The 144179-nt window shown below is 41.5% G+C and overlaps 2 protein-coding genes across 4 annotated transcripts in view; both read right to left on the minus strand.

Annotated features, from left to right (window-relative positions):
* Window positions 1–12006: 12006 nt before the first annotated feature.
* MOB3B (MOB kinase activator 3B) lies at window positions 12007–115675 on the minus strand. Its single transcript, XM_086770577.1, has 5 exons — window positions 115567–115675; window positions 112934–113025; window positions 71690–72295; window positions 40405–40607; window positions 12007–13312 (listed from the first exon to the last, which is right to left on the minus strand). The coding sequence occupies exons 3-5, from the start codon at window positions 72105–72107 to the stop codon at window positions 13283–13285; spliced, it is 651 nt and encodes a 216-aa protein (XP_086626703.1). The 5' UTR covers window positions 72108–72295; window positions 112934–113025; window positions 115567–115675; the 3' UTR covers window positions 12007–13282.
* A 21957-nt stretch (window positions 115676–137632) lies between these two features.
* Window positions 137633–144179, minus strand: part of C9orf72 (C9orf72-SMCR8 complex subunit) — a 16748-nt gene continuing 10201 nt past the window's right edge. For all 3 annotated transcript variants that reach the window (XM_086770964.1, XM_086770965.1, XM_086770963.1), the window contains 5 exons: window positions 142260–142376; window positions 141309–141544; window positions 140747–140804; window positions 140145–140254; window positions 137633–140062 (listed from right to left, as the gene is read on the minus strand). In XM_086770964.1, the coding sequence (XP_086627090.1) occupies window positions 139876–140062; window positions 140145–140254; window positions 140747–140804; window positions 141309–141544; window positions 142260–142376 (708 nt within the window). In that variant the 3' untranslated portion in view covers window positions 137633–139875. The remainder of the gene's footprint in view (window positions 140063–140144; window positions 140255–140746; window positions 140805–141308; window positions 141545–142259; window positions 142377–144179) is intronic.

Genomic DNA, 144179 nt, shown 5'->3' on the forward strand with positions numbered 1-144179 from the left:
ACTGTCAACCTAACACCACCATGCCTATTAAACCATGTCCCAGTGTGCCACGTCTACATGTTTTTTGAACACCTCCCGGGATGGTGACTCCACCACTTCCTTGGGTAGCCTGTTCCAGTGCCTGACCACTCTTTCAGTAACAAAGTGTTTCCTAATATCCAGTCTAAAGCTCCTCTGCCACAACTTGAGGTCATTTCCTCTCGTCCTATCACTAGTTACTTGGGAGAAGAGACCAACACCTGCCTCCCTACAGCCTCCTTTCAGGTAGTTGTAGAGAGCAATGAGGTCTCCCCTCAGCCTCCTCTTCTCCAGACTAAACGATCTTAGTTCCCTTGACTGTTCCTCATAAGACTTGTTCTCCAGACCTCTCATCAGCTTTGTTGCCCTTCTCTGGATGCGCTCCAGCAACTCAACGTCCTTCTGGTACTGAAGGGCCCAAAACTGAACACAGCATTCGAGGTGCGGCCTCACCAGTGCTGACTACAGAGGCACAATCACTTCCCTACTTCTGCTGGCCACGTTGTTTCTGACGTAAGCTAGGATGCTGTTGGCCACCTGGGCACACTGCTGGCTCATGTTCAGCAGGGTGTACCCCCAGGTCCCTTTCCATCGGGCAGCTTTCCAGCGACTTTTCTCCAAGCCTGTAGGGTTGCATGGGGTTGTTGTGACCCAAGTGCAGGACATGGCACTTGGCTTTGTTGAACCTCACACAGTTCACTGTGGCCCATCGATCCAGCCTGTCCAGATCCCTCTGCAGCACCTTCCTACCCTCAAGCAGATCAACACCCCCACCCACTTTGGTGTCATCTGCAAGCTTAATGAGGGAGCACTCAATCCCCTCATCCAGATCATCGATGAAAATGTTAAACAGGACTGGCCCTGGGGAACACCACTTGTGACCGGTCACCAAACTCTGTTCACAACAACTCTCTGGGCTCAGCCATCCAGCCAGTTTTTAATCCATCACAGGGTACACCAGTCCAAGCCACGAGCTGCCAGCTTCTCTAGGAGAATGCTGTGGGAGATGGTATCAAAGGCTTTGCTAAAGTCCAGGTAGATAACATTCACAGCCTTCTTGTCACGCACTAGATGGGTCACCTGGTCATAGAAGGAGATCAGGTTGATCAAGCAGGACCTGTCCTTCAAGAGTTCATGCTGGCTTGGCCTCATCCTCTGGTTGTTCTGCACATGCCAGGTGAGTGCACTCAAGATGAACCGCTCCATAATCTTCCCCAGTACCAAGGTCAGGCTGACAGGCCTGTAGTTCCACAGATCCTCCTTCCGGCCCTTCTTGTAGATGGGCATCACATTGGCAAGCCTCTAGTCATCTGGGACCTCCCTTGTTAAACAGGATTGCTGGTAAATGATGGAAAGTGGCTTGGCAAGCTCCTCCGCCAGCTCCCACAGTACCCTCGGGTGGATCCCATCCAGCCCCACAGACTTGTACGTGTCCAGGTGGCGTAGCACTTTGATAACTGCTTCCTCCTGGATTGTGGTTTCAGTCTGCTCTTCATCCCCATCTTCCAGGTCAGGGGGCTGACAATCCTGGGGATAATTGCTCTGGCTATTAAAGACTGAGGAAAAGAAGGCATTAAGCACCTCAGCCTTTTCCTCATCCTTGGTGACAATGTTCCTCCCCACATCCAGTAAAGGGTGGAGATTCTCCTTGGCTCTCTTTTTGCTGTTAATGTATTTGTAAAAGCGTTTCTTATTAACCTTCACAACAGTGGCCAGGTTGAGTTCAAGCTGGGCTTTTGCCTTCCTAATTTTCACTCTACATTAATCTCCATTTTCTCTCACCTTGCATACAGAGAAAATGAAGAGATATGCGTACATCTGTATTACACATAAAATATCAGGATACTAGTTCTTAGCTGTCTTGGAATTGATCTACAACAACCTAATTGTCTTACTACTTGCTTGTCTCCTTTTACCATAAATCATAGATTCTCTTCAAATTTCATTTTTCAATAAATCATTATACTGCCTGCCACCTTAATGAATAAGTGTGGCTACAGCACCAAAGTTAATGAGCTCCATCTTGTTAATTTCCTCTCATGGCCTTTCAAAATGCATTACTTTCCACACATAAATATATTTTCTGCTTAGGATTATCTCTTCTTCTCTTCTGCTTCATTGAGTGCTCCAGAAGGGGACCAGTTGAGTGTTCACAAGAGCTGATAGTACCTCCTACCTGTGGAGGATGTTCTTGGGCCAAATGTTGTAATTTTCTACGATTTCCTTACTTGATTTTTCCCAAAACAAGTACCAGGGGAGATACTAACAAAAAAGAAAAAAAAAAGAAACAAAACTGAAGCCAAAGACATGTAAAAAGAACCCCAACCAAACCTCAAAAAACCGAACAGAATATAATGTGAGGAACTTCACACTAACCTATGAACTAATTTCTGCTCGAAAAACTCTTAAGTGTATTTCATTCTGTCCATCAACCACAGAATTAGATTTTTAGTTAAAATCTGCACACACAGTATATTGTGTTTCACTTTGAAGGAAAATACAGCTTTTTCCATCTTCAAAGTAAAAAGCTATATCGTGACTACACAGCAACCTTAAGCACTGGCAGCTCCAGTGCCATTTCTAGCATGCTGATTCCTTGCCATAGTTTTATTCTGAGCAGGATTTTAAGAATTTACTTGTATGAACCTGGGTTTGGCAGCCAAGAAAAAGGCTTGATGAATTTAGCCTACAGAAAGAACACAATAAAAGAGTTTGGACATTTCCTCATTTTTTTCACATCACCCTAGGCTCAGAGCAGAAGGCCAGAGGCAGTGCAGCACAGACACTTAAAAACCAAAAAACAAAAAACTCTCAAGAAAACCCAACCTGAGGTGCTTGATGTCTGGACAGTCAAAACAGCTACAGAAGAGACATTCTGATTTAATTTAATTCAAATATAAAAGGACATGGGCAACAGTTGAAATTTGTACATTCACACAGGAATTAGAAAAATAGAAAAAATACTATTTCAGAGTTTCCTCTTGAAAAAAAAAGTAACCCATGACAGTTTCCATCTGTTTCACTCAGAAAAGTTAAATACCATACTCAGCTTTCTTTATGGTCTTTAATCTTTTATTGGTTCAAACAAAAAGCTTTCTCCTTTACCCACTCGTGCTGCTGGTTGCTCTGCTCTGTACCTCTCTCATTCCTTTTGAGCAAAGCAGAAGCCTTTTTCATCCTCCTGAAGGTGGCACACAGCAAATCCTAGCTGGATCTAACAATGAGCCTCTGCTTGGGCCACAGACCCTCAGGGAACAGCCAAACTGTCAGGAAAACTACGTGTTTTGAATGAATGCATCAGGTTCACTTTGAATCCTGCAAAGCCACCTACTAAGACCAGGAAATGCCAATAAAGTTTAGTCTCATTTGTTATTGCAGTCTGTTAGTGAGAGAGCTGCTGCGGTAAGGCTTTTAATACCACGTACTTTATAGACGTCAAACTTTCAGACCTTTGTTTGAACTCAGGTGCGGGTTTTGTGTTTTGTTATGTTCTTGTTCCTGTAGTTTGATCACTTTCCAGAGACCACTTTGCATCATGACAACTTGTGGAAATGCAAGAGCCCGCAAATCAGAGGTAACAAACTGAAGACGTTGTGTTTCCCAGCACCTGAAGTGACAGCGTCAAAAACAGCACCACAGGCTGACCTTCCACATCACTCTCCAGGCCTGCAGAGTAAACCTATCAGGTTGTTTTGTTGTTTTTTGGTTGTTTTTTTTTTTCTTTTGCTAAGATACATTTCTTCTCTGCTGTGCTTTGTATTTTGGAATTGTTTTTTCCAATGGGCTGGCATAAAGAATGACTCATGTAGGTCCATCCAACAAAATCAACTTGTGAAATGTTAGCTAATAGCAACAAAATGCTGTGTCCGACTAAGGTAGCAGCTTTGCCACAGTTTCTGCTCATCTGCAGGAGCATTCAGGTTGTTTGAAGTGGGAACCCTGACAGGCATTCAGGTATTCATCTCTCAGCAAAATTCAATTTTCCATGTGTTATTTGGATCAGACATTTGATGGTCAGCCACACATAACAAAGCTCAGGATCATGCACTGGTGACACGTAAGTGCCACTTAACAAGCTGATTCTTTTGAGCCAACTCAGCCCCTTCCTTACCCTAACCTTCCTCCCGTTTTCCTAACCGTAAGTCATGTTCAAGTAACTCAGAGTTAGAAACATGTGCGACTTCACTGTCACGAATGATCAGCCTAGAAGCACATCACCAGCAGGCTGGGTGGGTGATGGGTTCTGGACACCACCACTAAACCAAAACAATGCTGTGTTCGTGTAATTTTCTTTTCTTATATTGATTTCTTTTTCTGCTAGGTAAATCTAGCACAGGAACACAAAATGAAGGATGTCCTGTTAGTGAAACCTGCTTACTAAGGAAACAAACTCTTCTTCTCAGGCTACATGCAGCAGCTCATAAATTTATTGTATACCATTCAGGTTGAGAGGGATAAATGTGATGTATTAGATGATTAGGATTTTGGTTTTTTATCTCTGAAGAGTTTGTCAACTCGTATAGACCATTTCTCTCCTCACACTTGATCATGTCATAGCTACCTAAAAATTAAGCAAGCAAGTAGGCAGGTTAATTGAGCATAGTATTAATATGGTTATTATGATGGCAACTGGAAGCGCAGGTGACTTGATTCTTGGCCTTAACTGTGCAGTTCTTACATGTGTATGTCACTGAAACTACTGGTAAGTGTGAGAGTTACAAGACTGCACTGCTAGTATATTCCTCTGACAGTTTGCTAAGAGAAAGTCTCCTAAGAAAGCAAAAACAGGTGGTGGTTTGTTTTTCTTTTTCCGGTTAACATAGTATAAAGTGCACGTGCATTTAGTTTACTTGTCTATTGCAAGTAGAACAGAACAATTTGTGGAAACATCTGATGATTTTCACAGCTTGAGCCCTGGAGAGCCTGAAAGGCTCAGGAACTTTGAGTGAAATGAACTCCAGTGCAGCATGCCAGCACAAAGGAGGTCTTCCAAACCTAGGCCTAAATTCTGCTGCTATCACCGTATCTGTTGACTCTCTTTTCCCTTACAAAGACGGGTGCCACTGGGTAGAAAACAAATTGTTTGACAATGTGTCTAAAATGACAGCACCACCGAGCCAGAGGCTATCAGCAAGAAAGGATGCAGGTACGTTCAGTGGGTTACCAGCCACTTTGCTGTTTTGTTGCTCGATTCACATGAAGGTGGACGTGTTCATCAAACTGCTGCTCTCACTTGGTGAGAGCGATACCACCTCTTAGAAGCAAGCCTCTTGCTATGAACAGCAATGACACCGACAAGTACTGCCGGCTGAAAGAAGTTGCCCATTTCAATGCAGAAGTAACATGACAGGTGCTTAACACTGGACTAAATATAACACTTTAAATAAACCTGTCCTGCTTTGCAGAGCTGACTAGCCTGGCAAGATTTTGCAGTGTTCTAGGACTCCATGACACAACTCCTGCTGATAAAATATATATCTCAGATTTTAGAACTGCCTGGTTTTGGTTTAGTGGTGGTGGTGGTGTGGTTTTTTTTCTGTTTGACTGACAGAACGTGATATAATTTGCCTTACATCAGGAGAGGGGCTTGATTTACTGTTTATGCAACGAGACGCCACCTCCCCTCCTAACTACTGCTCCCCCTTGTGCCTTATTTATTAGTGAATGGTTAGTTACCTAAAGTATGGCTTTTGTGGGTGCAGGTAATGTGTGGCTTTTACTCTGCTGCTAATGGTGCCAGAATTGCTCCGCTTAACCAAAATGCATGCAGCACGCGGGTGACATCTTCAGATGTCAATTTACTTGAATTGCTCTAATTGCTGTGGCATATTAAATACAATCCAAGGGCTCACGAGGTCTATCTGCTGTACATCAGAACAATTTTTTTTTTTTTTATCAGACAGACCTGTTTATTTCTCACCGTATTGACTGCTGGGTTTGCCTGTTTTTTATTTTATGCTGGCTCTGAGGACTGTGAAGAGCAGTATGGAATAGAAAAGGACTGAATCCTGCTTTGCCATCATATTGTGCAGCCGCAGGCAATCATCATTCACATTTCAGCGGCAACGATACTTGGTGACACTTGGAGACACCTTCTCCAGTGTCTCAGGGTGTGTGGAATGTAGTAGCCAGTCTCACTTCTGCCCTGCTGCTTCACTCCTTGGCTGACCCAGGAGGTGCCTTCTACTTGCTGTTCAGCTTTCATTGCTTTATGGAGCCAGGCTGGGGAAAAAGAGGGAGGCACACAGCAAAGCTGGAGAGGGAAGAGTTTACTGCAGCTCTTTCCCCTGACAGCATAGGTCTCTTCTGGCCTAGACAAGGAAATGGACACTGGCAGACTAAAAAGACTTGTCACTGCTGTAATGGTAGGCTCACCACACCACTGGATCGGAGCCACTGCTGAAGGTCACTAGTCCAATGCCATGATCAGAGCAGAGTCACTTTGAACAGGTTGCTCAGGGTTGTGTCCAGTTGGGTTCCTCACTGTCTCCAAGGATGGAGACCCCATGGCCTTCCTAGGCAACCTGTTCCAGTGTCACCATGTTATCCTCACAGAGGAAAAGGTTTTCTTCACATTTTATAGGAGTTTCCTGTACTTCAGTTTGTGTCCATTACTTCTGTCAGTGGATACCACTGAGAAGAGTCTGCCTGCCTTCTTCACTTACCTCATCAAATATCTGTACGTATAGATAACATCCCCCATGGGCCTTCTCCAGGCTAAACAGTCCAGTCTCTTTCAGCCTCTCCTCGTGTGAAAGGTGCTTCAGTCCATTCATCATCTTCATGGCTCTTTTCTGCACTTGCTCCAGTCTGTAATGTCTTTTGTACTGGTGAGCACAGGGCTGGAACCAGCACTACAGGTGTCCCTCACCAGGACTGCGCACAGGAGAAGGATCAGCCCTTGACATGCTTGTAACACTCCTCCTAGGAGTCTGTCGGCCTTGTTTGCCATGAGGGCAGATTGCTGCATCATGGTCAGCTTGGTGTCCACCAGGACGCCCAGGTCCCTCCCCGCCCAGCTGCTTTCCTGCATATACTGATGCCTGAGGCTGTTCCTCCCCAAGCACAGGACTTTGCATTTCCCTTTATTTGAGGTTCCTCTTGGCCTTTTTCTCCAGCCTATTGAGGGCCCTCTGACTGGTGGCAGAGCCCTCTGGTGTACAGATATGCACATACTACTACCCTGAGAACCTTCCTGCTACCCTTGCCATTGGACTTCTTTCAGCTCTGCCAAATTCCTCAGCTTCCCTCAGCAGTTGTTTTCCAGTTATTCCATTAGTTCCAGCATCTCTAATCTTCAGCTTCTCCCCACCACCAGACAGCCAAAGTCCACTAACTTCTTCTCCTTGGTGCTGTCTCTACACAGGCAGTAGCCATTCTTAATCCCTATGCTCCTGCTCCCCTCAAGCTCTGTAACTGACTCGTATTCAGTATATTAATAGTGTGTATATATTTATATATATATGTATGTTTTAGGAATAAGCTCAAGGGACAAAGAGAACGGTCCCATGAGCTGTAAGTCCACAAGCTGGAGGTAGTTTCTTTTATCCTATTAGACCTCCATTTCCTTCTGTGGCAGACAAATTCTAACCAAGGTTCTTTAGTTCTGTTTTTAGGAGATGAAACTTTGCCTTGAACTGGGTTGGTGCTACTTACACGTCCCTCCTGGCTTGGAGAGTTCCGTCAGGAATCAGCTGAAGAACATGATGAAACCCATCAATTATCCAAGATCGAAGAACTGTCAGGCAAGAACTAGTGGGCCAGCTTAGCTAAAGAAAGGCTACCTGCATAGCTAATCTGATCCCACTGGCGTTAGTGAGAGGCTGGCCAGTTTTCATCAGCATTATATTTGGTTGATTTTTCTTGGTGTTGCATCAATGCCAGGAGAGCTGTGAGGAAGCTGGTACATTGGCAATGATGAATTGCACTCACCTCTAAGTCCTGTGAGCCTGCCAGGAAATTCTACCCCACAGTATGAAAACCACATGCATTTTTCTTGCTGAACAGTTAGATCCAAAGCAACTTCACAACACTTCTGCAAGGTTAGGTTTATTTTATTCAGATTTGGATTTCACTGCTTCATTCACTAAGACTGATTTGAAAAGTAATCTTTCCTTTTCTTTCAATGACTACAGCAGTTAGCGTCAGTCTCTCTTCTCATACAGTTGGACCACCACTTAATAACAAACAGAACTAAAAGAGCCTAAGACACATCAGAACTCATGAAAAAAAAAAAATATATATATACCAAACAGTGCCGATACATGGAGAAGGAAAAGGAATCAACCACTTATTTCTTAGAAAGAAGCATCCCCCTTAAACATTAGCAAAATAAAAAAATACATATTCTGTGCGAAAGAGCAGGGAGTCTAAATATGCACACACTGATACTTCCACATCCATATGCCTACCCAAACAGATATACATATATATATGTGTGTGTGTGTGTGTGTGTGCACGCACACACATGTGCACGTATGTATTAGACTGGACAAGTAATATATTTTTTTTTTCCCTGGGAGAATATTATTATAACTCCTTATTATATTATATCTGTCTTTAAAATGGGAAAACTTATTAAACCTGAAAACAGACAACTATTTTAACAGCTCCAACTTATTTGACTAAATTGAAAAACATTGCCTCTATATCTAGGATAAAATAAATGAAAAATCAAGTTTGATCATTTGAGATTTAGATGTATACCATTACGAGGTTGTTATTACTGATTTGGCTTGTTTTGCCCTTGGAATAATCTCCATAATTATTAAAAATGTCTTTAATTTCTTTCAGTATATAGGAAAAAACGTCTGAACACTGACCACTTCTCTATAATGGGTCGCTCAGTGTTATCCCCTTTCTAGAGTACTTAAAGCAGGTTGTATAATAGCAAGCATATTCCTGTTTTATACATAGTGCATCCGATACTGCAGTGCATGCAGGTACCTCCTGCTCTCTGGTTCTGCTCTTCTGAATGGATAATGGAAAACCAGCCCTTGGTGGTCTCTCTTCAGTGGGTGTAGGTGAGAAGTATCCCTTCTAGAGGCACAGAGAGAAGTGAGATGCTACTTTTTGTGACAACATTGTTCTTGGGGAAGCAAAGAGAAATGTCAGAAGGCCATCTCTGAGACTGGAAAAGGTGAGAAACATGAAAAATGCACAGAAAAGGTAAAAAGCAATAAGAAAGAATGGCTTTTTGTGAGAGGACTCCAGGATGTGTAATTTATACAACCCGAAGTACAAAGGTGCTAAAAGACCCTTTTAGTCTATTGTTAACAGAGACTTGGAAATAGCGGCTCCCTGACTACAAAGGGTAGCACTCTCTTTTCTCCTTTCCAAGGAGCTCCAGGAATTTTCTTGCACATGATCACGGGGACAATGTTTACCCCTTAGGTTTCTGTATGTCTAACCATAGTTACACATTAAATATTTTCCTCCTCTCTCTCTGCCTTGTTCGTCATGAATTCATTGGTTGGGAGAATTAAATACCTTGTCTGGTGTTTTGCTGCTTAGAGCTTGAGTTCTAGGATAAAATTCAAGCTTTTCTAAGTACTGAACTTCTCTGAAATCTGATGGAAAGAATCAGTTTCACTGCTGTGTATCCATAAAAAACCTCCCCTTTCAGAGACTCTGGGGCTCCATCCTTCATTAAACCTAAGGGAGGTTACATTAAGATTTGTTTCGTGTTACATTTGTCACTACAGTGACACTAGTCTATGTTCACATAAAGTGAAGTTCGTCCCTTATTACAGAGACAATCAATGAAATCTATTATGTCTTTAATCACTGAAGGCAATTTTGGTATCACAGGAACCTTTCACACTCTGAAGTAAAGCTGACTGTGGTCTCAATTAGCCAGAGTTATCCCTCTTATAGTGTGTCAAAGCTCAACACCAATGGCATCTCTTAAGTACCAGACTAAAAAAAAAATATGTTTTTAGGTAAGAAAAACAAGCTCTGATTGAAAGATTAGAAAGGCGATTAAAAAAAAAAATCCAATAAACACAAACAACCACTCTTTCCCATCCCCTAAATCCCAGAACCATATGAAATGCTGGAATGATTAGGAACATACATAATTAAGGTCAGGTAGAAAGTTCTTTTCAGTAGGTGAAATGGGTGCCTCTGCATACAATCACGTTTAAATTCAGTTCTCATTACATATCCTGAGGAATCACAAAAATCAGGGCCTGCAATTAACAACCAAAGCATGATTCTGTCCAGATGTGGCTCTGAGCAAATTACGGATGAAGACGGAATCCTTAAGCACGACATCCAACAGGATGCTGCCCCTCTCTCCTCCATGTGAAGAGGTAATACAATATTTCTATGTAGTGATCCCACGTTCCAGACATTATTCTTATTGCGATATCAAATACCAGGTATAGAAAAAGGAGAAATGGCCCATGGCATGAGACGGCCAGGCCGTGGCTGAATACCTCTGCACTGGAAGCCAGAGTACCAGTTAGGAGATCACAGAATCATAGAATGGTTACGGTTGGAAGGGACCTTCAAAGGTCTTCTAGTTCAGCCCCCCTGCAAGAAGCAAGGACATCCCCGACTAGATCAGGTTGCTCAGAGCCCCATCCAGCCTGGCCTTGAATGTTTCCAGGGATGGGGCTTCCACCACCTCTCTGGGCAACCAGTTCCAGTGTTCCACAACTCTCATTGTAAAAGGCCAAACCCTGCCATTTGGAGGAAGTTTATTTCATCACCTAGCAAATTCCATGTTCTCTTCAGCAGAATAAACAACCAAAACAAGTATTTTTTGCACTTCTTTGTGGCTAGTTCAGCTTCTAGGTTGTAATAGGCTTTTCCCATTACAGGAATTTTGGCCTGTTTTAGTCAAACACAAATCCTCTAGGGTTCAGCTCTACATTTCCCTCCTTTGCCTCATACAGTATGCTGTAGTAGAAAAGGAAACACAAGAGTTTCTGAAAAACAGTTTTAGAAAAAGGAAAATCTTCCAACAGGTAAGTTTTGCATTCAAAAAATTAAGCATTCACAAAATGGTTATTAAAATGTAATTCAAAGTAACTGGGAACAAATTCTGCTTCATCTTCAGGCTGAGCTGCAGTGAATAGACTCAAAACAGCATATGGTAAGTAGTGTAATAAAATGAAAATAAATTATTTTATGCATAAAATACCATGTTTTTCAATTTATGTAGTGTCTTGGATCTTTATGTACAAAATTCCACACATTTGCATCTTCATGTTAATCTTTAAAACAGAGCACTACAGTACTGCCCAGCCATAAGAACAGCAGATGGCAACCGACCACAGTGAAATTCAAGAGCTGTATCAGCTACAGCTCTATCTGCAACAGTGCAACAGTCCAGGCACTTCGGAGGAGTACAAGAAAACCTTTCATATGTAATTGAGGTCGTAATTCCAGGCAGTTGTCATCCACACGTACCACCTACCTTCTTCCAAAGATGTAGCATTTCTCATTTTCTTTAAAATGAGGCAACTAAGCTCAGCAGCAGCTGCGACAATGAATTCCACAAGCTAGTCATATCCTGCAAAAGTGCCAGCAGGCCAGAAATGATCTGTGTGCATATTCCAGTCTCCAAAGAATTAACCTGATTGCAAAGACCACCAAAGGAGGTAGGAACACTTCAGTCCATCCCCTTGAAAGCAAAGCATAATGCTGCTTGCATAATTCTAAAGATGCAGAAAAGCCTCCACCATAGCTACACTGAATATTCACAGACAAAAGCCCTTTGTCCCAGCAAGGACGTGATCACTAACATTTACAAGTCCCATTTCAAGCAAGCAGGCAAGCAAATCAGAATGTACCACAATATGAGCTAGAAAAGGTTTGCTGTTATTCTTTAGTGTCTGCTACCCCTCCATTTCAAATGTTCCAGTCACTGGATACTCTAAGAGATTCGCTTCTGATACTGTCTCAGAGGATGTAAACACATCTAATTCACAAGGGGAAGGCAGCAACAGCATTCAGCACTTACTCAGGAAGGAGTAATTTTTCACAATAACACAAGTGTGCAAAATTCATTAGAAGGCACAGAATATATAGGTGTGTTCCACTTGATTCCCATTTATTCACCTGTATGTCTTTTGCAATCTCTCTGTTAAGTATTGCTTTATTTATTTTTTTTCAAAGAAGAAAGCATCTTGTGAGGGCATATTTGGCATAGAAGACTTCATTTACTGTAACAGATCCTTCCAGGCGGTCCATACATGTATTAGTTAAGTTGGACTGAGTACTGGAAAAAAAATTTGTGTTAGTCCAGTATGGAAAGCAAGCCACACTGCTGCTGGACACTGTTTAGATGGAACAGAGACCTTCACTTAGTCCCTCCTTTATACTACTCATGTTTACTGTATCTTGCTCCCAGTTACTAAAATTGAATTTCTTTTTCCTTGAAAAGATGAAACTTTAAGATGAATGAGAGGGATCCTTTTCCAAAGAGGACAGGAGGATATCAAAGTACATGAAATACTGGTGTATTTCAAAGGGTACGTCTGGAAAATGATGACTATAGCTTCTTTTTTATGTAAAGTAGAGATACTGAGCAGATTTGCTGTCAGAATTCAAAGAAAAGACTTCAACACTGCAGAGCTATATCTGGATTCCTAGTCATGTAATTGAGATCAGAAACTGTCCCATTGTCACCCAATTATAAGTCACAATGAAGCACAAACTGCCTGATCAGCTGAAGGACATGGCTATGTTCCTGGAAACACAAGGCTCACTGGCATTTGGGAACGGTGGCCAAGCCTTGGGTGGCCTGGTGAGGGGTGGGAGGCATTAAAGGATAAAAGTCTTCTGTGATTCCAGACCGTCTTAATATTCTTCTGCACTTAGCAAACAAAGGACATACCAAGAAACAAAAGAAAAAGGAAACAACATTGCAGCTAACAATACGGCTTCGTTTCAGAACAACTAATGTGGAGGTCAGCCCATGGATCTGAATTTCAGTAAAGCTTCAGCAGCAGGAGCACAGTCTGTCATTGTTCATGGCTGAAGAGGTTCTTCTTCCTAATGAAGGAGCTAGAACTAATATGAAGTGGATTCTTCTTTTTCTCAATAATTCACGTCGCTCAGAAGAGGTTCTTAGCAGCATATTCAGGGTTAAGAACACCGACAGCAGTGGGAAGCATTTGTGAAAGTAACTGTGGTTCCCAGCTTTCCTGCTTCCATAGATTAATAAGCAGGCTCAGTCCATGAGGGCTATCATGTTCTTGAACTCCGCAGTAAGAATGAAACTGGATTTTGCTTTTCTTCAGCAGGTAACTTTTTAGTGACACATCCTGGTTGTCATCTCTTTCTGCAAGACAAGAAGGGGAGATTAAAAAGCAAATGCCATTTTTTTTTGTAAAGTCTGCACGCATCTCTTCCCAATTAACATATCTGCATCTCTGCAAATTCGTGTGGTTTTATATGCTACCACGGTTCTGCTCCCCTCTGGCACTTTCAAGGACAAGGAACATAACTGGCAACTAGCATGCAGAATTTTGTCATTTTTAACCGCTTTAATACTCTACCAATTCCCTCGCAATGTCAGGTAAATGGTACTGCACCCCACAAAAAAAAAAAAGAAATAAATCACTTGCAAAAGCAGGAAACCTTTTGTCTTAATGTAAGAAAAAGGATTCCAACCGTTGTCATTGAACCTGCAGCCAACAGGAAACATTGAGATACATTCTCTGCCTAGTTATTTCTGCCTACACATGGACACAAAGGGCACTTGGACACAAATCTTCTTAAAGACTTGACCGGAGCTGTGGTATTTGTCTTTAGGATGGGGTCTTGGAACGTTCACAGACTGCATTAGGCACTGGGGTTTGGGATCCACAGAGGATTTTATTTGATCTGATTTACAGGCACTCTGATGTAAACCCTGTGGTAACCTGCTGCCCCATTCTGTAGAACTCCTTATATTTTTCAGAAGATTTTCTGGAATGATGTATCACATAGTTTTTTCAACAGCCATCCACACACACAGCATTAATGTGTGTTGTTTGCTGTCAAGGCTGCCACACTTAAGGGTAACCACAGTTGTACAGGTTGTCCCCTTATGTCCTCTTTCATAGTGTCTCCAGATCATGCTGCATTTCCCTTGGAATATCTATTTAGATTTACCAAGTTATCAGAAGTTTCTGAAAATCTTCCTACCTTGCTTGAATTATTTGTTATAATTTATAGCATGATTAATATCTAATGTAAAGGGTTTCCTGACAGTCTTGCAACGCTATCTTGCTCTATTGCTTAACAAATAATTTCTCCACCTAGAATCCTATGCAGAATGGCAGGACATTTTTCCCCTTCCAAAGTTTTAACTAGTTTTCATTTCTTGCAGATTCATAAACGATCTTGCATCACTTGTTATTTTGCTGTCATGCATGCAATAGAATGGGATATTGTCATTTGCAGCTGTTATAAAGACAATGGCAATTAGTACAGTAATTTATACAGTAATGTGTGATCTCCACAGTGATCCATGCAGTTATCTGAACTAGTAGATGCTTTTCCTTTGATTTGTTAAAGGTGACAAAGGTGAATGTTCATGGAAAAATTTGTCCCTCTTTGTTCTTACATTTTTAATGGGGTTTTTTTGGGTGGTTGTTTTGTTTTTCTTTGAAACAGCTACAATCAGACTTATTCCTTCAGAGCAACAAACATGAAATGCAGAACTTAATATAATTCAGCATACTGTTGGACAGCATCCTCCTGTTTTATATATAAGCAGAAACAAAATGCATCTCCCTCTTCTTTCTTTGAGAAATCAGAAAAAGCAACTATGCTAGGAAATACTGAAGAGCAGCATATAATTTACTACCACATCAACGCCATGATAACTAGCTCTGACCAAAGCAGGTTTCTAGAAGCTGCTAAAATCCAGCAGCACTCTGTTTGATCTGAAGCCCTCAGGAAGATCTTCCTGGGGAGGCCAGGGCAGGGCAGGGCAGGGCAGGGGCCACAAGCCCTGATGTGGCTTGACAGTGTGCAGTTTACTAACGGGGCCTGCTGCCATTTCCAGAGCTGGTTTTCCCAGCTGAGGATGCCAGGTGCTGCCCCAGCCGGTCCCCATCAGTCTGCACTCTGAGCTGCTTCTGCAGGCTGGTTGCAGGCTTGTGGTGCTACTGTCCCAAATCTGGGTCCATCACCCGATGTGCAAAAAGCCAATCCACACACTGAATGGAGACAGCACACGCCAAAGCCCCAAACTGCCTGTTATTTATACACAAAGCACTCACATATTCAACTTTCTAATATATATGCATTGTTATTTTATTAAATGATTCATCAGAGTCTCTTTGCCCAGCATGTACATTAGTGTGCATGCTCAGTCCTGTTACTCCGTCTGCTTCTTTTGAGTCAGTGGTGCAATTTGGGTAGAGGGTCTGTGAGTAAGAGGTCGTGGTAACCCCTGCTAGAATTACCTTCCCCCTAGTTTTTTTTTTGGTAGTTTGGCAAACTTAAGCAGTTCTTCACGGGTTGTTGATGCAGTTAGCATTACACTTCTTGCTTTTACACAGGTCAGACAAAGGTACATTGTTTAGATTATAAATGTTTAACCATTTCTATTTACAGAGGGTATCTATCAGTTAACTTGGTTATTAATTGCACTGCAACAGTGCCAGGCTTTTTGCTATGGACCGAGGAGGCACACACACTGTGGAGACTGTTCAGCACCTTCCTCAGCAGAATCTGCTGCAAGTAGAAAGGAGCTAGAACATGCTCAGGAAGGGAGTACTTGTTTTCCAAAGTCTATGTCTTCTTCCCAGATTTTAAATTATTCTTTTATTTCCCTTATTCGAAGATGACTTAGACGCAAATGCTTCTCAAGGCAGTGTTAATCTTTGCATACCCCTATATTTACAGAGGTGCCTGCACATCAGTACTCTACTACCAATAATCATAGCTAATAGGTCTGCGAGGTAGAACACCATCACTTCTTTCTGCAGCTGCTGCTGAACAGCTGTTTGCAGTCAGACAGTAGCACCTTCCCCTGTTAGAAAAGCAGTAAAGTGGGTATGTGGACAGTATGCGAGTCATTGTAAACTTGGCCACCCTCCTTCAGGAGCAGCAGGAAGCAAAGTCCCTCGTGATAGAAAAATAAAATATCATAAGGAGCACATTCAACATGCAAAATGCATCTCCAATCTGATCTTAAAGAAAAAAATACCATCAGAGGCAAGAGTTTAGACATGGATAAATGTGTTCAGGCAAAGGAAAGAGTAGGAGCCTAGATAATCTATGCTTAAGATGTAAAATAGAGGGCTTTCAACCAGTTTGCCATGTGAGTTTCTGAAATGTTTCAGCTATGTGCAGTTGGGAGTGTTTCACTGCTCAAGAGCTATGAAGTGTGAACTTACCACAGGAATATGCCATTCCTAACTTTTCTGCCAAAGCAGAATTTATTTTTTTATATTCATATACAAATTGTCCCCAAGTCTCTCCCTTCCTTCATTTCTGGATTTTTTTTTTTTTGTTATATGGTTATATTTCATGGTTCCTTACATCCACTGTCTTTCCTCTAAATCCTATTACCCCACCTTGTCAGGAGAATGTTGCTGCAAATGGCTCTGCAGTTTTTTCCCTGCTTCTACTTAACAGGCCTTCTCTTCAAACACCTGCTTGGCTTTGGTTTTGGAAATGCTCACCCAAGTTGTAAAGTCAGAAAAATGTTAAAACTTACAAAACATCATCACCTCTGATGCATAGAAACTTTTTCGGTATTGACCTGTATTGTTACTGGTAAATGAAGGACAAAGAAGTACAGACACGTGGTCACATTGCACTCCTCCATTTTCTATTGATTTCAGCCGATGACAATAAACTACATGTGCTTTTGTTAAAAAAACCTTACAACATGATCCTTGTAAGAGTGAATTGGCATATGCTTTGTGAGTATGACCTACTTCCAGTTGTTTCTTTTTTACCATAGGGAGGAAAAATAAACAGGAAATGGTTTTTCAAAGAGACAGATATAATCATGAAGCTAGCAAAGAAAAAGCTTCACTCAAAATGCTGGTGAGAATAAGAGGAAAGGTCATATCCACAGCATCCCACCTCAGCCGGGCGGCAGCAGGAGGCATGTGTGTACTGCCGAGCCTACTGCTGAGCCTTTCGTAGAGCAAACTGCTCCTCCTACTTGCCAAATTCTCCTTCTGAGATACTTGCCTTTAAAAACTGATCACCCAGTTTTCACAGAGCCAGCTGGAAAATCTCCCACTGATTCTAATGGGCATCAAGGAACCTAGCACACTTAACCCCACTTAACTCAGTAGATAAGTTCTCCTCAAACCTCATCAGAGATCTGGCTCCTTTGATACTCTGGAGGTGCACAGCCATGAGGTGAGCATGGCCTTTAATACAAACTCAAATCTGAGGCTTCTTCAGCGTTTCACGAGTCTTCTTGGTTTTCTGCTTCTCTGAAACTTTACTGTTCATTTTAATTTGAGAAAGGTGTAGAGGTATGTTCTTGACTAATAACTATCACTTAAAAGTATGTAAGATTACTTCCCAAACATGGGAAATGACAACTAGCTGTTGACTGACTCTTCTAAGGCAGGAAGACTAGAAACGCTGACTTTTTGGCCGAAGGTATTACAATACCCAGCCCCAGCTGGATATTAAATGAAATACACAGGCTAGACAGACAAGTTAGAGAATCAGACATGGAGACATAGACAAGCACCCACAAAAATTTTTAGAGATATTTAAAACTTCCAAAGTCATTCTGTGCTGACTAAACACCAAAAATACCATTAACAGAAACTCTCCTTACAGAGCTTCTGATAACAGATGTGCTTCCTCTTGAAAATTAATTGCAAGACATTCCAGAGCATTATTCTGTATCGCTGCATTTGGACTTTTTTCTGCTTTCAATTTTGGACTACATAATTAAATTTAAAAAATGAAGGCAGAAATAAATGCTGTTTTTCAAAGCCAAAATATAAAAGAGAAAATAAAATCTGAACCCTATCTGTGTGTTAAGTACATCTACAGACCAGTCACTGAGGCGAATTTAACAGAACTAACTTCTAAGTAACATAAAGAGAAATATTTGCTATTCTTGTCAAGTCCCTAACATACTTCCTCACTTGCTGGAGTTAATGATAACAAGCCACTCTGTAAGCACCAGAAGTCTCTCTAGTTTGTTAGTATTTGTGATTTCACGGAAGGACGCATTCCTCAATGTTTTTCAAGGAGAACCAACATGATTTCCCATAAGAAAGGAAAAAAGGAACATACAGTCTTAAAAGGGTAATCAATCTTTAGCTCTGATAAAGGGGAGAGGACCCCTCCCTACTGCTCTAAGATGCATGTCAGATACATTCAGCACATAAATCTATACCTAACTATTTTAATTTTCACTCCTCATTTCACCTTTAGATAAAGCAGAAAAAGAATGGAAATAATCCGACATCTTACACCATGCATGAGTAGCTGAAGAAATGTCTTCAACGGGACAAACCTACCTATGGGGAGATGTTGATTAAATCTGAATGGGTTACAAGAAGAATGAGTTCCCCAGTAAAGAATCACGTTCTTCTATGAAAATGGTTTTTCTAAGCTTGCATGAGTCAAATATGGAATTGGCAAAACATAAGGCGTAAAAACCAGACATCACCTTCGTACCAGTTTTAATGGAAGTAAGGGGTCTGCAGTCTGTCTTGTGCAAAAGCTGACGAGAAAGAGGGTGAAGTGACATAAGTAAATAGTATAAATAACAGTATTCTAAAAGAACATTGGAAAAATTAATAAATGCAATAACCACCTTCACTAAAACAAGGGCTGCTTTAAAGAGTCGAATCCTCATTCAGTGCCTGTGTCCCATCCTTACTTCCAGTTTCCCAAACTGCAGCCGAGCAGTGCTTGCCATTTCCCCTCCTCACCTCCTCCTATTGCCAGCTGACAAGCCTAAGGGGCTGTGAACTGGCTCCACGGGTATATCACTGAGCCTCTGCATATATATGGGGTTCCCCTTGGATGTGGCTTGCTCTTCTGTCTGTGACCATAGGGTGGAGAAAGGCATGTCCCAGTGCTGCTTGTGTCTGCTCCAGCAGAGCTTTCTAATCATGAACCACAGATCAGAAGTGTCCAAATCAGAATGAGAACCGCAGAATAAATAGATGAAGAAGAAAAAGGTTTAAAAAAAACATTTTAAACACTGTCCTTCAAAGCACAAATGACTATAACTTGTGTGACTTTTTTTTTTGTTGTTGTTTTCTTCACAAAGATTTCAACAATTGACAAATAATCATCATGTGGACAAAGGTCTTTGTATCCCGGACAGAAAAGAGGCTGTTTATTATGGAATAGCACAGATCATGCGGCCTAAGATCCACTGCTGCACAACTAATCTATATTCAGACAGCTAATTGACCAGGATAGGAAGGCTGAAGCCAGATTTGTAACAGTTAAGTAATTTGCAAAACTCCTTTTTCTGGCATTTTTAGCTAGAGCCATGCTTTGAATCTTCATTTAGAAATTATTTTCTCTGAAGTTACTAACAAAAATTCCTTCTACTTCCTTAGTTGCCCCTGTCTCTGTGCACTGACAGAAAAAAAGGACAGACTGGTAATTGCTATCCAGTGGGCATATTGATCATTTGGGTATTTCCTTTGTTAGGTTTCAGGATCTCTTCCACTTGAATGAGTCTCAATTATCATTATGCACAGGACTAAATTAATCTCTCCTACAATCTGTTTGGCTTCAGGGTAGTTACTCTGAAGCTAAGGACGGCCTTGTAATAATCCTAGTTGATTACTGCTGAATTTGTACGGTGATGTTTGCAGGATAAGATAATACTCCTGTCTGCAAATGTAATCCCTTATCACTGATGACAAAGGCATTTTATCAACTGATTGCAAGCAGGAACAGGATCAGGAAATTACACTGTGAAATGCACCTGTCAGTAGGGTTTGATCCAGGTAGATACACAGAACATGCATTTGATGACTGACTTGCTTAATGGCATTGTATTCCAAGGAGGTACTTTCACCTTCTCATGTTTTTGTCTTCTGCAACAGTAAAATGAAAGTCGTTCCGTGGTTGGTTTTAGTGCATCTTATTCTACCAAATGGACTTTAAATGTGCTGCTTTTCACACTGAAACCAAGCAGAGTGAATAGGCAAACAGTAACACTATTAGTGTAAAATTTTACAGAAAATTTATCAGGAGACATGTTAGTTCTCTACAATGAACTACAATTTTGTTGTATACAATAAGTATTTTATGTAAATAATTTTATACACTAACAGATCTATTTAAATGGGATAATAAATGTACATTTCTATTTTTTTTTTTTTTTACAAAACTGCCACATTCACGTGGCACCAGATTTCTCCTTTGGCAATTAGAAAAATTGGGCTTGCTCTTTCTCACTTTTCTCGTTCATGTCTGTTTAGAGAGAATAACAACAGTCCAATTCAACACCCAATAAGACTAATAGAGTCACTCAGCAAGTACTGTTCAAACTATGAAAATACATCTTTTTAGTTAGTTAGAATAGCTTTCCTGAAGCTTGTTCTTAATAATATTTTCACAATTGCCTTCTGATGCCACAATTGTTTCTGGATTAAGTGTTACAGAAAGGAAATCACAGATATTTTTTAACAATTTCAAGTAATTTTGGATTTCTAGGAAATCTCAACTTTCGCTGCTGTTGGTTTTTTTTTAGGCAGTCTTTTATTTATGAAGATTGACAACACTCAATCAGTGGACTGCCTCCTTGTTTCAGTCTAGTAAGGGCAGCTGATCTAAGTTATTCAGAGAAGCACAGGATATATCTAAACTGGGATGATGATATTTTGTTGAAGAGGATGAACACCAGTAGTTCTCTCCATAGTAATAAGAATAGTTGAGATGTTAATGTGGATAGGACAAAAGCATTTCCAAAAGCATTACAAGAACCATGGTAGAGGTGTTCCCATCACATATTTAGCATGGCCGGTGAAAAAGCTTTTTTTCCAGTCTCTACTGGCTGTTAATGTGCCCTCACACAAAGCACAGGCAATCAGCAAGAAGCCCTTTTGCTAATGGGTATAAGAACTAGTGTCAATGGACCCATATACATTATACACGGAAAAGCCTATTTGATTAAACATTTAGCAATTTTGTCACTTTCTGATTGCACATACAGGCTATTCTCCAGGGTTTTCCCTTGATGGGGCATGAACTGCAACTCTGCTTCATATTGGCTACAAGTTACTAAAACAGGCAGAGTAAGGTATCCCACTGTGGTTACTAAGGAGCAATTCTGGTTCTGATTCAGCTCATAATTCAGACACAGGGGCAAGTCCATGTGCAGGAACCTCCCATGTGAGCAGAGCAGAAGAAACACGTATCCATTATAAAGCAAATAGTTTCACATTTCTTTTTTTTATATCACACTTGACCTAGAATGCCCCTGTCATTCTTTGTGGTTTTGCAACCACAATTGCCTTTTTCTACTTTCTTTTTTCTCCTTGTTGCTGTAACCAAGCCAGCTACTCCCCACACATAGTGAGCTAGCACAGAGCACCAACCTATTGACTAGGCAAGAGTCTCAGTAACTCATCAGAAGCCCAAAATGAAAGGCAAAAAGAAGTGCAAAAGTATCAGATGGATGATATTTTGCAGCTAGTTTCTGCTCTTTTAGTGTTTTGCTAAATTTAAAACATTTTGAGGAAAAAGCTTCTTCAGAAGTTTCCTGTTCTTGCTTTAGTCTGGCCTGTTAACTGTAACTCTTTCAATTTTGTATAAATAATCTTTTTGAAGTACTAATGAGGTGCCATTTATTACAAACTGTGAAATGTGGATTAACTTGGAGAAGTTATTTTTATTCAGCAGGCTGTAATTTACATCCATTAGCTGAACTTTAAAACAGGACTTACTACTCGTTACCAGCACCAGGTACCTGCACTTAAGTACCCACAAAAGAGAGACAATTATCTAAAAGTACAAGATGGCAGAATGGTTAATCCAGAGCACCAAAAAGAACCACTCCAAAACCTCTGACAAGTTGATAATATATACAAAATTGTCAGTAGGAAAGTCCTTCTGCCCTCCTGTTCTCAATGCCTGGGTTCAGTGCAAGTAAAGCAGCTAATATGATAAAAATAGTCACTAAAAACATGCATGCCAGAAATTATTTGCTCTGGCACTGCAGTGCATCTTATGACTCTGCTTTCTTTGTGCATCAAAGTTGAGAATCCTATTTTTCAGCAATCTTAACTGCTAGAGTTCTCATTTGCCCACTTCTTGCAGGAAATGGAGGAGATGGAAAAGATGGCATTTTCTTGCTTTCTTGTTCAGTTAGTGATCAGATTCATTTGTTGAGAAATTCTCATCATTTATACAATGTAAAAGAAATCCTGTTGGATATTATTACCATTATCTTGTTGAAGTGGAAAAACTGGACTGGGGGCAGGGAATGTTTAGTTTCTTGTTTTTCCCTTTTTTTTAAAAAAAAAAAAAAGAAGAAGAAAAAATATTACTGCTAGTTAGCAGCAGTGACCAGCCTTGCCTAACTGGGAGCTCTTTTTTACTAAAGCAAACAACCGTGGGGGGAAGAAAGAAAATTATACCTACTTTAAAATTGTCTCAACGAGTATTTATCTAATTTTGGATAATACCCAAACCAGTACTAAGTCATTCTACCACTTTGTCATCAGTAACACAATTTAAAGCAACTATAAGCAACAACCTTGTAGGAAAACTGAATTACTAGATAAATTCATATTGTGAATTGTACTTGTGAACACACAAGTACCTGAATTTTGAACAGTTTTAGAATAGCTGTATGCCTACACTACATGCTTAAAGGGAGCCACTGAACACACACACACTGTTAAACAACCTCTGACTCAGTTATCTGTATGTACACACATACTGAGTATTAGCTCTGCATCTACTGGCCCATGTAACGGTTGGACACAGTTTTCTAGAAGGCACATGATAAATATTTAGCAAGTGAATTTTGCATTAAGAGAGGCTGATAGTCAATTCCATCTAGTAGAGGTCATGGTGTGCTATTTTGTGGGAGGACACACAAAATCACATCAGAGCAGTGATGGGAAAGCTAGATGCCAGCTTCTCCAGAAGGAGCTATTTGGGTTGGGCTCGTCTGTTCTCACCAGTGTGGCGGGAGGTTGCCAGCTCTCCCTGTGAATGCTCCAACGTCAAGGCATGAGGAAAGCATAAAGAAAAGCTTTTCATACAGAAGTTTCACTGATAGATTTTTGGGTCAGAATCTGTTGACAATAGATGAATTAGTGAATGATCAGCTATCATTCTGGAGCATGAGCAGCATCTATGGCTCTGAACAAGACTAAACCTTTTATGTTCCCTGCCTAAAGCTTAAGACATCCAGACAGCACACCGAACACATTGGGAAGTCTAGAAAGACAAAAAGCCAGAGATATCTTGAAAACAATGTGTTAATATTATTGTTGTCTTGCTTCTTTTAAGTGTTATAATACAAGACACTTCTGAAGGACCTGAAGGGCTGTCCTTTGATGGCAATGAGCAGCAACATAAAAACAGAATTGAAGAGCTATAAAGAATAGTGATAATAAGAACACAATGACTTCAATGAAATTAGTTCTGCTCTACTTTTGAGCTCAAACTGTCCTCTGCTGACTGGCAAATAATTTATATTTCACAGACTATTGATTCATGGGTACTACCACTGCTTTCACAAAGACTGTAAATGGACATGTGGAGAAAACAGACTGGAAAAGTGCAAATTCTGATTTTCAATATAAACAAAAAAAAATTAGCTAAGCAGACAAAACAATAATTTGGAAAAATCAAGTGAATTAAGAAAAGTATGCTTTTATTTTAAAATATATGCTTGAAAAATTCGTCTGCAGAAGCGGTGTCATTTAATCATCCTATTTAACTCAGCTGTGTTTCATCTGAGTGTACCCTCGTCAAAATGCCAATACTTTGCCATGTTTTGTTAAGCCTGCTACTGCTGATTTTTCCATTGTGAGTGCTGGATGGGGCTAGTGCCAGATGGGCTATGTTTTCAGTATTTCTGCTATGTCTATGGCATTTCTAGCAAAGAATAGCCTGATGAGTAAATGTTTTCTGTGGCATAGACAAAGATGCAGCAAAGCTGCTAATTATTTTGTGAAAAGATGTACTGTTTGTAGTAAATTGGATGTGTTACAGCAGCTACCCGGGCCTCATGCACAGTAGTGACAGAGTTGGGGGACTGATATTTATGCCTTGCTTTAGCCCTGGCAAAGCAAAAAGCATAAAAGGGAAACTTTAAATATTCACCTGAGCACCGTCTGCCTACGGTACTTTTAATTAGCTCATCCTGAAACAGACAGGGTGCTTGGAAAAACTCATGTGAAAACAGAGACTTCTTGATTTGATATCCTGACTTCTGTGTGATCCCCTAAACACCTGGCAGGACTAGCACTAGCAATTGCTGCAAGCCCAATCTCCCACGTCAAGGCAGGGACACTCACTCTTCCACCACATAGCGAAGGACTTCACTTTTGGCTGTGTTTGTTGCTGTCAGACATGCAGGCTGCCACAAAAGTGACAGTTGCACCACCACATTTCCCCCAGCTCCATTTTTCCATCCTCTGTCTTGTGCCAATATTAGGCTGTGTGTAACTGCTCAGGAACGTGTCCCGGTAAAAATTCCAGCTGTTCAAGGAGGTAGTCAATAGGACCCCCTGGGAAACTGCCCTCAGGCACAAAGAAGCAGAACAGAGCTGGCAGATCTTTAAGGGTGCTTTCCATGGAGTGCAAGAGCTCTTGATCCCCCGTTATAAGAAGTCAGGAAAGGAAGGCAAGCATTGATGAGTCAAGACCTGCTGGTCAAACCAAAGGGCAAGAAGGAAATGCACAGGCAGTGGAAGCAGGGACAGGCATCCTGGGAAGAGTATAAGGAAGTTGCCCCGTTGTGTAGGGATGGGGTCAGGAAGGCCAAGGTGTGGCTGGAGCTGAACTTGGCAGGGGACACGAAGAATAATAAGAAGAGCTTCTATAGATATGTTAGCCAGAAAAGGAAGGTCAAAGAAATCACATCCCCCTGATAAACATGACTGACAAACTGGTAACAACAGATGAGGAGAAGGCTGAGGTACTCAAAACTTTTCCCGTCAATATTTCTTTCCACACCTCTCTAGTGGATGGACTGCAAAGTAGGGACTGGGGGAGCAAAGTCCCTCCCACTGTAAGAGAAAATTGGATTTGAGACCACCTGAGGAACCTGAGCATAAATAAGTCTATGGGACCTGATGAGATGCATCCCAGAGTCCTGAGGGAACTGGCTGATGTAGTTGCCAACCCCATGATACTTGAAAAGTCATGGTAGTCAGATGATGTCCCCAGTGATTGGAAGAAGGGAAACATTGCACTCATTTTTTAAAAAAAAAGTAGAAAGGAGGACCCTGGGAACTAACTGACCTGTCAGCCTCACCTCTGTGCCCAGGAAGATCATGGAACACAGCCTTCTGGAAGCTATGCCAAAGCACATGGAAAATGTGATTTGAGACAGCCAGCATGGCTTCACCAAGGGCAAGTCTTGCCTGACCAACCTAGTGGCCTTCTATGTCACTGCTATGACAGTGTGATTACATCAATGGACATGGGAAAAGTCACAGATGTCACCTATCTGAACTTCTGTAAGGCCTTTGACATTATTCCTCAAAAAATCCTTCACTCTAAATTGGAGAGATATGGATTTGATTGATTATTTGCTGAATAAAGACAGGATGGATGGTCGCATCCAGAGGGTAGTGTGGTCAACGTCTCAATTTCTGAATGGAGATCAGTGATGAGTAGTGTCCCTCTTAGTGACATAGATAGTGGGATTGAGCATACCCTTAGCAAGTCTGCAGATGACACCAAGCTGAGTGGTGCAGTTGACATGCCTGAGGGATGGGATGCCATCCAGAGGGACCTGGATAAGCTTGAGAAGTGGGCCAATGTGAACCTCACGAGGTTCAACAAGGCCAAGTGCAAGGTCCTGCACCTGTATTGGGGCAGTCCCTGGCATCCACACAGGCTGGATGATGAAAGGATTGAGAGCAGCCCTGAGGAGAAGGACTTGGGAGCGCTTGTGGATGAAAAGCTCAATATGAGCCAGCTGGCAATGTGCGCTCACAGCCTCAAAAGCCAACCGTATGCTGGGCTACATCAGAAGCAGTGTGGTCAGCAGGTCGAGGGAGGTGATTCTCCCATTCTACTCTGCTCTCATAAGATGCCACCTGGAGTACGGCATCCAGCTCTGGAGTCCTCAGTACAGGAAAGACATAGACCTGTTGGGGCTGGTCCAGAGGAGGGCCACAAAAATAATGAGATGGATGGAACACCTCTCCTACAAAGAAAGGCTGAGAGAGTTGGAGTTTTTCAGCCTAGATAACAGAAGGTTCCAGGGAGATCTTCTTGTGGCCTTTCAAATACCTAAAGGGGGCTTATAAGAAAGATGAGGACAGACCTTTAGTAGGTATGTTGCAACAGGACAAAGGGTAATGGTTTTAAACTAAAAGAGGGTAGATTCAGATTAGATATAAAGAAGAAATTTCTTACAGTGAGAGTGGTGGAACACTGGCACAGGTTGCCCAGAGAGGTTGCAGATGCCCTATCCCTGGAAACATTCAAGGTCAGGTGGATGAGGCTCTGAGCAATCTGATCCAGTTACATCCTTGCAGGGGGGCTGGACTAGATGATCTTTAAAGGTCCCTTCTAACTCAAACCATTCTATGATTCTATGAAAACCACCAGTTTTGGCTCAGCTGATCCATCCCTGGACCTAACTATTGTAACACAAAGGCTAGCTCTGACACAAGGAAGGAGAGAGGACTATCCAGTGAGTGGTGATAGGAAGGGTACGATCCCCATTTCCAATTTCAGACTGCATTACTCTCGGCTTAAAATGATTGTGGAAACATACCTTAAGTGATATTTTTTTTAAATAGATTATGGAAGATATTGGCTGAAAGGCTTGGAGATGGAAATACTGTCTTTCAGAAATAATGCCACACATATGGCAGCACCTCTGACTTCCTGGCTGTAAGTACAAAAATAACTTTTTCTTTCCCCTTGTAGTACTCTGTTGTTCTCCTAACTGTGTCTACAAACTTGGCAATTAATATATCCATGAGGTGCAGAGCACAAAGCACTCTACAGCAGTGCACAAAGCAGCATATTGTGTCATACTAGGGCTGGTAGAAAAACAGCACATGAACATACCACCTGCGCTGTGGGGCTACATTTTTCTCTGAATTTTACAGCAAGATCTGGAATAACTCCACTGACAGAAAAGAAAGTGCCTCAGATTCATGTCAGTGTTATCAGGGCATCAGTGTAGCTCTTAGTCATAAAATAGAGGAAGGTAGAGTTATGGTCATTACATAAACCTCAACATGTAATTTCCTGAACATATTTAACTTTGAAATCTTCTGTCACCCAGATCATAACAGGTTTTTGCAAATAATACATAATACTGCTTCCTAGTGGGAAAAAAGAGAGAGAAAAAAAAAAAAGGAAAAAAAAAAACCAAAAAACTGAACAGATTTTAATGATGAGGTCAATGTATTAACCACTCATATCTTTATTGAGTAGACTGCCTGGACAAGTAGAAATTACATTCAGAAAGACAGTTTCCTGTCAAGATGGGGAAAAAACCCATTTAGATGGTTACTTTTAAGCAGCTCCAAATATTGCATAAAAATGTTATCAGAAGCAAATCATGCTATAAAGCCAATGGGAGCTTTTACACTGAGAATAATGGAGAATAAGGCAATAAAACCTTACTGTCTTTGCTTATCCTGCAGATTAACTCCATGTCCATGGAGACAACTACCAGCTTCACTATTTTTATACACTCAGCTCCACTGACTGCCACCACTTCCAGCCCCAATGTTATCCACTTGCTACCATGGCTGATTGTCTCTGCATCTAAATGAAATCAGCATTTGAACCATTATCAGAATAGCACACATAAATAATATTCTCTATTCTTCTTCATTCAACTGTAATTATTACTTTCTGATCTCATAAACAGACTTTTGATGAAAAACAACGTCTGAGAAAAAGGTCAAAGTTTTCACAGGATGAGACTTATAAAAAAAAAGGATTTCTGGAAAATGAGCAAAGCAGATGGCTATATTCTGTCTTCTACCTCTGTTCTCAAAGGGAAATTTCACTGCCATAAACAGTTTCCAAAGTTATGTAGGAATCTGCTGGGAATTTGACTGGTTTGCTGTTGGATACCTGGAGTACCAGGGGCACTTAGTGAACAATCCAGACCAAATGGAATTGTTATGTTTGTGAGCAGCAGGCCTCAAGGACATCACTGAAGCCGATTGTGAGAAAGTACTGAAGCTGCCTGTAAGAAAGTACTGAAGCCACCTGTGAGAAAATAATGAGGCCGCCTGTGAGAAAGTAATGAAGCTTCCTGTGAGAAAGTAAATGAAGCAACCTTGAGAAGAAGGAAAACAGCTGGCATACGTGACTGGGGCCTGAACGTGAAGCAGGGTGCAGGTGGAGAGAGCCGTGCGCGTGAACATAGAGACTTAACGAATCGTATTTTAGCTAGGAGCGCGTGCATGATATAGTTAACCAATTAGTAGAGAGCTTGCGCGTGATACGGAATTAGAAGGGCTATATTAACCGGGATGTATCAACAATAAATTGGCATTTGCTTGATCATATTGGTCTTCAGCAGTGTCCGTTACTTCCGCGTCAACAGGTGGCGCCCGAACAGGGACCCTCAGATCGGCGTTGGACATCCCGACGGAACCGAAATAGGAAAAGAAGAGGGAGCAGACGCCGGTCGAAGGCGAGTGCTGCCCCAGCACTCGGGAAGTCGCTATAGCGCAAAAAGGTACAAAAGGTACGGAGGGAATCTTGTCTTGGCCAGGCGAGCGGCCAGGGAGGAGATGGGGTCCACACTGACCAAAGAGGAGTCAGCAGTGGTTAAGCTCCTCCAACATATGCTCTCTATGAGAGGACTGAGTTATGACTCGGCCGTCCTAGAAGCTTTGCTGCAGTGGGCAAAGAAAAGGGAATTAATTCCCACAGTTGATGATGCTTTTGAACTCCCGACATGGGAAAATATAGGAAAAGAACTGTGGGATGAAATAAGTAAAGGATCAAAGGAGGCGAGCAAACTCTCCACCGTGTGGAGGCTAATTAATGAAACATTGATAAGCATGAAAGCCGAACGTTCAGTCGTCGCGTCTGCTTTCGCAGCCTTAACTCCAGCCGGCGGGTCCACCTCCGCTACCAGCATGCTGTTCTCAGGTTTAACGAGCCCTGCCGCCGCCCCGGCTCGTGCTGAGGGTGGGGGGGTTCGAGCCCCAGCAAGGACTCCAGGAAATGCAGCCACAGCCCCTATAACTAGAGATATGTGGGCACCAGAGGGAAAAACTGCCAAAGGCTTTTCACCACCATCAGATGTACCACCACCGGGCACCCCGCCACGCTGCGCCAGTGCAGGCTCAGAGTCACGAGCCTTTTCGCCGGCACCAACAGCTCCGGTTTATCCCCCGTTACCACCTTCTTCCCTGCCACCACGGCGTGAGGAAGAGGGGGATGAACATTCATCCGGCTTGAAGGATACACAGCTGCAAGAGACGCTAAAAAGGCTGGAAGCCCTAGAGGTTCGCCTAGAAGCGTCACTGGGAAACTTGTCAACTCCTTCGCCTGTGCCACATCGAGACCTGCCAGCGTCCAACCTATTCGTTCCAAACGGACCATCGGGTGAGATCAGTCGTTTTGCACCTTTGCAAGGGATGCCGGCGGGAGGGGCCGGGGATTTGAATCCGATAGCGCGGTGGAAAGAGGTGATTTGAGATGTCGTGATAGAAGGACAGCCTTTGCCCATGGCATTTCCAGTTGTGACTGATAATACTGGGAAAAGTGTGTTGAAAACATTAGACTGGAAAATATTGAAGGAAACCAAAAGTGCAGTTACTCAATATGGGCTAAAATCATCATATATTCAATCTGTGTTGCAGCATATTTTTTTGTCACTGTTGTTAGCTCCTTATGATATTAGAATGATTGTCCAGATGCTTTTGCTACCGTCGCAGCAGCTGCAGTTCTTTCAGCACTGGCAGACTGCTTGTGATAGGGCACCTGCAACGCCTCGACAACAGGGTGATCCATTATTCGGGGTGCAAACTCAAATGCTGATGGGAGCGGGACCTTACACACGATCTGATCGGCAAGCGCAATTTGCTACCGAACTGTTAGAGCTGGGCCAAGATTTGGCTTATAGAGCGCTTGCTAGGGTGTACGATGAAAAGTTCGGACCTACCTCTACATCAGTAAGGCAAGGTCCCACAGAACCATATGGGAAATTTATTGATCGGTTGCACACTGCAATTATGGCTCACCCTGATCTGGATGATGACATGAAAGCAAAGTTCTTAGATATGCTTGCCTTTAATAATGCTAATGAAAAAAAAAACAAAAAACAAACCCAAAAAACTAAGAGAGCCCTTAGTGTGCTGCCAAAAGGATCTAGTACAGGGCAACTGCTGGAAGCTGCTGAGCGAATGTTAGAACAAGAAAAGGCTACAGTCATGGCTGCTGCTGTAGGTGCAGCAGTTAAACCGTTGATATCAATAAAGCGGCGCGTGATTAACTGTCTGTAACCCCCATTCCCTCTTCCCCCCCCCCCGCCCCCCATCCCTGTCCCGCTAAGGGGGCAGGGGAGGGAGGTGGAGATGGTGTTAAGCCTGGGAAGAGGGAGGGGTGGGGGGAGGTTGTCTTGTTCCTTTTTTCCTTATCCTGCTTTGGTTTTAGTGATGGTCTGTTTTGCTTGTAGCGGTGGCTTTAAGGATCCCTCCCTATTCTTGTCTTAAACCTCGGGGTTTAGTTTTCTTTCCTCCTATATGCCCGGGGCCACAGCCGCCGCCAGGCGCCCCCACCCCCCGCCCCTGACACGGTTAACAGATACTCCTGTCTGAGTCAAGCTTTGTATAAGTGGAAGGACCGTTCCCTCTTATAACACGGGGGAAGGGATACGCTTATGTCTTTACAGGAGCAGTGAACAAGTGGATCCCTGTCTGTATCGTCTGCGGGTATTTCAGAACATGTTTGATTGACCTGCCAGATACCGGTAGGACAGCAACTCTGTGTAAAACAGCAGCAGCCACGAGTGCTGAGTGCTAAAACTACAAAAGATGGAACTTTTTGGGATCAGTAAAGATGGACTTCTGTCTATTTTTTTTTAACTGTTCAAGAGCTAATGTTTCTAGAGGGGTAATGATTGTAAATGCTTTAAGATCTATACATTGCAACGACACAGCATGACGTAATCATGCGAGCACATATCAAAATCCAGACAGCATAAAAGACCTAAACGAAGCATACATAGCATTGAATCTGGTTGCCAAGATAATACAGAGTTTTGGAAACTAAGTAAAATTATTGCTGCTTCAGTCTTTACACCTGGTGTGGCAAGTGCCTAGGTGTTAACTACACTAAATAAATCGGACTGTTGTTTTGCTAAGCAAATAAATACAACTGCATCGGCACTATTAACGCTGTTAACTGATGTAGATTCTATATACTATGCTACTTTACAAAACAGAACCGCTGTTAGCCTGCAGAGCACATATTTTGACAGGCCTTGTTGCATGTGCTGGCCACACATGCAGCAACGTCTGGTCACGCCTTGTTGTATGCGTTGGCCACGCATGCAGCAACACCTAGTCAGCACTCTTTCACTGAATCTGCGGAGGGTATTAAACAGAGGTGGCTCGGAGCTGGGGGGAGAGGACAGGCCCAGAGCACACGTTATTAACAACAGGGGACGCCCTGAAGGTGCTTCGCCTGCCTCCCTTCTCTGCTCTGACCCGGCTGATAATCATCCTCTTGCTCAGCGGTGTCTTTGGCATAGTTGGGTTAGTAACAGAATAGATCAGCAATAGATTTTTTTTTATTATTAGCACAAAATCATGATTGTCAGGATTTTGATGGGCTTTGCTGCATGAATCTGTCTGATCATTCAGAATCTATTCACAAAAGTATTCAAAACTTGCAAAAAGGAGTACAAAAACAGCAACAAAGTGATCGTTTTGATATATTCAGAAGTCTTTTGGTGACTTGATATAAGCTTGTTACTAATAGCTGTAGGATGCTTATTCATTCCTTTTATATATGTATTTTGATCTATATTCTGTGTCTTAAAATGTGTGCAGACTTTAACAGATAAAGCGTTGAAACAAGCCTCTTCTCATAAACAAAGAAGGGGGAGATGTGGTATTTCGCTGAGCCAGTACGGTGTCAGTGAAAGCACACCGACCTTGGGGGAGGAATGCAATCATGCTCTCAGAAAGAAAGCCACGGAATGAGAAGGGAAGCTTTAACATCCAAAACATTGTTAGCAGAATTTATGGCTTGTTTCAACAGAGGCCTGCAGAAAACTAGTAATTGCTCTTATAGATAAGAAAGTTACTGGAGTTGTTATATCTATAATAGTAGAAAAATGTTATAGTAGAAAATTACTAGAAGGTAGTGAAACTTAGCTTTGCTTCGTAATCATGAATATGTATAACGTGTGATCAGTAATTTTATTAACTAAGCTTGTGTGTGGCATAACTGGGTGGTTGCTGTCCTTGGTTAAAATCAGAATTGTGATACTACGCATCATACTAGGCATAATCATTAACATACCATGCTTGCAAAAAATTATTAACAACTCAATACAGACAATCTGACACACAAAAAAAAAAAAAACCAAAAAAAACCACCCAAACAACCGTGAACCTAGTTGATATTGTAGTAAAATAAGGTCAGGAGTATCAAAAAGGGCTATAGGAGGACCATGTTATTTTGGAAAATTGATAGTGTTTGCTCCATCTATGAGAACATTATGGAATCATACGCGAGCAAGAAGATCGCTAAAAGCATTGACTCCCCATTGTGACGGCAATTTAACCCTGTTGGGGACAGCTGAGCGGATAGCATTATCTTTATTTGTTCCTTGGGCAGCAACTGCAAAAACTTTAGCTAACTTAAATAAATTAGCTTGTTGGGCACAAAAGCAAATGAATTTAACCTCTAGCATGTTATCAGGATTATTAGAAGACATGGATAGCATGCGTCATGATATTTTTGCAGAATCTAGCAGCCATTGATTTTTTGTTATTAGCGCAAGGACATGAAGATGTTGAAGGTATGTGTTGCATGAATGTTTCTGATCACTCTAAGTCGATACGCTATCAGTTGGCAGAGTTACGATGCAACATGCATGCAATACAAGTGGAAAGCAGGTTAACAGACTGGTTGAAATCCTTGGGGGTCACAGGCTGGCTAAAAGATTTGATAGTTTATGGGTTGGTATTATTGACGGGTTTGCTGTTGACACTGATGATTTTGGGGTATATTTTAAAATGCTTTGTGAAAGCTATGGAACTTACGATGAAACTGGGTCTGGATTGTTCAAAACTAAAAGGGGGATTTGTTGGATACCTGGAGCACCAGGGACACTTAGTGAACAATCCAGACCAAATGGAATTGTTATGTTTGTGAGCAGCAGGCCTCAAGGACATCACTGAAGCCGCTTGTGAGAAAGTACTGAAGCTGCCTGTAAGAAAGTACTGAAGCCACCTGTGAGAAAATAATGAGGCCGCCTGTGAGAAAGTAATGAAGCTTCCTGTGAGAAAGTAAACGAAGCAGCCTTGAGAAGAAGGAAAACTGCTGGCATACGTGACTGGGGGCTGAACGTGAAGCAGGGTGCAGGTGGAGAGAGCCGTGCGCGTGAACATAGAGACTTAACGAATCATATTTTAGCTAGGAGCGCGTGCATGATATAGTTAACCAATTAGTAGAGAGCTTGCGCATGATACGGAATTAGAAGGGCTATATTAACCGGGATGTATCAACAATAAATTGGCATTTGCTTGATCATATTGGTAGTCAGCAGTGTCCGTTACTTCCGCGTCAAAAGTTTGCAATATATTTTTTTTATATTTCTGAAAGAGTACAAAAGGTACTCTTTGCTCTGTAAGAGGACACTACATTGGTTAAACAGAAAAAAAAGTACAAAAAGTGGCAGATTTGTGCATTTGACAATTCCTAATAGCTATGAAAGAAGTAAATGTACTTGAACCACATAAATAATTCCTTACTATTTGTCAGGGTCCTCCTTGCACATCACTTTCCACTGTTCACTGGCACGATATGCATGCTTGACCTGCCCACAGTTCTGTAACTGGGTGGCCACGCAAAGGTGAAATACACTTCGGTTTGCCACCTAGATTTTTTATTAGAATGTGAGTTTCAGACTATATGTTGAATATACAAGCCCTGCACACATTCTTATGTCCTCTATGACCTTGCACAGATTTGCACAGCAAGAAGATCAAATACTATTTTTTGCCCTATTTCTCCTCTTTAGAGATACAATTTAAGGTTATGTTAATGAGTAATGCTCAACAGTGAGAGAAAGAGCTAGGTCCACACCTCCCACACGTTAAAAAAAAATATCTTGTGAACCTTGTTTCTTCAAGTGAATTACACCATGCTCAGATCTCCAAATTTAACACTGAAATCTCCACAATTTTAGTTTTTTTTTTTTTAACTTAACTCACACAAACACAAGGCACAGTGAAATATCAGGCAAATTAAAATGCACAGATTTAGAAATCAAAACAAGATAACTGCCGTACACACAGATCAATGCTGAGAAGTTGAGAGTAGACTTGGCTGCATTACCAACTGTTATCCAACAAAACGCTTTGCACTGAGATTCAGTCACAAATCTCTAAGGCCTCTAAATCAGAAGGCTCTTACATGACTGAAGGAGAAACAGAGCTGCTGGATTCTTTGCCTCTGTCTCTCTGCCTGACAGGACCCTTCCTGCTGCGAGAAAAGATACAACCAACACTTTGTGGTTTAATGCCTTTGTGATGTTAACTTTATTGCTTTTCAGAAGATTTTAGTTTTTTCTGCCCCTCACCCTTTCTAGAGGTCATGATGCTGTAGCCTTTTCTAGAGGTCATGATGCTGTAGCTGTACTGATCCTTGGGTTTCATGATAGGATCTGTGCCTGCTCCAGCTAAGCTTAAGAGTGTAGCAGTAAATAGGCTCTGCAATCTCCAAGCCAAATCAGGCATCTGAAGGTGGTCACAGCTACTGCTAAAAAAGACACCTCACCCCCTCACACTGAGGAATGGAAGGAGGAATTATTTTTGTTTGAAAGTGTGTTATCTACACCAAAGAAACTTCTTTTGTGACCCAATGCTGCCACATTGCTAGAAGACACTTTCAAGCGACAGATTCCTTTAGGGTGACTTGCTCTACCTGTAGCAGTACTTCATTCCTGCTAGTCAGCCTTTCTTTTCTGAGACAGGAGCAATGGAAGGTGATGCATTTCAGAGAAGGTACTCACTTCTCTGTAACAGAAAATCAGATTTATGATGATTTATGCTGTGTTGAGCTAAAGAAATCAAAAACTATTTGGAAGGGATTATGTTGTCTTGCATACAGCAGCTTGTATTCCTTAAAAGTATAAAAAGATGATGAGTGACCTGTCCCAGTAAAATACATTAAAAACAGGTCTCAAGTTACATCTTAAACTACAAAGAGCCTCAACTTTCACAAGTGAGGATGGAGTTTTATGCTTGCATATATTGAGAACACTTAAATAGAGATGACGTGTTCTACGAAGGTGTTCTGAAGATATCCAATCCACCCTCTGGGACAGAAGGGGAACAAGGGTCTGCCTCTGTAGTTCAGAGTCCAGACTAACAGACTGCTAGTTCCATGTGAAAGCTACAGAACTAGGAAGTATGATGGCGTGGTGCTTGCACACTTCTCATTTTCACCACTGGAACTCCTAAAGCAAGAGCAAAGCAAATTAGCGAACACCAAGTTAAGGAACACAGGAAATTTTGGTCCTCCCATTCCTATTGTATGTGTCAAGGATCCAGCTTGCTGTTGAAGGTAGGAAGCTGAACTAGGAGCAAGCTCCACTCTTATTACAACCCTTATTTCATGTCATCAGAGTAGTTTGCAAATACTGTTGAATTCAGGCTCACAATACTTCTGTCAAATGCTAAATATTCTTACATTCCACATGGGAAAAATAATGAAGAGAGCTATTACCCAGTGATACGCAAGAAATTCACAACAAAACTGGAAACAGAAAGCAAGGCTTTAACCAACGCATTGCATATGACTTACTTTGAAGAGGATGCTTTGTACTGGGCATAACTGGCAGGGCTTTGGCAGCAGGGGGCTACAGGGGTGACTTGCTGTGGCAGGAGGCCATGAGCTGGTGGCACTGCTGGGGATGTGATTGGAGATATCCTCTTTGAAAGAAGTGCCCTGTGCCAGAGCATGCACACCCCTAAAGGGACTGTGGGTCATGGGCAACCCACATCTGAGCAGGGATACCATGGAAGGACTGTCACCCATGTTAAACCCATGCTGCAGTGGAGGAAAACAAGAAAGAAGCAAGAAGTAGTACGCACATCCTCAGTCTCCTGCATTGCCCTTCACCTCAGCAAGGGGACTAGGAGTAGCTGAGTGTAAAATGTAGCAAAACCAAGGTGAGTGAAGATCCAGAGCAGGAAAGAGAAGTTTTTTACTAAATTAGAGCCCTGGGAAGAAAGGTGTTACTTCACCAAGTGTTTTAATTGTCTTTTTTTCCTCAATACCCAGATCTGTAATCAAAAGTTTTGTTAAGAGGCAAGAGATTAAATGAAATTCCCCAAACCAAGACTGTTTTGCTCATGATGAGCTTATGAAGTACTCTGGCATATCTCTAAAGTCCTATATAGCATGAAATCCACTGTCAGAGAAAAGGGATCCCAGGAAGGAACTAGAGGAGCATTAGTTGCTGTAGCTGGGCTGTCATTTGAACAGTAAGTTATTGTGTTCAGGTAGCTGCATTAAGATTCTTACTGAAAAGCAGGTTTAGATGAAGTGTTTAAAGCACTCTATATAAGCAGTCACCTACACACACTGAGGGTGAAATGGAGGTAATAGGCACCACTCTGCTAGACATTTTTGGCCATGGGAAGGGGCTCAGAAGTGAATTAAGGTGAACTACTGTCAGTGGAAAATAAAGCCGGTCATACAGGTAGCCAGCACAAAGCAGATGCCACATCTTACAATTCAAACCTCAGTTTATTTCTTGACACCCTTCCCATGGAGGTGTGCCTTAAAGGTCTTCTGAGAGCTCTCACAGTGCAGACTGCTTTGTCTGCCTGTTAGCTGCAGGAAAAGCCAGATATGCTTTCAGACTTCTTCTTTCCCCCCAGATTAACCAATTAGACATGCTTTTTTTAACTCAGTACCACCTGCAGGGTGAGTGACTGTGCCAGCGTCCTTTTTTTGTCCCCACATAAAAGTGCTCTACAAAAGACTCGGGGATCTGTCAAATTAACATAGTGATGGGGATGGGAAAAGATATGCAACATTTTAAACTATAGTTCCTTCTTTGATTGCAGAATGGACAAGTTATGCAACTGCCGAATGAGAGGGGAAACCCTGTTTGACTAATTCGCTTAATTTGATTTTATAACTGCTGCACTGGGTTGTAAAAGGCTGATAAAATCTATTTTAAACAAAGAGCATAAGTCCTGCAGGCTAGTATTACTATTTATCTACTGCCTGCTTCCCCAATTATTCTCCTTTCTTGAAGTTATGTTGATAAATCAGTTGCCTTCCTGTTCATTAAAGTATGTGGCAATCTGTTTATTTAATCAGCTCTTGGCCCATTTTCTAATTAAGGGAGATAATGTGGGCTCATTTCCTGCCATGGTGAACCTGGCAGGGCACATGTTGTCCTCAACTACTGCATTAAAGTTCAGGATTATTTGTAATGTCTGCTTTTGTTTGGCAACTCCTTCCCTGCTCGCTGCCCAGCTGAAGACAAAAATGCAGACATATGCTTTTTTTTTTTCTGCATTTCCACTCTGCTGACACCCACACAAGACAAGGACAGGAAGACAGAAGCAAGTGGAGCTTTTGTCAGTTTGCTGACATGGTGCCTCCCCAGTGCAGGTGAAACATTTCTGGGAGACCCCGCATCCCAGCAAAATTAATAATACTGCATCATACGATGATCCTAAGGATAACTTTATGAAGGGAGGGAATGCTGGAATGCAAGCGGAAAGCACACACCAGTTGGAGCACATTCCTTGCTTGCTCTGCTGCTGGACTTGGGCCACCTCCTGCACCGCTCTAGCCCCAGTCCTTTGTCTGTCTGCTTAGTGCAGGCATATTGCTAACCACCAACTGCAGCATTAAATCGGTTCAACAAGGCGAAGTGTTGGGTCCTACACTTTGGCCACAATAACCCCATGCAGTGCTATAGGCTCGGAGCTGAGTGGCTGGAGGACTGTGAAGAGGAAAGGGACCTGGGGGTGTTGGTTGATGCTCAGCTGCACATGAGCCGACAGTGTGCCCAGGTGGCCAAGAGGGCCAACGGCATCCTGGCCTGCATTAGAAATAGTGTGGCCAGCAGGAGCAGGGAGGCAATCACCCCCCTGTATTCGGCGTTGGTGAGGCCGCACCTTGAGTATTGTGTTCAGTTTTGGGCCCCTCACTACAAGAAAGACATTGAAGCCCTGGAACGTGTCCAGAGAAGGGCAACAAAGCTGGTGAGGGGTCTGGAGCACAAGTCTTACGAGGAGCGGCTGAGAGAGTTGGGATTGTTTAGTCTGGAGAAGAGGAGGCTCAGGGGAGATCTCTTTGCACTCTATAGCTTCCTGAAGGCATGTTGTGATGAGCAGGGGTTTGGCCTCTTCTCCCAGGCAACAAGCAGGACCCGAGGAAATGGCCACAAGTTGTACCAGAGGAGGTTTAGATTGGACCTGAGGAAAAACTTTTTCTCCCAAAGAGTGGTCAGGCACTGGAATGGCCTGCCCAGGGAGGTGGTGGAGTCTCCGTCCCTGGCAGTGTTCAAGAGGCGGCTTGATGAGGAGCTACAAGATATGGTTTAGTAGCTGTGGCAGCAATGGTAGTGGGAAGACGCTTGGACTAGATGATCTTATAGGTCCCATCCAACCATGTGATTCTATGATTCTATGAAATCATTTTTGTGCTTTCCATATTTCAAAGCAAGTAAGGATGTTGTAATGGCCTTGAGATCACCTTTCTTTCTGCCTCTGAGATATCCTGCCTTTTATCTTGCTTGTGACTCATCCTCAGCATTTAACAGCTACAGCTAACCTAGGATCACTAATCTGTCAGGGACATGCTGTTTTGCAGGGCCTCCTTCTATCCCTTAGCACACATTTAGACGGCATATTATGTTCTCTTATCTAGAAAGAAACCATAGATACATTGCAAGTTATCAATACATGCCATACACAGTGTCTTTCAGTAGGCTTTGTGAACTGCTGAAGACCACTTTACAGGCTCTTCCTCAATCAACATAAACATACACGTTCCACACGTGCAACAGTCCAATTCCTGTGGAAATGCAGACAAACATCACTTTGCCACACTTTCAGAAGTGTTTCATACCAACTATGCTATATACCTTCTTGCAAGGTGCCTTTATGTGGAACAACTGAAAATTTGACATGGTCCTGGGCAGTCCTCTCTAGGTGACACTGCACTGAGCAAGGATTTGGACTATATGATATCCATAGATGCCAGCCAACCTCAGCTATTCTGTGATTCTCTGGAAAAAAAAAATCCCAGTGGTTCTAGCACTTCATCAATAAGCTGTACGACATAGTATTTTCCAAACTGACCCATGGAGGAATGTTGCCCTCATGCCTTTTAAAGTTGGCTAAATGCCCACAGTGAGGGTTTGTGCACAAACTATATTCTGAATTGCGTCTTACTTTTCCTTCTCTGCTTACAATTTTATTTTATTTTTATTTGCAAGCAACAGCAAATGCATTTCCGTTTCTGGAGCCTTTCTTTTGGAAAGAATTAATTTAATTCTGATCTATTTCAGTCCAAAAGGAAGTGTCTGGTTTTGTTATGCTGCTAATTGTCTGAACATCTGTCTCACCTCATCTGTCTCACTTAGATCCAGAGCACACTCTATATCTTCATGAACACCTACTTAAAGATTAAAAAAAAAGCCCAACCAATTCACCTTTGTATAGACCACTGTTACCTTCACATGCATTCAAGTGACTGCTATGAGTACCACGCTGATCAATGAAAAAAGACAGAATAAAATTATATATAAAATATATAGTACAGGAAGAAGCAGAAGACAAATGAACTTCTATTTTCAATTTCATACCTTGTATTTTTCCATACAAAATACACGGCATTTTTCTCTTTCTATTGAGCCTACTAAGCATATCACAAATACTGCAGCAGATGTAACAGGTCTATGGACAGATGCAAGACTTCAACCACGGACCTTATTCCTAGAGGAAACTCACTGCAACAAGTGTAGGAAAGGCTCAGTGAAGGGAGGAGGAAAATTTCCTAGAGCTTTTCCCCAGACTTCACACTTACCAAAGGCTCTAGTTCTTTGCGGTCTATGAGGTTGAGCTCTGTCACAAAGTAATAAAAATGCTTATAACAGGTATTGACGTGGGCCTCAGCCCCCATAAGGATGATACGGTCAAAGTGATGAATGTAGACGTGAACAAACACCCGAAAAAGCCGGCAGAGTATCTTCTTGCAGATCTGAAGGAAGTTCTTCGGAAAGGGAACACCTGTGAATAGAGAAGGTAAGGTTGTCATAACCATCCTGTCATACTCCCAAAACAATAGCTTTGGAGCAAAGCATGAGTTTGTAACTGCAAACTAAGTTATGACTTCCTAGGCCTCCTTTCCAATCCAGAAGATAACTTAATGCAATCTGATCGCTAGTATGGAAGATAACTAAATACTTAAGCAACTTCATTGGATCAAAATTGACAGGTACTGGTCCTTTTTCCATGGAACATCCATTGTAATGTTCAGAAATGTGATTTTCACTGCAGTGCATACCGTCCCATTAACATCAATGGCTTTACATCCTGAGTTGGCTGTTCCCCATACTCATACATACAAAGCTTGTCCTAGAAGTGATAGACACTCTCCTAGTCATCTTATTCAACAGTGGCATTCCACAGCATCAAATTTAGTAATTAATTTGAAATAACTGAATGAAGGACAGTCCCCTTTGCTTTCACCTTCCTCCCAGTTATGTGTACCAATCTGATTGCTCTTTTGACAGAAAAACTCCTGAAGAGACATAGGAATAGCTCTTCCAAAATACCTTAGAAGTTTCACCACTTTGCAGCTGGAGACTCCAAAGCAGCAGCAAAAGTAACACTTGCAAGTAAACAGTCAGGTATCCACAACATGGCACTGGTAATTCCTTCAAAACCGCCTTTCATTAAAGACTGATCTTGCACGGCACTGTGTATCACTGAGCTGCCCCAAAATACTGAAGGGTTCATCTCCTTCTGTGATTGTGCCTCAGACATGATGACTTTAGTGTCATGCACAAAACTCTGTTGCTGCTTTGCTTTGCTGTACATTCTCCTGATTTTTTTTGTTATAGTTCATGTTTTAGTCAGATTTGAACTATGTAGTTATTGCTTCCATTTTTTTTAAAAAAAACCCACAAACCTCACAGCTAAATGGTCCCATATTCCCTAAAAGCTCAGCTCGTGCTCTCAACAAGAAAAACATTTATTATTTGCAGAAAGAAGATGGAGATATTAAATTAACACCATTGCAAGCTTTCTAGTTTTCAGATTTTAACCTTCTGTTAAGCACTACTCAGCACTCATATGAGTGGTGAATTAATGGACAAATTTCCCAGTTTCACCAAGGGGGATGGGAGGACATACAGTGAGAATTTCCATACTGAAACCAGATTTTTTTTTATTACAGATTACATAAATTATCAACTGTGGCTGTAACCAGTTTCGGTACCATCAACAGAAATATGCACTTTGTTTTGGAGTCTCTGGCCAAGGAGGTACCAGGGCACATCCACTGCAGATGTGAACGCGGCTGTGTCTGTTAGCATGCGAGTGGGGAAGCACAGCAGCATGCAGAAGTGTCCTGTTCAGTGTACCCATGAATGGCTCCTACATTTGCCATTGCTGATGTGCAGATAATGTGAGAAAGGTCCTGGGTCTTTTTGGCCTGTACTGGGTTCATTGGAGGCAAATCCTTTTGATATAATTTCAAGCAGCTTTGGAGATGCAATGCAGCCCTTACTCCTGATATACAAACTGGGGACTAGAGAAATAGCTGCATCTATCAAAGCACAACTACTTTATCTCCTTAAGAAATGTTTGGGCTTGGCTGTCACATCCATTCATCTCAAAGCTAAAGCCAATATCAAAGGTCACAAAGAAGGAGTCCTAAATGCTCAAGCCATGAACTGAGACATCGTTAAGCTTTGGAGATGACAATATTTACAAATGTCTTGGCAATATTTGAATCAAAACTCCACATAATTAGCCAAACACCTGGATTATAACAAACAGTTGTTGTTATTTCCAAGGGCAAAATAAATACACTTTATCAAAAAATGTAACAGAAACCTCAGTTAGCTGCTTATTAACCAGGGGGATCATGTTTCAGCCATCAGAGCATGGCTAAATTCAGAAATGACTACAGCAGCAGCCTGCTTTACACTTTTGTAAAAGCTACTCACACCAGAATTTTAAAAATATACCAAAGAAAATGTTAAATCTTAATAAAAGGGTAAGGGGAATAGCTGGCACTTGTCACTGCAAGCTGGTTCACTGAACTTTTCACAATGAGGGTGGTGAAACACTGGCACAGGTTGCCCAGAGAAGTGGTGGATGCCCCATCCCTGGATGCCCCACCCCTGCCCCATTCACGGCCAGGTTGGATGGAGCTCTGAGCAGCCTGATCTGGTTGGAGATGTCCCTGTGCCTTGCACAGGGGTTGGACTAGGTGACCTCTGAAGGCCCCTTCCAACCCAAACCATTCTATGAATTCTCGAAGGCACTATATTTTCTGATTCAGAACAGGTATATCCCAAAATGGAGAATAACTACTTTCATCTTCCACGGGCTGACATATGATTGTTATTGAAGAATGCTACTGTAATGAAGAAACTCTTACTTCTGTATTAACTGACTAAAACAAGCTGAATAAACCAAGCAGTCCATGTTCCCACTTAACAGTTACAGGCAATAAGTGCAAAGGCTGTAAAGCAGTTTCTCCTGCAAGCAAGTACTTTCATCTCACAGTTTTTTAGATGTGTTAGGCAGTCAATTTGAGGACATATAAACAACACACAGAAAAAAAATAGCTGGTGCAGAACCGCTTAGGGTGCATAATAAACTTGCAGTGTTCCCACTGCTCCCCATGTGCATTAAGTTTTCAGATGGGCTGTGTAGTTCCATTTGCCATTGTGGAACTTCTCCAACTTTGCACAGCTATCTCTGTTTCCTCTGTTCTTAAATAAACAGTGAAATGTTGCTGCTATCACAGATCCATAATGTCTCTCTGACTTTCCTCCCCTTTCTGGAAAACTGGTTTACAAACTGACATGATGTCCTAAATAGTTAAAAAGTGCCTCCCTGTACCCCTGAAAGCAATCGGTAGCTGTGCAGTGAGCTAGACTCCTTGGTCTTGGAAAGCCTGCCAGCCAGTCTGTCCCCAGGGTAGAGGAGGCTCAGTCTGGTCAGCCTCAAGGTACGGATGAGCATATGGAGGTGGCTGCAGCATTAGTTCAAAGATATACTCTGCTGCTGTTGTGTTTAAAATCAGACAACAGGATGGTAGAAATGCAGTCTCAAAGGAAAAAAAAAATCTAATAAAATAGAACAGAATCTGATCTCAGTTACAGTAGAATGAATCCAAAGTAATGCCATAAAAACTTAAAAATTAGAGTGAAATTATTCTAGATTTATATTCTGAGGTCAGAATTTGGCCTAATCTTTTGTTCCCACTGCAACTGCTATAGTTATAAATAAATCAACCACAGAACATAATCGTTACAAGTGGCTCTTGGGAATGGACTAGGTTAGATTTAGATCCTTGACGTGTTGTGTCTGTTCTCTGTCCTTCAGCTCAGCCACAGTAGCCTTTGCCTTCTTCCCCTCCAAGCTCTCATTTAAAACAGAGTCCAGGATTAATAATTCCCTTCCTGGAACATTGTTGTTAAAAAAGGAGATAAACAGAAAAAAAAAAAAAAAAACAAACCAAACCTACCCAAACCCACCCAAAGTTCAAGTATTTATTTAAACTTAGGATTCTTTTCCCAGTGAAAAAAAAATTTCCAAAAAGAAATACGACTATCTTACTATCTGCAAGGTGATACTGTAAAGAGACAGAATGTAAAACCACCAAATTAGATTACTGAGTCACAATTATTAAAAGGCAACAGAAATACAAAGAGGACACTGACATTTTTGAGCTAGCTGCTACTTGCTGTAAAAAGTATTTCCGGATGAGTGAACTGTCAGGCTCAATTCACACGTAGGCTGAGCCCCACTGCTGCTGTGTGAGAGGTAACTGTTAACCTGCTGTCCAAAACCCCAGAGCTCCTCATTATGTCCCAAGAATGTGCAAAGAGCTTTCAAATGTCCCAGTCACACAGCAGAAGCTCCTTTAATTCAGGGTTTATATGAACCGCAATTGGGAAATCTTTTAGTGCGAGGTAGATAGGTGGGTATAACCAGTAACAAACACAGCCAGCGTGACTTTACCCACACCTCTGGAGTGTGTGCTGTACTAACAGACAGCCTGCTCCCGCAGAAAAGCTGCACCCATACTCCCTGGTGACAGACTTACCACAGCAGCATAGGGGAACAATCACAGCATTTCCCTGTGCTCCAGGGACCTTGGTGCTTCTGTTGACTTGCTAGAAAAGGCTACTCCTAACACGAGCATGTCTCTCTACAACTTCCAAAACTCAACTTGCCTGATCCATTTATCAAATTCTTTTCCATAAGAAAATTGAGAGATTTTCTCCTTCTTTTTGAAAATAGCCTTATACTCAGAGCTTTCTGTGCTATCAACTTCATTCCTTACACATTACTAATTTGCTCTCAGGTGATTTGCTCCTGCGCCAGAGTAAGCATCCAGATCTAATCTATTCTGCACCAAATGCACATAACACAGTGGTAAAAAAGTAAGTTGTGCCATCGATCTGTTCTCTTAATTCTTTGAGTATTCCACATACATGACAACTGCAGAGAGTGTCATGGCCCTCCTCTCATGACACTCACTCCCCAAAAGCAGTATTATGACTCCTATCTGCTTAAAAGGCTGGTCACCATAACATGGGAAAGTATGCTGACCATCTTGTGCAGTGTTCACCAGTAAGTGAATGGTCTGTTGGTTTAAAACAATGATGTTTTAATGCCATCATGAAGGCCCTCATTTAAACTGCTGATACAAAACCTGTTCTTTGTATTATGCAAACAAATGGTGGGTTAAGACAGAAACTAAAAGTTAAAGAAACTAAATTAGGTGGGGATAAAGGAGGGTAACTAAAGGTTCGAGATGAATGCAACAGGCAAAAAGCCTGTCTCATTTGATAGAAGACAATCTTGAATCTTCTTACTTCAATATGTATCACAACCTTCCCTGAAGTAGGTCAGTTGCACAGGTTAGAGAAGAAACATAAGAAACGTCATGATACAGTTTGTCTTTGTTGCCTGATTCATTATCTCTAGGCAAGAGTCAGGAAGTAGATGGTCCCAGAAAGTGGAATCTGCGGAACCAGAGAGAACAACCCAGACTTTTTGCCTGTAGTGTACACGCAGTTCTTGACTGGCTCACATTCCCACCTGTAACATGCAGTGAAAACGACTGCCTAGTTAAATCCTCTGTGATGCCACACACATGAGCATTTTTGACTTCCCGTATTTGTGTGGTCTGAAGTCTTGCTTTACTCAAGGCTAGCTGGTAAACCCTTTGGCAATTGTGCACAGAAATTTCGCTGCCCATTTGAAAATCCTTTTATAGGCCACAGTCACAACTCATTCTTTTTAAAAAATACACATGCAGGGAAAAAGATAGACTCCCTCTCCACTGGCAAAAGGATTGACATTACTGTATTGCAAATACAGCTTAAAAACATACTAACCTGGTAAAGTAAGCTTTTTTCTTTCTTCAGTTTTATAATAAGGAGCAAGAAAACAGTGTCACCAGAAACTAACAATTTGGAGAAGGCACCTCAACCAAACCCTTCCTCCCCTCCTCCCTCTGTGTTTTCCTTCTCTTATCCCTGCCCAAAGTACAAAAATTTGCAAAAGATGCCCTCAGCTATTGCTGGAAGCTTTGATGCAAAAACACCTACTCTGATCCAAGCAGATAATTAATGTTATCTCAGTGTGTCAAGGAAGTGCCTGTCTCAAGGACCAATGAAAACAACGTCAGTTTTGCTGGACTTTGCTCCTCACACAAATAAGTAGATAGCAGCAAAATATTAGAGACAAACTAGACTACACTGCCCTCCTTTCTGCTCTCATATCAGAGAAAGCAGAAGAAATGAAAACACTCTTGAGATTACATAGCTTTCTAAGCAAAATGGTCTCTTTTTCGCGAACAGTGTTACTCTTGAGTGAATAAAATCAGCAGGCAGGCTCACTGTCAGATCTTCAACAAAGGTACCCATGTGCTGTCCTGGGGAGAACTCTAAATGGAACAGTGTACAGATCAGAAAATTTTTTGCAGCTTTGCACTACCTGAACATCCACAACAGCTCTCCTTGCTGCTGTATATCAAGATGGTACTAAATTTTGCCATTTAATTAACAATTCCAGCACAAGAGGTGCCTTATAATGCAAGTACTGCGAAACACTCAAATATGCAAGCACCTAAATTGATTCTCTCTGAAACCAGAGTACAGAGGGATCTAAATCCTTGCACCATGTAAGCCTTGGATTTTAAGCAAATTTACAATAGCTGTTCTTGACTATAGTCTGACCTCCTCCCTGCTATTTATTACTTCTGCTTCTGCAGAGGAACAGAAGAGAAACACTGAAATGCCAGAGAGGAGAACACTCTTGCTACCTGTACCCCAGACAATAAGCAGGCTGATAAACCCATCAGAATAGATCTGCAGATCTTCAAGGCAATGAGAACACTGAATGCCATAAAGAGCTGCAGTGTCATGGTTGTGTGACAGTGTGATTCATTTGCCCTCAAAGACCCATCTTCACCATAGTAACAAAATGAGATTTGTTGGAGCATTGCATTTGAACAACTTTACATGGCATTAATATATACACAGTCTAAAATAGGCTTGGAAATCCATTATAATAATTTAGAGCTCTCCTTGCCTTAGCAGAACAGTACAGGTGAAAAAAATGAAGACTCTTCTGTGACAGAAAATACAGCAGCTGGCTGGCAGTGTAACAGCTTCGGACGGGAAAAGAGAGTTTATTAACCCGATGAGTGAATGTAAGGAAAAAGTATGTACGAAAACTGGAGCCTGGCCAAGATATCAATGGAAAAAGTTTCCTCCCCACCTGGCAGAGGTTTGTTAATAGCTTTGTTCCTACAATACTTATCATAGCCTGACAATTTCTGGGTAATGGAATGGTTTTTGGCTTTCCATGCTGAGCGTGCCACTGGCTAGTACGGCTTTTACTTTTGTTATGAACACCGATGTCTTCAGGAAACAAACACTTTGGCTCCCCATTAATTTCACAGGGACATTGGAAGAAATATGCTAGTCTAAGGGCTTCTCTTGGGCTTACTGATGCTGCAAGGTGCAGCAATACAAAACATTATCAGAAGCAGGAAGCAGCATGGTCTTGGAGACGCACTCAGAACCAGAGAAAACAGCCTTCTGTCCCCACCACGCAGATGTTCCAGCAGTTAACTGAAAAACAAGAGGCCTTCCATCTGCCAAAACTCATTGCACGACATTAACTAGTAACTGTAGTTGAAAGGTCTGTATCACAAAAGAAACGTTGGTTCTTCAGATGATTACTGTGCTAAATTCCTTTTCAGTGGGCCATTAGAAGAAATATTCAGGCAGTCCTAACACCTCAGATCACAGCCCATGTCTGCTAAGGTAAGGAATTTTCTGGCCCTTTGATATCGGTGCTGACTCAGGAATCTTGTATGTGCATGCAAATATCCTCAGTGCATACCAATAGTTTCTTGGAGGGGTGATTTAGAAGTTTTAAGTTATTTTTCCCTTCAGTAAAATGTACTTCTTCCATGAGACAGAGAAAGATAATTACATAGCAGTGTGCACAGGAAGTTTGGTGACAGATTCAAAGTTCTGATCTAGAAAACTAAGACCAAAAAACTCCAAGATCCTAGTCTCTGAGTTCACTTGAATTAATCCTGATTTACAACAATGTAGCCTGCAATAATGTCTGGCGTTCTCAGACAGAATGCTGCAAGCTGGCAAGCAAGAGTCAGCTGGGGCTTTTAAATCCGCTTTTACATGTTTAACTATTTTTGCTTTTATAACATCAGATCTGGGGATAACACTGCAGATGCTTTTCACTACTCTGTTTTTACAATGGTTAAGGGGTTGTGAAATGGAATGAACCATCAGCTGAAGAAAAAAAAGTCAAGCAATCCTCTCCCAGCACACTTATGCACTCTCAAACATCAGAGAGCTAAGTCAGGTTCACTCTTCAGAAGTCTAGAACTGCAGCCTGAGCTACTCTGTCTTCAGTTGCTGCCAGTTCATGGCCTTGCTCAACCAAGGACCTCCTCAAGGCACCCAAAGTTTTGCTTCTCTTGTTTTCTTAGAACTGTCTTACTGGAAGAGGTCAGTCCTTCCCTCCCATGTAAACATGAATTGATATTCAAACACTAAACAAGATATCTGGCTTTCCTTTGACAAACACGCAGCACATGCCTGGTATGCACTGGTTGTATCAGGTTCAGTACCAAAGGCAGTGGTGACTGCTTTAATTTCAGAGCAGAGCCAGAGAAGGTAGTGTTGTCTCTCTTTTATTTATTACTCAGGTTTCTTGGCAGTAGTTCCAGAGCTAAGGACACTCAAATCTCTTTCTGCTCTTTTGCAGCGAAGTATTTTTATCAATAGAAAACTGATTAATCTGGGCCGCTGCACTCCTTGTGCCGTCTTGAAGCCACTGTGCTGAAAGGAAGAGAAGACCTGCAAGGTCAGAAGGCAGAAGAAGACACAGTTTGACTCTGTAGCCCAGTAAATAAAGTCCTGCTCCTGGAAGTGCAAACTTGCATTAACTTGACCTTAACCAAGTACTTTTGCAGGATTCATGTGCTAATAAAAATTCTGAATTAAAATAAGTCAATAAAAATCAAAAGCATTACAGGATGAAAAGTTTTCAAAGAGAACAAATGAAAGGAATATTTTAAAACATAAATAGCCAAAAATAAGTTGATTTGCTTTATTATCAAATTTGGCTGAGAAAGGGAGGCATCATGACTTCAATAGAGCAAAACTTTCTCTTTAACAGATCTTTTACAGGGTTAATGCACTCTGAATCCTTCCCTAACTCAGCATCCATCCTCCAATTCCCACTCACCAAAGCTTGCAATATTAAAGATTTTTGACAGCCTCGAACACTACCTTTAGAAGAAACACCTCACACCCCATTAGTCAGGGTCAACACCATCTTAGCAACCAACCTTTCAACTATAAAGAACTTTTCTACATTGCAACCACTTCAGCTAACTGAACTCTTGTTTCGGTCTTGAAAATTGCCTGTGAACGTTTTCTGTTATTCCATTTAATGCCCACTGAATGTCACAGAGCTGAAGGGAAAATAAGGCAAAGATTACTTTAGCTTAATATCTTTTTCTAGAAGCTAGAAGATGGTTCTGCAGGAATTACTTTTATTTCATTCAAAATAAGAACAAGAAAACACTTACTAGGCTTTCATTTTCCTAAATGAAAAGCTTAAAGAAATTAAAACACAGAATCATAACAAGTTTCTTTAGAGTGCTTGCTTTCCCTACAAATTAATAAAATACTTTTTTTTCATATGCCAGAAAAGTAGTATATACCTCCACTCCACTCCTCAGATGCACAACAGATACCATCTACACTCCTGCCTTTCCTTTCACCTTATATCTGAAATCAAAATACTGGTCAGATCCACACATTATTTTTATAATGCAAGGACAATTTAATTGAAATTGGGATTTAGAGGGATTTTTTTGTTGTTTTTAGCACAGTTTTAGAAACCTACAGTAAGACTAAGTGCACTTTTACTAGCAAGGGTGATTATTCCACTTCAGTAAGAGAGCTAAATGAATACTTTTAAGTTTCTTACTGAAGAGACTGATTTATCTATATGTTTAACATTAATCACCCGAGGAGCAACCATTCATTTATCTTCATGTTTAATGTTTCAATGTCTATATGTTTTTATCTGTAGGTTTAACTTGTTTACATGATCTCTGCCACTGCTCATATGGTGTATAACATCAATCAGCTTCTAAGTTTTTGGGCATGTATATGGTCACACTGTAACTAACATAGCCTGAAAGTTGAGATACGGAAGGACACATAAAACTTGTGTGTAAAACCTGTCACAGAGTTGGCAGCTTGACATATCTGGACACTTAAAATTTCCTGTCTGTAAAGTAGGACGATGTGTGAATGTGGTCTTGGCTCAGCAATTATCCTTAAGCATCCTTACAGAAGAGGCACCTGCTTTGAGTCTGGGTGTTTAGGCTCTGAGCACTGAAGAGCTGTCTAAGATGCAGAGCATCTACATCCCAGACAGTGATGTCAAAGACAAATTAACTACTACCTGTGCATTACTGAAAAAAGGCTACCACAAAACTGGATGAGGAGATTCAGACTACTGTAGACTCATTCCTCTGACAGGTCAGTATTCTGGCAGGCAAGGACAGACTTTCAAAAGGGTTTCACTTTTGCATTTTGAAGAGTATCTGTAGGTGCTGAGATCAAGCTCACTCTTCAATGGAACAAAAAACATGAATAAATCAAAGAGAAAACAGATCTCTTATTTCCTGCTGCTTTCTCACAAAAGATCTGTTTCTATTTTTGATTTCTAAAGTCCTGAGGACGGTGTCAATACTAATCTCTTACATCCTCCTCTCACCCTCAGGATTTCCAGTTCAGGGTGTCTTAAAACATTAGATCTTCATGATAATGAGCAGGCCAGTCTGCCAACTTATCCTTCAGTGATGTTCCAGGAAGCTGAATGGGGTGTGATTTGTTATGAGTGTACTGGAGAACAGAAGACACAGACAGGCTCTAGGGTTCACATGCTCAAGGCATTGTGCCTTTTTCTTTCCTTCTATCTCAGAGATAAATGCAGCAGCAGTTGTGATTCTTCTGACAGCAACAGCTTAACATGGCCATGGAAGTGGGCCTGTTCAAAGAACAACAGCACTAAACTCATACGCTTTCACAGCAAGTTCATTGCTAGTAACTGTAACGAGATAAAACTGATGGTCTGCAAAGACCAAGTACTTTATTTTCTCTCCTTAGATCATATAGCTCTGTCAGGACAAGAGCAAAACACTATCAAAACATTTAATTTCTAACAATAGTTACAGCTTGTGTTCAAAAACTCTTCCAACAAACATGCTATACTGAAGGCAAAAACCCAGACAGAATAGAAGTGGTAAGAAGAAAGAGATGGCTGTTGTACTCCATCCGGCCATAACAGACTGATACTACAGTGTAGTTCAACATGCAGTGCATAGAACTTCACATAATAATTTCTGCACCAAGTCATACTTTCTGGCTATACCATGGTTAGGAACTCACTCATAGTTTCCCAGAAATGTCACCTACTGCATTAACAAAAAATTAGTAAATAAATAAAAAAAAATGTTCAACAGCAGCACTGCATTAGTATGGATGGTCCATTGTTATACATTCTACTACAGCTTCTAAATGCCTGCTTACGGAAACTGAGTTAAGTTTACCCTAAACCCAAAGGATACAACTGCACTGCTCTCCGCAGGCTCGAGGTTATTGTTAATCTGTTTATTTCTCCCCTGAAAGCATCATGGTGATTTGAGTCTTCCACTCCTGCTCCTGATTCAGAACACTTTTTCAGCAGGACTCTTCCCAGGACAATGTGTTTATCAGTCTCCAAGCATGGTCAACATATCCAAACACTTTGAAGGCTGCAAGATATGAAAAAAATAACTGACTTTGTGCACCGACCTCTCCAAGGACTTAGAAGATCATGCTGCCTTAGGGAGTATGAGGAACTCTTACAGCACCATCACGAGTGTTCCTCCATGGACATTTTTCCTTGCAGCACTTCAGCTCCTGGAATCATTTGGCTATGTGAAAAACTGGGCTGCTATTACATACATGTATACAAAAAATCTTTTAATATATATCCCAGAATTAAATGCAAGGTTTGAGCCTTCTTGATTGTGCAGGAAAAAAAAGTTTGAAACATGAACACTAAAGACAAGATCTAAAATACTAAAGAAAATAAATTCACTTAAAAATCTGCTTTTTTTTTTTCAGTTAAGGTAGACTGAAGGTTCAGTCAAAAGGTGCCTTTTAAGTTGTGTTTAACTTTGCATACAAGATGACTGAAGAGCACCCAGAGATATCACACAGACCCCACTGTGGGTTCATTCATTCAAAATTTGCTATGGATGGTCCTTTACAAAAAACTTTGCTTCTGTTTTAGAGCTCCTCCAGACCATCATTGAGTCACAGTTAAGTCCCAGCAAAGGTGTTGCTGGCACTGTGGAGAGTATCACTTAACAACCAGGCAAATGGAAGAAAAACAAATATACGTACAAATATGTATTTTTAAAAAAAAAAAAAGCAAGCTTTCCCTAAGTATAAATAATGAAGTAATATGTGCAGTTTTTAATACTCTCATTTCCTTTCTGGCAGTAAACTTTGGTTTAGAATAAAGGCCACATCAATCCCTGAATCTGAGATGTTGGCACCCTGCCAATTAAAAAAAAGAAAAACCATCTGTTTACAGCACAGATGTTTACAGGGTGCACTACTGAGCTCTAAAAGCAGCTGCAGTATCTCCGCTGAACTTTCTGATGCAAAAAGGAGAACATGTAGCAGCTCTAGAAATATCAAAAAGAGAAATCCCAGACTAAAATATGTAGCTTCATTAGTCAGTATACAGAGAAACCTTTCAGATACACTTTACCTTTAAATTACTGTTTTCAGACAAAATTAAGTTGTTCTATCTGAAAATATACAATTAAAACTTTCTCTTTAATTTTTCCGACAAAACCTCTGTGAGACAATGAAGTTAAATTCTGTCATTCTGATTTGTAATTGCTTTACAAAGCCCATAGCATGGGGGGAAAGAGCAGATAATATGACCTCCAAGGCAACTTCCCTAAACTATTCCTTGAGTGTGTGAGATTCCATTAAAGCATCACATTCCTGTTGTTAGAAAGCTTGGAGGATCAGTAAAAACAAAAACCACCTAATATAAGGAGACCTATGGCAAGATTCCCTAATATTACCACTACCCATTTCAAGTCTTTGCTCTTAGGTGTTTACCTGAAGAGGGGTGCATGTAAACACAGGCTTAATATCAAATAAAGAAGGTAGGGCTTTGTCGAATCACTTGTTCCACCTGCTTTGTACTTTCTTTCTTTTTTTCATTCTCTCTTTTGCTCTACTGCCTTTGTATTCTTCTCATGTTAGCATGAAAATATTGCTTCATGCAAGTCGTGGATAGTAAAGCTCTCTTTAGCTTTGCCAGCCTCTAAGGCTGGCCCCTCTCTTCCTTCCCTCTTAATGTCTTGTATAAAAGAAAACTTTCTAAAGTTAAATTATTCACCTAAGAGTCTGATTTAGTTTTGATGACTTACCAAATTTATTCATTAGCTTGATTATTTTGGTGAATTTTCTTATGGCTGTATATTTATTTAGCTTTTCTATCCATCTGCAACTTGTATTATTCTCTGTGTGATGAGAAAACTCTGAACATCTTGTTCTAGCAAAATACCAGAAAAAACTAACAACAGTATTTATTCTTAGACACTTTGGGCCTGGTTTACATAATTTGAATGTGAGGACTGGCAAAACTGTAACTGATTTAATTAGGTTATTCTTACACTTCTAACCGCTACAATGCGATCAAAATAAGCAGCGTAGATTAAAACTGCCATGACGTTTAAATGCACACTGCTTAGAACTGGAAGGAAAACAATGAGGTTGCTATACTACAGTATTTGCAAAGTTCCCCACAAAAATACAATCCCCAGGAAGAAATGGAACAATTATTCTGCATTGAGACTTTCTGAATAAAGCTTTACAAAGACTCTACAAAGACTCCATTTAGGATGCCGCATAGAACGCCTAACGATAGTTATTTCTCCTGCAAGGACAAAATTAGTACGCATGGAAGCCCAGGAAGATTATGGCCAGAATTCCCTGTGATTCCTGGAACTTATCCAAGCACAAAAAAAAAAAAAAAAAACAAAAAAAAACCAACTGTGATCATTATCGCTGGTCCTGTACAGCAGCAAAATGTACTGCCTGACTGAATACTTCGAAGGAGGAAAGTGTACTTCAAGAAGTCAAAAAAATTCTTAAACAAGTTGGTTGCTTTGTTCCTATAAAACAAGAGGAGATGCTACATTACACGATGGCTGCTAAACACCTACCTTTGTAAAGTGGCAAAGCTTCTTAAAGTAATTCAGTACACAACATGACAAGTACAAGCTATATGGGATGCCCCAGTGTAACAAACATTTCTCACTGCAGTGTTACAAAATTTCCTATCTATTAGCCCCTTGAAAATCTAAGAGAAGCATTAGTAACACAGCTAATATGAGGGGGAAAAAGCCTGTTGCAGTCAGTGCTCAGTGTAGCGCTACATCAGTAACACAGACCATCTACTACACTGCCAAACATAACAGAGATTTTCAGCTTACCATCCACAACTGTGTCTGTCTTCTCTGAAACTTACAGTTCAGCCAGACAGACCACAGGGCACAGCAAATCAATTGGCTGTTACCACTTAAACCTGCTGCTCTGCTCCCTTCACAAACCTTGCTATTATTATTATACATATATCTGATTTACTTCTAAAAGTTAAATCTGAGCTTGTTCACCGTAATGTGCTGAAAAGTGCTGCAGTCTGGGTACCGGTTCACAAGCAGCCACAGGGGAAGGCACTACCTGTCAGAAGGGCACAACAGACAACCAAGAACAGCAGCAGCTTGGGGTACGTTGCTTCCACTTATTTCTACCTGTTTGTCCAAGCTGAACTAGATGTAGAGGCAAATACATTACATCCAAAAGACTTAATGAAGAATAATCAAATTACTTCATATGTAACAAAAACAATTGTTCTGGTTCAGGCCAGTAGTCTATATATGATGTTTTCTCCTAATGCCCTCCTCTGCCTTGGATCACTTTCTTCTCAAGCGACTTGCTGAGCCTGCTGTGGCTTGTCTTTTCAGTAGCCTGCAATGGATGTCTCTTCAACCTGCCTCTCCAGCTACCCCTCAAATCCACCTGCAGCTACTTACAGCTGCCTTTGACAAGGTGCTCTGCAGTCTGCCAGGTGCTGTTTCTTGCATGCCTCACTCTCCCTGGTGAATTCTTCGTTGGAAGAGGTAGTAAACAGGCAAACCCTGCCTGCAACGCTGTTAACATTTCCTACTCATCAGCTCACCTCTTTTCTAAGGACACATCTCTAGGGCAACTCCTCTGTTCCTAATTCAGAGGCATTTCAATACCTTTGCTCATCCTCATTGCCCTCTCTGAAACTTTTCCAGTTTTAACACTACCTTCTCCGTGATGAGAGAACTGCAAAAGGTGTGAGAGAAACAGGGATTTACACAACTGCATAACGATGATTTTTGTTTTGCTCACAATTTATTTCCTAGTAATTCTTAACATTTTGTTGGCACTGAACTGTCTTTCTTAATCTGCATAGTAACGGTCACCTGCGAGACGGTAATTTTATACAGAAATCAGGACTGTTTTCCCACATGCATCACTTCTTACTTTTCCACACTGAATTATATCTGCTTTTTTATTGCCCAGTTACTGTCTCACAGTACTGCCTTCTGAAATCCTTCAAAGCCAGTCCCTCTCCTGCTACCTCAAATAACTTTATAACATCATTAAATGTTATCACCTCATTACTCACTCTTTTTCCAGCTTACCTATGACTATGTTAAGCAATAGAAGTCCCAGCGTGTTAGGCTGCAGAACTGCACTGCTGACCTTTGCTTTGTTGGACCTCTTACCCTTTGCTTCCTTTTCTAGCCAACATTTTACGCATTTACCACCTGCAGTCTCAATATCACAAAGTAGATTTTAGTATGTAAATAATTACATCATGATCAAGAGACCACTTTTTTTTTTTTCCTAGGGGTTTCAATAAAAAAAAGGATAAGGAACAAGAACTAGAAAAGTCCTTCGTATACAGTGTTCTTCAATTGTGTTTGTTCTTAAAAGAAAACAGAAAAACCCTCTACATATTAGGAGGTAAACTGAAACAGTTTATGTGACAAGGGGCAGAAAGTGAGTCAAAGCAAAGCAAGTCACTCTGAAACAAATTTTCCAGGGAAAGATAAAGTAATGTACATAAGAAAATGACTCTATGATGAAACTGAAAACAGACACAGTTTTTTGAAACCCTTTCTGTTGTCCATAGCCATACCTGTGTTATCATGTCCAGTTACACAGACTATTATCAAAATGCAGTCATACAGCCTAAATTATTCTGTGATTCTGCAGTTATGCTGCTATGGAGCTCCACTGTAAACACAACCACATTAGGAGGTGAGGAAACCTGTTCCCATCTGCAAACCTGGAGTTGTACTGGCGTTACACGGTTCAATTCCCACCTGGAGTTGTACTTCAATAGCTGTAGGAGTACTTTGACAGAATAATTTAGGGTGCCAGACCTAGACCAAAGAGTACTGAATATAGTTATCTTGACAGGTTCAGAGAGCAATTCCTTCCCCAAAAGCAGGAGAGGAACACACATACATTTCCACTTCAGACCAACAGCACAGACTGGAGACTGGGAACAGACTCGGGGGTGCAGATAACTTAGGTATATGCTCAACAAGGTTTTTTGTACCTTAGTGAAGGCAGAATGTGACTCTTGACATGGACAACTTGTTTGCTCATTGCTGGAAGAAGACTGAAAGTTAGTTATCACTGGAAAAGTTTGTAAATGCCTGTTTAGTAGTCCGAGGCCAGAAATCTAGCGGGTAACAGTTTATCACAATATGTAACATGTAATAAGACTGAAAAGGAGTTGCTCAATTTTAAAGTGTAGGACTCCAAAAGAAAAACTATAAAAAAAAATATTGGGGACTTCGAATTCTCTGAAAGAACAGAGTTTTAATGAGACCTGTAACTCTGTGAGTGGCCTCCATAGCTATACCACCTCATAGTGCTGAAAAGCAGGTACAGTTCCTTAGCTGTTGCTATTTCAGGTAAGCTTTTGTGGGTTTGATTGCAGGATAAAGCAAGAGATGAAATAGCTTTCAAAGGAGGCTCTAATTCGTTGCAAGATCTCTGCAGTTGCCTGACACACGACTCTTTGCCAAAGCAGAAATCCAGTTTTGTTGTCCCATGCTACGTCCACCCTAAACTGGGTTTGGTGCACTACAGTGGTACTGGTGTATGTCTGAGGATCCCACCTGTTGGAGAAATTTTCCCGGACCTTTAGGACAGCTTTGGCTAAGCAGTGAATACAGACTGCAGCTGGTGAAAAGAACTGTGCTCTTCTCTGTCTTTCAGCCTATACACGCTGAACTACTTCCAATTACAGAAATAATTATCCTAATGCTCCCAGTTATGCCATATAGAATCAGATTTTAGATTCAGACATCTTACTGGAAGTCAATGACATCTGTCAGAGCCTGACTCTGTTCTCTCTATATTTACAAAACCCAACAAGATGATGAAAAATGTCAGGAGAAATTGCAGTACCAAAAAACCAAGATCCTGACAAAAGAAACATAACTTTTGTAAATTAGCCCTGTAAAAACTCACATAAAGAAAAGTCTGCCCAAAAAAATCAAGGAAGGTGTCATCGCCACCAGTATTTACTCTGAGAATTTAAAGATTTTAAAATTTTATTTAAAGAGGAAGTGTTAAGACATATTTTAAATGAGATGAAAAGAAGTTTTGTGTGTGTTAACAGCTGAGCCCTCATAAAAGGAGACATGCCAGGGTACGCTTGGATAGATGACAGGAGAGGCAACAAGGAAATCGTTCATTTTATCTGAAGGCTACATTCCATGTGACAATTTTTTCATCTTGAATAATTAAATCCTTACTTCTTTCACTGTAAAGCTTCTCAGCTCATGTGCAAGCATCTGCAGCTTCAAAATGAAGTCCTCAGTGTCTTGCAAACCGAATGTCTGCAGAGGTGTGGACTATGCAAAACTAAAACTTTATTGCCATCCTGGTGGCAAATGTCCACACGAGTGAATAACCTCGACTTAGAATCACAGAATGATAGAATGGTTAGGGTTGTAAGGGACCTTTAAAGGGCATCTAGTCCAACCCCCCTGCAAAGGAGCAGGCACATCTCCAACCAGATCATGTTGCTCAGAGCCTCATCCAACCCTGGCCTTGAATGTTTCCAGGGATGGGGCATCCACCACCTCTCTGGGCAACATCTTCCAGTGTTCCACCACTCTCATTGAAAAATTTTTTTCCCTTATAATCAGTCTGAATCTTCCTCCTTCTATCTTAAAATCATTACCCCTTGTCGTATCAGAACAGGCCCTGCTAAAGAGTTTCTCCACATCTTTCTTATAATCCCCTTTAGGTACTGGAAGACTACTATAAGGTCTCCTTGGAGCTTCATTTGTGGGGGTTTTTTTCTCTCTTTTGCTGTTGTTGGTTTTTCAGAAGGCAATTAAATTACTGTACTCTTTTTTTCATTTTCTTGAAACCTGTTGCTGTGCCTTGGGATAGTTTCAAATGCTTGTCATCTCTCCACCAAAAACATATAGCTAGCTAACTGGCAACTAACTAGCTCAACTTACAATACAACCTGAATATTAAAACAAGCCCTGATTTTTATTCAAAAATTTTGGGGTTGGATGTGATGGCTACCGTGACGTAAAGAGTTTTTAAAATATGCCTGTTCAAAGACAAATTATAAAGTATTTAAAGGAACTGTAAGTGTAAATGAAACACAAAATGAGCATAAAGTTTTACATTCCTTACATTCACTTCAAAGGAGAACAGAAGGATGTATCTTTGGCCCAAACTTTACAACTGCTCTTTTCTTCACCAGGAAAATTTATGGGCAGAAATTCCCAATACAGTAGAAAACTGGAATGAGCAGAACAGCGAGTCACCATGAAGATACAATAGTGTGACTGCCATTTGTGAGATCCTCATTCTTGCCAGAAACCCCTGGATCAAAGAATGTTTTGACACCTCTGAGACAATCTCTGCCCATCTGGATTGCTGGAAAACAGTACTTTCCTCTTTTCTTACACTTTTCTCCCATGGACATCCTCTACTGGGCTGGATGGATTCTTGCTTTGAACTTTACAGCCTCTCTTCTGCAAATTGTGTGCTGAAAATCCATGGATCTGGAACAAAAGTCTCAAAAGACTGTAATCTTGTAGGTCCCGAGTAAACAAACACCTAGGCAAAACATTTCTCTGATCTGCAATTTTAATTCCTCCAGAAACTCTGTCAAGCATGCCACTAGAGGGCTAGAAATGAATGGGATTGGTTTCAATTTCCTTAACTCTAAATGCATACACGAAGATAGGGGTTTAGGAATAGATCAAGAGTATTTCTGGAATCACTGACACTACCTGTTTTTGGATGCACCAGCAAACCACTGTTTAATCCAAGAAATATCACTTCCACTCAGAATTTCCTAACTGTGTAGCTACTCATACATTACATAGACTACTTTGATTACCTGAGCTTTGGTCTCTTATTTGACAAATGAAATAGTAACATTTGCCTTGCTTTATAGGGCTCTTCATCAATTAGATCTTAAAAAAAAAAAAACAAACCAAAAACAAGCCCTAAAATTCCAAGAGAAAGGCAGTCATGGTGTGCAACTAATTTGAGAGTATGCAAATTCTAAACAGATATACTGTTTTAATGCCCAAATAGTCACTGGCACTTTTCTGAGAGGTCTGATGTCATCCAGCATGCAGTTTGTTAGCCTCTCCATTGCTAAGTACTACAGCTTCAAGCTTTAGGGATTTGTCTATTAGAGGGCTGAGTTCTTCCTATTAAGGCTGATTAGAGCTGATGCTGCACAAACTACAGTTACCATTATTTCACCGTGCTAATGTCAACAGTTATATATTTATGGGTAAACTATAATGTTTCTCAGTCCAGCTGAATATCCACTTCTTAAAAGAAAAGGTCCTTCTAAGGCACATGGAGAGCAAGGAGGTGGTTGGTGACAGCCAACATGGCTTCACCAAGGGCAGATCGTGCCTGACCAATTTGGTGGCCTTCTATGACGGGGTGACGGCATCGGTGGACAAGGGACGGGCAACGGATATCATCTACCTGGACTTGTGCAAGGCATTTGACACTGTCCCGCACGACATCCTTCTCTCTAAACTAGAGAGGCATGGGTTCGATGGGTGGACCACTCGGTGGATAAGGAGTTGGCTGGATGGCCGCACTCAGAGAGTGGTGGTCAACGGCTCAATGTCCAGGTGGAGACCGGTCACCAGTGGCGTCCCTCAGGGGTCCGTGCCGGGCCCGGCCCTGTTCAACATCTTTGTCGGCGACATGGACAGTGGGATAGAGTGCACCCTCAGCAAGTTTGCCGATGACACCAAGCTGTGTGGTGCCGTCGACTCGCTGGAAGGGAGGGATGCCATCCAGAGGGACCTGGACAGGCTGGAGAGGTGGGCCCGTGCCAACCTCATGAAGTTCAAGCAGGCCAAGTGCAAGGTCCTGCATCTGGGTCGTGGCAATCCCAAGCACAAATACAGGCTGGGCGGGGAATGGATTGAGAGCAGCCCTGAGGAGAAGGACTTGGGAGTGCTGGTAGACGAGAGGTTCAACATGAGTGGGCAATGCGCCCTTGCGGCCCAGAAGGCCAACCGCATCCTGGGCTGCATCAAGAGGAGCGTGGCCAGCAGGTCGAGGGAGGTGATTCTCCCCCTCTACTCTGCCCTGGTGAGACCCCACCTGGAGTACTGCGTCCAGTTGTGGAGCCCCCAACACAAGAAAGACATGGACCAGTTGGAAAGGGTCCAGAGGAGGGCCACAAAGATGATACAAGGGCTGGAGCACCTCTCCTATGAGGACAGGCTGAGAGAGTTGGGGCTGTTCAGCCTGGAGAAGAGGAGGCTCCGGGGAGACCTGATAGCGGTCTTCCAATACCTCAAGGGGGCCTACAGGAAAGATGGGGAGAAGCTGTTCAGTAGGGCCTGTTGTGATAGAACAAGGGGTAATGGGTTTAAATTAGAAGGAGGTAGGTTTAGATTAGATATGAGAAAAAAATTTTTTACAATGAGAGTTGTAGAGCACTGGAACAGGTTGCCCAGAGAGGTGGTGGATGCCCCATCCCTGGAATCGTTCAAGGCCAGGCTGGATGAGGCTCTGAGCAACCTGATCTAGTCAGGGATGTCCCTGCTTCTTGCAGGGGGGTTGGACTAGATGACCGTTGAAGGTCCCTTCCAACTCTAACTATTCTATGATTCTATGATTCTATGATTCTTTCCACACCCAGATGAGAGTTTTGTCTTTCAAAGACAAGTTGCTCATTGTCCTCCCTTTCCCCTTCCAACAATTAACAAACTGATTATTTCCTTCTCGATCATCTCTGATTCCAGATGTCTCGGCAACCTTCCTGTTGTTTCTCGTGAGTCAAAGTACCACTGACTCACATGATGAGAATGAGACTCAAGTTTCTACTGTATATTTTCAAGCACATGAAAGGGCACAGCCCTCCTAGAGTTACTCAGACTTTTGACTCACTGTGAGATGGAAAGAAGAAAAAAAACCTCTGTGTCAGCATTGTCAGGAAAGCCTACTTCTCTCCATACTGTGTTGCTGAGATGCTCTGAGCATTTGTCAGGTCTTTTCTAATCTTTGAATTTGCTGTAAGTGGGTATTTCTGCTCAGTCATACCATTAGGTATCATGGCCTCCATTTAGCCACTATTCCAGGGATTCTAAGCACAGCTCAGAGGATTTTCCAAGTAAAGCAAAACTTTTGAAAAGGGAGACTCAGGAAAGACTACAGAGATCTGTGTTTTAGGAAATTCCTGTATCCGTTTGCATGTGGAGGCACCAACTACTGTGATGCATCATCTACTGGAGTGTGACTTGTGTCAGTTTTCAGGGAAAATGGAACAATTTAGACCTTGGCTTTGTGGTTTTCTTTACTTGAAAACCATTCTTTGAGGTTAAATGGGACTTGTACGAACAGTGACAAACACTGAAAATTATTTTATATTCCACAGTCCGTAAATTTTGTGGCACATGGCCTGCTATAACCAAAGAATTTTTACTGTAAGAGTTGTTCATCCCTGTGACACAGAGCTTACAACTCAGCCTGAGAATGACTATCAGGCTACAGCTTCTGGGGCCACCGTCATTAACGTGAGTTACAGCGTAATGACAATTGCCTGGCATCTCACAGTGTACTGCTTAGGCACATGGAAGCTACGCTAACCATCAGTGGAGGGGAAGGGAACTGACCAACCTGACCTGGAATGTTTCCAGGGATGGGGCATCTGCAATCTCTCTGGGCAACCTCTTCCAGTGTTTCATCAGTCTCATTGCAAAAAATGTCTTCCTTATGCCTAATCTAAATCTATCCTCTTTTAGCTTAAAACCATTACCCCTTGTCCTATCGCAACAGGCCCTGATAAAGAGTTCCTCCCCACCTTTCTTGTAGGCCCCCTTGAGATACTGGAAGACCGCTATAAGGTCTCCCTGGAGCCTTCTCTTCTCCCAACTCTCTCAGCCTGTCCTCACAGGAGAGGTGATTCAGCCCTCTCATCATCTTTGTGGCCCTCCTCTGGACTCGCTCAACCAGGTCCACATCCTTTTTACGTTGAAGGCTCCAGAGCCGGAAGCAGTGCTCCAGGTGGGGTCTCACCAGGGCAGAGCAGAGGGAGAGAATCACCTCCCTCGACCTGCTGGCCACTCTTCTTTTGAGGCAGCCTAGGATGTGGTTGGTTTTCTGAACTGCAAGCCCACATTGCCAGCTCATGTTGAACTTCTCATCAACCAACACCCCAAAGTCCTTCTCTTCAGGGCTGCTCTCTTCCATTCTGTGCCTGGTCTGTATTTGTGCTTGTACAAATAATATTGATAAAGTTTAATGGTTTTTCCCTGCAGTGTTATCAGAACAAACACTGTGCTTACAAATGTTTCAGATTATCTGAATATGTAATTTTTGGTTTTGTGTTTAAAGAGTAAAGAATCACAGAATCATTTAGGCTGGAAAAGACCCTTAAGATCATTGAGTCCAACTGTAAGCCTAACATTGCAAGTCCACCACTAAACCACATCCCTAAGCACCACATCTACACATACACATATTTTAAATACCTCCAGGGATGGTGACGCCACCACTTCCCTTGGCAGCCTGGTACAGTGGCTGATAATCCTTTCAGTTAAGTGATTTTTCCTAATATCCAATCTAACAGTCCTTTGGAGCAAGTTGAGGCTATTTCCTCTCATCCTATCAGTTGTTACCTGGGAGAAGAGATTGACATCCACCTCACTACAACCTCCCTTCAGGTAGTTTTAGAGAGCGATTAGGTCTCCTCTGAGCCTCCTCTTCTCCAGACTAAACAATCCCAGCTCCCTCAGCTGCTCCTCATAGGACTTGTGTTCTAGACCCTTCACCAGTTTTGTTGCCCTTCTCTGGACATGCTCCAGCACCTCAATACCTTTCTTGTAGTGAGGAGCCCAAAACCGGACACAGTATTTAAGACGCAGCCTCACCACTGCCAAATACAAAGGGACTCACTTTCTGAGTCCTGCTGGCCACACTATTTTGACACAAAGGCTCACATATGGCTTTTATCAACACAATGTTTTTTTAATCATGTATTTTTCAAGTACACATTTGACTTTCCTCCAATAAGACATGAGGACCTCATTCAAAAGAAACTAACAAGTTTTCCCTGTTAAGGTTTGTAATTTTGCTCTATTTACATACTTTATGTGAATATAGAAGACCAAAATTCAATTTGAAAAGAAGTGGCCAAACTTATTGATGCATAATACTGCTGGCTGAAGTGAAGACATTGTCCTTGTTTTAGGTTTTCCAGAAGTTACCTTAGAACCACACTACTGTAAGCATTCCAGCCATTCCACAGTGAAGTTAAACTAAGCTTGTACTTTAAAGAGGACTAAATTATTTTATTTTTATATCTTTTTGACAACACTTTATCTAATGATTGTTACCCTATGTCTGGGGTACTTGAAGACTCCACTGACACGTCTCTTCGCTTGGCTAGATTCTGCATAAAACATGCCCAAAAAGTACCAGTGTTGTCCTCAAAAGATTGATCTTAAGGGTGAAAAAACCTCTGGGAGTAGGAACTACCATGAATTTTCTACAATATTTCCAAGCTTACATAACAACTTAAATTTGGCAATACAAACGTAGGCAAAAAGGATCCACTAAGAAAGTTTATATTTGCAAATCTTATTTCGTTTTGGTTCCAAAAAATGAACCAGCAAAGTCATTATGATCTGTAAATGCTACTCCTACACATATTCTGCTTTGCAGCATATCAGACAAAGCCTGTTTTATAAGGTTTCAAATAAGGAGCTATTCTCCTTGCTCATCAGGGAAAGGAATGCACACAACAGTGTGGAATGCAGACTACTTAGTTCACAAAATCCCACTTTCCAAGGTAAAGCATGTTTAAAATATTGAGTTTCCCACACTTTTGAGTCGGGCACGAGCTCAACCCCAGTATGCCATAGACTTAGTACACTGTAGATATCAGCTGTGCTGTGAAGGTAGCTAAAGAGAAAAGCCTACAAGTTCAGTTAGGGTTGAAGCTGTGGTTGTGGACTTGCAGATCCTCTGAGAGACTAATTTGAGTAAAGTCCCACAGTGCATGCAATCACAATGTGCTGGAGAGCTGAATTCCTCAAGAACAAGGGACTTGGCAGCTACAGGACAGACAGACCACTCTAGTTCCCATGTGGGACTAGATGACCTCTAAAGGTCCCTTCCAACCCAAATGATTCTATAATTCTATGACATGCTACCACTTAACTTTTTGGGCTTGCTTTTTTTTTTTTTTTAAAGTTTCTGTAGCATGGAGAATGGAAGACGAAATCTGCTGAGATCTACTTTTTTACATGTTAGTAAATGTGCTTTTTAGCCCTTAATAATAGCCGTAATACAGAAAACCTGGTATATGAGGCTTCAGCCTTCTAATATGCATTCTCCAGGTGAGGCAGCTTCATACCAGCAGTGCCAAATCCTCATGGAAAAGCAGATAATGTGCTAAAGAATTTGTGCTTACTTACTGTTGCACATATTTTCTATTATGATTAGAACTAGACTGAAGAATGGGTTCATATATATATATATATATATGAGCTGGAAGTAGACCTTTATGTCCCTCAAGTGGCACATCTAGCATCAGGTCAAGAGGGTACACTGGGGAAGACAGCTTTGGGAGCAGTCACTTGTTAGTTGACAATGACTGGGCTTAAGGATTGTCTAGACTACTCCCATGCTTCAGTTCCTGTATAAGCAGAATGCCTAGACTGCTCAAGGCATTTTAGATACTAGACAAAAATAGGGAATCAAATTGCTTCAAAGTATAATCAGTTAGCAAGAAACTAATGCAATGCTAAGAAGGCCAGATAGCTACCTAGTAAACTACACCACTCATCATACAGCTGGGGCCAACACAATTTTTATCAATCTTCTTTGAGGGTACTCTTGAAGGGGTACTGCATTTATGGGTTGATTCATCTGCCAGCTTAGTTTACATAGAAGCATCTGTTAGATCTTGAACTACAGGAACAAAAAAGATGGAGAGGAGGAAGAAGCTCTGACATGTAATTTAGTTGTAAAATATCTACCTGATATTTCCCAAGTACATATATTTCAAGATATGAGACTTTCTAAGAGGATAGCTGTGCTGCTGCTGCTATGACTGCTGTAACATAAACACAGAATTCACAAAGTTTAATGACTGTAAAAAAAAAAGAAAAAGTCTGCAAGACATAGACTACATTTCATTTGCACAAGAGATTAACTCAAAGCTCTTCGCAAGCACGTCCATGCTGAAGGAGGGACCAAAGAAGGGCAGCAACAGTGAAAAGAAGATAAGCTTTAAAGAACAAAATTCTTCAGACCAAATCCAGCATTGGTATGACAGGTCTAAAGATCAAGCAGAAAGGATTGTTTGGAACTTACAACAGTCTTCAGCTGGTAGCCTACAGCTATATGCATCCACCACCAGGTGACTGAATGACTAGCTAATAACCAGCAATCTGACCCCTCCCTTCAGCCCCTGGCAAAGTTTTGTCTTAAAATGAAAGAAACAAACCAGCTGTAGAGATTGTAATTTATTTTTTTTTTTGGCAGCGCAAGCATGCATGAAGCAACAGCAGTTCCTAGGAAATGCAACTGCAATGGCTGCAAAGGATGAAGAAAAAGTACATGCAGCAAATGCCAGCAAACACCACTTGGTCCACACCATGGGCACCTCTTCATGCTTTGGAAGAGCAGTTAAGGCAGGGACAGTTGTAAGACAAAGTCAATGATGTTGAACACTCTCCCCACATTTCTACAGGCTGTATTGTGAAAACGCCTTTCCTCAGTAAAAGTAGTTGAGGAGTCTCTGTTCACACTAACCAGCCAGCTGCTTCCCTGCCCCTGCAGAGAAGTGCCCCAAGTGGTAACTATTATTATTGGCTACAGAACCACAAAAATTCTACCACAATATTAGTAAGAAATAATTTTTAAAGTTTAGTTCTTGATTTAGTGGTTGTTTTGAATCACATTTAAAAGAGCCCTCCAGAATCTCAGTCGGCTTTTGTAGAGGCACTGTGGTGACATATTGGGCTCCTCTTTTGGAAGTAGCGTCACACACGTGCTCTGTGCAAAAAACTCTGAAGCCGCCAGCTACTAAAATTTACTAGTTAAGCATGGACCAGGCAGCATATTTCTAAAGATACATTAATTTTTCAGCTGGACTCCTAGGCTTTAAACACTTTATAAGTATGTTTTCATTTTGATCAGCCATAACCTGGCTATTTGATTACAGTAACTTAATAACCTTTGAAATCCTCCTCTACAAAAACTCTCATAGCTTAAACGTGATTTTGTACTACCATAAAATGCCAAATTGCAGCTTCTTAAACTGCTTAATCAGTTTCTAATCAATTTAGCTCTTGTTCCTGAAGCAGTCTGTCAGTGTTGAAATTAGAATTAACAATCACAGGACAACTCAGGCTGGCACAGAGGTCTGCATCCCTGCTTTCTGCTGTACGTAGCCATCAGATCAGGTTGTTGAGGGCTTTATCCAGCCTCATCTTGAAAACCCCAAAGGATGGGGACAGGACAACCTCTTCAGGGCCCCTCATAACTTCTTTATTGTCCTCAATGGGAACAGTTTTTCATTATATCAAGTCAGAAAAGAAGTCAATGTTCTCGTTTAACATTTCAGCAGAACTCTCTGTCTTCTGACTGTCTTTTCATTTCAAACTATGGACCTGATGAAGAAATCACATGGTGACGTTCTTTTGTCCCTGTTATGCTGGAGGTCAGATTAGAATAAATTAAATAATCCCCTGTGGCCTTAAATACCAGGATTTCTTTCCCAGTGACTCTTACAACAACAACAACAAAAAAAACCCATTACATTCACTGAAAATCCAAACACGACAGAACTGCTCCCAATTTAAGGCTGCACTGAGCCGGAGCAAAAACCTAAGGCAACTGAATTTGTCTTGTTTGGGAATCAGAGACTGAAGAGAACACAGCAGTAAAGAGCTGCTTGGTTTCTTAGCTCCTTTTTTTTTTTTGACACTGGCAAAACACATCTGATAAAAGCTGACAATTGCAGTTCACCAAAATCTGCAGCAGTCCCAAGGTTTTAATGTTTCCCACTCCAAATTACTTCTTCAGCCTGTTTACCAAAAAGCACAGAGATTAAAAAAGGGGCAGAGTGGAACATACTTTTGAGGCTATGGAGTATGTAGTTATCTATATAAGCCTGGGAAATATATCCCTTGAAAAGCGTTTCAATAGTGAGACTACTAGGTGCCTAGAAGAGCAACTAGTATTTACTGAATAAAAAGAGCTCACCCTAAAGCTAAACAAAATTCCAACACACTACAAATATTCATACTGGAGACGAATATGGACAGCTTCACCAGAGCGGCCTGAGCAGGCATACAGAGTGAACTCTCCTCCGTTCTGTTCCTGATAGCTCTTGTTTCCAGAGCTACCAGACTCTTATATGCCTCAAGTCCACTTAAAATGGATAAAGGAAATTGAGAATAATGGAAAGAAGAACAAGGACATAATCATGTCTAAAATCCTCTACCGGCTATGAGGCCATTTTACAAAAACAGTCTTTAAAGCTTTGCTGTACAAAGAAGTGGTCCTAATACTCAGCACTTGGTTTTGTCACCTGCATACAATTCTTGACAGCTCCTCCGTTCCCATACCAGCTCTCTTTTCTCCTGCCAGCCAGTGCAGTATTAGTGGGAGAGTGGCTGGAGGAAGAGGCTCTTTACCAGCAAATGAACAGACCAGAATGACTGGAGAAAGCAGAGAGGAAATAGCACCAGACCACAGGAAGTACAGTGACCGGTAAGTGGCCAGAGATCATTGTGCCAATGTAAACATTGACAGGGTTAAATATAACATTCATAACAATTCATAACTCAACTGCATTCATGTTTTTTTTTTAACCACAGAGGAGCAACAACAAACCCCAAGGACAAAAAAAAAAAAAAAAAAAAAAAAAGCACCCACTAAGCCTGGCTATCCCTATCCTGAAATTATTTTCCTTGAAAGTTGCTCCTCAATGAAAGCTGCACTTAATCGTATTTCTTGAAATTCTTCTTTAGATAGTTTGCATGAGACATGTCAAATGAAAGAGGACGAATTTAATAGGATTAAACCGAGGAAAATGTGCTCAAGTTTCTGTGGACAACTCCTATGAATCCCATTCTGGATCTTTTCACCAAACTCATTTGCTAATGGAAAGATCAGTCCAAATCCCATCCACAGGACATACACGTTTTTCCAGAGCAATTCTCTGCAGACAATATGCTACAAAGATTCAAAGCAATAAATGAATCTCTTTAAGGTAAAGCCACTCAATGCTTTAAAACTGTTGTACTATTAGTACAAACATACCTAAGCCTGGGGTTTGGTTTTTTTTCACATACGAGTATATAATCTTTCAAGATATATTTCAATTGCTTTAAAGAATGAACAATCATAATTTTCACTATCATTAATTTATCTGAATAAAAATACAGGTTTGCATTAATATGAAGCCCATGATGCATGCAATCAAGGGCTGCTGCAGAACAGGTAGGAACAAACAGGAGCCAACAAAATAACAAAACTTCTCTCTGATTAATTGTGAAAAGCAAAACATGTAATCAAATACATGTTGAGTATGGTACTCAGACAAGCTGGCAGGTAGTATCATCTCCATTTTACAGCTAAGGGATTGATGTGCAAATAAATCAGAAAGATTCCCTTGAACGAACAGTAGCTTACCCAGGAACAGACTCAGACTTACCTTTGACCATTCTGGGTGTCTAAGTAGGGACATACTGAAAGAAGAGGTACGCTAAATTCACTACAGTGTGCATCTCTTTCTGAACTGTAAGACCTAAGGCCTCCCAAGCAATTTTACCAACAGTTTCATACCATAAATTAAATAATACCAAAATCAAGAACATAATGAGAAGTGTGCAGGCGACAACTATGGTATCTGCAACACAGGCTCAAGAGGAGGCGAGTGTGGAATAGGGATGCAAGTGCTGCTCTATTGAATAATGCTCCAAAGGGTACCTACAAAATCTCTTTATGGGGCTGTCCAGTCATCTCAATCTGTAACACAATCATGGTGCATTTCACCACTCCATGAACACTCATGCAGACTTTTCCCCTTCCTTTGGGTCAATTCAGAGTGTGGTGAAGATTTTTCACAGACATCAAGCATTCCTGTTCTGACTTGTATCACAATCCAGCCCCTACAGGCCTTTCCCCTTCCTGAGTTTCTTGAGATTTGATTTAACCTACAGCAGCAGCAGCTGCTGAGAGGAGAAAAAAACAGAAGATTGAGGGTATTTACTGATTCCATTCTTAGGTTTATAATAGGCAATCCTTCAGGATAAAAGTTCCTCCAGATATATCTTACTGCAAACATAAGGGGGGAGCATCTAGAGCTGAAAGCTTGGGTGTTACAGATTGTTTGTTTGAGTAAAGCCCATCAGCATGCCAGTGTGTTACCTGCTCCCCACGCTTGCATACAGACCACACTTTGTGCATATGCAAACCGCAAGAGCACAGAGTAATAATGGAACATTCCAAGATAGAAACTTGATCTAACAAAAGCCTGCAGAAATACCAATGAAGCAAAATCACATACTTCACTGCACCTTCAACCCACCTTCAGTTCCAAAAACCATTCACACTGAAGAAACATAAAACAACAAATGCTTGAGAAATCAAACCCATTTTTTCACTACACAAAATATATGATACTGCTTCCTTTGAAATCCTCCTCCTTCTTGCTGTGCTGGCAAAGCACCAGATTAAAAGATACAGTTACTGCCTTCTTTCTACCTATTAGTGCAGAAAAGAAAAGTGATAGGAACTGGGAAACAAATCACAAGTTTCTCCAGATAAACAGCTGTCAAGGACAAGAATAAGGTATCTCAAAGGTCAGGAAATCATGACAGACATAGCCTCTTGATGTATGATTACTAATGAGATGCAGGCCCTAGCCACACTTAAACTTCAACGTATTCAGCTGAAAAAATTTTAGCACGAGTATTTCGGTTTATTACTCATCTGGGCCAACTACTCACATATAACACCTCACACTTCTTACAGCAAGCTCCCAGCCTTCCCACTTGCAAGTGCAAACTAAAACTGCTACAAATTACGTAAGTATACTGACATCTCTAGTGTATAACTATCTGTCTTTTTTATTACCTGCAGACACAGCTAAAGATTTAGGATGTCTACACTACACCACATGCTCTTCTGCAAAGTCCTCCTAATCTGGAGGGAACTATTCCAGCAAAGATACTTCCACCCACCTGTCCCATTCTTCAGGAAAACTAACTATAGTATTATAAAAGGAAAATTGTGCTACCCTTAACAGCTCTCTCATCTGGACTGTCTCTTTAAACCATAGCACAGCTTGTTAGTTACATATAGTCTCAGAAACATTAATTTGGAGAATAACTAACTTCCTAATTCATGAGTTTTGGATGGGAAGTCAAGAGAGGATGGGAGGGTAGAATTAACTGCATTCGCGACTCTCCACTGCCTTGTACGGCACATAGCTGTACACACCTTCTGAGGTAGGATACCTCTCTAATTAGGCTTTGCTTTCCATCCATTCCGTATCTCCCGAAGTGGCCAGGCAAAGTACAAAGCAGTGCAAACTTGATTAGCTTTCAACAAGCTAATAATGCAATCCTAACCACCCTTAGTGACTAACCTGAGAGGCTTACCAGGGACAAATGCCTAGAATGAAAACATTTTAGGCTAACAAACCCCACCATATCTAGCAGCCACAGTTAACATTTCATACATCTCACAGTATTCATGCAAGACACACTCCTCTTCCTCATCTGCCATTTAAAGGCTTGAATTTTACAATCTCTAAAAATGAGAGTGCTTAGGGCACAGAATAGAAGGCAGTTTATGCTTTCTTTAGGACTTCTTCCTCGCACTTACCTACACTTGTAGGAAATATATCCTCATTGTTGATTTGCACCTCAATCCAGTCCATGAGAAGATTCATATATTGGGGTGCTGGCAACGCTGTGGGCTTCTTGTACTTCACGTCATCCTGCCACCGGTACTCATACTTAGGGCCTCCAGACATCACTGGACAGGTCCTTTCTGTGCAGAACTCACAGATAGTTCCATAAATGAGGTTGATCCTATTGAAGAAGTCAACAACATGGACAGCCACCCAGTCATTTTGGTCTTCTCCGCTGGGCAACTGCACAGCCGCTTTCAAGTCCACGCCTGAGTTCAGAGAGGCCTGCGCTCGTTTGTGAAGTTCAAACCTCTGGGTTCCAGGTTCAAACTTGCGTTTTGGACGAAAAGTCTTATCTTTATTAAAAACTTGCTTGAGTGCTGTGGACATGTCTGCTAATGTGCTCTGCAGCAGCTCGCAGAAAAGCACAGCCGAGATTTAATGCAGGTATATGAAAACAGTTGCTCCCTATCACAGGTCCTCCAGGCCCTGCTCTTTTTCTCAGAGAAGTTCGTATCACCTTCAGAGCAGTCTACTAGCTCTTCTTCTTGAAAGCCTTCCCAAAAGGCTTCATGTCCCTAAGGATATGGAAACAATAGATGTTAGTGGTAAGCTCAACTCTGCTCTGTCAGTTGTTACTGCTTCATCATAATTTTCTAGTAATTAAGATCTCAAAAGCACATATACATAAAGCTAGCCTTAAAAATTGGCCAACTCCTTATCTGATTAAAACTTAGAAGGAAAAAAAAAAGGTTATTTTTAAACTATTATGGAATTAAGTTCTATGTGCTTTTTAAATATTTACCCAAACAGAGGTTCTTAAGTTATCATAAATTATCTTTACATCATTTTTAAATGAACCTTTTCTTTTTGCTGCATTTTTTCCAGTGACTGCATACCATACATAATATATGTACAAATTTAGCAGACAAAATACTATGTGACAATTTAGAAGTCTTATCTAACTGCACCTAAAGTGACTGATGTGCCTCTAAGCATTTGCCATGGACTCAATGCTCTTCTCTGCAGGAAAAAAAAAATCCATAAGCAAGATTTTTCCACATTTGTTCTCTATTTTTAATTAATGATGTATTTGTTTTTGCAAACCTCACAGAGTAAAACCTACAGTATTGCACTGAAATAATTCCTGTTACCCACACAACTATACAGAGATTGTTATTTTTCTTGACTCACTTTCAGCAATTCAGTAGTGGTCTTAACTTTCTATTGGATTGTGCAGAATGGTTAGAAAGCAATGGTGAAGCTGCCACTTTCTTTGTAGCTGTATTCGTGTTCACTACAGGGGAATACTTGGCATTGTTCTTACAAAAGGAAGAACATAGACTTTCTATTGTTCCATCTAACCTACTCTGGCAACAAAGAATGGTTTTAACAGTCATTTGGTCTGAAAAAAATAAATTACTGCATTAGAGCCTTTTTTGTTCCTATATATATGTGCAGAAGAGTATTATCATCAGTAAATGTAGGCAATTAATAGGCGATTGGGTAGATTAGGGGCTATCTCAATTAGACTTTTGTTTTAGTACTGAAGGTTTTATGAGTAAACATTCTTGCTGTGCATTATTTAAATTAAATAACACAATATGTTTTAAATTTGCACAGCACTACAAAAATCCTACCCTATCAGTGGCTGATGAATTCTCATCATGGTATTATGTGTGCTCCACTGTTTCCCTTAACAGAAATCATGTCCATGAAAATTTTACTAGTCTGTGCCTGGAAAGCACGAAATTCTTCTAAAGACAGTTGCCCAAAGCTTTGCTGAGGGGCAGAAAGGAGAGAAAAAGGTACGTGCTTCTTTTTTCTTAAGCACCACAAGAAAGCATCATATACCGAAGCAAAAAGAAATCTGGTGTGCTAGACCCCATCCCCACAGAAGAGAAGTGCCATAAAAAATTCTCCCTCAAATAGCTGAGCAATTAAGCATCTGGGCAATTTGCTGTCAAGCAGCAGCTAAACAAAGCCAGCAGAGAAGTGCTTGTTTTTCTTTTTGCTGATGGCATGATGGAGGGATACTCCAATCGTGAGTTTACAGTCTTTCTTTCTGTGCCAGCAAAATATGAGAAGTTCAGGGATTAAATCCAGGGATACTATGTCATATCTGACATGCCAGTTAGAGTAATGTTCAAACACAGAGATCCTCAAACCTGACAAAGGTTGGGCAAAGAAGACTTTAAACAAAACTAGCCTTATAACAATTTAGTTAAGTGCCACTGGCAGGAAATGAAGACACTTAAAAGAGACAACTTTGCCCTACAGTTCGTTCTTTGTTACTAAGACCCATAACCCCCAGCTCTTAAATGCTCCGTGGCAGTCAGGTGTTTATTCAAAAGCCTTTCTAAAATAGGTGAGTACTGCTGCACAGATTGAGCTTGAGACTGACACACTTTGAGATGGCATGGAGCCAGTGTTCCAGTTTGCAGTAATAATGATGTCAGTTCCAGAACCTTACAGCTCAGGTCACTACTTTTTTCCCCACTTTAATACACTTGGCACTCTTATGTGGCTACTTGACTCCCTTCCTCACCTGTAAATATTCACCAGAACATGGAAAGAGTTTTTATTTAAAACAACAAGCAGAGTGCCAAACAACACTCATCTTCAAAAGACACATTTTGAAGCACAGTACTCAGTGCTGTTGAACCTTTTCCAAGAAAAACAGAAGACACCATATTTTATAAGCTATTTTCTATTGAATATGCAAACATAATTAATCATATTAAATATGTACTCTTTCCCACATCTCTCCATACATTCAGTAAGTGTGCATAAAACAAATTAATGCAGAGAAAAAAAAAGCAATCAAAACATTCAGCAAACAACTCATTTTCTCAAGTCTTCTGTGTACTAGGAGTCACATGTTGAAATTTTATGTAGAAGCATGCATACATCACGGTCAAATTCAATTCAAAAGATTACTCTCGTATGCAGTCAGATTAAATTGTTCTTTAACCCACCAAGGCAGAATCAGAACAAACAACAATTCCTATACATTCCTGTCTGAAGAGTCTTCTGCTCACCATCTTGCAATAAAAGCTAAGGCTCTTCCTCTGTCATCTTCCTATGACATTACACAATACAAAACTACATACTATCCTCGCAAAGCTGGACTGTAGAAGTCAAACTCTTGTTAACTTCTCGGTTGAACTTCTCTTAGAGACTTACCTCTGCTAAGAGCTGATTTTTTTTTCTCTCTCTGAGAATGTGAGTGAAGGCTGTGCAAAGCCAGGGAATGGATAGACTTGCTTTCTCAGGCATTTTAACATACAAGAATACAAAATAGAAGAGTGTATGACCTGAATTTCACAGAAATACTGCAGTGATTCCGCCCTCTGAAATATTTTTCTGCATCCTGCTTCCTGAGGATATTTGCTATCTAATCAACCCTTGTCTTCACTCAAAAGCTAACAGAAAGGAATTAAGAAATAAACAAGAATTTTAAGACTCACACCCTCACTTCTGAAACAGACTGCTTTCCTGCAGGTTACACAGCTACCCTTATTCCCCCCACTCAAGCAACCAGCTTTTTTAGGCTCTTCTAAACAGTTGCAAACAGCATCACCATTACTTCACTGGAATAAAGAAGCTCTCACTTTACTCACAAGAGATAGAAGAACAAGCTTACCTGATTTTCAGCGGAGATTAAACACAGACACTTTAGGTTTGGATTTTTTAGAGGCTGAAGCTAACATGAAAGCCCTAGTCAGAGTCTGTGAGCTCTGAAAGCATCTTTACTGCTTAGGCAATAATGTGGCAGTAGTTAATGGTAGGATGGCCACTCCTCTGCTTTGGACTGAATCACTATGCCATTGCAAGAACTCATTCTCCATTAGACTTCCAATATGTTGCTGCACTGTGCTTGAATCAACAATCAAGAGAGGTTTGTCATTGCATCCCAGATCACGTACTGTCAATTAAAACTTTGTAACATTGGACTTCTAAAGCAAAGCTATTGCTTCAAAATCTCATAGCATTAGCGAAGGAAAACTCATCAGACAACCTCAACAACAAATGGTGAGCAAAACTTCCTGATTTTTAAAGCACTAGAGAATGAAACTTGGCTTGCTGGCTACCACTTTCACTCCCCTGACAATTTTCATCTGATGAGAACAAGAAATGCTCTCAGTTTTATCTCAGTTGGTCTTGGGAGGGTTACTTCAGACGTGAAACACTGTGAACAATGTTGTGGTATTGGTTAGACTGGACCATAACTTCTTGAAATCTGTGGCACAGTAACACCCACAACTCCTTGCATGTAAAATTAAACTTAACTATTGCTAAAAGATATTTTGCAGTCTCTTCTTATATCATAGTAATATCATAGAATCATAGAATGGTTAGGGTTGGAAGGGACCTTCAAAGGTCATCTAGTCCAACCCCTCTGCAAGGAGCAGGGACATCCCCAACTAGATCAGGTTGCTCAGAGCCTCATCCAGCCTGGCCTTGAACGTTTCCAAGGACGGGGCATCCACCACCTCTCTGGGCAACCTGTGCCAGTGTTCTACAACTCGCATTGTTAAAAATTTTTTCCTAGTATCTAATCTAAATCTACCTCCCTCTATTTTAAAACCATTACTCCTTGTCCTATCGCAACAGGCCCTACCGAACAGCCTCTCCCATCTTTCTTGTAGGCCCCCTTGAGGTACTGGAAGACCACTATCAGGTCTCCCCGGAGCCTTCTTTTCTCCAGGCTGAGCAGCCCCAACTCTCTCAGCCTGTCCTCATAAGAGAGGTGCTCCAGCCCTTTCATCATCTTTGTGGCCCTCCTCTGGACCTTCTCCAACTGGTCCATGTCCCTCTTGTGTTGGGGGCTCCAGAACTGGACACAGTACTCCAGGTGGGGTCTCACCAGGGCAGAGTAGAGGGGGAGAATCACCTCCCTCGACCTGCTGGCCACGCTTCTCTTGATGCAGCCCAGGATGCTGTTGGCCTTCTGGGCCGCAAGGGCGCATTGCCAGCTCATGTTAAGCTTCTCATCCACCAGCACTCCCAAGTGCAGAAGCAGAACTGCTCTTGACTTGTACCTGTGTCAAAAGCGACAGAAACTGGCTTCTGATCTTTAATGACAGGTCCTAACTACACAACAGGGCATAAAGAATGGTGTTGTGGCTCATGGTGTTTGGCTTGATGGTATTCAGAGCCAGTGTTCTAGATGCTCTTCTGAACTAGACTCAATATATGTCTGTCCTGGTATGGGGAGCTCAGATAGGTAACTCCTTCCAGCTGTTCAGCTTCTGTTCTTTCTTTTCAGAGTAATGTATTTCTGAAGATGTGTGACAGCCACCAACAGCTTTTCCTGAGGGACTATTTCATGGCATGAATAACGGAGTTGGGTGAATCCTCTTGCTGGCAGAGTCATGCCTGAGCATGGTAAGCACAGATTTGGAGATGATCTCAGAATGGAGAATCAGACCCTCACAAGCTTTATCCATGGTGTCAGCACTACAGTAATCAATGCTGTCTCCAGCCTTATGTAGAAACATGCACACATACGGACAGCAACTCAGTCTAAATATCAGGTACACCAAATCAACGTATGGAAGTAATAAACCAATCCTGCCCATGCAGATATTACTAAAAAAACACACCCAAAACAAACCACACACCATGATCACCATCATGTCTGAGTCGTTGTTGAGTTAAAAACATAATATATCATTTTGTCATATACTTTCTATTAAATCATAGGTAATAAGAATATTAAATGATGCACTCTTTATAAACACACACCTTTCATCACAGCACTCTAGTTAGCATTACACAAGCTTTAGAGGGCTGCTGGGAAGCTAACTGGTACAATTCTCATTTTATTAATCAAGAAAGTGAGGAGACATTATTTCTCCAGCATCAAACACACAGTAAGCTGTCTATCCAGCAAGGCACTATCTGAAAACCAACTCTGCATCAGCTGATTGTTACATTTTTCTTTCCAAAATACAGGTCTTCATTCTGAGCACTTGCATAGTCTGATGCAAAGCTGAAGACTATAGGAAAGCACATATTTGATGCAAATCCCGTTAACGTCTAACATTTTGTGGACTTACCATGTTTGGCTTCATACTTCTCTATCCATACAAGGGGCCATTTTACTACAGCTACATTAGACAGCTGGGGCAGCAAATACATTATATGGATGCACATACAAATACCATGCTCCTTTCTGACTGAGCAAATGCACACTTTCTCTACTTCCAGGTTCTTGTTTGAGAGCTACTACTACACTATACAATACAATGAACAGGTTCTGTGTTTAACACTATGAAGTACAAAGAACTATTCAGTAAGGAAAAGCCTGTCCTGAAATCCGAAAACACCCTTTCTAAGTAAAAATTAGTCAAGTGAGTAGGAACAATAATATTCCATGCCTCTTATTTACAGACTTAAATTTGTGCAGTTTATCTAAGTTTTACATGAAATCACAAGAAAAAAAATGCTGTGCTATTATTTGCATTCATAGTGATGACTTAATGAAATGAAAAGACATTCCTCATGGGAAAAAAAAACACTTCTCCCCTTATAATAACTTATAATGTACACAAGGAGATTAAGATTTGTCTTATGGTTGTGCCAAAGTTGAAAGGGAAAGGAAAAAGGATCAAAGCAAATTTAGGTTACAGATAAAATGTCTCTTAAAAGTAGCATACACAAACACAGGAGCCATGTTTTGAGAGTCAGTGTATCCTTCCCTACATTTCATCCTATCCTCAACAATCTTGCAAGTTCCATAAAGACTAAGCTCCCAGAATTAAGGGTGTCTGATTATTACTGTAAGACTTAGAAGACGTATACACAGATATGTGTAAATAGTATCTCAGTTTCCCAGGTGCTGGCTTGGATAGCTTCTCCATGGCTTCTACAGTTGAAGTTTTCAGGTAGAACCACCACTACTAAGGACAACAATGTCCCGCCGCAGCCTTTTTCCATGGTTTTTGTCTTATTTACATGAAACCTACAGCATGTCAATTAATACACAAAATAACAATAGTAAATGGTTGCATCCAGTGAAAGGAAGCTTACTGATGCTTCAGGACAAGAATTTGCTTTTGTTTATTGTGGTAGAAGTCCCAGAAACTCTAGGAAAAAAAAATCAGAATTTTGTTTAAAGTCCTCCCCAAGAAAGGACTCCTAGGGTTTCTCCAAGTTCTTCCCTTTTGTCTAAAGCTACTAAGATAACCTTGCACTAATCTGTATGTGATAACCACAGTAACACCACCGCAGTCTCAAGGTACTTAAGTGGAAAGCGCTGACTAGAAAGAAGCCTTCCTATAGTCAGAAACACTTCACAAATATAGCAACATCCATTCATTTGATGTGCAATAACTAGCCTTTGTTGTGTCTGTGCATGTGAAAAAAAGGAGCAAGTGATTTCATGAGAATAGAAAAGCCACAATTGTAAAAGATCACAGAAAACAGCATAAGTAGTATTTTCATAATCAAAGTGTCAAGGCTCAATGGAGTAAATATAAACGACCTTTGATTATTTTATTGTTTAGACTATCCACCATTCTATTCCATTTCTAAGGTAAAAGATTGGAAAGGGAAAGCAAAATACAGTGTGTAACTGTCTATAAAACCAGGTGCTTTAAAAATGAACACAGTTACGTAACATGTGAGAAACAATAACTAAATCGGATCAGCTTCTGCCTGAAAATCTCTAAGCTCCACTAATATTATAGCAACATTTGACAAAGAGAATAAAATTATGCTTTACGATTCTGCTAAAATTCAGAGATTTTCATAGGGATAAAATTGAAATATAATAAATGGCTAAAGATGAGGGCCGGTCCCTCTGTTGTGACTGAGTAGCAATGGCTTCGGCACGCATCAGGGGATAAAACACCATGTTTGCAGTCCTTTTTAAACAAATGCTATTAATCATATTATCATATTTGTCATGAGCATATTTCAGAAGCAGTGTTAGGTAGAACTATTGCATTTGAGTATGCCAATGCTTTATTTACAAGCATTTAATTTCACCTCTTTCAACAAATTTCCCTTCAATACAGTCTACAAAAAGAAGTCCTTCTTTCCTTTTAGGAAAATTGTCTGTACAAAACAATTACAAGTTGACTTAAACAGCAGTCATTTCTACAGCGAAGTACAACAGCTGTTTGACAGCAGCAGAATCAGATATGACTGCTCTAATCTTGGGTGCTAAGTGCTGTTTACTAACCCAAATGAAGCATGCTTTTAATCATGCAGAGAAATGTTTGTGTTTTAACAGAAGACTTACCTCTCAACCAGTATCATTCTAATGCCTTTTATAAGCACTAAGTATAATTACACCTCATCTGAAGTTCTGGAAAGGTACACCCTTCACCATGAAGATACAGAGCATACCCTGGCACTTACTTCTTCACTGCAAGTTCATATCGTCACAGCATCCACAGCAATCCAGTCAGTAACATGGCCTTACTGTAGCATACAGTTTAAGGTGAACTGAAATAGGCATCTCTCAGAATTATAGTAAAACAACTCCAAAAAATGCATGGTTTAGATTACACTGAATTTCAGTCTCTGCTCCTCTGTCATCCAGGAGTTTAAGGTCTTGACCCTCTACAAACTGACAGTCATAGTGAGGTATGTATGGCTACAATTTTTTTCTAAAAAGTCAGTCCTGCCTCACCTCCTCTCCTTTCATTTTCCTGCCTTCTTGCCATCTGGCCCAGGTGTTCTATATATCCCCTTGCAGGAAGCTGTATGAGACTAAGCCTAATTAAACAAGCTACCAATTTTTCATCCCAATTAATTTTTTTGATCCCCGGCTTGGCCACACAGCACAGGGAAGAGGACAGCAAAAGGAAAGGTCTGTGTGGAAGACAGAGGATGAGACATGGAACAGGAAACCCATGGGAGTGTTTTTTCAGCCACAGCCACTTCAGTGAATCACGGTGTTTGTCATGAGCATTTCAGACCTTCCAAACCTTTAAAGTGGGTGGGGAACTCCCTTTAGCTCAGACAACTACCAAGGCTGAGGTCTGACAGAGTGACAGATCACACAGAAGCACGCAGTTCTGACAGTCCCTTTGAATGCTGTTTTTTTTTTTTTTGTTACACACCCAGTTTCTTCCAGCTCTCTCCCTGGTTCACAGGCTTTTACTGATCTGAGTTGTGGCCAGTACATGTGCAAGGACAGTCACTAAACCACATTTTGTGTATGTACACAAACAGCCTCTGCTTTCAATTATCAAGCCCTTGTGCCTTGCTACATCCTTCCACCACTAATAAAGCAAACCCTTTATGAGTTCATGTGCCTTGTTTAGCCAGCTGCTGTTAATAATCATTGCTCTTGTAAACAGTTACCATACTGGTGGTTTGGCTCGCTTACTGTGGCAGGAGTAACAATAGAACCAGCTCACTAACCCACCTTCTGCCAAAATCTTAGCGTCTCTGTGGACTGAGTCCTCACCACAACAGCGTATTGTTGTTACACTTATGTAGCAAGGTTACTGCAGCATTTGCTGCAACAGAGAACTGTTATCCTTTATTCCTTTAAAAACAATATAGAGGGGGCATGTGAAAGCAGTAAGAAAATTTTAACATTATTGAAGAAGAGGAGATACAAATTACATTAGATGTTGAATCTCTATAATAGTACACATTTGTCTGCTCCAGTTTGTTTCATTTCTGACTCCAGTCTGTTTCTGAAGACAAAATTTTGATTAAGCTGCAGTCAGTGGGAGCTCAGATACTGACTTCAACAGAACCAAAATTTTACACTCTGAACACTCTCCTTTGACAAGACAATAAGAACTCTATATTAAATTATGGTTGAACTTCATAAATCTCTTTGTTCTTTTTATCTTAATTCACTCCTAAATCTACATTCTGCCTTTTAAAAGCACTGGCACAATTGAGTAGACCGTGAGAGAGTTAAAATACGATTTCTTGCTCACTCCTACACTTTCAGAACATTCACACAATTCCAATACAAAAGCCTAAAACTAAGTCCACTGAAGGCTGTTGAAAAAAATGCCAGTCAGGTCATGTGGGTGACAGGGAACAGCGAAATACGCACACACAACAATGTGGTCTCAGACCTCATGCTAGAGCCTTATTCTCCTGCTCTCTTTACAGACCAACCAGAGGGCACATCTTTCTGTACAAGGCAGTACAATGGCTTATCTGCTAGCAGTTATCCCCTAGAACTTCAAACACCCTACTCTGCATGCAGTGGCCAAACTCAGTTTTATTCATGGTCTGAATCTTAGCTTTAGGAAACCATGTATGTGTTCTGCTTTAAGAAAAAAGTCTAAATCATACATTCCATCTTAGTGACATTTCAATTAAAACCACTCATTTTCTTGTCCAGGGAAAGCACACAAAGAAACAAAGGCAGAGTCATGTTACATACGCTGTGCTGGCAGAGACACATAACTAACACTCCATGGACAAAACAGGACTTCCTGCAAGCATACATACTGAAAACCAGATGTAAGAAGGGCAGCTGACATCCATTCAGACCCTTTAGCCTTAGTCTGGCTTCTCCCACCAAACTTCAAATTAACATGGGGAGGATGGACAGGAAGAGGCAGGTTGGTGGCAAGGTGCCTCAGCAACTGTCCTAAGAAGCTCAAGATTTCAGATATTTTCCAAAGGAAAGATCCACAAGGAAGCTATGGCATTTCAGTGGGTGTGCTGCACCTTTTCTAACAAACACTGATAATTCTCAACACAGGCATGGTGATTTTCAGTTACAAAAAATTATGCTTAACTCCATGTTGCTGAGAGACAAAATTTTCCTAAAATCATGGGAGCATCAGTAATTGAGGTCAAGCCTGACCTATGCAGCCCCTCAAATTGATTGCCAGTAACTCAAAACTGGGTAGGATTGCTATGGGCACTAAACACTCTAGTAGGATGACAGTGAAGGTACCTCCAGTATTAACAAAGTGGAGATAGGATCTACTTGTCTTTATAAAGCAGGGCTGATCAAGACAAGGCAAAATGCATCGTTTTTTTACAAATGGAGGAATATGAAAAAAAACCCTGATAATTATACTGCAAATATCTTTCAGTTATTTATACCATAAATCTAAAAACTTGTCCTGAAATGGAGCTCCAGAAGCTGTAGGATCCACAGCTCTGCATGGTTATCAGAAAAGCTAAGTGTATGAAACAACAGAAGAAACCTGGTTTTTCTTCCCATGGTTTGGATCAACATGCCAGATAGCAAGAGTGGCAGCAACTACTGTTGATTATGGACGTTTCCAAACTCATACCAAGGAGACACAAAGTCAAGGTATTTGTATGTGAGTCTTGAAGACCACAAAAGCTTTCACAGATGTGAAAGGAATTATTTTGCAAGTCACAGGTCTGGTGTACCGGTAGCCTGCAATTTGGCATGTCATACTGTGCTTCAGCTGCATGCAGTCACAAGGCATAGCCTCTGCAGATGGTGGTGGAGTCATAAGTGCCTATCTACGCTTTCAAAATTCAGAGAAATAAATCATCCACCATGTTGATTTATATGTTGGGCTTAATTTGCAGAATTAAATTGACTTGATGGCTGAAGAGATTTTTCTCCAGAGAACCATTTTGATCACCATCCTGCAACTTTATCATGTTCAACCTTATCATTTGGTCAAAATGACCTATTATTATGCACAGGGGAAAAAAACAGAGACTCCGCTAAATATATGCACCACCCCAATAAACAAGGCTAGAAACAGAATGACTGGGGTGACGTAGTCATCCACACTCCAGAGCTCTAAATCAGCAATCTTGCAGGACTCACTTGGATAAAAAAAAAAAAAAACAGTGTTTTTTTCTTTGCCATCTGCAGTACCTGAAATATAATGAAAGCAAGTAAATTAAGTCAGAGACATGATATAGCAAATATTTAATACCGGTAAGGAACACAGAGGATAGTAACTACCTCATCTAAGGACAACCAGCCTCCTCTCCAATTCATTATACAACTGTTACTGTAACAAGGATTGTTCACCTGGGGAGAGTATAGGACAGAAAAAATGCTATGTCCTTTAATGCAGTTTAGCAGATAGTAAGTAGCCAGGACCACATTGACTGGATAGCTCTGCACAGACCACAGTGCAGTGGAGTGCTAGTGCATAGAGGAGCAACGCCGTAGGGAATATGCCGTAGGGAATATGCTGTAGGGAACAACTGCATTCTTCCTCTTACACACCGAAGAATAACTTTCCAGTTTAAGATCCTACTTTACCATTCTAGTGACTTAAACTACTTTCAAAGCCTCTTCTACGTACTGCTTAACCCATACTGTGCTTCAAAGGCATTTAACACAGCAAACAAAACAACTACTCACAAACTGATCTGAAAGGAGGGTTCGGGTGGTTTTTAATTAGTTCCTACAGTAAGCACTTTATAGGCAAAACCACAGTATTTGAGTACTCTTTACAGTTTGTGATCAGAGCACCTCTCATCCAGCACTAGCTCTGTGCTCAGGTTTTTGTGTTCCTTTAAATCATTCTGCACTATGCAGTACTCTGCTTCTAACCATTCACACAAAAATTTACTGCGAGAATTATAGCACCAAGCTCTTAACAGGTATAAAACCAGAAAAAGTTCCTTCACTTTCAGACCGATCATTAGCTAAGGATCTGGCTTTTCAAACCGAGTTGCCCACACCCATGGCCAGTAAAGACCCAAGACTACAGAAAGAAGGGAATAAAAATAATTATTCATACAATATGCAAAAATGGCCACTGGGAAGGGTTAAGATGGGTTCTTTCCTGATCTACAGCAAGCAGTTTATTCTGAAGCAAAATAATCAAGTACTCCTTGTGGTCTGTACAGCCATAGCTGCCAGCAAACAGGGAAACACAGCTGACAATCTCTGGAAGGTGCCATTTGAAGGACTTCGCTCTGAACTAGAGTTCCTCACAGCCTGGCACTGCTCAGTTTTGCTCTAACTAAAAGGCAATTGCTGATTTTAATCAAAAAATGACTGTGAAGCTGGCACAGTTTGAAGATGGGAGTTGTCAAGGTGCCTAAACTTCCTCATACAGAACTAGTTTATGTAGCATGTTTCCCACACCATAATTTCAGTAACTCCCCAATAACTTCTGACCAAGAAAAAAACACCACATGATAGCTTTCTGTTTCTACTTGTACACTGTTCTGGTTTTGTTTAGTGAGGAGGGGCCTAAGGTGATAGCTTCTGTAGGAAACTGCTAGAAGTCGCTCCCCTTTGTTCAGTGGACTCAGCTGGGCCTAGGGCGGACCCGCTGCTGGCCAAGGCCAAGCCGACTGGTAGCAGAATCTCCCGTGATAATGCCTCTGCGATAACGTATTTAAGAAGGGGAAAACAGAAAAAAAAAGGAGAGAAGATGTGAAGAAGCTGAGCAGGGGCCGAGAGGGGGAGGCACGAGCCTTGTGGGCCTTGCAGGCCTCACCCTCTGGCCTCCCGCCGGGCAGCCGACTGGGCCCAACTCGGCCCGGCCTGGCTGCAAGAAGTGGAGAGGAGATGAGAAGTGAATGAGATGTAAAAAGGATCCTGAGAGGCATCTGCCAGCCTGTTGTGAGGAATGGCTGCAGACACCAAGGTCAGTTCAGAAGGAGGGGGAGGAGTAATGCAGCTCCTGGCCAAGATTCCCCTGCAGCCTGTGGTGACGACCATGGTGGAGCAGGTTGTCCCCCTGCAGCCCATGGAGGTCCACGGAGGAGCAGAGATCCACTTGCAGCCCGCGGAGGACCCCACACCGGAGCAGGTGGAGGCCTGAAGGAGGCTGTGGCCCGTGGAGGGCCCGCTGGGACAGCTGTTCTGGAGGGACTGCACCCCGTGGAAGAGATGACCCACGCCGGAGCAGTTTCACGGACTGTGGTCCGTGGGAGGGACCCCACAATGGAGCAGGGGAGGAATGCGAGAAGTTCTTCCCCTGATGATGAAGCAGCAGCATGAAACAACGTGTGATGAACCGACTGCGACCCCCATTCCCTCTTCCCCCCTGTGCCGCTCGGGGGGGAGAAGGTAGTAGAGATAATGTTAAGCTTGGGAAGAGGGAGGGGTGGGAGGAGGTTATCTTGTTCTCTGTCTCATTATCCTGCTGTTTGTAGTAATAAATGAATAGTTTTCCCCAAGTCGAGTCTGTTTTGCCCATGACGGTAACTTTAATGATTTCTCCCCGTCCTTATCTCAAACCTCAAGCTGTTTTTCCTTATATCATCTCCCCCTATTCTCTCAGAGGGTGGGGGAAGCGGGAGAGAGACTGCGTAGTCTGGTCCTGATCAGGGCTAAACTACGACATACACTTGTGTGTAGCACATGCTGTGGCTCAAAAGGAAGGTCTCTGTCTGTCTTAGGTCGCTACCAGAGCAACAGCATTACAAATATTTAATTGCTATGACTAAAATGTCAGTAAAGACATTCTGTGGTGATGATTCTTAATGAACCCTTGAAACTTAGATGTCACTTTCCACCATACTTCTTCCTATAGCCTCACATCTAAAGCAGAACTGGACAGAGAACCTTCAAAGGAAACTGCTAAAAGGCACCTAAATTCTGGCACTTTCCACCAAAAGAGTATAGATGCTGAGAACATATGTTGCAGGAGAGGCTGTCTTACCAAAGACACATCTAAATCAACAGATGCTTACAGTCGTTACAGCACTGGAGGAATTCACAGCATCTCCAGCATATCACTGAACTCATGCGTATAACCCATACACCAGTAAGATTCTTACTCCCTCAAAACAAGATTTCATAAGACTCAGACACTCACATAACCCTTAAGGTGTCAGAAGCAGAGGTTAGTTCAGAGTAATTATAGCAAAAAAAACCAAACCAAAACAAAACAAAAAAAAACCAAAACAAAGCATGAAAGCCACCAAAATGTGTGGAGAAGTCATTGGGGTAAACAGTTCTGCACTATCTGTACTGCCTGCACTCAGATTCCGGGTCTTCTATCTCATTCTTTTAACAGCTCACTCCCAATTTGAGAATCTGAATATATGGCACTTCACTATCCACTAATATTCTGCTGCTGAAAAACTGACCTAAAAGTGTTTCCAGGAGGGCTGCAAGATACAATTTTTGCAGATAATTTGGAGAATCTTACATAAATCATAATTTGTACATTCAATTTAATTGTATTTAACTGAAGAAAAACAACACCAAAGAATATCCTCCTAAAACATCACTTATTGCTTGGTCTTGGAAGGTGATTAACACCTGAAGTTTCTACCCTACCCCAGCCCTCCCCTCACTTTTGTACCATCTTCTAAATGGGATGCACTTAGATCAGCAACACGCTTTTCACCTGTTTGTCCAGAACAGGGCCTAAACGCTGTACTCTGGCTCACATCATAACAGAAACAAGAGTATCTGTTAAGTTTGTTGAATGTCTCCATGCCCAGGTTCTGTATCTCTTTCCCTCTCCTACTTCCTACCAGAAACACACATCCTGCAACACCCATAAGATAATGGTGTTGAGATTTTTTTTTCACTATATATTTAGCACTTCTACTACATGCCTTTATTATATTTATTTTAACATTCTAATTTATCCATTAGAATTTTACAGAATCTTTAACAATACTGAGAATGCTGATTATGTTCACACAAATTTTAGCACTTGCAATTTATTACTAAATCAGTACTAAGCCAAAACAGCCTGAGACCTACCGCCCATTATAGGATGCTTTCATCATTCTGGTTGCTCCATAAATAAAAGGAAATGGTCAGGAAATTGTATTGCAGCCTTGCTCTTCTTTATCCCATTTCAATCACATCTTTTGCCACTCATGCATTCCATACATTATGGTTTTGATCCAGTCCCAAATTATTTGAGTAAACCCAGCTGTATCACACACAATATCTGCTAATAGAGAGGCAGGTGCCATCATAATTTTTGAGTCAGCAATCACCACAGATCCCAAGAGTACTCCCAAATAATAATACATCTGCTCTCTGAAAAGCATGCCACGCAGGTGACTAACATAGAAGACTGAATACCTACCCTAACACAGCAGGGACAGAAGCCCAAGATTTTTTTTTTTCAGAATAATGAGTGAGAACCCAGGACGGCAAGCCACACAATTGAGTTTTTATGCAAGCAGTTTTCTGAAGGAGCTACTGTCCTGCAGACCACTACTCTGTCTCCAGCAAGACCTGAAACTTAGACTAGATATTTCTTTAGGAACCACCAATAATACCCAAAGAATAGCAAGGTGCAAATCACTGGAGGCGTATCTGCAGATGACATGATTACAGCAAATTGGATGGTAGTTAATAGACAGCTTCTTGCATACTCTTCACACACTGAAAACACACATCTTGGCAATGCTGTAAGATCAGACAAAGATTTAGAAATGCCTTCCCCTGTTGTTTGTAAGAAATTTCTATCCCTTCTAATCCTCTCTTTGTTCCAAAATATCCTCTGAATTTTCCTTGCAGTTTTCTTCTTTCTCCCCTTCTTTACTCTTCTACTTAGTGTTTCTCACAGTCCCATCCAGGAATGGCAACGGGCTTTGGTTTAAATGCCAGCTAAACAGCAATTCAGAAGGCTGATAGCAGGTACCAAAGCAAAGGTTGCTGGCTACATCCCGTTTTGCCTCTATTAAATTTCTAACTCTAGGTTCAACTATGGAAAACAATCAGGCAAATATACAAAGTTAGTGTAAATCACCTATGTTTGCTGCTTTCTATATCATCATGTGCAGACAGGTTCAATTATTAAATTATTGCCTGTGTGTGGGCGTACATCCAATTAGAGAAGTATTCTTATTGCACACTTCCTGTTGTAAGAACAGGACAACATATGACAAGTTATACAGCCTGTAAGACCAGAGCCCATCACCCCATTCTTCATCTGCTTGCTTTAAAATAAAATGAGATTAGCTCCATTTAGGTCAGAGCCAGACTGACGTAGCATACCTGGGAATTCAAGATAAAAGTCATTACTCTGCGATTCATTCTTTAATACACCTGTTTAACCTGGTATGAAAAGTGTGGTATAAGTAATACATACATTTAGAGAACATGATCCCTATATAGGAACATGATAAATATAGGAGAAAACTTCAAATAATGACTACATTAGTTATAATTACAATGGAATAATCTCCTACTGAGAGGAAATCAGGATTTTCCAAATTCTGCTAAGCATCATCACTCTTCTGTTTCTTTCACCTCCAAATTCTTTATTTTAAAACAAATATGGCACTATATTTTCCACTACTTACTAAAAGAAAAAAAAAACTAGTCAAAGCAACAGGTAAAATTGAAATGTTCTACATATGGAAAAATAAAGAGCTAACTTGCAATGCAAACATACATTCAGATTCAAATATATTTCAGTCACTGAACAGGAGTTTAATTAAGCTCACAGAAGTAAAATGGTCATGCCAATATATTCCAACACAAGATAACAGATAACTTTCAGAAGTCTATCCATCTAAAGGCCTGATATTTACTTTACTATAAACATATTGCTAAGAATAAAAAAAAAATGTAAGGGTGCTTCTGAGATTGTGTCAGCCCCATGCAAACTGTACTATTCAAAGTCCAATGTAATTCAGTGAAGTAGATTACATCTACAGAGAGTCACATAGATGTAATATGTAGCTGTTCCGGCCTACAGAGATAAAACAAGTTCCCTTCACATTCTACAGATCTCCTTCAAAGCTTGTACATTTGATGTAACCTCCATTTTTTCAAAGATAGACCCATGGAGGCAGAATATAGTCCTTAACTTCTAGTACACAGGTACCTATTCAACACCCCTTAAGCGAAATTACACAATACGCTGCAAAACTCCACAGAACAGCTGTCACCTATGGTAGGCTGGACACATAAAACTTCTGTTTGTTTACAGCAGTCTTTGGATATACTGACTCATATTTCATCTGTGTGGCAGAGATACTGTATCCAGGCTGTGAAACTGCATACTCCGTACCTGAACTGTGCCTTGCACAAAAGAGATTTCAACATACGGTTGCTAAAGGGTAAAGGGTAACCTTATATGCTCGCTTCTGATCTGTCACAGCCCTTTGTCATTAGGACTGATAGATTAATTGCATGGTTTATTCCAATATCAGGCAGATATTACAACAGCTTCACTGAAAAAAGTGCAGGAAACATTATGTCAAGCATTATGCTTCTCGTCTGCTCAAGACTTCATAACGTTTTGGTTTCTAAGACATTATCAGATGAATACAGTTAGTCTAGGGTGCAGATGATGCATGGCTGTACTACTGTTCACGTGAACATTAAAAGATGAGACTTTGCTGGAACAGATTCCAAGAGTATGGGCAGCAACCCAAACAAGTGAATTAGTCCAGCTGCACTTCTTTTTTTGGTATGAAGGTATAACTAAATGGCCTGCAGAAAGGGGACATCTATGGGGAACACAGAGAACCAACTCATTGCTTCAGGCCTCAGTATCACTGAAAACTAGAACAACCCCTACTGTTACCTACTGTCTGTACTGAGTTTAAACACTACCACGCACACAGAAAGACCTTCAGGAATAAACTTTCAGTATAAAGACAAATTCTCATTTAAGCTATATTTGCACTAACCAGAGAATAAGAACTGAAGCGTGCTTTGCTTCTCCAAGATGGACGTAAAAAGGACCACAGATTAGCACAAAACTATCCTGTAAAGGCTTAAATTTACCCCACAATAAAGTCAACAACTTCTTAAAGTACAGCAGCAATCTTTCTGTGGGTAAACACATTCCCATTTAAGTTACAATTTCCATGTCAGTTTTTGCAGACTGAGTATCAGTCCTCCTCTGCTATTGTACCCATTCACTCATGTTTAGAGGTCTGAAACAAATATCTGCTGGGAGTGCAGTACATTAGTTCCAGAGGAAAACTATGATGATGACCTTTTGGAAGATAAGTAGTAACAGTCCCTTTTAACTATTTTTGTTAAAAGGAAGAAACCACTTCGGGAAATACTTTACCTGTCAACCACGAGATGCAATGGGATGTTAAGGATCTACTAACTACAAAGCTTTAAGAGCCAATTTTTCATAAGGATTTAACATATCAGAAAATGCACTCAATTGCTCCTTTCTAGAATATTGTACTAAACTGGCTGACTAATGGTAATTCTATTTCCTGTCTACCTAACACAAGTGGTAAGAGAGTAGTCTGGAGGGCCAACAAAAATTTGGCCTTTCAGCATGAAAAATCATGGCAAAAATATACCCTTAGTGGATCTCATTATTTTGTATACTTCCTATCAAGTGCTTTTGAAAATAAGTGTTGGAATTCAAGAATCTTAGACAGGCCAGGTTGGATGGGGCTTTGAGTGACCTGGTGTAGTGGAAGGTGTCACTACCCATGGCAGGGAGGTTGGAGCTAGATGATCTTTAAAGTCCCTTCCAACCCAAGCCATTCTATGATTCTATGCTTGAAAAATAACTTTCACATCAGATGAAATATACTGGAAGATAGTACATTCCTTCCTTTAGTTTAGCTAACAAAACAAGACTGACCTGTCCACAGAGAAGCTTAGCTTTGATCATTAAAAACAGTACAGATTGTGCTCAATTTAATAATAATGCCTGATAGTCTTACTGCAGCAACATAAACACAGTGATTAGGATATAATTAAACCCCACAATTTACAAGTGATAAGGCAATATAAACAACACAGTAACATAGTATCTATCAGCTTAATTTACTGCCTTGCTGAGCATGAGCCCGTATTAAAGGCAACTAATGGCCCTGCCTTAGAAATCTAGTACTTAAAAATAATAACTCAGCATCTCCTCCTTTCTGGACTAAATGTCAGACGATACCGTATAATAAACAATCACACAGATTAAGTCAAATAAGCACATGAACCAAGTTCCTAACAAGCTGCTCCAACAACTCTGTTATCTATCACTAGCTTATTGGGTGGGAAACCTGGAGAAGAGAGAGTAAGGCAACTCTGTGCATCTGGACCGACACTGCCTAATACAGGATAAATTCTGAAAGGCCTTAGGATAGGACTGAACAAATTTTGACTGTACAATTTACAGGGACAACTCATTTCCAGCCAGTGAGACAATGTCATACTAAGCACAGCCTGATCACCTAAGCTTCCTGACCTAGCCAGCACTGATCCTTCATCACTGCATGCCCAGGATACAGAAATGTTTTGTCCTTGTGGTTATCAGCCCAGACTAGTCCTCAAAGTGTCGCTACACTCCTCAGAGCATGTAAGCTCATGGGGCAGCCTTCTCGCCCTTTGGAGCACACTGGCCCAGCATTACACTCAGGCTAATCAATGCTGCTGTCATGTAGAACACTGGTGGCTCTGCCACAGATACACAGAGTAGTCCAGCAGAAGCAAGCACAGCTTCCACTGCCATAACTGAGAACATTGCAAAAATTAAAGCTTTCAGGTAAGCCATATGGGTTACTGTCATAGTAGAGTACATAAACCCAGAGAATGTATTTCTTCTGGGATGAAGTGTAGGGTAGTGGTTAAGACAGAGGAGTTACAGTTTCCCTTTGGGAAGGGAATAATCTGTTCAAATGTTGGTATTTCTGTTACAGATTTTGACAAATTTGGTTGTTGTCTAGACTCCCATTATAGTTAATGAAGAGAAACTAATTTCGACGACACTACTCATCACATCCTAGACATGTAAAACACATCAGATGCATCAAACTTAAAAATGCTCATCTGTCTCCTCTGACAATAAAGGTACCCTCAGGTGATGAGCCCAGATGTACAAGTCTTACAATGTAAGCTGGAAGCTGAGATCCTGTCCTTAACCTCCCTTCATGCTCCCACCACTAGCACATCATTAGATTATGGGCATGTTCATCTGCCCATTTTTTTTTCAACTATCTTAACAGAAGCACAGTAATGCTTATATGTAAAACAAGGTTTAACTAACACACTCAATGGAAACACTGTGTGATTCTCTGATGCAAGACATTTTTAGAAACAAATAATTATTATGTAAATATTGTGTTGGGTCTTCATGAAAAAGACAGAGTAATAGTTCTCTACTGAATTTTAATACAACAGTGTAGAAGCATCTCCCACAGCTGCAACAGATTACAAGACCTAAGATTCTTATACACATGACTTAAAATCTAAAGGACAATTAAAAAGAAAACACCAAACCCTGACACTTTCTATTTAATCCCATTGGAGGCCTTATGGTTTTAAAGCAGCCACTGGTGTCCTTACACATATTGCAATGAAACTTCAAATTTACTCTTTCCAGACTTATTGCTCTTAAACACAAGGCAATTCCATTGCCTTAGTCTTTTCAGCCTAAGCATTTTTGTTTCAAGACAAGATCTCTTAAAAGTAGTGTCAAATCAAGGTTTTGTTCAGGGATTACAGTGGAATACCATCAGTATTCTACATACTTTACATTACATTTTAGGACTCTTCTGTCCCCTACATACCCAATGGAAGCACACTGCCCCTGCAATCAGCCACATTTAGTGGCACTGCAGAAACAAGTAAATTGCTAGCACAAAGCACTAGAAAAAGCTCGAAGTAAGAAGCCTACACCTGCAAGCATAATAAGCTCTACAACGCAAGAGGAATTTTCCTTCTCTATAATTCTTTCAGGTCATTAATGTAATCAAGTTGTGTTTAGTGTCTTTATCAGTACAACAAACCAAAAAGAAATCAGATTATAAAAGCTACTTTATTATAAAAGTGAAAGACCTGGTTTTAGAATCATAGAATCATAGAATGGTTAGGGTTGGAAGGGACCTTCAAAGGTCATCTAGTCCAACCCCTCTGCAAGGAGCAGGGACATCCTCAACTAGATCAGGTTGCTCAGAGCCTCATCCAGCCTGGTCTTGAACGTTTCCAGGGATGGGGCCTCCACCACCTTTCTGGGCAACCTGTTCCAGTGTTCTACAACTCGCATTGTAAAAATTTTTTTCCTAATATCCAATCTAAATCTACTTCCCTCTATTTTAAAACCATTACCCCTTGTCCTATCACAACAGGCCCTACTGAACAGCCTCTCCCCATCTTTCTTGTAGGCCCCCTTGAGGTACTGGAAGACCACTATCAGGTCTCCCCGGAGCCTTCTTTTCTCCAGGCTGAACAGCCCCAACTCTCTCAGCCTGTCCTCATAAGAGAGGTGCTCCAGCCCTCTGATCATCTTCGTGGCCTCCTCTGGACCTTCTCCAACTGGTCCATGTCCTTCTTGTGTTGGGGGCTCCACAACTGGACACAGTACTCCAGGTGGGGTCTCACCAGGGCAGAGTAGAGGGGGAGAATCACCTCCCTCGACCAGCTGGCCACGCTCCTCTTGATGCAGCCCAGGATGCAGTTGGCCTTCTGGGCCGCAAGGGCGCATTGCCTGCTCATGTTGAGCTTCTCGTCCACCATCACGCCCAAGTCCTTCTCCTCAGGGCTGCTCTCAATCCATTCCCCGCCCAGCCTGTATTTGTGCCTGGGATTGCCATGACCCAGGTGCAGGACCTTGCACTTGACCTAGTTGAATTTCATGAGGTTGGCACAGGCCCACCTCTCCAGCCTGTCCAGGTCCCTCTGGATGGCATCCCTCCCTTCGAGCGTGAATAGCTCCTCTCTCTGCTTTAAGATGTAACCACAAAATCCTTATCAAAACCCATCCCACTGTCTCTTGTGTATAATATTTGTCTACTCAAGCGCTTTGAGAACAGCAGACGAAAGCAAGAAGTATGAGACCAATTAATTTGTCCAAGGTCACACAGAGAGCCAATAGTAGACCAAGGAAGAAAAATCACAGTTGCCTCCTTCGGAGTTCCCATCTGTTAGAAAAGCTAGACTGCAAAAGTGTTCTTGAAGCAGACTTTGGCACCTCTGTTTAACTCAGCTTGAACCTGCCCAATGAAACAACGAAATTATCCACTTTCCACTGGATAATGGAATCTTCTGGATCTAATAGATTCACACTGGAAATGAAGTAAGTCTGAACTTTAAGATGTCAGAAAAATGAATAGCACAAACTTGACATCATCTTATCCCTCATCTTATCCCTGCTAGGAAATTGCACTGCTCTTAAAGTCTCAATGTTATTAAACTAGAATAGGCATGGTCACAATTATTAAACTTGGCATGTTCAACCTGCAAGCAGAGCAGAAAACAGTAGAAGTGGCAGATGCCAGCTCAGGTTATTGGAAAAAGTATAGACATGTCTCATTAGATTTTTTGGGACGGAAGAGCAGAAGATGAATTTTATTTACTTTATGAGTTCACCTGTGTCTCCTGTATGTACTCTAGTCCTTCATCTAACTGCTTGATAGTCACTTCTTTACCGTCTTGTTAAGTAGCTCTGGAAGCTGTACCACTTTCCAAAGGAATAGCAATATTTTAGACTGAAAAGATTTATACAGCGTTGCTTAATTGAAAATAGTAATTTCTGAGGAGGAAAAAGAACAACGGTGTCAAGGGGAAAACTTAGTTGATGGGAGAAAAAGCAAAACCTCTTGAGGTTCCAAGGCCCAGCATCTTCTCTCCCATTCCTGTGCCTCTTTCCAATGTAGCATATCTGTCCATCAATCTGTGATCAATAAAGAACAGAGAACAGTTACTCATTCACCTTGGGGCACCTAGAGTAAAGGCCTCTGTACGTTTGAACTTATTCAAGAGACTTCCAGATATGTCCAATTTGTATGTAGGTTCAGACTCTACCACAGTGAATGTTTTTCTGGAACCAAGTGCTTTGGATCAGAGGAAAAAAGTGCACTTTCTCCAGGATGAATTATCACTATCTCATTGAAGGAAGAAATCAGGCCTCCATTTGCTAACAACACGTCCGGTGCTGACAACCACAACAAAATTAAAGAAAGTAATTCAGGAAATTACTTTGTTCAAGACCCCATTAGAAATATCATGCATTATATTTATAAAGGTATTACTTTTAAGGATATCTATTACTTATAAGGACATTTGTTACAAGGTATTAAACTCCTGAGAAACAGGTTACTATTGATGTCCTCTGCTCAAGAGCCACAGGTCTACATGAGTATCTCATCCCATTTCTCTTTACAGAGATGCAAAGACTTAATCATTCAGCCCAAATTCTGTCCACAAAAAAAAGAATGGCAATGCTAAGTAGTCAGTGCTGGGAGTTCCCCTTCCTTCTTCCCCCATGCTGGGTCAGAATAGATGCATTATATAATTATTAGTTGCCTGGCAGGCAACAGCAGTTGTCAACACCCTTCCTGTGGAGCATTTTAAATTAAGCTGCTGCATAAGCTACAGGGAAAAAAACCAGAAACAAACCACAAACCAGTCACCAAGTCAACAAATGGACTCCTTTTGTGGATAAAGCAACATCTCTACAAAGTAAAGGTGGCCCAAACCAAGGAGATGAGATGGGCAGAAAAAGCCAGAAAGCCAGAACAGCACTCTCCCTCCACTTCTCAAAATACTCTTAAATTTTTTTAAAAATGTGAACTAACACAAGGAAAACCTTGCCCTTTTAGCACCATAGAAATTTGATGCAGGATACCTGGAAGCTACTTTTTCTTCATCACCTTGCCAAGACAAGAGTTTGTAGATAGAAAACGTGGTGTTAGTAACCAGAATCATGTAAGTACTTGCTTTCTTTTGACATGGAGTGTGGAGGGTACAGATGACAAGCCAAGGATTTTTTTCAACAGCAGTTCCCAAACTGGTCAGTGCAGCCTACAGCTGTTCTGGTTGCCTGGGACCTAAATGCTGGTAAAAACTAAAGGCATCTTTCCAGCAGTCACAGCAGAGGAAGAAATAAATAAAGGAGGACAGAGGTAACTACCACTGCTCTCTTCTTCTCCAGAGTCCTTTTTACATTTTAAGTAATGACATAAAAAGCAAGGAGTGTAGTGTGGACTCCTTCTGCTCTTCTCTACCAGAAAGCCTGTCTGTTACTTTCTTAGTTGTATCTACTGAATGGAACTAATTCTCTTCACTCCTCTTCAGGCTATCATGATATAAACCATTCTTGGAAGAGTTTTTCTTACAAGAACATTTCTAGTTTATTATTGTAACTAGCATCACAGGTAATCAAAACTGACACACCTGCCAAAACAGTGGTGCATCTCAGGGATTTGCCTTGTAGCACCTTGTGGTTTGGGACCTGCAAGAGAAATTTCAGTTGCTTCACCCTTTCAAAATAGAGGTGTTGCACAGCAGGTAAATCCTGCTGCATAAACAGCAGCCCAAGGGTGTACTCATAATAAAAAACTTTCAGCCCCTTCACTATGTTGTTACATGGCAGGCATGTGTTTTACCTCTGACAATAAAATACTGTTACTGGTCTGAATTCCTCTCTCTCTTCATTAGTGCTAAGATTCTGCTATAAATCTCTACAAAAAGCAACAGTGGTGTTTAGGAAAGAAGCTTTAGGGAAGTCTACAGCTCTCAAGGTCTCCAAGTCAGGTTATTTTTCAGTCAATAGGAGTAGTGGACTAAAAGGGGATTCATTCACTGAGCCCAGTTTTAGTTTTTCCAGGAAATCATCAATCTCTCCAGAAACTTGCTCACCTCACTGTTAGAAACAGGCAGAGGTTTGGGGCCCAGAGCTGCTTTATGCTTGCAGCATTCAACATTCACTCCAACCACAATTCTGACGCAAATCCATACAGCTAATCTCAATTATGGTTCAGGGAAGGTGACTACTAAGCCTCTGGAGTGAGGACGTAGCTGTTTGGTCAGTGTCAATCACTGTGGGATTGGGATGAGTAAATTTATAGCACTGCAGCCTGTTGTGGCAGTTTGCCATACTACCTCTCCTTGCTTAATGTGCAAGTGTCCAGACAGGAACTCAGTAACCTTTCTTCTATCAACAGTTTAAAGCTGTCATTCATACGGGCTTTGAATAAGCTTTACAGTGAACTGGTTCACAGTTCTTGCACATCAAAAGCTCCTGTGTTCAGATGCTGTCCAAAACACTGATCTGTCACACGCTAGCCTGCTCAGTTGCCTGTCACGTGTGTTGAGCAATTTCAAAGTAAGCATTGTTGCGAAAGGGCTAGACTACTTACTAACTGCAGCGCGTCAAAAGGCAGATGCACCAATTCACTAATTCCAGAAGTTATCTCCTCCCAGAGAGTCCAAATAATCTCTTAGTGAGCAAAGACTGCGGAAGTGCTTAGGAAACCCACGTAGCTCTTTCACAGACAGACTTATGGAAAATCTTAAGTAGAAAAACACATAGTAGAAATAGTTATTCACTTGGAGTCACAATCTACACAGCAAATGAATGTCACTGGATTCACTGAGAGTCTTCAAGCAGGAAGCCTGAACTATTTCTGATGTAGTCTGCACTGTACGAACGGATGGTACCTCAAACACTCATAGAATCATAGAATGGTTTGGGTTGAAAGAGAGTTAAAGATCATCCCGTTACAACCCCCCTGCCATGGACAGGGACGCCTCTCACCAGGTCACTCAAAGCCCCAACCAACCTGGCCTTGAACACTTACAGGAAGGGGGTTTCTGGAACTTCTCTGGGCAACCTGTTCCAGTGCCTCACCACCCTCAAAGTGAAGAATTTCTTCCTTATGTCTAATCTTCCAGTTTAAAGACATCACCCCTTGTCCTATCACTACATGCTCTTGTAAAAAGTTCCTCCCCAGTTTTCTTATCAGCCCCCTTTAAGTACTGGAAGACCACTATAAGATCTCCCTGGCGCCTTCTCTTATCCAGGCTGAACAGCCCCAACTCCCTCAGCCTGTCCTCATAGGAGAGGTGCTCCAGCCCTCTCATCATCTTTCTAGCCCTCCTCTGGACTCACTCCAACAGTTCCACGTCCTTCTTATGCCGGGGCCTTCAGAGCTGGATGCAGTGCTCTAGATGGGTCTCAGCAGAGCAGAATAGAGGGGCAGAATCACCTCCCTTGACCTGCTGGGCATGCTTCTTTTGATGCACCCCAGGATGCGGTTGGCTTTCTGGCCTGCAAGCGCACATTACCGGCTCATGTTGAGCTTCTCGTCCACTAGCATATGCAGGTCCTTCTCCTCAGGGCTCCTCTCAATCCATTCTCTGCCCAGCCTCTATTTGTGCTTAAGACTGCCATGACCCACGTGCAGGACCATGCACTTGGCCTTGTTGAACTTCATGAGCTTTGCACGGGTCAGCCTCTGAAGCCTGTCAAGGTCCCTCTAGATGGCATACCTCCCCTCCAGCTTGTTGATCACACCACACAGCTTGGTGTCATCAGCAAACTTGCTGAGGGTGCACTTTATCCCACTTTCTGTGTCACCGACAAGGATGTTAAACAGCGCCGGTCCCAATGGTAACCTCTGAGGAACGCCACTTGTCACTGGTCTCCACTTAGATATCAAGATGTTGACCACAACTCTTTGAGTGCAACCACCCAGCCAATTCCTTAACCATCGAGTGGTCCATCCATCAAATCTATGTCTCTCCAGTTTACAGACAAGGATGCCATGCAAGACAGTGTGAAATGCTTTGCACAACTCCAGGTAGATTACGTCAGTTGGTCATCCCTTATCCAGCAATGCTGTAACCCCATCATAGAAGGCCACCAAATTTGTTAGGCACAATTTGTGCTTAGTGAAGCCATGTTATCATGAAGATGTCACCAATCACTTCCTTATTTTCCATATGCCTCAGCATGATTTCCAGGAGAATCTGCTCCATGACCTTGCCAGGCACAGAGATGAGACTGACCGGCCTATAGGTCCCCAAGTTTTCCTTATTTCCCTTTTCAAAAATGGAGGTTATGTTTCCTCTTTTCCAGTCAGTGGGAACCTCACCAGACTGCCATGACTTCTCACCTATGATGGACAGTGTCTTGACAACTTCATCTGCCAGTTCTCTCAGGACTTGCGATGCATCTCGTCAAGTCCCATGGACTTGTGCATCTTTGGGTTTCTTAGATGGTCCTGAACCTGCTCTTCTGCTACAGTGGGTGGTTCTTCATTCTCCCAGTCTATGCTTTTGCCTACTGCTTATTGAACAGTGTGGCTAGAGCCCTTGCCAGTTAAGACTGAGGAAAAAAAAGCCATTGACTACCTCAGCCTTCTCCATGTCCTGAGTAACCAGATCTCCTGTTTCCTTCTGGAGAGGGCTCACATTTTTCCTAGTCTTCCTTTTATCTCCAATGCACCTAAAGAAGCTTTTCTTGTTGCCCTTAACATCCCTGGCCAGATTGAATTCTGTCAAGGCTTTAGCTTTCCTAACCTGATCCCTGACAGCTTGGACAATGTCTCTATTCCTCAGGCTACCTGTCCTTCCTTCCACTCTCTGTAGGCTTCCTTTTTGTGTTTGAGTTTGTTCAGATGCTCCTTGTTCATCCATGCAGGTCTCTTGCCATTTTTGCCTGTCTTCCTCTTTATTGGGATGCATGGAAGTGAGCTTGGAGGAGACGATCCTTGAATATTAACCAACTTTCCTGGGCCCCTCTTCCCTCCAGGGCTTTATCCCATGGTTCTGTGTCCAGCAGCTCCCTGAAGAGGCCAAAGTCTGCTCTCCTGAAGTCTGAGGTAGTGAGCTTGCTGTGTGCCCTCCTCACTGCCGTAAGGATCTTGAACTTCACCATCTCATGGTCAGCCAAGGCTGCCCTTGAGCTTCACATTCCCTACCAGCCCCTCCTTGTTGGTGAGAACAAGGCCAAGCATAGCACATCTCCTTGTTGGCTCCTCTGTCACCTGGAGAAGGAAGTTGTGATCAACACATTCCAGGAACCTCCTGGATTCCTTACGCTCTGCTGTGCTCCTCCAACAGATATCAGGGTCATCGAAGGCCCTCATGAGGACCAGCGCTTGTGACTGTGAGGCTGCTCCTATCTGTCTATAGAGGGCCTCGTCCGTTCTGTCCTCCTGGTCAGATGGCCTGTAACAAATCCCCACTATAATGTCACCTGTCCCTGCCCTCCCTTTAATCCCGATCCATAAGGTCTCAGTTGGTTCCTCATCTGTCCCCAGGCAGAGTTCCATGCACTCCAGTTGCCATGACTACAGAAGGTAACACCTCCTCCTCATCTCCCCTGCCTGTCCTTCCTAAAGATCCTGTATCCTTCCATTTCAATGCTCCAGTCACAGGAACCATCCCACCATGTCTCTGTGATGCCAACAAGATCACAGGCCTGCACGTGTGCACAGATGTCTAACTCCTCTTGTTTATTCCCCATGTTACGTGCATTAGCATAGAGGCATTTAAACTGGGCCCCCGATGAAGCTGACTTACTGGCTGGAGTGGCTAGAATTCCTTTGTGCTGCTCTTCAGGTGCTCTCCTGCTGACCTGTGATCTTTCTACAGGCTCAGGGCACCTGTTGTTGGCACTGACATCAAACTGCTAGGAGTGGGATGGATTGAGGTTCCCCTCCCTGAGCAACTTTAATTTAAAGCCCTCTTCACCAGCTTGGAAAACCTATGACCAAAGATTCTCTTCGCCTTCTCTGGCAGATAGATCCCATCTGCCCCCAGTAAACCAGGTTTATGAAAGCAAGTCCCATAGTCTAAGTAACTGAACTCCTTCCTGGCTGTGGCACCAGTCCTGTAACCATTTGTTGATTCATCAGATTCAACTAGCCCTTTGACCAGGAGGACTAATGAAAAAAAACTACCTGTGCTCTGGAGTCCATTACCGCTGGTCCCAGGGCTCTGTAATCCTTGATAGTCCTCAGACTCCTCCTGGCTGTACCACTGGTGCCCACGAGAAACAGCAGCAACAGCAAATAGTCAGTGGGCTCTATGAAGCTTGGTAGTCTCTTGGTGACATCCCTGATACAAAACCCCAGTGAGCAGCGAATCTCTCTAGAGATTGCATCAGGTTGGCAAACAAGTGCCTCCATACCTCTCAGAGGAGAGTCGCCTACTGCTATCACCCACCCGTCGCCTTTTCTGAGCTGTGCTGGTTGTTACACTGGGAGCAGATCAGGCTTCCTTACGCAGCTCCAGCATCTCTCCTGATGCAACAGGTCCTTCGTCTTCAGTCTGCAGAGCAGTGAAGCAGTTCTGCAAGTGCACCTCATGCTTTGCAGGAAATCTCTTCCTCCTGATGGTTCTTGCAAAAGCTTCCATTCTTCTGCATTATTGACCCCTCTCCCTTCTGTGTGCTGATGAGAGAGTTTTTGGCAGAACACGGCAGACACATGGCTATGTACATGGCAGACACGGAATAGATACAGTCATATTTTCATGAAGCAACATTAGCTGTTCCCAACTTGGAATCTGCCCCACTGCAGGAACCTACATGATCACATGTTCCTGTCAAGGCTTATGAGAGTCTTCAGCAACAACTTGGTTACTTCATAATCCATCAATCACAGAGAGAAGTGTGTCTGTGACTATTTAACATTTAATAGCCTTTAGCCAAGATTATTAGCAAGGCAGGCTGTTAAAACTGCTGGTAATGACCATTTTCATGACATGACCATCTCCCCAGGAGAAATAAAGTTAATTTGAAATGCTAACATTTACCTGCGAAAAAACCAACCAACCATCCAAACAAGCAGAAACTGGCATGGTTATTACTCCTATTGTCAAACCAAGTTGATGTCAGTATTCTCTGTCCTCATCTTATTTCACATGTGTTCACAAAAAGTCCACTGCAACTACACTTAACAATAATGCTTAATTACAAAGACATGATATTTATGTGTGTTATTAACTTTAGACAACTTTTTAAGGGAAAATATGTAATTATATCTCTATTACACTTCTCAACTGATTTCCTAGAAACAAGAAACTACACAGTCCAACTGTCTGTCTTGCTTCCCGCAACAACTTTCCAAACCGTCCTCCAGCTTCAATGATGTCTGAGAGAACAGTTCAAACCTCAAAATAAATACTGTCCTCCAGAGTTCACAAAATTAGCAGCTGGATAGAGATGAAAACAAGCCTGCTGACCTCACTAAGGAAAAACCTAAGCACTCAGCACATGTGGAATTGAAAAATAGTTACAGTATGTCCTCTGTCTTACCTTCTGAAAGCTTTGACATAACACAAGGAGAACGAGTTAGAGAATTGGGTGAAAGGAGCTCAGAAACCATTAGCTCATTAAATAAAATTTTTAAAATTATAAACACACCTGTCACATATAGTTAAGTTTTCACTTCACCATGTCTAGACAATTCTGCATCACTACTGAGCAGTCTTCCTACAGTTATGCCGCATTGTTCAAGACAGTTCTCACAAGCAAACTGCCATGCTGAAATAAAAAGGCTTTGTCAGCAACACAAAGAAGTTTTCACTACATCAGAACAGTAGCTGCCCTCTACTTAACGTGACAAGAAATACGCTGTTATTTGTTATTATGAGGATGATACAGGACAGCCTACAGAATCACTGTATGCATATATTGCAAGGTGAAACAACATTAATGCACTTTTGCAGCCTCTAGTACTCACACAGGCTAACATACAGCACAGACTGATTTCCATCTGGCATCAGCTCTGTAAGAGAGAGGTCTGTAGCAAACACAGAGTAGTCAGAAATCCCTGGTTAAACTTGGTAAGGTTCTTAGCTTTTTATTAGTTTGGTTTTAAATGTTTTTGCTCTGTTCTACAATCTCAGGACCAAGTGCTAGAAATGAGGAGCTGAGATACTTTGCAATATAGCTAATGCTTCCCTCTCCCACAAAATAGGGCTGGTGGATGTCATGATGAGGTAAGATCACATGACACAGGCTACAGGCTGCACAGCACAGGCTCCTAACTCAGAATACCAGGTTTCCAGCCTCTTAGTATCACATCTCCTTGTGAAAAGGTCTGAAGGCAAAGAGACCTGATCCAAATTGTCTGTATCATTCTAAAAGCTAAGAAAATATTTTTTTTTTTCCCTCAGAGGCCTTACCATGGGAAATCAGGAAGATCAGATCATCTAAGCCTAAACATAATCTCAGGTGATCTGAAGACTGCCTGCTGACGAAAGCAGGTCCTGCTCCTGTGCCGTGTTCTTCTGGTTGTCCCTATGTGCCAGCACCAGCTCTACTCTGATTAGCCAGTTCAGGATACAAAAGAAGGCAAAACATTGTCCTTTCCCCTGCTGCCTCTCCCAGTGAAAGGGATGGAGATTGGCTTTTCAGTCACATTAGTTTCCCAAGTTCAAACAGTCCTAAGGCCAAACAGGAAAAAAAACAGAACCAACTCTGTGGGTAGGAGCTAACTATTAGATCAATTTCGTTGTGTATGGTGAAGCTTCACCCTAAGCTCCACATCATCTGTGCCCTATTAGAGGCTTGCTCCTAAGAGTAATTTGACCAACAAAGATATCTAAAAACACATGCAGCATGAAACATTTCCTCTGCAGCTGGGAGTGAGTCTCTCTCCTGGAACCTAGTCTGGCATTTTGGTTTATTATTTTATCACACAAGCATACAATTTTGACAAGATCAGCACTGACTAGTACAAGTGAGAAAGCATTAGAAACCTTATATCTCCTATCACTGTGGAGATGCTTTCATGATTGCTGTTTTATTGGCAGTCAAGATGACCCTTTTACAGACGGATGAACAACAGTGCTAGTCTAACTGTTTATTAGAATTGATTGCAAGCAAATGAGAACACTAGAGTCACAAAAATCTAACACAAAGAGTCTGACAGTGTAGACGGATGGAAAATCCGTTGAAAAGCCAAACAGCCTTTGCAGGGTATTCCACTTCTGTTTTTCTGGCTATGTCCTCTACATTTTCCGCATAGCGGATAATTCCAAGATAAATCTTTTCTTCCTGTCCCTGCAAGTGTTCCTTCACTTGTACAGCCCTCAATAATAGGAATGAAGTGAGATGGGGACTTTATAAGCACTTAGAAGAGACTGTGGATTTCCTACTGGAATTGGTGGTCCCTGGCTGAGAGAAAACGACCAAAATTTGGTAGGGTGGGCAGAATTCAGCAGCCCAACAGAAGCAAGGCTGTCACAGCTCCATGCTCTCAGGTCCAACAGGTGAGGCTGAGCATGCATTTCCCGTAGGCACACACATGCAAACACATATACAGCACATATATACACACACACACTATGAGATCAACACTGACAGACACACAGAGCAGTCACATGAGTATCAAAGGCTTCTTCCTGTTCCTCTCTATTGCTAAGCAGGATGGAGGTCTGCTAGTGAGGATATATAAATATACATGTATGTACAAAGTGAATCCTTCCAGCAGCTGGGCTCAGACACATCATCTGCCATGTAGATGTCTCCGAATCCTGGCACCTGGATATATGAGCCACCAAGTCTTCAGCCTCAGTCCACTTCCTGGTATGGAGACCTGGATCAGACTCTGATCTCTGTGGCATTACTGTATAGACATTCTTAACGCGATTACTCTAGCTGTAACCTAGACACGGATCTGATGTGATTTATTCTCGTATGGTGCCTTGAATGAACCCACTTCAGCTCAGCATACATAACTAATCTCTCACTATATGCTTCCAGCCATGCATCAAGATCTGATTCAGCCTGCTACTTATTTCTGTTCTGCTCAGTCAGGTCTATTAAACATATAATTTTCTGACACTACAACCTCCTTAGTTAAAAAAGAAATGCTCTACTGCCTTTTTTAACAATTTTGTGTCAATGTAAAAAAAAATCCTGAGAAACACATTCGCTGCTGCTTTAGGCTGAGTGTAACAACTAGTAAATGCATCCTTTGTCCTGGGATCTTTTCTGACAGACCTAATTTCAGGAGAACTCATAGATATCTCTCTAGTACAAGCTTCAGTAACCTTTTATTACACTACATTTCAATTAGATATTCTAATCTTCCTAACGCTACATGTTAACACTAAATGCTAATTACAGTTTAGCTTCTATCATTTCAGTATATGTAGACTTAAAAAAAAAAATTTAAAAATATATGACAAAGGCAACGCTTACAACTAAGTTTGGATTCCTTACACACTAGAAGTCATACATATCTTAAATGTGCTAAGGAATACAAACAGACAGAGAAAATAAAAAGCAAGGGAAATTTAAGAATCCTGTCTTTAAAAAGAACTAAGTACTGAAAGTAATTCAGAGTCTCACCACAGGATATCTGTGGCAAATCTATGCATCAAGTCTACCACAGCCTTCTGGATTTTCTGGCCAGTCTTGCAAACACAAAACCATCCTCCCCACTATTTCATTCATAAATTAACTCCTCTGAAAATCTCTGGGTGTCATTTATGACAATGCCACAATACTACTACACCATTAGCATGAGCAGTAGCAAAACAAGAAGAATAATCACAGGAGCATTAATAAATCAGTAAAGTCCTACTGTATGACTGATGAAGTCATCCTATGGCGTGCTAAAAAAAACTGCTTATCCATAGCAATCTTTCAGTCTTTCACATTTTAACAGGTCCTTCCAAGCACCAGGAGGATTTTTTTTTTTTTTTAACAAAATATTCTCGAATCTCAAGAGCATCCAGGAGTTCCTTTGCTGCTTACATCAACATTCCTGAGCTTCAATGTTTTCCATATTCTTTTTCAAATACCCCTGCAATTATGCAGGCTAAATTACATAAGGGCATGTCCTCTGGCTTTCTAAACTCTGTACACTTCAGTGACCAAATCACTTCGGTTCACATATAGATTTAGCAATCCTGAAAGATTCCCACAAGAAGAGAAGCAAATCTGTCTGCTAAATGCCTTGTAACTTTTGCTTATCTTAATACTCAATCCAATCTTTCTCTACAATCATCAGTGAGTTCTCATATTGTGATGACAGGAACCAGTTAAAACGGTTAGTACCACACATGAGGAAGCCAGCACTACCTAGAAATATGGCACTTTGCTAGTGCATATTCAGGAACCAACCATGCACTTTCATTTCAAGCCACAGTGCTTATGTAGCACTGTCTCAGAACTGTCATCACAAAAGGCCGAGACTGTTTTGGGCACTTATAATCAACATCTTGGTGGCTATGTGCAGTCCTGCTGCAAGCTGCCGCAAAGATTTGATATTCAGAGAAGTACACTGGCCAGACACTGGGAGACACATTCCAGCATTGCACTGGCTGCAGTGGTCCCAAAGACAGGACATTTTGCTACCAACACAAGTAAATTCAGTCTCGTTGAAAGCTTGTCTTCACAGGAGGATGCTTCAAAACAGAAGTTTTCTTAGTCTAAAATGTAAGGAATTCCTCTTTACATAAAAGCATGCCTTCCTTTACATCTCAAAATATTTAGGCTGATTCATCAAGTGATTAAGTAGAAGAAAGCTTCTCTGAGCAGCAAACTACCAGAGATTTTGGAGAACAAAGGATCTGTCCTCAGAGCTGTATATACTTCTTTTTTTTGCCAACCTAGTGATAGCATCATATGCCCCTAGTGAGCAAATGCCTGTGTCAACAACAGGGTTATTTTGCTAATAAAATTTAAGCTACTTCCCAAACAAAACAATTTGTCCTAACAAAAAAGACATTTGGTTTTAAATCAATAAAATTACATCTTGCTTAGAGTGCATATCCACATATCTGTTAGCTGAGGATGTGATTCTTTTTCTGTCTTTGCCAACTTACGCATAAAAGTAAAATTTCTCAGCATAAAGCAAGACTGCCTTCTAGTAAGAATAAGAAAAGATGAAATTCCCTTACCAGATTCTAACTTGCTAATCTGTCCATGTCCTCTGACTGACCAGATTGAATCAATTACTCTTTTTTCAATTAAATATATTCAAAGCCGAAAGGAGTAAACCTTTGCAACTGTTTGAAACTGAAATAAACAGTAAACTTTGGCAGGCTCACAGCTGATAAAAATGCAATTCCTACAAAATGAGTAATACCCAGAATGTCATACAGAGGAAATAAATTCAGAGACATGAAAGAGAAGCATCTGAACACTGACAAGGCAACTAAGAAACTACAAGCTTACGGATCTGCAAAAAGGCAAGGAAAATAGGGCTTCATCAGTATGACCATCTTGCTTCAGAGAAGTTTACTGAGAGTTTGCATTACATTGGCACTGTACATCAACATCTCGCATCCAGTTTGCCTTTTCCAAGGAGACAAAGTGAACTACCACAACATGAACTTTCTGTGCAAAATGGGTGGCTATTTTTCTCAGCAATGTCTCAGCGAAACGACAGATTTCAGATTCCCCATGGAGATTACCAAGGTCACAAAGAAGAATGTCACAATGATCATCTATGAGTTCCTCCAACAGATCTTCCAACTATTTAGCAAAAATCTTCCTGTTGGTGCTTGGAATGTAAGCATGATCGAGAAATTCCAAAATGGAATTCACCAGCAAATTGAAGAATTAGAAATATGTTTGTCAGAAGAGCTATCAAAAGCAAGAAACAGCTTTCATACATGGATCCTAAAAAGCACTACATTCAGTGTGAAGAAGTACTTTCAAAGAATCACCAATTTCCTAATAGATAAGCAATACAGCCATTGTTCCTGGGAAGCAGTCCAATTGGAATTGAGAACATGCCTCATAATTTTTGACAGTCTTATGAAAAAATCCACGTCATAAAGAGGTAATATCTTCTAATTTTGGATTCTTTGTAAGAATCTGATTATTTTCCCCTTTTTGATAGGTTTTTAATGTCCCCATTTTAATAATTTTCAAATTGATAATTGGGCCTTGGTTTTAAAAAAAAAAACATTCAGTGATGTAAGTTAAACATGTAGATTACTCAAGTGAAGGGGCACTTGGTATCACCACTTCTGCAGTAGATAAGCTCTTTAAAAAACAAGTGGCTACTGCTCCTCTGTATTCTCTCTTTGAGCTATAAAAAAGTTTTTTTGGTCTTTCCACAGAATATGTCAATTGCTTTATGAGCTGAAACTCTTGCATTTGGACACTGCATAGATTTTACTTACGCATTACTTCACTACTGCAGAAAAAAGTACCAGATGCAGATATGTATAAGGAATACAGACCTTCCTGGAGTCCTGTATGATACAAAGATCTTAATTTACAAAACAGAGGAGAATTTAATGTGACTTGGACCTCTTGAAACTCAAAAAAAAATTGATGGGTAGACCTTCTGAGCTAGAAAAGTCAATTCCCAGCTTTGATCCTTATTTTGTAAGTAGGCTTATCTCTATATCCTGTGTGGATATAAATCCCATCTTTCTATACATCATAGTCTGTAACTACAGCATGGATTTAGGATACGTTGGTTTACAACACTATATAAAGTGAGCATCTGTTCTATCCGCTTTGAGTTCATAAGTAGACAAGATAATTCTGAAAATATTTACTATCTGGACACAGATGCAAATAAGTTTCTCCTACTCCTCTCCCATCTTTCTTTCCCTCACACAGGCAGAGCCAAGCAGTGTTTCAAGTTACCATCTTCATCAGTTTAACTGCTACTCAAGAGATCTTGAACACCCTGTGACTCAGTACCACTCCCTATATATTAGAAGACTGGATGAGTTCTGGCATGGATTTTTTCCCCATCTCAGATTTCTAAGTATATTCGATTCCTAAAATGTATTTATCATAAATGGAACATGTTGAATTGGAATGTAAGAGGAAAAGAGTTAAAATATTTATGTGACTATATGGGACTGGGGAAGAAAAATGGAATATTCTGAAGAGAAAAAATTCAATGTGCTGTTACTATTACCTGAGGACAGAATCTCAACATTTTGCCTGAGAAGTCTGAGGACTGGACAGCAACTTTAGTGCCATGCCTTTCCTTTACTTAACTGGAATATATATCTCAAAATCGCTTCCCATTTTGGTAAAAAAAAAAAAAAAAAAAAAAAAGAAGAAAACGAAATCTGAGCGTAGTGATCTTAATGGAATGGTATTATTCTTCCTGATTCCAGGAGTGCAACAACAGGATATTTAGAACTGCCTAATTTTAGGCATCTAAATTAGACATTGAGCTAAGGAGCTCAGGTCCACTCACTTCACTCTCACATGCTCCTATTTTACAGAAACTGGTGGGGAAATAATGGGTTTCTGACTCCTGAATATAAGTCCACTTTCAATCACCAAGGTAAGAGCATAGTTCTTTAACTGGTTATATAGGGAGCATAAGATCAACTTGGCACATAGTTAATGTTAAATTCCCAACAACCTCACGCATCATCGAATCATAGAATTGTTAGGGTTGGAACAGACCTTCAAAGGTCATCTAGTCCAACCCCCCTGGCAAGGAGCAGGGACATCTACAACCAGATCAGGTTGCTCAGAGCCTCATCCAACCTGGTCTTGAATGTTTCCAGGGATGGGGCATCCACCACCTCTCTGGGCAACCTGGGCCAGTGTAAAAAACTTTTTCCTAATATCCAATCTAAATCTACCTCCCTCTGTTTTAAAACCATTACCCCTTGTCCTATCGCAACAGGTCCTGCTAAAGAGTTTCTCCCCATCTTTCCTGTAGGCCTCCTTTAGGTACTGGAAGGCCGCTATCAGGTCCCCCCAGAGCCTTCTCTTCTCCAGGCGAAACAGCCCCAGCTCTCTCAGCCCGTGCTCATAGGAGAGGTGCTCCAGCCCTCTCATCATCTTTGTAGCCTCCTCCGGACTCACTCCAACAAGTCCATGTCCTTCTTAAGTTTGAGGCTCCACAGCTGGTCTGGAATCTCTGTTTTGTTAATTTAAACACTCTGCAGCTACGTTGATACCATAGTAGTGTTTGACAGCAGCAAAATATGTTCAAGCACATTTAATTCTGATTTTTTTTTTTTAATTTGCTGCTTTTAATGTATAGTTGCTGTGAGGAATTAATATAGCCCAATTTTGGATACTCATCTTAAGGAAGCTGCTGAACTGAAGCCCATGATCATGAGGTTACCCTATGCACAATGCATCATGCAAGATGATGTCAATCTGTTCCTATGTACCTATATTTATGCTGGACATGCTTCCCTTTGTTCAAATCTGCACTTGGATTTCAGTGTCTGAAAAAACAAGAGTCAGCACAAACTTCAGCAGATAAGACTGACACAACCTTACATATCCTTACATTAGATTCCATCAGTTCTTCATGGGATCCCACCATATTTTGCCTAGGTAATGACAGCACCATGAGCAAAAGCCCATCTCTGGACAGTGTGGAAACATTTGCTTCCTTCATGTGCTCTTCTTGGGAGGTACTTTCATGAACCTACAGCAGATACGCCTATTAACTCATGCATGCTTTATTGTCAATTGTGACTCACATTTCAAGATGGAGGGTTTTGGTTTTTTTGGAAGGGAGAAATAGAGAGGCTGTAAAGCCATGCACTCATTAGGTGATAATTTGGGGTATCCAAGTGAGCTTAACTGACTGGTGTCAGATAAACATTTATAGGGAACAGGTGTTCAAGAACTGCCTATGCTAGCTTTCTGAAAAAAAAAAAAAATTTGCTTTTACAAGTTAAATTTAATTACACCTTACAGAAATAAAAATAAGTTACTGTAGACAATACTACGTTCACATTTCCCGTCTGGAATTCAGTGTTAACCCTCAATGAGGACTCATATGCAACTTTCCATCCCTGTAGAAAGAGTTGCGCTGTCTGAGACTGAATATGGTCTTCTACTACTTGAAGGCAAACAACTTTATATCTTGACCTTTTCCCTTACAGGAGTATCTAGAAATGAAGTACTGCAATGCTCTATGAAAAATTCTAGACGTCTGTTGTTACTTGTAACCTTTATAATTAAACTTTTTGTAACTTTTGTAACTCTTTATGATTACTGTAACTGGTGACCGAAAGACACTAACCCTTGTGTATTTGTTCAAGTTTTTTTTAGATTGTTGTTTTTATACCACTGGGGATACAAACTACTTCAATGTCTACCTTATCAAGCACTTTATTACCATGTCAGCAGGTACTTCCATACAAGAACATGGGAAAAAAAAAAACACTAAAATGAGAAAGTAAAAATGGTATTCTAAGACTTTTAGAATTTATACAGAGATTCAAAGTAACTCAAAATTTCTTCTAAGAAAAAATACATTTTAAGATCCTCTAACTGGACAGTTTCTTGACTGGGTAAAAGAAAAAAAAGTGGAAGCCCATATTTTTCAGGGAAGTACCATCTGAAATGTTCACTGCTCGCGTTTGTACCACATTGTATTGATCAACGACAGGCTCAATCACTTTGAAATATAAACAGTTGTCAGATGGAAGAGACAAATTGCCTGTCTCCCAAGATTTAGAACTGGACTAAGGAATACATGACCAAAGGGTGAGAAATAAATTGGAACTTCATTTCTTACAGCCCTCAGCCACACTTCTTTGATTTCAGCACGCTATGAGTACTACTCAGTCAAGGGCTGGTGTCAAGCCTTCCCAGGCTGTTTCAAGAGCCTGTTCAGCACTCCCTCCAGTCCCTGACTTAGAGACTGCACTCATCTATCTGCTAGCATTTGTTTTAAAACTTCAGAGTTGCATAATTATGATGGATATATTTTCAGGTTTTTTTACTCCCAAATGGTAATAAGTGTAACACTACAAAAAACAAAATTCAAAACCAATGCTCACTACAGTGGGGAAAGACTTGGTTTTAAAATGGGAGAGGTGCTCCATTACCAAGTACCTTGATATACTGCACATTATTAGCCACAGAATCTGCTACTGCCTTAAAAACCTGTGTCTTTTTATAGTGTGACAATATGTTCAATTTTCACACAAAAACAGAAAATCCTTTTTTTTTCTGCTTGTATTGGTGTAGTAAGGAAATGCCTTCACCAGCAAAAGCAGCAGATATTTTAAATTAAATCTAAACACAGGTTTCCTAGATCAAACAGATCTTGGAAAGTCTTGACTGAAGAGCCTTCTGCTCTTAAAAAGTGTGTTCCCATTAAGCTATTTAATTAGCCTAAATATTTTTTAATCTTTTTGGGGTAAATTAAACTACAGTTATGGTTCACAAGACAGGATGACCCAATTTTACACCCTCGCTTCCTCCTTTCCCCACTTTTCAATTACACATTCTTGGCCTGCTCTAACACTTGTTGAACCTTTTCTAGAGCTAACCAGGAATTTATCCAAACAAAACAAACAAACAAAATCCATACTTTTGTTCCAAGGTAAAGATTTAAGGTAAAGCAGGGAAGAATGCCCGCTGCATATGAGAACCAGCAGAAGAGAGGAAGTGGAGTGCAGCAGTGAGGCTGCATAACAGCCGCAGGAGAACAGTGAGCAAAACCTCTTCTTCTGTTGTCATCTGGTCCAAACTGCTTTAAAAGAGTGCCTCAGTTACTCCGTGTATGACTATTAGATCTTTAGCCATACCTGCAGTTCCATCATAAGTCTTTTTTTACTTTAACATACTAATCTGCTAATTACCAAAGAGGCATACTGCAGTAGTAAGCTGCTAATTTCTCTGGAAGTAAATTTAATTGTACAGTAGTTAGCATTAAAATTCCAGTTATATCTTAGTCATTTCAGCTTTCTGTCTCCATCTTACCTGCCCAGTCCTCAGTCTCTGTCTCAGAAGAAGCTCACAAGACTTTTATCTGTCAAAGGTACTACTGAAGCATCTAATGCTGAGATAATAACCTAAAACAGAAAAATGAAAATAACTTTGTGTTTTGTCTATAAACTCTTCTGCCCGAGATCTCAGTTTACCTGACTCATGATAAAGACTGAATATTAAACAAAGAACAGTACCATATTTTCCTGTAACATTTTTAAACAATTGCTATTCCAAATGACTCTGTGATCCATGTTCCCAGGACACTTGGCCCTCTCTGCTTCTTAGTTTCTGTTCCAGAACACGAATACCTTCTTCAGGGACCTCAAATGACGCTGAGTACTTTGCTGGCAGTTGATAAAGAAGTTGATTTATTGTGAGAGAAATATCAGCAAAGGAGCTGAAGTGATTTGGTCCAGTACCAAGTTTCACATCACTCACTAATGCGCTCTAAGCAGCACCAGCTACTACACCAACATTGTGGCAAACAGCATTAAATCATCATTCCGAGCTGCTTGATGCCAAACAACAACAACTGGAACTCAGTATTGCTTGACTGTACCCTGTCTACCTTGTTTTCCTCTTCTTTCTACCCTGCTCGCCCTCCAACCCTTCAAGATATGTATACTCTCTATTACAAAAGAACAGTTTCCTCTTTCTTTTTTTTTTTTTTTTTTTTTGCCAGGAACACTCTTTACCCCACAGAGTGGAGAACCAAAACTGGCACAATTGTTGGTCCACTCAGAGGAGTCTGCATATCTTACAAAACATGCTTTGCTTAAGGTGGAAGAGGCAGAAACAGGCTCTCCATCTACCTACTACACAGCATCTGGCCCATAAACTCTCCAGTCTGAGAAGAATGTCCAGAAGATTTTCTTATGAGTGTCCCTCATTATATTCAAATTATATCTGTGCGTAAAACCACAATTAAGTGGCTTGGAGAATAGAAACAATCCTGTTGTCTATATAAGAAATCACTGCAATCTAAGCAGGGGTGGGAAGGATCCTCAACCACCCTTTATCCATCTGATAATCACAAAGATAACTGGTTCTTGCTCTAACTTGGTTTAGTACAGATCTCTGCATCAGTCAGAACATTTTGTTTACAAGAACTGCCCACAACCAGCCTCAGAACAGGTTGATCTGACCATCAAGTGGGAGCAAGGAGGCCTCTACATCTGCAAATGCCAGCTGGCAGCAGTCTTGCCAGAAGAAATACAGACGACCTGCAAGGTTTATCAGCTGCAAGCAGGAGTCTCCAGGAGCCCCTGCCAACCAGGATCACTCTGTGCTTGCATTGCAGCTGTTCTCTTTTAAGACAACAGTGGGTGCCTCTAGGGTTCACTGGTCCTCACACTGGCAATTACTCATTTCTCCATAACAAGCCCTGGGTCAGTCTCTGAGTGACCAGTTGTCAGGTTGTCACATCGTGATGCTGCGAAGACTTGCAGAGATTTCAAATCCTGTGTTCCACTAGTGAACAAGGAGTTTAACAGAAACCATTTCTCATTGAACCACCTTGCAAACTAAAAGCAAAATCCAGCGCCCTGAGTCTGTTTTTGCACAACTAAAAGACCTGCCAGATCAGCTGCACGGCAGGTTTCTTGGGACACTAACTTCATCCCCAACATTAAAAGAACTGCAGCTAAAATTGCTGTTTTTAACAGGCTGTTCCCTAGCGTTTGCCACACCAGAAGACAAACTCCCAGTCTGTGGTGCTGAGGCTCCCATCCCTTCGCTCAACACGGGTACAACAGCACCCGCGGGCAGGGCTCTGGATCCCACCTGCCCGCGCCAGAGTATGGTGCAGAAAGGCAGGCGGATGAGAGGGCTGGGAGGCGGAACACCATACTGAGTTTAAATAAATACTGTGTAGAGGAGGAAAGACAATCCAAACCCAAGTCTGATGACTCCTTGCTTCCTCCTTTCTCTCTTTAATCTCTGTGTCCCCTTGCTTGCCCAAGGCCTGACAGGGTGGGCAGCAGGAGGCCCCGGTGCCCTCTGCCCAGGTGTGGCTTGATCCCGCCATCTTCCAGGCATCCACCGTGCGGCAACAGGTCTGCGGAGCCAGCAGCTCCCTGAGCAAGATCGAGCAAACCTCTGGAGGAAAGCAGGCAGCGACCTACCTTTCGGAGAAGGGGTGAGGAGCTGGGGGACAAACAAGAAGAGCCCTTAGGGAAATGCACCTTTCCATGCACCCTAAGGCAGCCGGCTGCTGTACCCACACAGTGCCGGTGACCGGGGGGCGCAGCGCCCCTCACAGCGACCGCCTCGTCCTCTCACACGGAGCCCACCTGCCGCTTCGGCCAGGACAGGGGGCGGGTTCCGCTGCCTCCCGACGGAGGAGGCCCCGGGCCGGCGGCGCACGACGGGTGTGGGGCAGCTGGAGACCCTCCCCGGCGGGGGCGGGCACCGGCCGGGCCCCCGTGTTTGGCAGGTGTGGGCTGCCCAGCCGGCAGGGTTGGGAGGAGCTATGCGGCGGCGGTGGCGTCTCCGTTTGGGCTGAGCAGGAGGAGCGCTGGGAGGGTGAGCCGCTCCGAGCGGGAACTTTGTGGGGCGGCGGGACCGACCTCTCCCCAGGGACCGACCCGACCCGACCCGACCCGCCGCAGCAGCCCCCGCCTTACCTCCACACCTCCGGGTGTTGCCGCCCACCCAGGTGCCTTCCTCTCCGGACAGCCAGGGAAAGGACGCGACGGCCCGGCGCGGCTCTCCCGGTGCCAGGAGCCCCGGCGGCGGCGAGGCGCTGCCAACCCCCCGGCCCAGCCCCCCCGCCGCCGGCCCCGGGCTCCCGCCGCGCGGCCCCACACGGCTCGGCGCGGCCCTGGGCGGAGGCCGCCCCCTGGCGGGCGCGGAGCAGGCACCGGCGGCAGCGGCCGAAATGGCGGCGCTGCCCTGCCCTGCCCTGCCCTGCCCTCTCCTGCCCTCTCCTCCGGCCTGCCGTGCAGGGAACACCCCGCCTTGCTCAGGGCTGGGGGCGGCGTGAGGGTGAAGGCTATGGCCCCGGCGGCGGCTCCCTTCAGCTCCCAGCCCGCCCCTGAGGCCTCCCCTGCGGCCCCCGTCTGGGACTCTGACCCGCGGCTGCCGGGAAGAGCCATAATCCTGCGCCGTGCTTAGCTGAGCTTACTGGAAAACTTACCTGAGTTCAGGCAGCACATACAGAACTTTGACCTGTAATGAGGCCTGCAGCACAACATCTCAGCCCCCACGACCTTCTCCCACAGGGCTCCTCGCAGACCCGCTGCTGTAGAGGAGTTTGCTCTCCACAACAGTGTCGCTTTACCACCTCAGCATAGGCCAAGGACCGTGGTCCCTTCCTTCAGGGTGGGAGGATAAGATAAATAATCCTATCTGCGTTGCTGTTTTACCAGCTAAAGTGCTTTTCAGTTTATCTACTCCATGGCGTTTATGGGAGTAGGCTGATACACAACTATTTGTAGAGCTAAATCCCCCTTTGCAATTATATTGATATAATTGCTTCAGTAGGGAAAAAAAAAACAAAACAAAACCCAACAATATTCTTCCAGATGAGCACATATACACAGCTTGGACAAAAAGCTCTTTCCTCTTCATGACAACAAAGACCATCCCACCTGATCCATCTTTTCCACTCAAAAAAAAAAAAAAAAGGAGGAGGGGGAGAAAAAGATGGTCAGAGCAGAGACCCATTTCAGTGCCACCCAACTGAAAATAAAATGGCTGTGTGCCGAACCCTTTATTCTTAAGTGTAAAAATTTCAAACCCAAAAGAAATGCTGACTGAGTTTGAGATATCCTGTTTTCACAAACATTGAGTGAACAAAAACCAAATCCCCTTTTTCAAGCAGGAGAGGGCCCATGAGGAACCGTACAGTCTAATGAAGATGCAAGACAAAAAAAAAATACACAAAATTGAAGGCATTCTTCTGAGAACAAGAACAGCATGGCAAGCATTGACAAATGCCCCTAGGGACTGGTCAGTCTCTTTTCCGGAGAGTATATTTGAAGGCATGGGGAAAGAGGGCTGTCCACTTCACAGGTTTGCAAAAGATTGCAACAAATCAACAAGGTTTGATGAAGACTGGCATTGCCTCCTTTCCCACTGTGAATGGCAATAAAAGGTGGCCTCTTTTTCCTTGCTGTGCACCCCAGCTGTACCATTGCAGAAGGGCCCAAGTTCTGTCTCTCTGCACGTGGGAGATGGAGTTGGGGCAGCCGCTCCCATGTGGCAGAGGCAAAGCTGAACCGCAACTGGCCTGGCTTGAGGGAAAGCCTGAATCCATGGCCTCTTAGGTGAGAGCTTGACTTAGAAACTATTGGCTGCCAAACCAGAGAAGAAAAGGTGAATGGGTAACTAAGGAGATGCCAGCAGTTTGTGACAGGAGGGGAGACTGAGTAGCTTGGAGGAAATACCATATTGTGACTGATTAACTGCTCTTTCCAAACATGTGCAAATAAAGATAATGGAAGTGACCCTTGTACCTTCACAAACACAGTATGAACAGCCTGAGAAGTGATCCTTTTTAAAAAACTTTTTACTTTTAGTGTGGCAGCCACTAGGTGTTACTCACAGAGCTATCTGAACAAAGAGCAGTGGAAATAATCTCCTTTCTGATAACAGAATGCACAGGTTCAAGTCACTGGTAGAACTGCTTTTTATCTCATTAGCAATTCCCTGCTTTCAGGCAGTGAGTCAGTCCTTTCTTTTTCCTGCGCTGCAGCCTGGTTTGACATGTATCCCATATCCCTATGTTGGAAATTGAAGACAGTGAAAGATGCCTACAGAGGGTTTGTAGGACCCCTAAGAAGGAGTAGGTGGAAAAGAGAAAATGCCACACTCAAATTTTTGTAAAGTATTTGGAAAGACTTGTACGTAATATTGGGACAATACCCAGTCAAAACCCAGCAACACAGTAAAACAATTTTCAGACAAATTCCCTGTTAAAAACAACTGAATAACATACACAAGTCTTCCCATTGTCCCAGTATCCTCAAAAGTTTAAAGTCTACATCCCTCTAAACACTGCACAGAAAGATGTTTTCAAAATGCAGTAGGTGTGGTTGACAAGATCCACTTTGTTTTACGTACTCAAACAAGGATAGACAATGTCTTTGAGGACAGCATTCTCTTTTCTCTGATTCATAATCATTAAAGCACGTCAAGAACCTGCCAGCTTTGCCTAGGATGGATTTATTTTTGGTGACAAACTAGAGTCTGGAAAGGACAAACTACGAACACGATTCTTTTCCTGAACTTCAATCCACCATCCTTTTCTTTTTTTCTAACCATCACAAATTGCTAGAGGTGTTAGTGTACTCCAGCAAGAACGAGAGGTGAAAGGAACAAAGAGCTTAAAAGCTGACTTTCCAAACAGGAAGACACTTGCACCTCCCTTCTCTGTAATCTTGTACACTGAATCATTACGACAGCCACTTTCACCAGCGTACTCGATGGAAGTTACTCCTTTGCTGCTGGGAGAGAAGCCAGAGACCAGGATGGTGAACCCACTTTGCAGAATTTAACTAGGAATCGATTCAGTCATGTACACCCTGTTCTAAGCTCATACAGCAAAGAAGATGAAGTTAAGGTCAAAACACGCAGCTCAGGTGCAAGTCTTCAGATTAATTGTTGTCAGTATGAGCAAACTGAAATGTAATTAATTAAATTACATTTGGTTGAGGACTGCATCAAATGGTTGAGGACTGCTGAGTATCTTCCACTGTTGGGAATCCAGAATGGAGAAGGACACAGATGGGACATATCACAGTGGTACAAACAATTTAAACTAGCAGTAACAACCTGTTGTGACGTTGCTCTTCTGTTTGGTGCTAGATGTGCTTGGATGCTCTGAAAGAACCAAGATCTTGCAAGTAGATCTTACAAGGGTTATTCTCCTATGGCTCTTTTCTGTCTGTTTTTTGGTTTGGGTTTTTTTTTTGTTTTTGGTGTTTTTTTTTTTTTTTTTGGTGGGGTTTTGTGCCTGATATGACTAATTTCCTCATACCTTCTTGGTAGACCACAAAGTTTGGGTACATCTCTTTGTCTACCCTGACATAAATTTGCATAGGAGTTACTGGAATATACCATCTTTGATATTTGCATCCCTTAATCAATTTCTGGCCAGCAAAATGAAAACTGATTGGAGGACAGTAAGAAGAATAGAAACATGTATGTAACCAAGATGCTGTTATAAACTCTGTTTTCTTGGGAAAGCAGCATAAAATTAGAGCCTGCCTCATCCTCTTTCCTTTTTCAAGTGGTCAGGTTATGGTTTTGATTGGAGTTTAAAAGAAATTACTGTGGCTTTGTTAAACCAAATATAAACTTGGAGATAATTTTTACTCCATTCTGCATCAAACTTACTGATTTGGTTTTATGTCAGGGCCCTGAATCAGCTTAGACTGAGCCAAAGGAGGCTGTTGCAAAATACTAGCTAACGGAGTCGACTGGGGTGTTTAAGAAGTTATTGTTCACAGCAGCTTATTGCCTCTCATTTGATGATGATTAACACCTCCAAAGCTGAGTCCACTGTAGTAAAAAATAAAGCATCTTTCTTTAGCTCAGCCACCCATCAATGGCAGTTCAGGCCAGCTGATTTTGCACTGAAGTAGGTTATAGCAGGCTCTCATGTCCGGGGCTGTGAGCATCTGAAGCTTCAAAATAGCATGACTAAAAACATTTGGAAAGGTAACTTTAAACACTCAATCTGTTTTTGAAGTAAGTATGTCTTTGTGTTTGCCGGCACCCAGTTCTGTGTATATTAGCATTGGCCTTACTATTGATTATATGTTATAGAGCTTTACTGAAACCACAGGACTACGCCATTCTGCAGCCTCAGAGCATATAGCCAGTGACATGTAGCTAAGCAGCTATCAGAGTGTTTGAAAGTTCTCTTACAAGTTAAATAAAAATATCTTTTATTTTTTAAAAAAGTAATTTTTACAACTATTAAAATTAAAACCCAGGGTACAAAGAGCAAAAAAAAAAAAAAAAACTGAAAGGAGACAAACTTAACAAAAATCAACACATACAGAGAATCAATCAATGAAATTCTGAATAGGTTAAAGCCACAATGCATGCAAAACTGAATATACTTTCTTTGTAGAATAGAATCATAGAATGGTTTGTGTTGGAAGGGACCTTTAAGATGATCTAGTTCCAACCCCCCTGCCATGGACAGGGACACCTTCCACTAGACCAGGTCGCTCAGAGCCCCATCCACCCTGGCCTTGAACACTACCAGGGCTGGGGCTTCCAGAACTTCTCTGGGCAACCTGTTCCAGTGCCTCACCACCCTCACAGTGAAGAATTTCCTCGTTATGTCTAATCTAAACCTACCCTTTTCCAGTTTAAAGCCCCTACCCCTTATCCTATCGCTACATGCCCTTGTAAAAAGTTCTTCCTGGGTTTTCTTTTCAGCCCCCTTTAGGTAGTGGAACACCACTGTAAAGTCTTGTTGGAGCCTTCTCTTCTTGAGGCTGAACAGCCCCAACTCTCTCAGCCTGTCCTCACAGGAAAGGTGCTCCAGCCTTCTCATCATCTTTGTGGCCCTCCTGTGGACTTGCTCCAACAGGTCCACGTCCTTCTTATGTTGGAAGCTCCAGAGCTGGAGGCAGTGCTGCATGTGGGGTCTTACCAGAGTGGAGTACAGGGGCAGAATCACCTCCCTTGGCCTGCTGGCCATGCTTCTTTTGATGCAGCACAGGATGCAGTTTGCTTTCTGGGCTGCAAGCGCACATTGCCAGCTCATGTTGAGCTTCTTGTCAACCAACACCCAAGCCCTTCTCCTCAGGGCTGCTCTCAATCCGTTCTCCGCCCAGCCTCTATTTGCGCCTGGGATTACCCCCACCCATGTGCAGGACTTTGCACTTTGCCTGGTTGAACTTCATGAGGGCACAAGCCCACCTCTCCAGCCTGTCAAGGTCCCTCTAGATGGCATCCCTTCCATCCGCCATGTAAACTGCACCACACAGCTTGGTGTCACCGGCGAACTTGCTGATGGTGCACTCTATCCCACTGTCCATGTCGCTGATGAAGATATTAAACAGGGATGGCCCCAATACTGAACACTGAGGAATGCCATTCATCACCAGTCTCCACGTGGACATCAGGCTGTTGACCACAACTCTTTGAGTGTGAACATCCAGCCAATTGCTTATTCACTGAGTTATCCATCTATCAAATAAATATCTCTCCAGTTTAGAGATCCACCAGTGCTGTAACCTCACCCTGGAAGGCCACCAAATTGGTCAGACACAATTTGCCCTTAGTGAAGCCATGTTGGCTGTCACCAGTCATCTCCTTATTTTCCATATGCCTCAGCATGATTACCAGGAGGATCTGCTCCATGATCTTAGAATCACAGAATCGTAGAATGGTTAGGGTTGGAAGGGACCTTCAAAGGTCATCTAGTCCAACCTCCCTGCAAGGAGCAGGAACATCTCCAACTAGATCAGGTTGCTCAGAGCCTCGTCCAACCTGGCCTTGAATATTTCCAGGGACGGGGCTTCCACCACCTCTCTGGACAACCTGTTCCAGTGTTCTACAACCCTCATGGTAAAAAATTTCTTCCTAGTATCTAATCTAAATCTACCTCTCTCTGTTTTGAAACTGTTACCCCTAGTCCTGTCACAACAGGCCCTACTGAACAGTCTCTCTCCATCTTTCCTGTGGGCCCCCTTGAGGTACTGGAAGACCACTATAAGGTCTCCCTGGAGCCTTCTCTTCTCCAGGCTGAACAGCCCCAACTCTCTCAGCCTGTCCTCATAGGAGAGGTGCTCCAGCCCCCTTGTCATCTTCGTGGCCCTCCTCTGGACCCTCTCCAACTGGTCCATGTCTTTCTTATGTTGCCAGGCACAGAGGTGAGACTGACTGGCCTGTAGTTCCTCAAGTCTTCCTTATTTGCCTTTTAAAAAGTAGGGGTTGTATTTCCCCTTTTCCAGTCAGTGGGAACCTCACCAGGCTGCCATGACTTCTCACCTATGATGGACAATGGCTTGGCAACTTCATCTGCTAGTTCCCTCAGGACTTGCAGATGCATCTCATCAGGTTCCATGGATTTCTGCACCTTCAGGTTCCTTAGATGGTCCCAGACTGCTACAGTGAGTGGTTCTTCATTCTCCCAGTCCCTGCTTTTGCCTTCTGCAACTTGGGCAGTGTGACTAGACCCCTTGCCAGTAAAGCCTGAGGCAGAAAAGCCATTGAGTATCTCAGCCTTAGAGGATTATATCTCCCTGCACTCCTTTCTGTTGGTAGCTGATAGGGTACTTCATGTCAGTATCCCTCATGACTGGCTCATGATTTAACAGCTCTTCATTTTTCACAGCGTAACTGTGCTCTACACAGTAGCAAGCATTAAGTTCTGACTTAACCCCGAATTACTGCACAGTAAAGACCTGCTGCCATAAAGACAAATTCAATGCACTAATCTTCTTTCACACCATACTATCCCCTTGAAATTCCTACTTATGGCACAGATCTAGCATAGTTGCTTCTCAGATAGTTCTGGCAACATAAAGAGTGTTCACCAACCTAGATAAGACCACAGCAGGGAGTAGGTTGGCCTGCAGTGGCTTGGACTGCAAACAGCTGTGGCTGCACTGCTGAGATGTCTGCACCTGTGTTGAAGGCGAGCTGATGCTGGTGTTGCTGAGGGAGAGTCTGAAGTGCAGCAGGGCCAAATCTGCTCTCTCAGGAGCAGCTGCCACCACTATATGGCTTGCACCTGCTACTGCTAACAAGTGCATCTCTTCCACACATTAATTCCTAGATGTATTTCTACTCCCTAGTCACCTGCTTTACACTGCTGGAACAACTCAGACCCATAAGTGCCGTCGCCACCCTCCTCCCATGTGGGACAGATAGACAATTTACCCTCCCCAGCATACACATGTGCAGCTGTGATTACAAATAGAAAGAGGTTGTTTCTTTCCCATTAAAAAAAGATGTAGAATTTATTTTTTTTAATATGGCAATACATGTAATATGCTTCCAGATGCTGTAAATATTCTTAATAGAAAATCTAAATACCCTACTGCAAAGTCTCTAGAGTCACATGATACTGCGAAGTTTTTTAAAATACATGTTTTTAGGATTTTTTTTTTAATATGGTGAACATATATGTGGAAGTTGTTGGCATTAAGCAGAAATATTACAGTAGTAAATCTTCTCTCTGTTATATTTAGGAACTGTGCCACCAGGCCTGAATTTTCATTTATTCGAAAGCATCACACCCTGGAAATCTCCCACTGATATACCTGGTAAAAGAACATGATTGTGCAGGGGGACCCTCAAAAGGCGTCCTTGTTATTATGAGTGGACATAGAATCAGCTTTTTTGTATCTTGACTTATTTTCATTATTTTTACTTTTTTTTTTTAAGATGGCTTTCTGCAATTTGGAGATGTTCCAGCTTATGCAGTATGGTGGCAAGCAGCAGCAGTGAATATAGGGACATAAAAAGCACTGTAAAACTAGCTTTGCCATTCTTACAGGTGGCTCACAGAGCATCCACAACTAGCTCCTGCATAATAACCACTACTTGCAACCAGAACTCACTGATTCCAGAGCTGGCAAGAGGCAGGATACGAGAAGGAAAGGTACCAGAACTGTGGATAAAGCTGACAGCTTCATTAGAGCTGGCACCCTTTTTTGTTGATGTTGGCCAGAGATTATGATGATCCTGTCAAAAGCCTATTTTCTGGTTCAGTGATTCAGAAAGACAGCTATTCCCTCTGTTGATTGTCCTGATAATTATAATTGCCCGTAGAACAATTCATTTCCAGGGGCTGAATGGCATCAGCAGGAACATTCGGTGGCCTCGTTGCGGTGCCAGAGGCCTGAGCACATTTTGGTGTGTCTGTGCCTTTGGTTGCCTGCCTTTCCTCCAGGACTGTCATAACTGCCTCAAGACCTCTGAGCTGAAAACTTGGTGAGGGTGGACAAGAAAATAACCCATATTTAGCTGAGGTCTGACACTGGTGATAAAGATGTGGGTAGAGTACTCAGACACAGTTACTGCTGTCAAAATCCACATCACTGTCTCGCAGAAGGAATCCTGTTTCATTTGGAGAGCAGCTGAACACCAGCGGACTACATTTGCTGGTGGTTTCAGGAGTGAAAGAGAAACACTGCTGAGGTCAAGAGACTTGCGTGAGTCACCTTGTTTACCTCTGCTGCCTGCCTGTTTCTGCTCACCTGTGGGATATTCTCACAGGTTTCTGTAGCTGAGAGCTGATGAGACAGGCAGGGACTGGTGTGTTTCTATGGTAATGCAATTTCTTTAGTGTTCACTAAGCACTGTGAGTGATGCTAAAATTAAGGAGGAAACACAGTACTGAGAGGGAAAAGGCACACGTCACCCAGTTGTTAGCCTTGCTTCTACACTAGGAAAACTTCTCTAGAACTCTCCAGTGCAAAATACAGCCTCTCTGCTGGCATTGCCTCTGAAGGTAAGGTAATGCCTTCCAGATTTTATCTTGAAGTACATGGAAACAAGTTTTGCTCCATCTTAGCAGCGTAAACCAAGAAAATCTTCCACTCCTAGCAATGAAGAGAGTATACATTCATGTGGGAGTGACCAAGAATGGAGTTCAGCGCCCTTTGTCCCTTTGAGATTATTGTTTGCCATTCCTACCCAGCAAAAAGTAAATAGCAAAACCCAGTTATGGTTTCCTCTAACTCAGGCTCAAGTCTTCTTTCAGGACAATAGTTGAATTCAACTCCTCTCTTGAACTGAATTCTATTCTTAAAATGGCAATAACTCTTTAGGATTTATTTGGTAAAAATGCAGAAAGTGTTGTAATCTTACTGCATTTTGACAAAACAGAAGTCCCCTCCTTTTATTTTTTTTCGAATCCTTGCTTCCTCTCCCCTTCCCCTCTGACGAAGCAGATATAATTTCAGCTCAGGATTAATTTTTGTTACTGCAAATTAGTCTTTGTATCAGAAGCTGACAGAAGACACAAAAGTCAGCCTTCAAATGCTAAGGCTTTTCAGCCAACATGACCACCTAAATGGTTAACATTGCTTGAGGATAAACAACAGAAACAATGTTTTCCTGGAACCAGTAGCAAAATTGTATCTCCTCCTGGGACTGCTGTAACATTAATGTAATATGAAAGCACTCTGGCAGGTCCACAAAGTTCAGTTTCCAGCTCCATTAAGAGCTATTTGTTGAGGATTCTGTTTTCAGCTGCTCAAGTCACATTACAGAAAAGGCATGGCCAAAACCAGCTTTCCCCAATGATCCTGTATAGCTGAAGGATAGAATTGTGACCTCTCCAGCAGGTGAAAACCATTACAGCCTTTAGAGCACCAGGCAGGGCTGGCTGGGTGCTGGTTAACCTGGGGACATCAGCTGAACTACTGGCCTAAGTCCTGCGAAACAGAGCCCTTTCTTTCAGGCATTGCTGGCAATGTTTTGTGAGAGGACACCATGTACAACAACCTTTCCAGGAGAGGAAGCAAGGAGATCTCCAGGTAACATCAACCATCAGCCAACGTCAACCACCAAGCTTGTATTCCCACCTAGGTCCAACCTGCCCATCAGCCTTTGCTACAGTACGAAATGAGAAACAGAAATGTTCTGTTTAGCATAGGATACACAGGGATGAAAGACAGATATAGCTGCAGTGCTATGGAAAGAAGGAAGAGGAGCATCACTCATACTCAGAATCCAGCCTGGCTCCTTCCTGGTGTGCAAGAGCTACCTGGAATACTCCCCTAAGCATGGCTGCTACTAGAGCTGCCTCCAAGTTTTCTCCTGATCTATTTCCTTCCACTCTTACAGGTTCCCCATGGAAATTCCCAGCTCCTGCTTGAAACTACCATGTTCCTTCCCCGGCCTGTGCTTATAACAGACCATATGCAAAGTCCTGCAAACTGCCCCCTTTGCCCAAGTTCCCAGCCATCTCAGTATTTAATAAAGAAGTTTACTCCCCTTTTTAACACACTCTGAATTATGTTTCATGCGAAACCCAGTAAGTCCATGCTGTATTAGCTTGGCCTGCCATTATGGGGAACATACCTTAGGAAAGAGGGAAAAAAATGGAAATTATGCGGAATGTCACTGCTCTTTAAATATTTCAACCCCATTTTGAAGGGAACCCCATGTGAACTAATGTCTGCCATGCTTTGTCACTAAACACTTCAAAACAGATATGGAGTACAGAAAAGTTCACAGTATCTCTTGGATTCTATGTGTTATAAATGACACATAGAACAGTTTAGGTGTGAACAGACATTTTAAAAGACCCACATACATACAATGATAAATATTTTCACTTGGCACTTAATCTTGCCTATTGAGTGTTGACATACTACTTCTTTAACACTTTTCAGAAAGATGTATATGCAACTAGAAAAAGCTGTGGATTAATGTTCTTTCACATTCAGGCTGGCCTGTTCCTTATCTAGCCCTAATCTCTCCTTCTATTTAATGACACCATTTGAATGCCAAAGCTAATTTGGAACCTGTCAGCCCACTTATTAAGTGGGCCTTTTTGACAGGAGAGCATTACACTGCAGCTCAGACAGCTGCACTGGCTGCCTGGAAGTCCCTGGGGAAAATTCAAAGCTTTCAAGGCTCCAATTGTTTTGGATCTGGTTATTTTATCAGCAGAAGAGGCACTCAGCTTTCAGAAGCCTTGATATAAAAGAGAAGTGGGTGGCAAGTGCACTTGGATATTCAGGTTTCTTTCTCCCCACACTGAACCCCCAGATGTGTTATTAAGGCCTATTTTCCAGTCTGGCAACTGGGAGAGGGAAGGTTAGGAGAAGCTCTTTGCAGCATATAATTAGTTTATGTGCTGAGTGCCATAGCATCAGCTGGCAGAATATCTAGATTATGAAATTCTGTTATTTTGAACATTATTATAAATTAATAAATTGTCCACTGTCTTTGGAAAGACATTTCTGGTTTTATGTCTTGTAAAACATACCTAAATAAAGTATACTCTTGGAAGTTATTCTCTGAGGTCTTAACAATTTCAGAACACTAGTTTAAGTTTGAATTAAGACTTTTCTGACAAGACAGACCAGGGAGCACACTTTCACGTGTTTCCCTTAAAAAAAAAAAAAAAGTTACTGTATTATTAATTCACTCTCTTATCTAAAGATAACACTTCCATCTTCCATACAAGGAAGGTTGCTTTACAAAGCACAGTCAAAGTGTTGGTTCAGTGAAAGAGATGTGCTTGCTTGAACAGCAGGTGTGAAGATGAGTGGGCTGATGCCCCCAAGAAGGGCTCAGACCCCTGTATACTGCAGTGGGAGCAGAAAATACTAAAGATCATTCTTTACCTGTCACCTGGTTCTCTCTTTCACCCTGAAGGCTGCAGCCTCAGTGTGTTTCAGCTTTCCACAGGATGTGTTGGATAACGTTACATGCACTGGCTAGCAGGGCAGAGTCAATTTTTTTCAGTCTGTGCTCTGTTTCATTGAGTGGATCTACAGGAACATCCAGAAAAACACAATAACTCTTCTTTGCACATAGAGCAGTATCACCTGTGTCCTACAACTTTTGCAAAGTTATTCCTACCACAGCAGTTGAAGGAAAGGCAAGGGCCCAGTGCTTGCCTTCAAAAGTACATCAGATACTCCTTCATAAACTAAAGGAATCAGGTAAATACAGCTCCAAAACACAGTTAAACCACAAGGCTTACATTTTCCAAGGACTCACTTGATAATAGAGGCAATATTCATAGTCTAAAATCTCATCTTAAAGCACATGACTTCCTTTTTCAAATTAAGTTACTAGCTTTAATAACAGTCCTATCTCTCAGAGCACCGATTTCATGGCCACAGGGAAAATCAGATGTACTTATTCATTAAAGAGCAGGTAGCAGCACACCTCTTCATCTCCTTGAGATATGGAAATGTGGGCTAATCCATCACAAGATAAGACTGTGCATTCCAGCTGGTGAAAAGGACTAATGGAAGGGAGTGGGGAATGCATTTCCAAATACAGAGCTAGTCTAGACATCCCTGTGGATTATCTGCAGTGTTGCAGTTTGCCTAGGAAATGTAATTCTCTAAGGAATAGCAGAGAGGTTTGAATAAATGAAATAAAGTGTGCATAAGCGGGCCCTGCCTGCATGCAGAAATCTTCGTAGTGTAACTCCAGTGGGATTCTGCAGACCTGAGCGTGAAGCCCTGTCCAGACACTTTAATTTTATTTTGGGGTGACTAAATTACCAAAGTTTATGTAAATGCATTCCCAGACTACATAAACTGATCACTGGTTATCCATATCCAGATGGCTAAACAACTTTTTATGTCAACTTAATGGGAGGACTTCAAATCACAATGAACTTAAAAGGAAAGTGAAGAACAAAACTCAAGTTGCAGTTTGCACTGCCTTTTTGCACCTTAACTGAGAAAGCTCCACCCACACTTCTCTGTCATTGCTAAGCGTGCAGTACATGCACAGTAAGGTAGAGAATGTGGTAATGCTTTAATTCTTTCCATCCATAGGCAGATGACAGAAAAAAGATGGTCCTTTCTGGTACTGGAAACCCTCAGTGGCCTCTGAGTCAGAGACTTAATATTCTAGGGAAAAAGATTTGAAACTGAAAAGAAAAAAATAGTCATCATTAGTGTCAGCTGAATAAAGATCAGCATTACGGAAACAGCACAGGGTTTCATTGCTAGTTTTGGGTGTCCAAATCAGCAACCCTGTCATTAGCCGATCATTAATGACATGTTTGCATCATCAAGGCTATGAAATGCTGTGCTGTAGATGTGCCTTCTAGAGCAAAGCATGGCTTTCTTACTGACGGGCCTTGGCTTGGCTCAAACTGACTTTGGGACGTGTCTGCACTTGGGACAATAAACAGCTGTTTTGTTAACTAAAATTTTCTACTTTCAAGAGCTTTTTCTGCCACCCTTTAACCCAGAATGCTATTAGGAGCAGCTATCATACATTCGCAAGAAAACAGCAAACTACGTGTCTCCTTCAGAGAAATCACTTATTAAAGCAAACCGGTATTACAACATAGCAGGCTTTGAATAATTCTTATTCTGGACCATCTTTAGCTGGCTTCAAGTGGCTCACTGTAATCACTTAACACTGATTAATGAGGTATAAACCTCATCACCTTTATCTCTGCAGCTGCCTGCCTGTAGAGTCATTTGTACTCGTCAGAGCAATCCCTTAACAAGAAATGTAAAGCTAACAACTGAGAGCATCAAAAAGCTGTCTAAAACCCAGACTTTTCAAGCTGTTTTTTTCAGATATGCTCAGGACACCAAGCTGAAACCCTGAGATGCTACCATGATGTAAGCAAAGTCCTTCCAGCTTGTAGTGGATGTCATTTAGCTCTCTGCTGCCCCAGAAATCATGAAAACACATAGATCTTGCACTTAGTTGTCTTTCCTCCCCTCACCTACAGCCTTCCCCCTGCACTGAGCCAAGCAGATTTAAAACAAAAATATCCTGTTTCTGAAGTCTTTCCTTAAGTCAGCGAAGTCTGCACTGCTTAACCTTAATAGACATGGTCTCAAACAGTATAAGAACCAGATGGGTCTTACTTCTGTTGTAAAAAAAAAAAAATGCTTTTTTTCATAATGGCTTTATTTTTCTCCAGCCATTGGCGAAATCTGACATGCAGAATAGTCAGCATTCCACAATTTCTGCCCACAGGGAAGTGTGAGATGTCTCCAAGATGCCTTGCTTCTGTATACTGCTGGAGTTTTCTAATGAGAAGCCAAACATCTGAAAACTGGAAATGCTGCAGCACACAAAGCCCTTAGAGAGGAACCCTCTAAAACTAAGTAGAAGTGGGCTTAACTCAGGCTGCATTGGAAACGCAGGAACCTACCGCAATTAACATACTAATGAGTTCCTTTCTGTAGACTGTTTCAAACAAATTGTAAAAAACTTTAACATGGTAAGTCTTTCCACAAGCTCGTCCTATGGCTGATATCAGTAGATGTTTTTCACTCCACTTCAATAGCCTCTGCTCAAGCTGTTTGTCTTTGCAAACTTTTAGATATATTACAATAGTTTTAAAAATTCTTCTCATAATAAAGCACATCCCAAAATATTTGCTGAGGCATGTTTCTGCCTGCTTTTTTTGATGCATGCTGCATCAATTTTCTGCTGGAAGTAAAAATGTTGTCTGCATTCAATGATTAGCTGGGAGGGAGGAAAAAGGAGGAAGGAATTGAATAAGTGCATTTCAGCAGTCTTCTACCACTAGAAAGAAAAGTATAGTAATCCAAACGAAATGTGAGGAAAATAGGAGAGGCACAGAAATGTGATAATTCTAATATCTATTTAGTTTTCACCACTCAGATTTTTTAATGCTGAAAAATCAAATGTGTTTATGATAAAAACAGACCATTTTTCTAACCAGAGGCACAGATCTCGAAACAGATTCATTTCTGCCCCATGCCATGCTACCTTTGAACATAAAGGTCTGTTGGTATTCTTTTCCCCTCCTTTGGAGCTTCCTGGATAGTTTACCCTTTCCTTTTCTGCTTTTTCTTTTCCCGTTTTCTCTAGTCTGTTATCCTTCTTCCTGTTCAGTTTCGCCTGCACACTCGTATGCATTACCTGTGATCAGCTGCCTGGTCAGAGGGTACATGTGCAGCAGTGTTTCAGTTCACAGCAGGAATGCTCTCCTGAAATCATTCACCTGATCATCCATCCCTCCTCGCTGTGGTTTGTCTCACCTAATGGACTGCATACAATGGATGGCATCCATTAAACTGAACGGGAAGGGTCCCTAGTGAGCAGTCAGTGTACCAGGTGGAACTAAAGCTCATCTGAAGTGAAACTGCTGAAACAAGAAATGTGGACTTCAGGTCCTCAGCAGCAATGGTTTTGCTCTATGAAACCACTCCCACAGCAGCTCACAAAGGGCTAACACGATGTGACCAAACAACAGGCTTGTGTTTGAGTAACCACACAGCCACTAAGGCTGTTCTCTGAATGTATCCACTGGTTTTCGTCTCAGCGCTGTGGTTGTCATGCAGCTCTGGCTTTCCTAGCCTCCCTTTGCACCTTTGCACCGTGCTACCCAGCACGGCACTGGTGATCTCTCACTGCTCTGCCCTCCCCAGCATCCCTTCATTCTTCGTCCTCCCCTTCCAGGAAGGCTTTGTCTCAGTTTCCCTGACCTCCATGGATGGATCTTTTTTTTTTTACCTTCCCACTTGGGAATTTCATGCCTAACCACTCCAAGTCCTCCTCCTTCCGCCCAAATCATTTGTCTGCACGGGAGTGAATGCTGCTCTTTCAGCACAGCCATAACCACGCAGTTTGCTTTTGCTGTGTCATTGGGATGTTCTTCCCAGCTTCTTCCTCCAAATATTCTGTGAATTCTCATTGCAAACAGAGAGCATTTGAAATCCCATCGGCAGCTCCTCGATTGGCTCGGTCACAGGCTCCACCGACGGCAGCGAAGCTGTTTCCAGCAGCTGCCCACAGAGAGACAGGAGGTCTCTTGTGTGCCAAGCGGGGCAGAGGATGGCCTTGTGACCTCTGGCACCCCAGTTATCCAAAAGCCTCCTTTTCACAGCCCGAAGAATTGATCTTTCATGGCACAGCAGAATAAGACTGGCTTGTGTTTCAGGAAAGAAGCGGCCCTGTTTGGGTTTAAAAGCAAAAATGTTTTCAGTCTCTGCACAGTCAGGCTCTTTGGAGCTCAGACAAATGGCCTCAAGTGAAAAATACTGAATTCTTCCCCATTTAAACTGTTGCAAGGCCATGGGTACATTTCCCCCTCCATGGGAAAAACCTCTCTGTCCCTCACTGAGCTGTAGAGCCAAAAGGCAGAATCCAAATCACAGGGGCTGGTGGGAGGCAATCTGTGTTCCCTTCCTGCTCCTCTTCCTTGGGTAAGCCACGTCCGGGCTGGAGCTCACAGCACAGTTGCCTCTTGGTATCTTTCTTCAGTTTCCTGCGGGATGCTCAGCAAGCAGCTGAGACCACCAGGAGCACCTGCCTCTTCATGCAGAGTGGGGCTGCCCTGCAGCGTTTGGAAACAGGGCTGAAGCTCTGTCTCAAAACTGTTGCTGTCTGGTTTTTCTCTGCAGCCTGTGGCTTCAGCATCACTCTGGTAGCTCTTGGCTGCCCAAAGCTTGCCTTGAAATTGCTGCAACTTCCGAATATTATTCTTTGTAGAAGGCTTGTGCTTAATCCAACACACATACCCTTTGGCATCTGTCCCAGTGCGTTGATATTGTAATATGTTTCATTACTAAGCATCAGAAATAAACAACAAAAAAAAAGGGACTAAAAATGAAATTTTTTAACAAAATGAAAGGCACCTCTGGTATTCATTTTGTGAATTTGTGCTCTCAAATAAAACTACCAGCAGAGACAGCATAACAAAGCTACATAAAATACTGGAACATTCAATGCAGCCTCCACCAACACAACCATTCGCTCAAGCACTGCACAATTTTTTTATGCGTACACACTCTTGATTAACAAAACTCCATAATTAAAAACCTGGATGTACTCTAACACTAATGTGTGAAGCCAGCCCTATAGATTTGCCTGGTTTTATCTGTAATAGGCATATTTACAAGCTGGCATTTCTCTAGAACTAATTAAAGACACCATGTTGTCACCACATCCGTAAGACATGTCAAACAGACAGATATTTCTTTTCACAAGTGACAGAGTGGTAGGTTTGTTCACAAATGGCCAAAGAAATCTGTTGAAATATACAAAGATGAGAATGGAAACTGGAAGATTAGTTTGAAAAGAGACTTTTTGAAAATTAATAGAGTCTGTTAGCTATGATTTTTTTTGCTCTTCAGTTTTTTTCTTAAACGTATTATCACAAAGGTGACTGCAATGCTTTATTATGTATTTGTCACATCTTCATATTTTACATTTTATTTGTATACATTTTATATCTATGTGAAAATTTTGCCTGAAATACAGGTAGCTGTAAATACAGCCAGATGCTACAGTCATGTGGGCTGCATCTATGCTAAAAAACATTCAGACATATAGCTGCCTTTTTTTTGTGGAGAACTGCAGGGATGATGAAGGGTCTAAAGTACAATTCACATTTTATAGAGCCACCATGGCAACTATCAGCTGGCATCAAAGAGCAGCTTTATTTGGTGGGAGTCACAGGAGATCAAACATCCATGAGTGCACTGCAGTCAAGACACGCTAGCATCATGGATCCTTGAACCACAACCACAAGCTTGTTTTGTCAGGTGCTGTGCGCCCATCCTCCTGTGCCCTAGCAGGAGCTTTGTTAGTGCCTCTCTCTTTCCCCATCCTGGAGGTCCTGGCACCAAAATGGCTTCGTTCAGTTGGCTTCCTGCACATTCTGGAGCTCACAACCTCCTTGGCTTCAGCATACTGGATGGTCTGGTGGGGCACACAACCCCACAGTGGCCAAGGTCCCATGGAGACCTGTGACAGCTCACAACAGAAATGTGAAAAACAAGTTACTCTGCTGCCCTCGTATGTAAACAGTCGGTGGGTATGGTGAGAACCTGCTTGTGCTTAATAGGAGCCAGGGAGGGGAATGGAGACTAAAGAAAATTAATTATTTCTAGGAATTGAGTAAGTCCAACCAGGCTGAAGTGAAAAACAGTAGGTAAAATTTGGGGTGCAAAGCCACTCACGCTGAGCTCTACTGTTGGTATAGCCACATATGCCCAATATTGCCTAAGTGACAATGTCAGAAATACCAAATTTGGGTACAGATGTAACAAAACTAGGAACAATGGGGAAAAGCAATCAGATGTGGGACCTGAGAGGAGCTTAGTGGGGGAAGGAAGGTGTAAGGATGGCAAAAAAATAAGAAAAAATAGGGAGCAAAGTATGAAATCAGGAAGAGAAAAAAGGAAGGTGGATTCTCCATCAGCAGGAGCAGAAGGCTTGCAGACAGCAGTGACGCTGATCCGCATGCCCCAGCCCACTGGGATGCCAGAGGGACCCTCCTCAGACAATTCACCATCAGGTCTGTGTCTGTCAGTTTTGGTGGGGGACAAAGTTGATTTCCACCTCCACACTAACAGAACTGTAATTTCAGTGTGATTATGTGTTTCATTTCACTGGACTTCAAACCTATAATTAACAGTTTCATAGTCAAGCCTAATACTCCACATTGTTATTTAATTACAGGCTGGTATATCTGATTCCCTAGATCGCTGAGAATTTTGCTGTCCTACCCATTTCCTTCTAATGTGATCATTAATCAACAAATGTGTTAATCAGTTTGCATCAGCGACCTCTCGAGTCTCCAGCCTGAAGGGGAAATGTCAGACCTTGGCAGTATCAATGCTAAAAGCAGACTGAACCCAAAATGTTCTTCTGCCTGCCAGTGCCCAATCCTCTGCCAAAAACTGGGATGAAGTTAATTAGCCATTACTTATTGTCCAGGTCCTTTGTGTACTCTGTGTGGTTGGTCTATACAGCTGCCCTTGGCTACTAAAAAAAAGAAACCCAAATGCCAGAAGGTCCTTCCTCCAGAATCTAGGTTATCATAAAGTATTTCCAAATACTGCTGTCACAGAGACAGGGCAGGGAACACCAGCAGGAGACAAAATGAAGAGGGGGCCTTAGACAGACAGAAATCTCAGCAAGGACGAACAGCTTTGCATCCCAGTGGATGAACGTGGAAGGCTGAAATTGCAGTTTCATCAGTCAGCTACACTACTGAACATTTTGGCAGGAATATTGAATTACTGGTATAGGCTGCAATACTAAATTTCAGTATTCCCTGACCTGTAATTTCTTATGCTGCTGCTTCTACTGAAAACCAAAAGTCTGGCAACCGTTAGGGATATTTAACTGAAACTGGAAAAGACACTCTGTTGTACCATAATGAGACAGTTTTCTAAATGGAAGAGAAGCTGGCACTGAGCTTAGAGTGTCACAAATTAGCTTTTGGCTGTTGTACATTTTCAATCATTTTGGCTTATCATTAGATACAGGTTAGGGATGAAGCTTCAGACGTTTACCTTTGAGATACCACTGCTTCACAGCATCAAGCTTTTACTTTGACACTCAAAAATACCTTAAGTTACTTTATGTAATTACCCTTGCTTATATGTCTACATTCCTCTCTCTTAAAGGTCTTTGTGCCCTTGCTACAGATAGATATTTCTACAAAAAGTGCCGATCAGCCCTCATGTTTCCGGTAAAGGATATGCTTCCTTTAATTTTAACACGTGTGTTCAACCATGTAGATACCATGTTCCTGATACCTGAATGTTTCTATCTGGGAGTCATATATTAGCACACCCACATTTTCACTGGTGAATCCAGGGCCACCTTTAAGCTCTTGCACACCTGTACTCTCACAGTAGGATTTTCTTCAACCCTTGCTTTTATCTGTGCCGTTAGAGATAATCAGAACTGACCAGACGATGCCATGAGCAATGTCAATGGAAGCTGGTCTCGTCCGAGCAGGGGGCTGGACCCAGGGCCCTCCAGAGGTCACTGCCTACCTCAGCTGTTCTCTGCTTCTGACAGCAGTGATTGCAGCCTGCCTGCCAGACCCTGGCACTGCAGGACAATTTGGGCTGACAGGGACCTCAGGAGGTCTCTAGAGCAACCCCTTGCCCAGAGCAAGCTCAGCCATGGGGTCAGACCAGGTTGATGAGGGCTTTACCCTGTGTGGGGCGGAAACCCTCCAAGGAGGGGACAGCACCACCTTCCTGGGCCTGGCCCTGCCCAACTGTCCTAATGGGGAAAAAACTTTCCCTTATCTCACTGCCTGCCAGGGTCTTCTCCCCAGAGCTGCCGCCGGTCTCACTGGCATTGCTGCTGGGGCTCTGCCTGCCCAGGACAGGGCTGCCCTTTGCTCCTGCCTCAAGTGCATGGGGGACTCATCCTTTCCTCCCATCAGCCAGGTCCCTCTGGACAGCCGCCCTGCCCTCGTACATATCTACTGCTCCCCTCCAGGTCTGGAGCACCTGCAAACCTGACAGGGTGCACTTGGTCACCTTCCCAGCTTGTGGATAGAGATGTTAAACAGGACAGGCCTCAGGGCAAACCTTGTGAGACCCCATGGTGCAGCAGCCTCCAGACGGATTCAACCCAGTGCCACCAACTCTAAGCCCAAGCACTAGGCAGGTATTTACCCCCGTGGTAGGGCACCCACCTAGACTCTAACATCCAGCTTGGCTACAAGGACATTGTAGGAAAGTCCTGGAAGCCTTGCTGAAGTCAACCTAAATGATAGCACGTTTTCCATATGTTCACAAATCCAGTAATTTTACCACAGAAAGCACGGAGGTGGGTGAAGCACTATTCACTCTTGGTCGAGTCATGCTGACAGTTCCCCATCAGCTTCTCCCTTGTGTGGCAAGACACATGCCCCAAGAAGACACATGCCATGATTTCCCTGCATACTTGAGTGAAACTGGTCAACTTGCAGTTCCCTAGACAGTCTTTTGGCCCTTTTCCCCAGTTGTCAGGGTCCTCCCCCACATACATGACAGTAAAGAGAGAAACATCTAAAAGAAGGGAACCATTACCAGTTGCCATTCCATGCCGTTTTACATAGAGATTTCTCTTTCCACTGATCTTTTGCTTTGAAAAGGTGCCCTGTGCTAAAAGAAGGATAAAAGTTCTTTTAGGGTAGCTCTGTTATTTCAGTTAGAACTAAAATCAGACTTACTAGATGGTCGTTGTCAGGATTGTGTACTTTGTTCGTACTTCCGAACTTTAATTGAAGTCTTCTGTGTTTTAAACCTCTAGATATGCACATAAACAGCATGGCTTTGAGATAATTACTTCCTTTAACAAAAGTACCACGTCAACAACCTTGTAAATAAGGTCATGCTGCCGTGGAGTTTCGGTGTACCGGTTAGAGCCTAGCTCTATGCCAGGACAGAGGTAAATGACACAACCAGGTTGTATTCATGTGCAAAAAAAATACTCTGCATACTAATGAATATGGTTTATGCCTCTTTACTGTTGAAGAGAGGACACAGTACATTCTTTGTAGGTTCTGATTGGACAATAGAGGTGAATGACATGCGTGTATGATAGCCCTCATCTTCCTGGAACACTTCCCTTTGTCTTCGCAGATCTGAGAATATGGAGAGAAATCTTCCTAACACTTTTTCCGAGTAGAGAATGGAGCTTAGAAGTCCTGGCATTCTCTATTGGTGTATCATACTGGTGGGTCAGGGGTACAAAATACCCATTTTGCTCTGGACTAAAACTGACGTTATGACATATTGATATAGACTGGGAACATCCTCTGCAGTCCTAGCAAATAAGATTCCAGTGGATGTCTTTCTATGCTACCTTTCTAGGTACGCAAAGACCAGGAATCAAGATCAGGGGAAATGTCCTAGTAAAAATGCTCTAAAACACTAACCCCTTTTCAAATCCAACTGGAAGAAATAAACTTGCCCTATTCCTTTAACTGTAAGGAATTAAAACCCTGAAGAAAGGTATTCACTGACTGCTAGATATAAGTGAACTCCTGAAACCATTTCTACATTCTCACATATGAGATAAAAACTTGCTAAAAGTAGAGGCTAAACTCTTATTTGAACACTTCAGAGGCATAGCAAGTCACAGCGGTCACAGCTTGAAATGAGTAATTCCTTAACAGAAATGGAGGAACTTAGTAACATGACTTTCTATCAAAGACAGGCTATGATTCACATAATTTTTAACAAGAAGAAATAAGGTTTCTTCTTTATTTCAAACGATAATTATTTTATCAGATATGGAACAGAAATTCTGTGAAAAAAACCAGCAGCAACTATAGTCAAAATTGTGCATGATTTTTATTAGAATACTTTGTTTCCTGAGCAAGATTTACAACACAACATGCAGATGCATTTTATAATTTACTTCACTATACATTCTGCACTTGTGACAACTGTGCAACAAAAGTAGCAACTGAGAAAGGTTCCACCTTTTAGTAATTTCAGAAAGTGACAGCATCTTCAGTAAACAGCGCTTTACTGTTACTAGTGTCAATGTTATGTTTCCAATGCCTATCAAGCTGAAGTGATTATTTCAGCAGCACATTCAAAGCTGTTTAGACTTCAATATAACTTGCACATCAGAAGTTTCAGCAGTGTTCATTACATATTTTTCACAATCTTGGACATGAAAGTAAAAACTTAGCACAATCAGACTCTTTTCTAATAGATCAACTGATTAAAAACACAGAAGAAAATAATAATGGTAGGAAGATAAACAGAATCTCAGCACAAGTAACTTATGTCAGCATAATTCTGACAAGTTCTTTTGACAAAGAGCTGAGCTCATTGCAAGAGTCTTACATCAACATGTAAGAAAAAAAATTGGCTCCACAAAATGTAATTACTTATTCAACTAGGTAATGCTGATGATGTTTGTTAATAAAAATGGTGTGCAGCTGAGGCTCAGTTCCACGTCTTTCAGAAGAAAAGACTAAGTATTTAATTGTAAATCTTTGTCTTTCAGGAAATGTAAGGGAATTCTGGACACCTAAATAAAGGACAGTAGTACTTTTAAAATCTGAGCACTGGACATTTCAGAAAAAGTTGTGAATTTAACTTTTGTTAACTTTTATGCCTCACTGCATGAAAGACACATTAAAAAGCTACCTTGAAAACAGAAACCTGTTCACCAAGGAGCATGATGAACAATTTAAGCAATAAAACAGTGGCTTCTCCAATCACAACTGCAGCTCTTTCCTTACGAATACTGAGTTATGAGGTTATGTTAAAACATGGCACAAACATATTCCTGTGGGAGAATAAATACAAGAACACACAGTACAGATGCACCAACCATGTGTCAAAACTAAAAAAAAAACATGGGTCTGGATTAACCTGACACCACATTGCTCTACATGCTACTGAGAAAGAAAGGTTGATGCATACAAATAGAAAATGTGTTTTTGAAAGCTGAAGATGTGCTAAGACAAACTAAGAAGACTGGCAAGATTATTGACAAGAATTCACTTAGTAAAATGCTAATCACATTAGTTCATAGCTGTGCTTGTCTCTGAATTAAGGATTACTAAATACATTAACGCAATCTAAAAAAAATACTGTTTTGTCTTTCAGTTTGGCTATCCCCTTCGTGTTCTTTGGGAAGGTCTAATAATTTAATGCGAACTTTATTCTAACTGACAACGGAAAAAGCAGCAGCAGTTTACAGACAGAAAGACTGACAACTTTGCTGAATGACACAAGTTTTCTGGTTTGTCTTTTAAAAGAGCTCCATTATGTTGGATCACTGAACACTTCAGTGCAGGATGGCCCAACAACTTGTGACAGAGTATCCTGGCTGGCAATTATATGCACAAAGCTGCTTAAATAATGACCTAGTTCCCACGTGCAGAGTGCTGCTATTTAAGCTGTCAACAATTTGCACACAAGAATACCACTTTGTAGTATATTAAAAATCCCGAACACCTTTAAATGCCCTAAATGAAGGAGCCAGTAGTGTTAAAAAGGGAGATGAGGGAAGATATATTTCAAATTTGTACCACATACATAAGAAGAAATACTTCAAAAAACTCTTTCAAACTCTTGGGAGGCCCCTATTCCCTAGCCTCTCTGATCAGAGAAGATATATATATATATATATATATATATAGTTTTCTGTGGAAAGACTGAAAACACTGACACAGCAGAACAGGGGAAAACTGACATACACCTAAAGGAAGTCTCTGGGGAAAGAAAATCAAAATGCTTCCCTTTATCGTACACCAAAACAAGTTCAAATTTAGCTACTGAGGCCATATGGCAAAGGAACCTCTGGTAACATTTACTTTTACTGTTAAAAATAGCACACAGAAAAGATGGATTCATTAAAATCATGCTTGTCTAGCTAAACTGATATTCCCTCCAACAAGAGCCCCTGCTGCTTCGGACAGACTGTAGTGTTGCCGTGCTCCTAATGCTCCATCCTTTATGAAGTCAATGACTGTCACAAGTGCAGTGGTCACACTGACGGATTTCTTTCTGTGCCATGCAAGACTGCAATATATTACATGTTAGCAGTGGAGAAATTTAAAACGTCAAGAGCATATCACGTTCTTGTACGCTGGTGTAGAACGGCCTCCCAAAGATAAAGGAATGTAGACCTGGCTTAATCTTCTCAGCCAAAGCCATTATTATGTTAAGATCGCCCTCTGCTGTTAAGTCAAGATCTATCTTTAAGCTACGAAGAGACTTAAAAGGTTTTTTTCCTTTTTGCCTGCAAGAAATTGAAAAAGAGTGTTGTAAAAAAGAACACAGGAAGTTTCTTAAAGTCTGCTTTCTATTATCTGTTCACTTACGTGTCATCCTCTATGTATTTTATTAAAGTTAAGGCTTTTCTGTGAAGGACTAGCAGAAATTGTGCAAGGAAAGTACTCCTTAGGGACAAGCCAGGCTTCAGATGAAATATCTGTTAAAAATTATACCAGAAAATTAATTTTGGACATGGAAATTCAATAATAATTTTAAGAATGTAGAATATAAAGAAACATTGCAGACATGTGTTACATATCCTTAATTATATCAAAGTAGACACATTAACACGAGATTTGTAGATATACTCAACATTCTTTCTTAGTTTTCTAGCTGTTCACATGCAAAAAATTACGCTGTTTTACAATGCTGTTTGGATAAAGTATTATTTTTCTTTTTAAAATAATCAGAAATTAATCCCAGTCACATAGCTTTCTCAATACTGTAATGGTAGACACTGTCGCAGTACTACACTAATACTACAAATAACACAAGTATTTTTCTCTCTAGTTATGCAGAGAAGAATCATAGCACTGGTACGAAAAAGAGCTACCAAGCCAATAAATTATCTATTCATGTTAAATTATCTGTTACTAGGGCTCAAAGTACTGAACTTCAGTTCTGTTCTTCTTGAACAAGCACCAATTACCTGATCCAGGAAGGCTTTTACTAATGTATCTCGATGCAGGATATCTTGAAAGACATTTCTATAAAAGAAAGCAAACAAACATGAGGTAATGCCATGAAGGGACATTAACTGTCCAGCAGTTGTGCACAGCAATAGCATTATTGTTTACAATCTGGCAAAATTAAAAGTTAATCCAACATTTTACTGAATTATAATCTTGCTATTTTTAAAGCTAACACAGAATTTTAAAGCAAAACTTTCAGATGAAATGAACTAAACCCAGGAAAGCCATTGGGCCTTATCAAATACATTTAGCTCTGTTATATCCTTTATTAAAACAGGCAACAAAATTAACAACATAGTCAGAAGTGTCACTGAAAATGAATTTCAGTAATATTTAATGGAACAAAACTACTGATGGAACTGGTAAATTCCTCCCAAACAAATGCAACTACTAGAGCTGAAGAAGCTTCTTAAAAGCAAAAAAACCTTCATGTACTTTATTAGAAAGTACACTCTTTACTACTTTACTCTCTTGTCCCAAATCGAGTAACTTTCAGAGATGTGAGAAAGGAGTACATACAAATCAGGTGTGAAGCTCTCATCTGTGTGGATAATATGATCTTGAGACATTTCTTCATCTGAATTAGCTCTCCAAAATGCTGTCAGCTCAGATCTCATATATCGTCGTTGGTTATAGATGTGTTCATGACAGGGGGGCATCTGCTTCACTGTATTGATATCTACATCTATATGTGTAGTAGGATATGGGGCATACATTACTTGACGGAAGGGCAACACAAAGCTTCCTGTTGCATCCTGTTTGAGTGAAAAAAATTATTCTTCTCGTTACTTTTTTTTTTTAAAAAAAGAAAGCTATATTGGAGCAAAACAATATTAAAGCATCATGCCTACATTTTAAATCCCATTTGTTTAGATATGTTTTGTTTGAGAGAACTGGTGGTTGTAGCCCACTAAAAAATCCTTTGTACTGGATGATTCCCTTGATATAACAGCGAAAACAGGTACTAAGGTAACCTGTGAAGCACAGTGTTGCATCATCTGGTTTGTGAGCCCATTAACATTACACGATTATATTTACCTGTTAGGTTTAGACTGCTCATTATTTTTCTATTCATCTTCACCCATTGCTACAGCCCTTTTAAAATACTTGGTAACTGTTGGACTGATGGACTGTTCTTTTTCTGGTTTTGGTACAACACAAAAGCTTAATGCCTTTTGGGATTCTAGCCTCAAGTAGGCAAAAGAATACTATTACTGTACCTCAAAGTATACAAACAATTCTGGACAACACTAAAGAAACAGATACATCAGAGAAAAGACTGGCTTGGAATTTTAACATGCAAATAGTTCCAAGGAAAGCTACAGTGACAGAAAGAAATCAAGGGAAGATGACATATTTCTTCAAACACAAATGTGTGTATGCATGTGCATATCATATGTACACGCCTACACATACATTGAAGAATCTGCTTAAACTACAGAAGAATAGAACGTTCCTAAGCACACTTACTTTGAGTAAGCCTTGAACAAAAAGTCCTGACTCGTATTTGAAAGAAGACTCATGTCTACAGAGTCTGGAACACTTCCGCTCTGATGGCGTAAGAAACAGACACAATGTTCTCACAATCTGCATTAAAAAGAACAGTTTTGAAAAAACATTAAAATGTAAGGAATGAACTCATAATCAAATACAATTTCTTACTAGAACATACTAGGCATTTCAAATCATGAATAAAAAATGTTCATCAGGATTAGAAAAGCCAAAACTTTACCAAGGTCACAGAATACTGACATGCTTAAATTACTAAGCTGTAAACCACATTACTCCAACTTCTTCTCAGATGAAGAAAAAATCCAACACTTTTTGGCAGTTTGATTTTTAGCTAACTACATAGAACAAACCACTTCTACCTTCTGCGACCTCTTCCTCTTACATAAACATAAGTTACTCTAAATACCTTCCTAGCCTTTTAAGCCTCTTATTTGATTCATTCCATATTGAAACAGCAGCTATTGTCTCCAATCAGGCACAGTCAATTTCATAAATAAGTATTCATGCTTATTTCCTCAGTAATTTCCTCAGAATCTTAATTAAAAGCAACAAGGGTACTTCATTATCCCTTTTCAAACTCCTGTGCTGCAACAGCTACAACTAATCATCTCCAAATACAAACATGTATTCCATTCTGCTAATTTTTCACTCTTAACCTGTGGCGTCCTGTCTGTGTCTGTAAGGCGTTTGAGAAGGCTCTATCCCTGCACAATGTGTTTACGCAGTACCTAAACCAATCTGTTTCTGACTGATGCTTTTTGCCACTTTGGCAAGATGTAATAGGTGGGTTTTTTTTAATTTAAGGAAAGCTAAAGTATGCCATAAAGAAAGCAATTACTTAGAAGAGCTGCACTGTGACTCACAGAGCACATTACCGATAAGGAACTGTGTAGAATTTATGAAACTTACCCTGGATGTATCCTGAGACTCACATTCCTCTAGATGCTTTTTTCGTAAGTGTTTAGCTTATCAATATATTATTTTACACAGTCGTAACCATTTTCACCTTAAAGCCTTTGAATTAATTATCCTATGAATTATAATCTTTAAGCTGTTTATAACCACATAAGCCTTTAACATTTCCTCTATTATTCTTACTTAATCATATGCAAATGTTACAACCCTGAAACAATACATATTAACTGGTTAGCTGATTTCAGCTAAGAACTGATAATTTTCTTTTCTCTGGTTCCCCTGTTGCCTGTGACTATTTTTAATTTGAGTATCAGTATTTACTGTTCACTTGAAAGTAAAGATGGTACTTTACCATCAGTGCCAATATACATGAAATAATGCATTTCCACCCTCCAATGCTTTACAAAGCATCACAAACTGCTTATTTCAAAATGAAGGTTTACTCAAGGTGCCTTGAATATTTTAAAAAGAAGACTATTATATTTCACTGCAGCAAAGAGCCCTGCGTACTATAAAATAAATAATATATAATATGTATGCTCTACAATTAATACATAATATATTCAGCAGGCTCACTGGTCTTAATTTTTATTTCATGTTGAGGCAATACACACAGATACAAATACACATGTATCAAAAAGGGCAGCAGCTTTGAAAATGGAAACGAGTTTTTCCTCAAAGGAAGGTTTCAGTCTTACAAAATAAACCAGAGCTCAATAATTAGCACATCACAATTAAAAACATAATCAGACAGAAAAGCCCAATATAAAAAAATACTCCTTATCAGAAAATGAAGTTATCTGAATATACTGCTTCTCCCCACCTATCACTGTAGGACTTCTGTCACGGTCTCAGGACATGGGACTACTGTTATTACATGGCTCAGATGTCCCAGTGTAAACTGAAAATTTGTCACGCTACACAAAACCTTATCCTCACAGCAGTATTGGTATACTCATTAAG

Source organism: Chlamydotis macqueenii, chromosome Z (genome assembly GCF_036417535.1).
Source record: "Chlamydotis macqueenii isolate bChlMac1 chromosome Z, bChlMac1.mat, whole genome shotgun sequence".
Taxonomy (NCBI): Eukaryota; Metazoa; Chordata; class Aves; order Otidiformes; family Otididae; genus Chlamydotis; species Chlamydotis macqueenii.

Excerpts from the sequence above, each read along its gene's own strand:
- MOB3B (XM_086770577.1), bottom strand. The coding sequence starts at position 72,107 with ATGTCCACAGCACTCAAGCAAGTTTTTAATAAAGATAAGACTTTTCGT. Across the intron at positions 40,608-71,689 it reads TATATTTCCTACAAGTGTAG|GTGTTCCCTTTCCGAAGAAC; the intron begins GTAAGTGCGAGG and ends CTCTATTCACAG. Across the intron at positions 13,313-40,404 it reads GCAAAGAACTAGAGCCTTTG|AAAGAGATGACAACCAGGAT; the intron begins GTAAGTGTGAAG and ends CTTGTCTTGCAG.